This window comes from Alexandromys fortis, unplaced genomic scaffold, assembly GCF_014885135.2.
Source record: "Alexandromys fortis isolate MF-2015 unplaced genomic scaffold, M_Fortis_MF-2015_v1.1 scaffold_243, whole genome shotgun sequence".
Taxonomy (NCBI): domain Eukaryota; kingdom Metazoa; phylum Chordata; class Mammalia; order Rodentia; family Cricetidae; genus Alexandromys; species Alexandromys fortis.
Window position 1 is genome coordinate 1,640,166 of NW_026068121.1, and position 140,977 is coordinate 1,781,142.

Consider the following 140,977-nt stretch of genomic DNA (forward strand, 5'->3'; position numbering starts at 1 on the left):
GTACTGACTGGACCCTAGTGGAGCTGTCTGCCTTTCCTGTCCCCAACACCACCACCACGACCTCCACCACCACCACCACCACCACGACCACCAGGCTGTCCTCTGCGACTGAGCTGTGAATGGCTGTGTGGGACATTGTAAACCAAGGTGGTGATGCCCAATCCAAGAACAGGTATTCGCGGACACCCCTGAAGGGGTTAAGGGGAAAGTTTCATGATTTCCTGTAAACCACTCAGTTTTCCTGGCCTCTTGGGGCACAGGGGTGGCTGGGAGTTAGAACAAACCTGGCTTGTCTTTTAGCTGGGATTGCAACATCCTTTCTGTGGAAGGCAGAAAGGGAGGAGGGAGAAGGGGAGTACATTAGCTTGCCTCCAAAACTGGGGCCCAACTTTTGAAACTGAATCTCCAAGTACTCCCCCTTACTTCTGCTTCTGCCTCTGCCTCTGCCCAGGCACTTGCTTTCTTGGTTTTGTTTCTATTTATCACATATTTTAAGAATTGTATCTTAAAATATTTATGATTGCATATACTCAGGCGTGTGTGCAGAGGTCGGAGGACACTTGTAGGTGTCCCTTTCCTCCTTCCAATGTTATGTGTCCCTTGGATAGAACTCAGGTGGCCAGGCTTGTGTCCACCCCACACCTCACCCCGGACTTTTTCCTGGTTCCATTGTTTTACTCCAGCCTGAAATACAAGGGTTTTGTGATTTACCGCTGGTGGTTTCTTTCTGGCTACTGGATTTGGTTTGTCCTTTGTGGACCTGTTTACCCTGTCTGGTGGAGGTGAGTGACCTGCAGGCCTGAATACAAAGGATTCGCCCTGTGGCTGGGGGCACTGTGTGTGTGCATGAGATCAGTTCTCAACTTGGGGGTTCACAGTCATTCCTGCTTCTGGTCTGGCGGGGATGTGGGAAGGGTCCAGTCTCTGAGATGTTGCTGCACAACAGCCATTTAGTGCTGGGAGGTAACCAGGAAGCCATGATTGGACTAGGGCCTACTGGGAGGGAGGAGGTCTGGGGGGAGAGAGAAGGGGAATTCTTGATCCCCGTGACTCTCCTCTGGGGAAATAAGAATTTGTGTCAGAACATCAGGAGGGGGAGAGTGGGCCTCCTGAGCAGTGTGGAAGGGAGCATGTGCAGGGATTCTCAGGGAGTGGGGTCCACAAACCCATCGTTCTGGCGACAAGACCTCATAAGATCTGTGCAAAGTATTTGGCTAAAAAATTAATTGCACCTGTGCGCGTGCGCGCGCTCACATGCACAAACACACACACACACACACACACACACGAACATTGAACAAGTAGAGCCATGCCAGGTGAGGTGGCACATGCCTGCCACTCCAGCACGTAACCTGAGGAGGGAGCATTGCCATTTGAGACCAACCTGGGTGCATAGCAAGACCTGGAAAGGTGGCTCAGGGGGTACAAATCTAGTGACGTTGCCATTTTAGCATCCTCTGATAACTCCAGCAGAGAGACATGGATTTTCTGGGTCCTGGGCAAGCTGGCTTGCTGGACTAGAGGGAGCCAGTGAGTTCTGTGTTCTGGGTTCTGTGAGAAACCTTGGTAAGTAAACACAGTGCAGAGTGATGACTGGAGACACTGGACATCAACTTTGGGCCTACACACGCACACACACGTGTGCACGCACACACACACACACTCTGGAGAGTAGGATCAGGCATGGTGGTATGTGCCTGCCATTCTTCCTGAGAAGCTGAGGCAGGAGGACTGCCAGAGGTTCTGAGTCATCCTGGGCTACATAGTGAGTCAGATGTGGTGGAGCAGGCCTGACTTCTCAGTACCTGGGAGATAAGGAATTCAAGGTTATCCTTGGCTACAGAGAGAGTATATTCCCAGCCTGGGCTACATGAGATGCCTCCTAAAAACTAAAATAATTCAAATAAAATGTTTTTGAGCAAACATAGCTAAAAAGCTGAGAGAAATGCCTGGGGTGTGGTCCACGCATTCAGGGAGGCAGAAGGCAGATCTCTGTGAGCCAGCCTGGGCAACATAGAGAGCCACTGTCCCAAACTACAGAGTGAGGGAGCTGCAGACTCTCCTGTCAGTGCTGAGCTTTGGTGTCAGGAGAGAATGAAAGAAAGGGGTGCACATGATTTCTGGGTTGCAGACCTCTCAACTCTGACTGCTGGGTATGATTACCCCTGTGTTCCACTCCCCCCTTCCTGCACAGGATTCTCTCCGTGCTTGGAAGCCCAGGTTCCTGGAATTCCTGTCCAGCGAGCACCCAGGCTGGGTGACCTCTCTCCCTACCCTGTAACTCATTAACTCTTGGGGACCTTGACCCCTGCACCATCTATAAGGCTGTGACAACAGCTGCTTCCCTGAGCTCCGTGTAGGGCTTGGGGTACCCCAGATGCCACAAAAAAGATGGGGGCGGGGTCAGAGTCCAGCCACTGGGCACCTCCCACATCCCCCCCTTGCAGGTCTGAGCCTGGTCTCCAGAGACAGTGAACCACACCTTGCAGACAGAACCCTCAGGTAGGTGCCTTGTACCCCCTCCCTCCTCTCTCTTCCCCTTTGGATTTGGAAGGTTGCACATTCTCACTGCACAACCAGGTTTTCTGAAGCTCACATCCTGTTGGCACCTGAGGCACTGCGAGGACAGGTGTGAACAGGTGTGAATGCTATGTATAGCACTTCACCTCCCTGCCCTGTGCTCCAGCTTACCTCGTCCCATTTATTATTTTTATTTTGTGTGCTTTGGTGTTTTGCCTGTGTATGTATCTGTGAGGGTGTTAGAACCCCTGGAACTGGAGTTACAGTCTTGAGCTACCATGTGGGTACTGGGAATAAACCCGGGCTGTCTGGAAGAGCAGCCAGTGCTCTTAACTACTGAGCCATCTCTCCTACCCAGGACTTTTTGTTTGTTTTGTTTTGTACTTTGAGACAAGGTTTCTCTGTGTAGTCCTGGCTGTCCCAGAACTCACTCTGTTGACCAGGCCTCTGCCTCCCCAGTGCTGAGTGCTGGGTTTAAAGACATGTGCCACCAAGGCAGGCCCAGTTCCTTGTGAGGACGCTGGAACCCACTAGGGCGCCCTCATCGTTTCCCTTCAGATCTTCCTTTCCACCGTCAGGACACATGCACAAGTGGTGAGCACTAGGGTGTGCTCATCTTTGGAGTGTGATCATCGTGTCTACTTCTGCATGTCCAGCTGCACAGTGCCCCGACCCTCCTCTGATACTTTCATGGCTCCCATGGGCCTGGCACAAAGACTGTTCTTAGGACTCTGCCTGCTACTGTCCCGTCAGGCTTGGCCCTGCCTCCCACCACCCCCTTTCACACCCTCCCCAGCCTGTAGTGCTTCCGGCTGGCTGGGCTATTTGTTCATCTGGTCTGCAGGTGGTCTCACTTCCTTATTGTGGAAGCTTCAACCAGGGCCCCTGGCCCCTCCTTATCCCCCCACCCCCACCATGGTGTCTGTGCACTCTGAAAAACATTCCTGATATCCTCACTGGAGGACAGAGACAGCCATCTTGAAGAACTAACCAACCGTAAGGGGGTCTCCAAGAGGCTAGGACAAGGTTGGGTGCTGCACCCTTAGGGCCATGACTATCCATTTCTACATGAACAGATCTCTTTAGCCCAGGCTAGCCTCAAACTCTAGTACTTTCCTGCCTCAGTTTCCTGGACCTTGGAGTTAGGGGCTTGAGCCGCCATGCCCTACTATTAGTTCTCTCTGTGGCCTAAGGTCACAGGCAGTCAAGGGCTGCGTCTGCTGTCCCTTGGGTTTTGAAACATGGTGTCTTGAGGGCCCAGGCTGTGGCCAGGGCCAGGGATCTAGCCCTCCCCACTGCCCTAGCGTGATTATAAGCTCACAGGCCATCTTCATGGAGGCTTTGGGCCCTGCAAGCACTTTGCGTTCCCACAGGTCAGTCACATGCTCAGGCCTGTTTTCAGAGGACACTGGTTCGTCTGCACCTTCCAGACATCTGTGGCTGGGACAGTCCCTGTGGGAACCTCATCCTGGGTCTGGTGACTTGAGGGTTGAGAGGGGAGGGGGAACTTGGTCACATGTTCCCCAACAGCCACCACAGGGCCCGGGACAGCATTGGCAGACCATCCTCTCCTCACTATGAATTCTGTTTCTTCGTTATTTTTATTTGTCTACTGATTGGCCCAAAGTTTCATGAGAATCTCCAGAGGATGACAGGCAAGTGACACCACCTGGACTGAGGATCCAGGATCTGAGATCATAGATGCAGCTTGCCTTAGCCCTCAAACCCCTCAGCATCAGGAAACTCAAGAAAGAAAAAAAAAAAAAAAAAAAAAAAAAAAAAAAAGGTCCTTATTGTACTGAAAGGCTGAAGAGGACAGGGATGCAGTGTGGGGGAGGGACGTCATTTTTTGGATGGCTCCTTGGGGACCCGTGTCTTGTGTACCTTGTTGGCAGGAACCCCCTGGGGCTCCCTGCACACCAGGGGACAAAAGCAGGTGTGCAGGGTGCAGAAGGACTGAGGGTGGCGGCTGGATGAAAGGAAGTCACAACAGCTCCCGGCCACTGGCTGTCTTGTTGACTTTGGACAGGCCTTCCCGAAATCCAGAATCCGTCATCCTGGGAAAGGCACACAGCAGAAGCAGGGTCCCGCAGCTGAAGGGACCATCCCAGCCCTCCATCCCCAACCAGACCTAGCCCCGTAGTCAGTATGTCAGTCTTAACCCCGCTGTCAAATCAGCCTGGCTCCAACCACTCCCGAGTGACCCGGTCCAGGCCAGCTGGTCTCTGAGGTCTCCCGGGCCTATGTGACAGAGCCCATCACTCCAGAGTGACCTGGTCTGGCCCAGCTGGCCTCTGAGGTCTCCCGAGCCCAGGTGACAGAGCCCATCACTTCCTACCAGAGCTCCAATCCGCCCAGAGTGACTCCAGGCCTGCCAGCCCTCTAGGTTACACACCCTGTGGACCACCTGTCCTTCAGCTCCTCTGCACACCCCAGAGGCCATCTCCAAGTGCCACTCAGACCAGTTTGAAGGCTACCCACACCCCACCTTTAGTCCTATTCGCCCCCCCCCACATGATCCTGTGTACCCGCAGCCCCAGAAGCAGCCTAGGTCTAACCCTAGCCACCCCCCCACCCCACTTGCTCACACTTGCTCCATCTGTACATCTTCCTCATCCTCCTGGGGCAGCTGCAGGTAAGGGTTGTCCCCAGCTGGCTGGAACTTGTAGCCGGTGAGCACGAAGAAGGCCAGCGTGGAACTCTCCACCAAGAGCTAGGAGCCAGGGCATAGGATCAGTGGGGGGGACTCCCTGGCCACCCACTCTACTGGGGTCCCTGCTCTGCTCCACTCACCTGGTACAGCCACTGCCACTGGAAGGGCACAGCCACACGCAGCAGGATGGCGATGATGCGGGTGAAGTAGATATAGCAGATGACCTGGGGACACGTGGGGCATGGGGGTCAGGGGCAGAGGGCCGTAGGGAGAGTCAGGCCTGGGGAAGGGCGGGACTCCTACCATGACGTAGTAATGTCGGAACAGCTTCAGCTTGGCCAGGTTCACTGCCACTGTGGGAGGGCACAGAATGGGGGTCGGGGGGTCACTCAAAGTGGTAGGATGGGAGGGCAACAGAGGAGGGGACAGGGCTGGGGGGCAGTTCCAAGGCTATGGAATGAGACGTAGAAAGAACAACTGGCAAGGGGAGAGAGGGGACAGAGAAGTGAGACGCAAACACAGTCATGAAGACATGGGGCCCTGGCCCCTGGTATCAGAGAGAACACAGGACTGGAAAACCCTTGAGGAGGGGCCTCACCCTTCCCATCAGTGCCGGATGCGTCTTGCAGATGCCGGATGGACCTGGAGCAGGAGGAAGAATGTGGGAAGCGAACATGACCCCAACCCAGTAAACAAGAGTCTTCTGTGGGGTAGTGGGGGGGGGCTCTGCGGGGCTGAGGGGCAGGGCTGGCTCCTCACCACACGACTGGGAAGAGGATGGCACCGCAGCAGATGAGGTCCACCAGGAACAAGATCTCCTTCCAGAGTCCGTAGTCACTGGCACCCTCCTCACGGGACTCGATGACAATGTATGCAACATTAGCCAGGACCTGTGGGGTTAGCAGGACACCGCCTGATTTGATTCCCATCCTTTTGCTCCTGTCCACTAAAAATGAACCGCCAAATCCTCTACCACCATGGACTTCCCTCCCTGTACCCCACCCCAGCATCCCTCCCCTACCCCACCCCAGCATCCCTCCCCATACTCCACCCCAGCATCCCTCCTCTACCCCACCCCAGCATCCCTCCCCTACCCCACCCCAGCATCCCTCCTCTACCCCACCCCAGCATCCCTCCCGGTACCCCACCCCAGCATCCCTCCTCTACCCCACCCCAGCATCCCTCCCTGCATCAATCCTTAGCATTTCTCTCTGAATCTCTCCCTATGTCTCCACTCTCTCCTGAGGAACCCACACACACACCTGCAGGGGGATCACAATTCCAAAAATCTTCTTTTCCTTGTCCGACAGCATATACTTCACAAAGGCCCAGCCTGAGCCGATCAAGGCAATAGTGATGAAAAGAAGGGCACCTTTCAACCTGGGAAGCCAGGGTGGGGGAGGTCTGGTGATGAGGTGGGGACCCAGCCCCCTCCGCCTGCCTCCCCCACCTGTGGACAGAGCCGGGTGACTCACAAGTGCGTGATATAGTGCATGACAGCGAGGCCTTCGATGGGGTGGCCTTGGCTGTTGATGAAATAGTAGTTGACCTAGAGGCAGGCAGACGGACAGGTAGTCAGAGAGAAGGATGATCGGGTGGAGGGCAGCTCAGGGGCAGAAGTGTGGGATGGACGGGTGATTGGGGAGGGAAATGCAAACAGCCAGTCGCCATGGATCCCCTCCATGACGGGGTGGGGGGGAGGGTCACAGCTGGTGGGGAATGGTTATGATATGGTGGACACTCAGTGCTGGACCAGCGGATGGTCCTGGAGGGTAGGCCGTGAGAGCTGAGCTGAGCTGGACAGGGCGCGTAGGCGGACAGATGTCCCATCTCACCATCCCACCCTTGTGCCACCACCGGGCCCTGGTTGCTCACGCTGTGGAAAAGCAGGGAGACACTCTTGGTAAACGCCAGGGCTGCCATGAGCCAGTGGATCTTAAAGACACTGTATCTGCCGGAGGGGGAAATGGGGAGGGAGAGCACTATTGAGATCAGGAGGTGAGGCCCTCAGAGAGGCAGCGGGCAGGGTGGGGAGGGCGGGAAGGCACTTTACGTATTCTTGCAGAGCACAGACACCCAAAAGATGCCAGCAGCCAGGAAGCAGGCAGACATCGTCAGGTAGAGCTTGAAGAGGGGCATTTCTGCTGCTGACAGGAAGCCTTCTGGATTCTTCTCTCGGATCATCACCTGGAAGTGGGGAAACAGGTGGCCTTGCCCCTGTGGCTCTAGCTCTGGGTTTCTGGAGAGTTCCAGTCTCCGGCTCATCCACTTGCCAGCTAGAGCCTCAGTTGGTCCCATCTCTCAAATGGGTACATAGCCATACTCCAGAAGCAATAGAGGACCAACACCCAGGGAGGACCCAGTCTTTGTACAAAGTGACACGCATTTGCACAGGGCCTGCCCACATTTCCAGAAGATTGGGGAAGGCTGGAGATGTAAACCAGGGACACAGAGGTGTTACATGGTGTCGGTGAGGGGCCACCCAGGAGAAAAACGACTCATAGTATCCAATACAACCTACCTATGTTGTCATAGTATCCAATACAACCTACCTATGTTGTGGCTGGATCACTTAGGCCAGTGGTTCTCAGCCTTCTTGATGCTGCAACCCTTTTAATATAGCTCCTCATGTTGTGGTGACCCCCAACCAAAGAACTGTCTTGTTGCTACTTCATAACAGTAATTCTGTAATTTTGTTACTGTTCTGAACTGTACTATAAATATCTGATACGCAGGATATTTGATATGCGGCCCCCCAAGGGTCGAGACTCAGAAGCTGAGCACCACTGATCTAGGGCATACTGTGCGATTCTGTTTATGTGTGTGTGTGTGTGCATCAAGGACAACTTCAGGCAGCCATCCTTGGAACACACGTGAAGGCAGGAAGGAACAAACTCCTGCAACCTGCCCTCCAGCCTCCACACGTGCTGCACACACACTCACATCCCAAATACACGTAACCCGGGCCTACAGGTTGTCTGTGACTCGGCTAGGGAAGGTGCTTGCCTTGCAATCGTGAGGAGCTGAGTTCAGATCCCCAGAACCCACATAAAAAAATCCTAGCATGGCAGTGTAGACAGGAGGATCCCTGAGGCCAGTCAGAGACCCCGTCTCCAAAAACTAGGTGAGCTGGTGGTGGTGGTGCACACCTTTACTTGCAGCACCGGGCGGAGGCAGGCGGACCTCTGTGAGTTCGAGGCCAGCCTGGTCTACATAGTAAGTTCTAGGCCAGCATGAGCTACAAAGTGAGACCCTGTCTCGCAACAGATGTGGGGATGGCCAGCATCCGAGGAACACTGCTGGGGGCTGACTATGAGTTCCTGTGCACACCATACAAGTTCCCCTGCACAGATGAATGGACACACACACACACACACACACACACACACGTTCTGTACACACCTTTGTCTTCCCTTAAATACTTCTGATCAGGACAGTTGCATACCCTAGCTTGCATGTGTCACCAAAGCCCAACAGAGGACTTTAGGAAGTTCATCCAGGAGCTGGCAAGATGGCTCAGTGGGTGAAGAAGCTTGTAGCCAAAGCTGATGACCTGAGTTTGATCCCTGGAGCCCACAGGTGGGAGAACTGACTCCTCTGACCTCCACACATGTGCTGTGCTGCATGCCCCCCCCATAAGCACAGGATGGAGACAACACTGGTCAGGTGGGCGGGGGCGCCTGTCCCTGGACACTCACGGTGAGGTCGAACGGATGCTCCTTGCCAGGAACGGAGTTGTGACAGTTGTGGAAGTTGAGGCTGTACTGGCCTTCCTCATCCCTGGAGCCAATCACCACGTGGAACTGGTCGCAGGGAGGGGGGTCTCAGGAGCGTCCTCCAGCAGATGCTCAGGGCAGGTGGGGACATGCAGGTAAGGCAGGTACTCACGCTGAAGTTGTAGGAGTCATTCAGGTGGCCCAGCCCCAACACCAGCTCCGTCTCCTTCCCATCAGGGTCCTGCGTGGGTGGATGCTTCTGTGGTTGGCCCTCTGTTGAGTGTCCATGTACCCCCGGGGTAGTTTTCTCTCCTGAAACATGGGGTGCTTCAGGCTTTGCCTGACCTTCCTTGACTGCAGAGGTCTCTGTAGGGGATGGGTAAGTGACTGTCAAAAGACAGACAGGCAGAAAACCGGGGTGTATCCAGGGCAGCTAGCTCCGCCCAGCCTCCCGGACTTACCATTGCTCCCCTTAGGGGTGTCTGCTGGCTCTGACTTCAGGAGGCTCGACTGGGCAGGGGCGTCAGAGAGGAGACCGGGAGAAATGAGCAACTTCCTCTGCTCTCCAAATTTTAGGACTTTGACCCTTGGGTGAGGAAGAATAGGGAAAGGGGATGGTGAAGTCTGTGGCCAGGTACACCACATATGTGGATGCCCTCCTGAAGGGGTTGGAGAATCACCAAATCTTAGCATCTGGCCACCACCCATCAAGGTAGTGGGCACATTCTTGGTTGTCTGTAATAGCAACTATCGGTCTACTGGGAAGGGCAGACAACATGGCCTAGTCTGCAGGCAAAAGGCATGTGATCCAAGGTACTTGACAGGCAGAGGCAGTTCAAAGTCAGCCTGGATTACAGAGTGAGTTCAAGGCCCAAACTGGTAAAACGTATTGAGACCCTGTCTTAAAACAAAAAGTACAAAGAGGGTTGGAGTCATGGCTCAGGGGTGAAGTCTCCCCACAAGAATCCCTCAGTGAGGGGCTAGGGGCATGGTCAGGGTGGAGCCCTGCCTAGAATCCCAAGTAAGGAGCTGGGGGCGTGGTCAGGGTTAAGCACCGCCCAGAATCCCCAGTGAGGGGGCTGGATGCGTGGTCAGGGTGAAGCCCCGCCTAGAATCCCCAGTGAGGGGCTGGAGGCCTGGTCAGGGTAGAGCCCTACCTAAAATCCCACAGAGAGGAACTAAGGGCATGGTCAGGGTGAAGCCCCGCCTAGAATCCCCAGTGAGGGGCTGGAGGCCTGGTCAGGGTAGAGCCCTACCTAAAATCCCACAGTGAGGGCTGGAAGCGAGGTCATGGTGGAGCCCCGCCTAGAATCCCCAGTGAAGGGCTGGAAGCATGGTCAGGAAGGAGCCCCGCCTAGAATCCCCAGTGAGGGGCTGGAGGCCTGGTCAGGGTAGAGCCCTACCTAAAATCCCACAGTGAGGAACTAAGGGCATGGTCAGGGTGAAGCACCGCCTAGAATCCCCCAGTGAGGGGCTGGGGGCGTGGTCAGGGTGGAGCCCTGCTTAGAATCCCCCTCTGAGGGGCTGGAGGCTTGGTGAGGTTACAGCACTAGCCTACAATCTGTAAGGCAGTAGGTTCAATATCCAGTAGCATGCGTGTGGGTGCACACACACACATACACACACAAACACACGCTGCGCCATATAGCAAAGAGACTAGCTTTCTCCCTAGGGCTGTGGATATTTGGGGGCCGGGGTCCTCTGTTGCCACTCACTGCAGGTCCTGGATATTAATGAGGAAAAGGACCAGGAAGTTGCTGCTGTTTCTCTCCAGAGGACATCCGTGCGAGTTCCGGCTCTGGGGAGTGGACAGAGAGGACCTGGGTTACAACTGCATAGTTCAGCGTGTTATCCATTCATTCACCCAGGGCTGTAGTCTTTACAGGAAGAAGACAGGCCCTCCACACCATGTTAGTTCCCTCATCCCCTCTGATGCTCGCTACTCACCGAGTAGGAGTGAATGCTGCCAGATCGGACCCGACTCAGGCTGAACCCCACCTGATGGAAGGAGAAAACAGTGGGGGGCTTCCAAAACACCCTCTGCAGCAGAAGGGACGCAACCTCGTCCTGCTCTGCTTTGAGAGCGGTGTTCGCAGGCAGCCTGGCTGGTCGGGCTGGTGCCCAGGTTGCTGTGAGACTTGTATCAATCTGACTGCCTCAGCGTGTACTGCCACCCTGGCTCCTCTCCCAGGTACTCAACACCCACCATGTGCCAGGTGCTCAATGACCTGCTCCACCAGACTCCCAGTGCTCATGCAGAGCGCACTTCCTCTGCGAGAGTTTTCACAGCCTGATTGGTTTACCCACCTACAACGCCAATGGTGCCGGACAGGGTAGAGCATGCACTCTCATGAGCTATGGAGACTGAGGCAGGAGGGGCTTGATTTTTAGGCAAGCCTGGACGACATGAGACCCTGTCTCAAAGCAAACTGCCAAAACAAGGCTGCCTGGGCATAGTGGTGCACGCCTTTAATCCCAGCACTCGGAAGGCAGAGGCGGGTGGATCTCTGTGAGTTCGAGGCCATTCTGGTCTACATAGTGAGTTCCAGGACAGCCAGAGCTACTTGGTGAGACCCTGTTTCAACCACATCCCCCCACCGAAAACAAGAAAGAAAAAATAAGGCTACCATGAACCTCTTGTACCAAGGAGACACTGGTGAAGAGGGAGAGGGGAGAGTGTAAAAGAGGTTGGGGAAGACCAGAGAGAAACAATGTCTCCTGGACACTGCTGCTGCTGAACTCCCAGCAGCCCCAGCTGTCTGCACTGGATAAGCCAGTGCATTTCAGCATGTAGAGAAGAGGGGTGCTTGAACCCTGACACCTAGCTGAGAAGCTATGGACAGCTGATGGGCGCTGGGGCAGTTTTCTTGAAGGGTATGGCCCTAGATAAAAATAAAAAAGGTCTGGGTGATCTCTGAGCCTGTGGCTAGCTTGGTCTACACAGTGAGACTACGTCTTTAAAAACCAAAAGACATGGAACTTGGAGGAGTCCTGGAGAGGAGTATGGGGGGGCACGGTCAAAATACATTATGTATGCCGGTAGTAGCAGCGCACGCTGGTAGGATTTGCTGAAGGAGGCAGAGGCAGGAGGATCACGAGTTCGAGGCCAGCCTGGGCTACACATTAAAAAAATACATTATGTATGTATGTATAATGTGTTATGCTACAAAGGGGCTGAGGTGGGGTGGGAGTAGTTCAGTAGTAGAGCACCTGTGGAGATCTCCCTGTGGGGCTGGGTAACTTGATCCTCCTGCCTCAGCCAGCAGGGACACCAAGGAGACACTGTATTCATACCCAAGTGACAGGTGGGGAAACTGAGGCTCAAGAAGACTATGGGACTTGTCACAGATCCCATGGGTGAGGGACAGGGCGAGGGCAGGATTCCAGAACTTGTGCACTTAATCCTCCCGTAAGCCTTCTCACCTTTGATGACTTCTCTTCTGCCTCCTGGAGGCCCAGGCGAAGCAGGCTCAGTTCCACTTCTAGAGACCCGTTGGCGTAGAATCCGAAGCTGTTCAGTTGGATGTCAGCTCTCTTCTCCCCCTGCAGGAAACCAGAGAGACCTTGGCGGCAAGGGCACTTTCTCCACCAGTTCCCCAGAGCCTCTGGACATCTTTTATTCAGGGCACAAGCATGTGAGAAAGGCTTTCCGGATGCAGGGTAGTGGCGGCGGCGGTGGTATTTCTCTGCTTCAGTCCCTCCCAGGCAGCTACAGGGTGTGTTTGAGTGTCCAGGTGAAACCCTGACACCCCCATGAAAGGCCCCATGTTGATGTGCACTACCCTGAGAGTGAGGTACACATGCTGGTATGATCAGTTTCGACTTCACAGAAAACTTTTCGATTCTATGTGGGCTAAATTTTCAAAGTAGTTTCCCCAACCGCCTATCGAAGTTAACTCCAGGAAGATGCTACCAGGTACCCCCTCTTCCCAGGAGGTCCTATGGTTGTTACCTGGGGTCCCCCGGAATTTAAAGGGCCAGGAGTCAGGGGTCCCGGGAAATGGAGTCCCGCCCCCTAAATCAGGCTAATCTACTGCAAGCACCGGGTGGGGGTGCCCGGGACGAGACCACTCACGGCCTGCAGTGGGGGGTGCGAAAGTTCTATTTAGAGGAGCTAGTGGGGAATAGGGCGAGGCCAAGCCTACGAGGCTCACTGTGAGGGCCAGCCGGTGGATGCGACCTGAGCAGCCGCTCAGCATCAGCACCAGCAACAACAAGCGTCCCCATCCGCACTGCGCGGGGGTCCCACCGTCGAGCCCCCTCCTCTCGCTCACTGCCATCTCCGGGGCTACGACTGCCCCACGACACCGCCTCTGACGTCTGATAAGGCCCGCCCACTTTTCAGCCAATCGTTGCACGATGTGGCCGGGTTACCCAATTATCAACTGAGACTTTTTTGATGGACAGAAGGCTTCCCAAATGGGCGTGCTTAGTCCTTTCAGCCCCTATTTCATGCTCTCCAATCCCTAGACAGATCGTTCCGGATGCAATTTGATGAACAGGACGACTCACCAATGATCTAGGAACTCATATCCGTTCCTTAAAGCGGAATTCCTTCTTCAACTCTTAACGGCCCAAGACTACATTACCCAGAACCCAGGGAAAGCTGATTCAGGCACGCAAAACTACATTTCCCAGTATGCCCAGGGACGCACTTTCGTCCTCCCCATCCTCCACCCCACCCCCACCCCCACCCCCAACCAAAACGTGGCACCCGGCCAGAAGTAGAGCTTTTGGTAAACATAAGCATCTGTTGAGGCTTGCCCTGTTCCAACTTTCCTGGGCCACTGAGAAGCCTAAAATTCTTGACCCTATACTGACCTCTGATCCCAGGCCGAGTGCCAATATAGGTCCCACCTGCAAGACTCCGCCCCAGGCTTAACCCCCTTGCAGCAGCTGAGCCCTAACTTCAAACTGAAACCCTGACCGTTCTCCATTCCGATCCTAGGCACCTCATCCCATTTTACACACCGGTCCTCATCTTCTACTGAGCCCCCAGATCTGGACCCCAGTTGTAAAGTCTTCAACTCTTAACTAAATTGCTGAGTCTGGCGCTAAACTTCCCTTCCCAGTTTGATACCTTATTCCTGTCGGGCCTCTGACTCCTCTTCCTCCCTCCTCCCCCATGCCCCCACCTGGTTTTGCATCTGGGAATTTAGCCCTCAAGCAGCCAGCAGGTGGGGCTAAGGTTCACCAGAGCCTCATTTCCAGCCGGGCTCCAGGGCATTTTTTCTCAGAAGTTCGGACTGCCTTTCTCTTCCAGCAGAAGCACTAGGGGATGTTTTGAGATTTCTTCAGCAGTGGAGAAAGCACCTATGACCCGGGAGAGTGGGGGTGGGAGCCACCAGGGCCTCTTCCCTTTCATCTGGGAGCCTCAAGGGGATTTACAAGGTGTGAAAGGACTTTTATGGTTGGGAGGACCCGAACTTCTGAGCCTCAGGGCCCTAGAGTCTAAACAGGCGGGAGGGGGCACTCCATGGGAATCCCGTGCGCAGTACTGATTGGGCCTCAGTGAATGAGGCTGGGAAATGGGCAGTCCTGTGCAAGCCTGAGCTGGTGTGTGTGTGTGCGAGCGCGCGCGTGGTAATCCAGAACTGGGGCTCCAAGGGCAACCTGTCCTCAGTTTCTCAGAGGAGGCTCTGGCGGGGAGGAAGGGAAGTCAGGTTGCGGTGGGGATGTGCGCTAATGGACCTTGCCTTGGCTGGAGGTGCGCCCTGGGCTGGATCGAAATCATCCCATCTGCTCTGTGGCCGGAGAGAACCAGACCATTAGTGGGACGAAATGGAGATTTCTGGAGCCTAGTTGGTCCCGCAAAAGCCTAGTGACTGACCGCAGGTTTTCCCTGCCATGGAGTCGGGGAGAAGTGGGAAAGACTCCTTGGGTTTGGGGTTTTGATATTCTGCTCCTTTATAAGAAATGCGAAGTTAAACGGAAAGGATGAATAGTTTGGGATGGCAGAGGAGAGTAAATGGGGGTACAGGTTGGAAAATAAATCGAGGCGTCCTTTAAGGCGGCCCAAGGCCCTTTAAGGGAGGGCGCGGCATCCTTTGAGCTACTCCTCATTGGGCTCCGCCCTTAGGAAAGCTCCGCTGGGGGCTTGGCGGAGCGGGGGCGTGGCAAAACACGAAGGGGCGTGGAGGTCCAGTCTAGTGGGCGTGGTCTGGTGGCGGGGCGGGGCGGGGCGGGGTTGGGCACACCGCCCTGGGGCTGAGTCTCCGGTGGAGTGTGGCGGGGACCCGGGCAGGAGGCGGTGGCGTTCTCGGCGGCAGGACCAGCATGGATTGGGGCACCGAGTTGTGGGTGAGTCCTTTACCCCCAGCTCCCACGGTTCTTCCTTGCTGGGGTCCTGGCCTCTCCGCTCTTTGTCCCCGATGTACCTTTGCCGGGACTCCGCGGTTTCCACTGCAGCTGATCCCTTGGGTCCCCGCCCTCTGCCCTCAGCATTCTCTTTCAAAAGTTCCTTTGGGACTTTCTAGATGCCCAGAGGGCCCTAGGGATACTTTGCCTAGGGCCGGTATAGGGAAACTGAGGCACAGAGTTGAGAATGAGGCCATCACAAGAAGTCCCTGGACCAGGCCAGGAAGGGGGGGACAGCTGGGCGAGGTCACCTATTTTGAGCGCTCTGGCCTGGCTTGGAGGCTAATCTTACGGCCCCTGGGTCCCTGCCCGTCTCTCGCCTCTCCAGCTGGGAGGGGGAGGGTACCCTTTGGTCACCTCTCCCACGTGGGGCCTCACCCGGGTGATTCCCCCCCACCCCCCCCACCGCGCTTGCAATTGCCCTTAAGGGCTTGGGTCGCTGAGGGGGAGGGGGAAGGGGGGGCTGCAGAACTTGGCCCCGGGCGCTGGGCGGAGCCACCCCTTACCCGCCACTTAACCTCACCCAGGAAGCCCTCGAAGTTTCCCTGAATCTTCGGACTATTGACCCCTCCTCTTTCTGGAGGCGGTGGAGTCTTCGGGTGTACTGGGAGTGAGCCACTGAAGTGGAGGCATCACAGAAGCAGGGGAAACTGAGTCAGTCACTCATAGGAGGATCCCGGGGGATCATGGAGAATGGGGAAATCTGGCCATTGAGGTTCCCCGCTTCCACGCACTTTTAGTTACACAAACCCTTCCCCTCTGTGCCAAGCCCGCTTAATTTTCCGGAATTTGGGGGGATTAGGGGATTTGGGGGAGCTGGAGTGCCTTAGCCTCCTCCCAACACCCTTGCTGGCCACTCCGACTCAGCGAGACCCCGCCGTCCGGTCTGGGGCCCTGGCCCTGTTGTCCAGGCCCTTCCCGGGAGGAGGAGATGGGGGTTCCCGCCAGCTTCCTGCCTCCCCCTGCGCCACGCCGGGGCGGCGCCTGGGGAAGCCAGCCAGTCTTTGCTGGAAAGGCTGAGCCACGAGGTTGTGTCGTGTCCCGCCTCCCCTTCCGTGTGTCGGGTTGCTGGGGCTTAGGTAGCCCCCCCACCACCACCAGGTGACACTGACCCTCTCCAATCCCTGCAATCAGGATCAGTTTGAGGTGTTGGAACGCCACACGCAGTGGGGGCTGGATCTGTTGGACAAATACGTGAAGTTCGTGAAAGAACGCGCCGAGGTGGAGCAGGCTTACGCCAAGCAACTCCGGTGAGCACGAGGGTTGGTGCTCTCCGCTCTGGGACTCTGCAGGGAGCCAGCGGGAGTGCCAGGTTCTTAGCCTCCCTGCCTCTGTGCCCACCTTTAGGAGCCTGGTGAAAAAGTACCTTCCCAAGAGACCTACCAAAGATGACCCCGAAGTCAAGTAAGAATGGGAAAGACTCCCTGGGAGGTAGGGTCGGGGGCGGGGCAAGGGTCTCTCTCCTTCCCAGAGGCCGCTCTACGGTGCACCTCCAGTCCTATCGCCTGTTAAAATTCTGGGTGACCCGAGGTGGAATTTACCCCCTTCCAGCAGAGCGCCCTTTTTGTTTAAATTCTCAGCTTAGCTGAGTTCTTTGGGGTAAGTGGATTTTTACTTACTCTTTTTCTAATTTGAGGGCAAGATGCACCCATATATGCCATAGGACACTTGTGGGAGTCAGAGGACCGCTTGCTGGCTCCTTCCTCACCATGTGGGTTCCAGGGATCAGACTCAGGTCATATGTTTAGCCGCAAGCACCTTTTACCTGTTAAGCCATCTAGTTGACCCTAGCTTTATCTTTGCCTCCTTGTTTTGGTTCTTCTGTTACTCCCTCCGGTAGCCAGGACTCATCTCTAGTGAGGCAGTCCTTGAGCTTGGGCTCCCAGGAGCTGACCTGACCAGCAGGCATCACTAAGCCAGGCTTGGGCCAGTCACTTTTATTGCCTGTTTTCTAATCTGCAAAGGCTCTGATGGCTGTGATGCCTACTCCATCTGGTATGTGAGAAGATGAACTGAGTTTATGTGTCTAAAAGTAATGGCCAAAGCTGGGTATGTCAGTGCATAGCTGTGATTCTAGCCAAGCAACTCCGGTGAGCACGAGGGTTGGTGCTCTCCCCTTGGGTTCTGGGCTAGCTCACCTATACTGGTAGCCAGTCTGTAGGTATTTCCAGGAACTTTTAACTGCATTCCGACGCCTTCCCTTTAAAATCTAAACGGTGACCTGGGCATGTGGCAAATGCTTGTTATCCCAGCACTCTGGAGGCCAAGGCCAGGAGATTGAAAGTTCTAGGACAGTTTGGGCTACATAAGCGAGACTATATTTTTAGTAAATACGTAAATCAAAATTTCAATCCAAAAATTAAGATAGTTGTTTGTGATAGCTGGTTAGATCAGTGGCATGATGTGAATGATACTCCGCTCAGTGATGAGGGTTTTCAAGACTTGGACAGTGTGTGTGTGTGTGTGTGTGTGCGCGGTCTCAAACTTGCTATCTAGCTCAGGACTGATCTCCCTGCCTCAGACTCCAGAGTGCTTGGGTGGCGGATGTGAGCCACCTTACCTGTTATCTGGTGGTGGAGCAAGGGCCTCTCGCATGCTAGCGGGGCTCTCTACCCACTCAGTGCCTCCAGCTCCAGGCTCTGAGGACTGAAAATGCACTAACGAAACAAAATTGTTCCTTTCTGGAACATCGGCAGACTTTTTTTGGTCATTGTGTTTATATCGTGTGAGGTTCCCTGAGTCATCTAGGGAGGGTCTGTGCAAACCCTGCTCTTCATCGAAGACCTTCAGGATCCTTTGCTTTGGTACCCTCTAGGAACCCTAGAAATTGTTGCCCTAGCTACTGAAGGATTACTGTATTCGTACCTCTCACTGTAAAATCTGATGAGGGGCGCTGGGCATGGTGGCTCAGCTCCGTGATTTCCGCAGTCAGGAGGCTGAGGCAGGAAGATCAAGGGGTCTGGACTAGCCTGGGATATACAGCCAGACCCTGCCTCAAAACCTAAATAAACAAAAACAAACAAGAATTTGATTCTAATGCGGGGTGGTGGTGGCGCACGCCTTTAATCCCAGCACTCGGGAGGCAGAGGCAGGAGGATCTCTGTGAGTTCGAGACCAGCCTGGTCTACAGAGCTAGTTCCAGGACAGGCTCCAATGCTACAGAGAAACCCTGTCTCAAAAAACCAAAAAAAAAACAAACAAACAAACAAAAAAAAACAAACGAATTTGATTCTAGGGTTCTTCCACCAGCCCTAGGAGAGTGACACATATAAGATGTCATCAAGGCTGAGCATGGGGGCACACAACTTTAATCTCAGCGCTCGGAGGCAGAGGCTGGTGGGTCTCTGTGAGGCCAGCCAAGGCTTCATAGTGAGATCCTATCTCAAACAACAACAAAGATGTTGTAACCATTATGCCTCCAAAAATTTGATTTGCAGGAGCTAGAGAGATGGCTCAGTGGTTAAGAGCATTGCCTGCTCTTCCAAAGGTCCTGAGTTCAATTCCCAGCAACCACATGGTGGCTCACAACCATCTGTAATGAGGTCTGATGTCCTCTTCTGGCCTTCAGGCATACAGACAGAATGTTGTATACATAATAAATAAATAAATATTTTAAAAAATTTGAGGGGCTGGAGAGATGGCTCAGTGGTTAAGAGCTTTGCCTGCTCTTCCAAAGGTCCTGAGTTCAATTCCCAGCAACCACATGGTGGCTCACAACCATCTGGAATGAGGTCTGGTGCCCTCTTCTGGCCTGCAGACATACACACAGACAGAATATTGTATACATAATAAATAAATATTAAAAAAAAATTTGATTTGCAAAATGCATCTGAATTAAGGGCTGGAAGTTATGGACACAGACTTGGTTCTCCTTGGGAGCGAATGTAGCCCAAGACTTCCGTTTTATTTTGTTTTTGCTTTTTGTCTTTCCTTTCTCCTCTCCTTTGTCTCTTTCCCCTACAATCATCTCTCCCTTCCTTTCTCTTTCCCTCCCTACCTTCTTCCCTCCCTTCCTCTCTTCCCAGGGTTTCAAGTAGCCAAGGCTGGCCTCAAACTCCTGCCCGGCCCTGGGATGACAGGCAGCGTTCACACTTGCTCCTCTCTGGTCCTGAGCCCTGCTTGTCTCCTTCCACCAGGTTCAGCCAGCAGCAATCCTTCGTTCAGCTTCTCCAGGAGGTCAATGATTTCGCAGGCCAGCGAGAACTGGTGGCCGAGAGCCTGGGCATCCGAGTGTGTCTGGAGTTGGCCAAGTACTCACAGGAGATGAAGCAGGAGAGGAAGATGGTGGGTCCCCTTCCACCCATGCTTGCCAGGGGCCCTGTGGGAACCTCACTCAGGGTCTCCATTTGTTTGCACAGCACTTCCAGGAAGGCCGGCGGGCCCAGCAGCAGCTGGAAAATGGCTTCAAGCAGCTGGAGACTGTGAGTGAACATTCGGGCAGCTGGTAGCTCAGGCCCAGAAGAGCTGGGGGGTGGCTACTCATGTGTGACCAGGCTCCCTTTCCTCAGGGGTATCCAGCACACCTATTGTGCCTACACCTTTTATTTTGGGATGGGGTCTCATGTTGCCTGTGCTGGCCTGGCCTTTGAACTCGTGTGTGTGTGTGTGTGTGTGTGTGTATGTGTGTGTATATGTATGTGTGTATGTATATGTGTATGTGTGTGTGTATGTGTGTGTGTCTCCAGGACTACTCTTTTCTGGAGTCACTTCTCTTATTCCACCTCTGTGGGGTTTTGGGAATATGCACTCAGGTAGTCAGATTTTCTTGAGAGGCATTTTTACCTGGTGAGCCATCTTTCTCGTTCTATTTTGTTTTTTGAGACAAGGTCTCATGTGGTGGGTTGGCCTTGAATTCGTGATCCTCCTGCCTCCACCTCCTTAGTGTTGGGTTGGGGTAACTGCCTGATACACAGCTCCTTGTAAACCTAGAGCTCCTCGCAGTGCTCCTGGGGGAAGGCACGTCCTTCATCCTCCTTCTGTCTCTTGTGTAGAGTAAGCGGAAGTTTGAGCGAGACTGCCGGGAGGCCGAGAAAGCTGCTCACACTGCCGAACGGCTGGATCAGGATATTAATGCCACCAAGGCAGATGTGGAGAAGGTGTGTATGTGACAGGCTGGTGCCACTGGAGTAGGGTGAAGCCAGTGCCTGACTATGACCTCCACCTTGCCGTCCCACTTCTCAGGCCAAGCAGCAAGCCCACCTTCGGAACCACATGGCGGAGGAGAGCAAAAACGAATACGCAGCCCAGCTGCAGCGCTTCAACCGAGACCAGGCCCACTTCTACTTCTCACAGATGCCCCAGATATTCGATGTGAGCACTTAAGTTAGTTAACACTTACACCGCTGTCTGCACCCTAGCTGCCATGTCCTGTCCCTACCTCTAGAAAGATTGGAGAACACCTACAGCTCTAGCAGTCTGGAGGCAGAGGCAGGAGGCTAGCCAAAGTTCCAAAGCCAGTCTGGTTTACATAGTGAGTTTCCGGAGAGCCTGCCTCAGAAGGGAGGGAGAGAAGGAAGGGATGGGTAGATAGAAGAAGGAAGCGAGAAAGGGATATCATTCTTTGGTTTTGAAACTCCTGTTCCTCCTTCTGAGCCCAGCCCTAACAAGTTCTAGCCCTCAAAATTTCCCCAGTTGTCTTCCCTACTCTCTGTCCCAACCCTGGTGTTAGGATTGTCTGTGTTGCATGTACTTTTCGTTCAATGCTCTGACTCCTTATAACAACCTCTTTTGAGACATTTTTTCTGAGCTCCTGGCCCTGCGACTCTGACCCCTGCCCCTGGGGTCGTGAGGGCAGATGATTCTGTCTTAAGCTCTTCAGCCTGGGTTTGGCGGGGCCTGTTGTCTTTAGCCTGGAGGTGTTGGCAGGGTTGGCTCACCCCATGCTCTTCTTGGCTCTCCAGAAGCTGCAGGACATGGATGAACGCCGGGCCACCCGCCTGGGCGCCGGGTACGGGCTCTTATCCGAGGCTGAGCTGCAGGTGGTTCCCATTATCGGCAAATGCTTGGAGGGAATGAAGGTGGCTGCCGAGTCCGTGGATGCTAAGAATGTGGGTGCTCGTTGTGGGCCCAGCGGGATGAAGTGTGGGCTGGGGGGGGTGGCGGCTCCCCAAAAGGAGCACCTTGAGCTAGCCGCTGGTTGTCCCTCATTCCTTGACCCTTCCCACAGGACTCGCAAGTCCTCATCGAATTACACAAGTCAGGGTTCGCCCGCCCGGGCGACTTGGAATTCGAAGACTTTAGTCAAGTCATGAGCCGAGTGCCCTCCGACAGCAGCCTGGGCACCCCGGATGGCAGGCCTGAGCTCCGAGCAGCCTCCAGCCGCAGCCGGGCCAAGCGCTGGCCTTTTGGGAAAAAGAATAAGGTGGGGTCCGGAGCTCTTGGGGTGAGGAGTGGGTGGGAGGGGGTGACAGTCAGCCGAGGTCCTCACTGAGTCAGCGCCAGCCACATGGAACGCCGAGTCCTGGGGCAGGAATTTTCCTCTTGGCTGTGGGCCCAGGCTAGAGGGAAGGAAAGAGAGGAAGGCCAGCCTGCTAGCCCACTGGCTGGCTTGCGAGTCCCTCTGAGGATGAGAGGGGACGTGGTAGGGAGCCTGTGGCATTTTCTGCTGCATCCTGGGACCCTTGAAGAGCTCATGTTGGCCTCACAGCTGTGATGTTGCCCCCCAATCCTTCTCCCTCCTGTGCATTTTCTCCTTGGGAGTTTGACTTTTAGGGTCCAGTGTCTACCCTGACACCCCTTGTTTATCTCTCTACAATGGTTCCTTCTTTAGCGATTCCTTCCATCACTTTATTCTTTCCATTCCACTTAAGACTCAGACCCCTCTTACCTGGCACCCGGCACCCCTCCTCCCAAGCCTGGACTTCCCAATGTAGGCAAGCATTGGGTACCCCCCACTTCTCCTCCTGTCTGTCCCCTTTAGCCCTTATGTCTGACCACCCTGAGTCTTTAAAAAAAATTGTTACATTTATTTATTTATGTATATCATGTGTATTTGTATGTTTGTGCACATGTAGTGGTCACAGGAGGACTATCAGGACTCCAAGTCTCTCCTGGGTCCCAGGGACCAAAGTCAGAGTTGTCATGCTTGGTGGTGGCAAGCCTTTTTCATACTGGATCATCTATGTGTCCACAGCCTTTGCTTAGGCTTGCCCCACTACATTAGAGACGGTGAGCCCGGAAAGCAGGGCAGAGAGGAGCATGGGTACCTGGCCTCCCCAGGTGCTGCATGAGTCCTTGAGACTCAAGGGACACCTGTCTGCCTCATAGCCTTTTTAACTTACTGGATTTTTTATTTATGTATGTTTTGGCACGTGTGGAGGTCAGAGAATAGCTCATGGGGATCAGTTCTCTCCTTCCGTACTGGGATTTCAGAACCCAGGACTTGGCAGCAAACCCCTTTCCCTGCTGAGCCCTCTGGCTGGCCCTGGCTCCCCATCTCCTGTCTTCCCTGGCACCTCCCAGGTCTTCTGTTGTTGCTTTTACAGGTGTTTTTCTGTGTGATCTTACAATTCAGTTGTGATTTTTCTTATCATTATTTTCCCTCTTTCTCCATTTTTGTTTTTCCTGTTTCCTGTGTCCCGTCCGTCCATCCTTCCTTTCGTCCATCCATCCTCCGACTACATCCTCGCGCCTCCATCCCTGACTTGTCCCCCCCACTTCCCTGGCCCCCACCGGTAGCCGCGTCCCCCATCCCTGTCCCTCCTGGGGGGTCACCTACCCTCCACATTGTCTGATGGATCCCCGTCCCCCCGTTCTGGCCGCGACCCCTTGGCCATACTGAGCGAGATCAGTAAGTCGGTCAAACCGCGGCTAGCATCCTTCCGCAGCCTCCGAGGCGGCCGTGGGGTAAGTTGAGGCCGGATGGTGGGACCCTGGGCTCTTTCCTGCCGCCTGCTGGGTCGTGTCCCCCCCCCCCCCCATATTCCAGCTTTGCTGTATGCATGGCCTCGCTCCCGAAAAGCCCTGACCGGGGAGGAAGGTGGACCTGGTATCTCAGGAGCAAGAGAGGCTCTTCGGAAGTTTAAGGATCCCAAATCCCAAGCTCAGCCCTTGTTTCACCTTGCAGACCGTGGTCACTGAAGATTTCAGTCATCTGCCCCCAGAGCAGCAGAGAAAGCGACTCCAACAACAGCTGGAAGAGAGGAACCGGGAGCTGCAGAAGGAGGAGGACCAGAGGTGAGCATGTGCGGTGGAGGAGGCAGGAGATGAATGTGGAATGAAGCAAGGATTCTTGTCTTCTGGGTGTGTGTATTGCTGTAAAAGCTATGGTGGGCCAGAGGAGGAGGTCAGCATCCTCATCTCTCTATCTGGGAGGCAGGGTCTCTCCTCACACTGGACTTTGTGTCTGGTTGGCAGCCAGTAATCGCTGGCTGTCCTGTTTCTGCCCACCAAGGTAGCAGGTGGTGTGTGGCTGTACCCAGCTTGGAACTGGGTGCAGGAGTCGGAACTCAGGTCCTCAAGGTTGCTCAGTAGGTACTCTTAACTACTGAGCAGTCTCTCCTTGTCCTTTTGTTTGTCTGTTTTATTTTTGGTTTGCTTGTTTGTTTTTGAGATGGTGTCTCCCCATGTGGCCCTGGCTGGCCAGGAACTCTTTTTTTTTTTTTTTTTTTGATACAGGGTTTCTCCGTAGCTTTTTTGGTTCCTGTCCTGGAACTAGCTCTTGTAACCACGCTGGCCTCGAACTCACAGAGATCCGCCTGCCTCTGCCTCCTGAGTGCTGGGATTAAAGGCGTGTGCCACCACTGCCCAGCGGCCAGGAACTCTTGATGAAGACCAGGCTAGTCGTGAAATCACAGATCTCAAGTGATGGTATTAGAGACTTTGTCCATCACGACACCAGCTTCACATCACTTTTTATGAGACAGGGTCTCACAGGAACTTGGGCTTGCTGAGTGGCCTGGGCTGGCCAGCCAGTGAGACCTGGGGTCTCCTTTCTCTGCCTCCCCAATGCTGGGACTGCAGACATGAGGTCGCATGCTGGGCTTTGTCCATGGTAGCTGGGGGTTGAGATCAGGACATGGTGCCTACATGGTGAGCACTATTGACCGAGCCATCTCCTGGCCTCATCTGGTGGTTTAAAGGAGATTCCTGTCACACAGCTGGGTGTGGTGGTGCCTGTCTGTAATCTCAGCATTCAGGAGGCTGAGGCAGCAGGGTCATAAGTTCAAAGCCATCCTGGGCTTCTTGAGTCTCCAAACAGTGAAGAACTGAAATGTAAAAACAGGAAAGAACCGGTTACTTGTCACTGCAGCAGATGGAGGTATGAGTGCTTGTGCACCCGTCTTCCTGTTCCCGTCCTCCCCACATCACTGAGGAAAAACCAAGAAAATCTCTGGCTCATATTACTTCACTTCTGCTCTCAAAAATGCTCTCACTGGGCTGACTCAATGACCCAAGGCACTTGCCACCCAAGCTGGAGGACTTGACTTCCGTCTCAGATGGTAGAAGGAGAGAACCCACTCCCACAAATTGTCCTCCGACCTCCAGACACGTGTGGTGGCTTGTAAGTGCACACATAGGCAGGTGTAATAGGAATTAAGGAAACAGATAAATTAGAGAATCGCTACAGTGCCAACTCAGGCTAATATATACTTGGCCGCAATTATAGTTTCTGTGACAGGGCTGTCCTCTGTAGGCTAGGAACCACCCTCAGCAGCACTAGGGCATTCTAGGCAGGATTCTACCCTTTGCCACGTCCCCAGCACCTCTAAGGGGGAATTCTAGGTAGGGCCACACCCCTGACCACGCCCCCACCCCATGGGGGGATTCTAGGCGGGGCTCCACCCTGACCACACCCCATTTCTTCCCTGCAGGATCCTAGGCCGGGCTCCATCCTTGGCCACGCCCCAACCCCTCACGGAAGGATTCTTTTACTTCTTTTGAGACTAGGTCTGGATAAGTTGTCCAGCCTGTTCTGGAACTTCCAATTCTCCCGCCTGTCTCCCAAGTAGCTGGAATTGCAAAATCGGGACCTAGGCTCAGATTCAAAGATTTTAGTAGACTGGAAAACTAAACAAAAAGCCCAGGCGGTGGAGTCTTACCAAGACAGCTCACCGTCAGGAACTCTGTCAGTCTTGAGTCACCGTGCGATAGGAAGGAGAGAGCTGAGTTATCTAATGCTGGATAGCAAAATATTAACGCACAAAAAATCCGCCAGACAAGAAAATCTTCAGTTATTGTTTCCAAGCAACAGAACCTCTCCCAGCCCAGTTACATAATAGGGGTGACGCCGACCACTTGTTAGCAGGTGGCTGGCCAGATTCTGTTTGGCTGTTCACATGTGGCCTTCTCTGCGGAGTGGAAATCATGGGACTTCTGCCATGCTTGGAGTTTCATGCAGCCTGGACTGTCCTAGTGGAGTGGACTGTCTGCCTGCCTGGAATCAGAAGGCTGGCTTTTCAGCTTACTTACTTTATTATTTTTTTTTAAATTTTGTTTTTATTAATTCATCTATTTTGTGTATGGGCTTACTTATACATGCCATGGTCTCTGTGTAGATATCAGGTGACAACTTGCCCTAGTTCTCTCCTTTGAATACACGGATTCCTGGTCAAACTCGGGTTGTCAGGCTTGGTGGCAATTGCCTTTATCTGCTAAGCCCTCTTGCTGGCCCTTTTTATGTTTTATTTTGAGACTGGGTTCTTGCTAAATTTTCCAGGTTGCCCTGGATCTTGAGTGTGCTACCAAGTCTGGTTTATTTGTTTATTTCACATGTGTGTTCGTGTGTGTGCTTGCTTGTGGTGACCACAGGACAACCTTGAGTATTGTGTCTCAGGCGTGGTTTGTGTGGTTTTTGTGTATGTGTGTGTGTGTGTGTATACATGTACGTGTGTGCATGCCTGTGCACACAGGCAGCTGTGCACAACCCTGCATGCACAGAGCCCCGAGGATCTCATATGGTGACTACTCTATCTCTCTCACTCCCTGGAGATAAGGTTGCTTGCTGAACCAGCAGCCAGACTGACAGCCAACAGGTCCAAGTTTTCACCTCTTTCTGTCTCTGCCCCTACAGTGCTTGAGTTACAGGCATCTATGGGAACTGCAACCAGATTTTACATGGGTGCTGGGGATTCAAACTCAGGTCCTTAGGCTGGCGCTCTTACCACTGAGCCATCTCCCCTGTCTGAGATGGGGTCTTTAACTGACTAGCAGCTCAGATTCAGCCAGACTGGCTGGCCATCAAGCCCCTGGGATCTTCCTGTGTGCATCCCCAGTGCTGGGATTGCAAGCAACAACACACCACCATGCTTGGCTTTTTTACCTAGGCTGTGGGGACCAAACTCATGTCCTCACACGTAGGCAGCACGTGTGTTACCCACTGAGTAGTCTCTACGATCCTGTTTTGATGTTTTTGAGACCAGTCTCATTGAGTCACTCAGGTTAGCCGAGGCTGGCCTTGAACCTGCTGTCTTCTGGCCTCAGCTCGTAGTGCTGTGCCCAGGCACATTGGAGCCCATGACCAGCATCTTTCCTCGACCCTGTTTTTCACTTGTTAAGGTTACAGGAGTGTGTGCTTTCCTTCCTGTCTGTCTGTCTGTGTGTCTGGTCTCAGGGAGGCCCTGAAGAAGATGAAAGACGTATATGAGAAAACACCGCAGATGGGCGACCCTGCCAGCTTAGAGCCCCGCATTGCTGAGACCCTGGGCAACATCGAGAGACTCAAGCTGGAAGTGCAGAAGTATGAGGTCAGAGGGATGCCCTGGGGAGGGGCGGGGACAGCCTGAGCTGAGTCACTGCCGGGTGGGGGACGGGGATAGGACCTAACTGTCTTTTGTCAAATTTTGGGTGTGCGTGGGTGATGTCAGAAAAGGTTCCTAGTCCAAGAGTGGGCCGACCTCAGTACCCTGCCTGGAGCTCATGCTGTGATCCCCAACCAACCCTAGGCTTGGTTAGCAGAAGCTGAAAGCCGGGTCCTCAGTAACCGGGGAGACAGCTTGAGCCGTCATTCCAGGCCCCCTGATCCCCCAGCTACTGCCCCACCTGATAGCAGCAGTAGCAGCAACAGTGGATCCCAGGATAATAAGGAGAGGTAAGCAGAGAAACCAGAAGCAGCTATGAGGCCTGAGCTTGGTATAGCACTGGCCTAGAATCCCCAAGTGAGGAGCTGGGGGCGTGGTCAGGGTGGAGCCCCACCTAGAATCCCCAGTGAGGGCCCGGGGGCGTGGTCCGGGTGAAGCCCCGCCTAGAATCCCCAAGTGAGGAGCTGGGGGCGTGGTCAGGGTGGAGCTCACCTAGAATCCCCCAGTGAGGGGCTGGGGGTGTGGTCAGGGTGGAGCTCACCTAGAATCTCTCAGTGAGGGCCTGGGGCATGGTCGGGGGAATGGAGTCTTCACCTAGAATCCCCAGTGAGGGACTTCGGCTGGCTTAGATGGAGGGTCAGGCCCTCATCTTTCTTCCATGTCCAAGCAGCTCAGAAGAGCCCCCTTCAGAGGAAGGCCAGGACACCCCCATCTATACTGAATTTGATGAGGACTTTGAAGAGCCTGCCTCCCCTATCGGCCAGTGTGTAGCGATCTACCACTTTGAAGGTGGGTTAACATTTCTTGACGACAGGAGCTTCGTGTGAAGGCTATAGCTCGGTGGGAGGGTGCCTGGCCAGTGTTCAGTCCCCAGTACTGGCCAAAGGAAGGACCTGAGGAGTCAGTATAAGGAAGAGTTATTTTATCTTTTTAGTTTTTTTTCGAGACAGGGTTTCTCTGTGAAACAGTCTTCGCTGTCCTGGAACTCACTCTTGTAGACCAGGCTGGCCTCAAACTCTGCCTTCCGAATGCTGGGACTAAAGGTGTGCGCCACCACCGCCTGGCTATCTTTTATTTTCAAATATTCTTATTTATTTTTTGTGTGAGAGAGGTCAGAGGACAGCCTCCAGGAATGAGCATGTGCATCCTGGGGACCAAACTCCGGTTGTCAGACATGGCGGCTAGCGCCTTTTCCTCCTGAGCGGCCTTACAGGCTCTTGGTTTCTCATTCTGGGACCCCAGTCTGTGGGACAGTGCTGTCCACATTCAGGGGCTTCCCGTCTAAATTCGCCCAGTCTAGAAACTCCTTCACAGACATGGCGGAGGTTTATCTCTAGGGTGGAAGAGATTCTGAAGGGAAGCCAACAGCGCTAACCCTCGCGGCAGGGCAGGTGCGGTCGCTCGGAGCTGTGCCTTCCAATGTCGCTCCCCAACAACCTGACCTGTCCCCGCCCTACTCCCCAACAGGATCCAGCGAGGGAACCATCTCCATGTCGGAGGGGGAAGACCTCAGTCTGATGGAGGAAGACAAAGGTGACGGATGGACACGGGTCAGGCGGAAACAGGGAGGTGAGGGCTATGTGCCCACCTCCTACCTCCAAGTCACGCTCAACTGAACCCCACCAGAGTGGGTGACGAGGGGCAGGGCTGTCGGCTGCTGCTTCTGGGCCACAGGGGCCCCCCAAGACCTTGCACTTTATTCCTGCCCTCGTGGCTTTTGGCTGAGACCTGTGTAACCCGCTGTCCCCTCTCTTCCACCCCACCCATCACCCTCCAGGGACCCATTGTGCCTTCCTGCCTAGTTGTACATATTCTTCATTTAAGACCTCTCTTCCTGCCGCTCGGCTTGGGCCAAGTTTTGTTTTATATTAAAAAGTATATATAATTACATAAAGTTCTTGGAGTCTGTGCCTCCAGTATTGGGAATGGACCCTCAAAAAGTACCTCAGTGGAGAGATATCTCGGTAGCGGGTGCTGGCATCTCTCACGGAGGACCCTGAGTTAGTTTTGAACAGCAATGTCTGCATCTCACAGCCATCCAAGACTGCACCCCCTGTGACCAGCTCTGGCAACTGCACTCTTACCTGCATAGACCCTTCCCAAGTTAAAAATATAAAAGCCACCCTTTCTTGGAGGCGAACCTAGGTACACCCTGGCAAGCCCTCCTTGTATTACTGAAGCTTGTCCCCTATATACCCGGCAACTCACTCATTTCTTAAGCTTTCATTTTGGCCACATTTCCCTAGAGTGCACAGAGAGGTCAGATGGTTTGCTCAGAGTCACACAGCATTTAAGAGGCAGAGTCAGATTTGAACTTTGATACCAGATCTGTAAAGTGTTTTTATTTAGAAAAGTCAAGCGCTCACCATGTGGTTGCTTTCTGGATATCCCAGAAAGTACGCATGGATGAGTAGGGTATGTATACAGGAGTGTGAGGGTTGGTCTCTGGGTCCCTACCTGAGAAGGTATTTTGGTAAAAAGGAGGCAGCTATTATGCTCCAATCTCTTGGGGTCCATTTTAAGGTGGAGATTTTTCTAAACTTTGACCATAATTTTCATATAGCCCAAGCCAGCCTCAAACGAGGTAGCTGAGCCTGCCTTGAACTCCCGATCCTCCATCTCCATTTCAAGTGCTGGAGTTACGGGTGTGGACCACTGCGCCAAGTCCATTCAGATGCTTCTTGAATAGCTGGGGGTGGCCTCCTTGGAGTCTCTCAGCCCCCAGGCTCTAGTTGTTGGGACAGGATGCTGAGGACGTGATGGAACTTCTCCAGGCGGTTGGCTCTGGTGGCCTGGGCCCCCTTGCTCCCCCAGAGTAAGCGGCGCAGGAAACCCGTGGTCAGCGCCTCCCAGAGTTCTGGGTTAGGCCTGAATCCTGTAGGCAGAGTCATGCGCGCTTGGGGTGTGGCTCAGGCCTCTCCCATACCTGCCTTTTAATGCTAGGAACTTTGACCCATAGGAGCCAGTGGGGAGTGCCAGGGCAGGGGTTAGCAGGGGAAGGGGGCCCCTTGATCTCTGCGGGGGTAAGGGCAGGGTGCAGAACAACACGAGACAGGATGACCGCCTAGGTGCAGCATTCAGGGAGCCCTGTCTTAGAGGCTACGCCGGGAGGCGGGATTAAAGGGCATAGCCATCCAGCTCAGCAAACCTTGGACTGAGCCTGCCCCTTTGCAGGGTGTGGACACCCAAGGTCTTAGAAATTACCCAGGATAAGAGTCTTAGAGGTTGGCTGGGCCCAGGTGGGAGGCAAGTGTGACTTGACTGGGGAAGAAGTCATGTTGGAGGGAACCCCAATGGGGCCAGATATTCCCAGGCCAGAGGTTGGGGTGGGACACCGCTGGACATAGCTCCGCTGGGCTCCGTGGTCCCTTTTATAGGGAGAGCACTACTTGTGGTTTATGATTGGGGTTGGGTCCTCCCCCGGGGTTGTGGCAGTCCCAGTTGGGTGAGACTTTGGAAAACTTGGGCTAGGTTGGCCTCCAAGGGGCCATCGCTCACCTTGCAGGCGCTGGGCTGCCGCCCTGCGGAACAGAGGCGCATCGCGGGCCACCTGTCGCGCCCCAAGCAGAGTGCGCAACAGCCGGTCACAGGACTCGTCCAGCGGCCCAGAGGTCTCCTCGCCCTCCAGCAGGCGTACTACCGGTGCCACGTGTGGCAGGGCCACCTCTCCTGGGCTGCAGGGTCCTGTGGGAAAGGTAGGATCTGGGATGGTGCGATAGGGCACAGGGTAGAGCCTAGGTGGTAACAGGGGCGGGATCAAAGACAGAGGTGGAGGGCGGAGGGTGGAGGGGCGAGGCCAGGGTCTAGTGTAGGGAAGGTGGTTAGCATTGGGGAAGAATTTAAAGAGAAATGCCTAGGATGGGGTCAGCCACAGGGCTAGAGTGGAGTCCAGGACCCAGAGCAGGGAAGAAGCCTAGGCTGGGTCAGGCATACGGCAGGGACGGATCCTGGAGCTGGGAAGGAGGCTGGGGCAGGGGAAGAGCATAAGATGTAGCTAGCAGCCTAGAGCAGGAAACCTAAAATAGGGAGAGGGAAAATTTAGGTGGGGTGGGGGTGGGGGGTTGGATCAGAGCAGGACCCTGGGGCTGGGAAGAAGCCTGAGGCAGGCGAGGCACAGTCCAGAACCTCTCTCACCTGTACTTTCATCCAGAGCCCGCATCAGAGGCTTTAGCTCTTGTTCAAAGACCAGCGCGGCCTCCGTGTGGTTCCTTCGTAGATGACGCCAAGTGCTCTCTAACCTGGATACCTGGACACGGAGATAGGAGCCCAGCTAGTGCCATCTTTCCCGTTACCTGCACCCAGGCTTCTTCCCCAACCCTGTTCCCAACACACCTGGGGCATGAGCAGGGCGCCCATGACCCCAGCCAGTCCCAGCAGGTCCCCTGTCGCTCCTGGCCTCAGCGCCAACGCTAGATCCACCAGGCCTTTCAGAGCGACTGCGCGTTCCTCCAGGGGCCCCGAGCAACCCAGCACAGCCAAGGCCCCAGCCAGTGCCAGGGTCTCAATCCTGTGGAGGTGGAATGCAAGGGTCTGGGGACAGTAGGAGAGTTTGTGATGGGAGAAGGGGCAGGAAGTGGATTGCCCAGCCCCCTCCACCATGGGGAATGTTAGCAGAAACTGAGTTAGAAAGTCACAACCCCCGACCCCACACCTCACCTCTCTAGCACCTCCAACCTCAGGCGGTGACCGTGAGGAAGTGTGAGTAGTTCTAGACCAGAGGCGACGCCCATGGCACTTTTCTGACTCTTGGTCACCCCCAGCAGGCCTATAGCCTTGACAAGAGAACACAAAACATGTGGAACAGACTAAGCGTTCTGATGATCCCTTGGAGTCTGCCTCTGGTGAAACCATTTCCTCCTAACAGAAATAACCCCTCCTGGATGGAGCAGGGAAGTTAACTAACAAGGCTAGGGAAAGAGAGGAAGTCTCAGGAAGTCTGATGATTACGAGGGTCACAAGATTCATAAGCACTGACAATGTCTGGAGCTGCCTGCAGGGGGCGCCAGGAATGCAGTGTTTGGGAGTGTTTGCTAGCATTGGGCTTTTTAGGGGATGCAGCCTTTGAGTCACCGGTGCTCCAGGAAGTAACCCCATAAACGCTCACTAAACTAGACTCAGGTGGAATCGTTTCTTCTGCGGCTAGTGCCCTATCTATTGTAAGCAGACATCTGTTCATTCCTCCCCGGGAAAAGCCCCTTGCTGGTGGAGGACCCCAGCAGATGCCGCACCTGGCAGTCCACCAACAGCAGGTGCAGAGCAGTACTCTCAGGATGGTGTGCCACCAGCAAGCTTCGGAGGGTACACAGAACTGCAGGGTCCAAGGGTCTGTTCTGGGGACCCAGCAAACCGGAGGGGTGGCCAGGGATGCAAAATGAGACCTCAGCTTGTGGTCTTATGAAGCATCTGTCTTCTTCCTCGTCTTCCTCTGCTTCCCACCACCAGACGGCTGGCTCCGGACAGCTCGGTCTAGGAGTCGTTCTCTGAGCACTGGGTACTCGGGGGAGAAGTTCACAGTATGTTGGGGGATGTCCAGAGGCCAAGGAGGGCGTCCGGAGGGGCACGGAGCGAGCCTTTGCGTGAAGCTGTCCGTCAGAGGCCGTGAGACTGTATGCCATAGTTCCCAGGTGAGGCAGGACCTTCAGCAACGTGGGTTCGCTGCCTGTCCGGTGCAGGGCAGACCCGAAAGCAGGGGGTGCTCCTGGGACAAGGGAAGATACAGCTCTGCTTGCAGAAGAGAGCTTGGCAGAGTGGGGTGGGAATGAGCTCAGCTCTCTGGCTCTCCTGCTTCGGTCCAGTAACTGAGGATCCCTTCCCAGCCTCTCAGACTCTGCCACCTTGAAAACAAACCTTCAACACTTGGGGCATGTTCTGAATTCTGTGTTTGCGTGTGTGTGTGGTCATGCATTACACGGTATGGATGTCAGCGGATGACCTTAGGTGTGGTCCCTCAGGCATCATCAACTTGATTTGATTTGATCAGGTTTGTGTCACTGGCCCGGGACTCCTGGCTGTGTCAGGCTGGTGACCCTGTGAGCCCCAGGGATCTTCCTGTCTCCACCCCTCAGCACTGGATAACAAACACACATCACTGCACTTGACTTTTTAAAACATGGGTTCAGGGAATCCAAACTCAGGTATTCATACTCCTGTGGCCTCTGAGCCATCTCCCCTGCCCACCCCACCTTTTTCTGGGAGAGGATTTCAGTAGATATTACAGGCAACCTTGAACTGGAGATCTTCCAGTGTTGGCCTCTCAAGTAATTAGGCTAACACACACACACACGAGTACACACTTATGACCCAGGCCTGATGCACAAACACATGAATACACACTTATGACCCAGGAATGGTGCAAACATGCATACACACAGACCACACAGACACAGACACACACACGAGTACACACTTATGACCCAGGCCTGATGCACAAACACATGAATACACACTTATGACCCAGGAATGGTGCAAACATGCATACACACAGACCACACACACACACACACACACACACACACACACACACACACTATGATCTTGTAGCAGTATCAAGAAGCTCTCAACTGACCAGAGCAAGAAAGCAAGGTCTCAAGAGGAGATCCAGGGGCCTGAGCTCACTCAGGGGAGAATGGCACTCCAGTCTCTGTGGGCCTGGGGGGGCCCCCTCACCTGCTGTATCATCACGTTTTCCCCTTCCTGAATGGTCCAACCCAGAAGGCTGGCTGGAGCTCCACTTCCTAGGCCTAAGAGACAGAGGTGCAAAGGGCTGTGAGTCCAGCCTGAGCGGAGAAAATGCCGCCAACCAGTTCCATCAACCTGCCAGCCACTTTGGTGATGGCATCTCTTAGTTCTTCATTCTGCAACTAGACTGGCGGAGGTAGAGGCAGGGGGGTCTGCAGTTCAGGGGCATCCATCACGATACGGCCAGTCTGAGCCCAGCTTGGCATACATGAGACCCTGTCCAAAATAGTAAGTCAGGAGAAGCCTCAGTGCTGAATACCTGAGAGGCCTGGGGGCAGCCGGGCTGTCGGTGAGCACGTCCTCACTGAAGCTGCGAGTCAGCGGCCTCTGACGTCTCACAGGCTTGGAGGCCACAGCTCCTGTAGCCTGGGACAGAGGTCGCCTGCGGGTCACATAACTGTGGACCAGGGCAGACATACTGGGAAACCTTTCATCTTCTAGCTGAAAGAGGGCCTGCGGGCGACCAGGCCTAGGCCGCAGCACCACTCGGAACACCTCAAAATGTAGGATCTTGCCTCGCCAGCGGCAGGAGATCACAGGGTGGCTCCCTCGGGACTCAGAGGAACGAACAAGGAAGTCGCCATCTTGTAGTAGGAGGGTTTCAGCTTCCTGAGGATGCAGAATAGGTGGGTGTTTCCAGAACCCTGCCCTCCCAGGCAACAAAAGCCATCTTGAAGTAGGGGCCCCATCCCTAATCACGCCCGCAGCCCTTCACAGGGGGATTCCAGTGGTCCTGATTCCTGGGTTAGGACCCTAGAATTACTGATTTTCTTTTCTTTCTTTTTAAAAAATATTTATTTATTTATTATGTATACAATATTCTGTTTGTGTGTATGCCTGAAGGCCAGAAGAGGGCACCTGACCTCATTACAGATGGTTGTGAGCCACCATGTGGTTGCTGGGAATTGAACTCAGGACCTTTGGAAGAGCAGGCAATGCTCTTAATCGCTAAGCCATCTCTCCAGCCCTCTTTCTTTCTTTTTTTTTTTTTTTGATTTTTGAGACAGGGTTTCTCCCGTAGCTTTTGGTTCCTGTCCTGGAACTAGCTCTTGTAGACCAGGCTGGCCTCGAACTCACAGAGATCCGCCTGCCTCTGCCTCCCGAGTGCTGGGATTAAAGGCGTGCTCCACCACCACCCGGCCCTCTTTTTTTTTTTTTTTTTTTTTTTTTTTTTTTGAAATAAACTCTCACTAGTAACCCAAAGTGGCCTTGAACTGCAGCACTTCTGGAGTGTTGAGGTTACCTGGCTGGTCCTCATCTATAGACTGGGAAACTGAGTCTCAGAAAATTCAAATGCACTGTCCATCGTCCCACAGTATGTGAGCTGTAGGGCTAGGATCTGGACCCAGCATGTCTGAATTCTGGGCAATCATTTAACTTTCTGTCTGCCATAATTTTATTGTATGTTTCAGGGTCCCAGGGCTCTTGAGTATGTGACAGTAAGGAGGTGGAGGCAAGGGGGCTCAACTTCAAAGGAAAGTGCTAGGGTGGAGATGGGGTTAGGGTGGGAGACAGACAGGGGTCAGAGAGTACGGGGTCTGTTCAGTCTCCATTACCATCCTCAGCAGTATCCCGGGAAACGGGGATGGTTTCTTTCTTTCTTTTCTTTTTTTTTTCTTTTCTTTTTTTTTTTTTTTATTTTCGAGACAGGGTTTCTCTGTAGCTTTTGGTTCCTGTCCTGGAACTAGCTCTTGTAGACCAGGCTGGCCTCGAACTCCCAGAGATCCACCTGCCTCTGCCTCCCGAGTGCTGGGATTAAAGGCGTGCGCCACCACCGCTCGGCCAGAGATGGTTTCTGTTCATCCGATAGCTCCCACTCAGCCAAGCTTCAAGAGTGTCTCCCGTCCTCCAGCCCACCTGTCCCCAACAGACCCTGGCTCCAAGTTGCTCACCTAAAACCCAGGCTTTCCCACATTCGTGTGGGAGAGTCTTCCCGCTTGCCTACAGGGTCCATACCTGTCGAGACAGCTGACCGTGGTACCAGGGCTGGCAGGTAAGGTTGTCTGTATCCTGTGGTGCCTGCATGGAGCTCTTGGCGGAGGGCATCAGGGCCGAACTTTGCACACCCACCCTGCCTCAGTCTTCCACATCTGCAAAATGGGAGCGATGAGTCCTGCACACTGAGGGGTTGGGTCTCATCCTTCCATCATCTCATTTTTGAAATTTCCATTATTCATTTTACCTTTGTTCTAGTCAATTTTAACTGTTAACTTTACACAGTGTGAAGTCACCTTGGAAGGGAGTCTCAGGTAGGGTCTCGTCATGATCAGATTTACATGTGAGCATGTCTGTGGGGAGATTGTCTTCATTGTTAATTGTGTAGAAGGGCACAGCTCCCTGTGGATGGTACTATTCATCCCTGGGAAGGTGGTGCTGGGCTGTATCAGGAAGCTAGACGTGGGTCTGTGTGAGAGCCAGCAAACAGGCTTCCTCCACCTTTTTTGCCACAAGCTTCTGTCTGTGTTCCTGCCTGACTTCCTTCAGTGACAGACTGTGTCCTGGAAGCTGCAGTACAGTCCTGTCTGTTCCTAAGTGGCTCTGGGTCTGTGTCTTATCCCAGCAACAGGAATGAAGCTAGAACAACCCTGTGTTCGGCACACACGACAGTGAATTCCATCATGACATCGTCATACCTGCTTATATTTTGCCCATACCACATCACCCACTCTATTTATGTACATGTGGTGTGTGCACATGTGTGTGTGTACATGTGGGTGCGTGCAGATGTTTGGACCCTTAGGCGTGTTGAATTGAGAGGATGTTGGGTGTCTATTGCTCTCTCCCTTACTACTTGAGGCAGGGTCATCCAGTGAACAAAGAGATTGTCATTTTGGCCAGGCTCCTTGGCCTCCTGTCTCTGCCTGCCTCTGCTTGCCTCTGTCTGCCCCAGGCCAGCCAGCATTTTACGTGGGGACAGGGGACAATTGTGCAAACACGATTTCCCCAATCATGTTTTCGGGCCCCCATTACCCTCTCTTGTCTGCACACCCCAATTATCCTTGTTCAGTTTCATGTCTAAGTAATTCATCTTTTAATTTCACGTTATATATGTACTTGTGTGTACATATAATAAGTGCTTGATTATATGTATTTTACATGTGAGAGAAAACATAGTATTTGTTTTCTGGGTCTGGTTTATTTTAATTAACATGACAGTCCTCAGTCCCATCAATTTTCCTGCAAATTATATATTTTTCTCTATAACTTCATAATACTCACACGCACGCATGCACGCACCCACCACATCCCCCTTTTATTCCTCTCCCATTTTTTTTTTTTTTTTACTTTGGAGATCATATAGCTAGCCCAGCTGGTCTTAAACTCCTGCCTCCAAGTCTTGAGTGCTGAGCTGCATATCTTTTTGATTTCTGTGTTGATGGACATCTAGCCTGATTCTACACTGTTGTAGCACAGCTCAGATGCTGCTATAGATCACACACACACACACACGAAATGAATGCATATGATAAATTAAACAAGCAATTCGCAGCCATATTTGCATGCATGTATGTATATTTGTATATTTTGAACATAGTCACACTGGCTGGCCTGGAACTGGCTGTGTATTCCAGACTGACCAGGAAATCACAGAGATTTACCTGCTTCTGCCGTCTGAGTGTTGGGATTAAAGGTGTGTGCCAGTATGCACAGTGAATGTGTGTGTGTAACTGGGGTTTGAACCTGGGGCCTCCTAAGCGCCTGGCAGGGACAGACACTGAGCTACCGCCCAGCTTAAATATCTCAATATTAATAGTGTAGGCCTTGTTTCACACTGGGGTTGAGTCAGGGCCCTGGCCATGAGAAGCATGAGTTCTATTATTGAGCTCCAGCTCCCAGCTCGGATGAGAAGTTTTTATATACAAATAAATACAGCACACTTACTTACAAGTGAGTACATCTTACATAAAATGGTCTGCCTCTGTCCTGGTGTGCTGCCCTGTCCGGGAGGAAACTGTTCACAAGCAACTTGTGGAGGAGAGGATTTATTTGGCTACACTTCCTGGTCACATTCCATCCCCAAGGAGAGTCAAGGCAGGAACTCAGGCAGTGATGGAGGCAGAGGGCAAGAGAGAGGGTCCAGCAGACAAGAGTGGACCTGAGTTCAGATCCCAGCGACCACACTGCAACCCACAACAGTCTGTAACCTCAACCCCAGGGGATCCCACAACTTCTGACCTCCAAACACATACATCCCCTTTCCACACGGCATCCATTCAGACACACATACATACATACATACATACATACATATATATACATACATATATATATGTGTGTGTATGTATATAGTATCTGAAGCAGAAAGCACATATGAACACTTCAGGAGGCCTGCTTACTGCTCTCTGCCAGCGTCTTATACAGCCCAGCTCCACCTGTACAGGTTGGCACTGCCCACTGTGGGCTGACACTCACTCACATATAAAGGAAAAACAATGTATATGTAGAAATAACAGAAATGTATAGATAAATGTGGGCATAAGTAACTCGCTTACTTTAGTTATCACTATTTAAGTTGGATACAGCTATAAACTCAGCACGTTGGAGGCTGAGACAGGAGGGTCCTGAGTCAAGGTTAGCCTGGGCTACGGGGGCGTGAGACCCAATCTGAAAAAACAACTTCCAAACAATAAGAATAAAATCAAATAGTAAAGTTAAAGTCATCTCACACCAGCAACTGCACTTTCGAGACTCCTTGCCAAGGTGCAACAGGTTACTCTTAAGTATATAACTCTTCAGCAGAACACAAGGCTTGTTTTGATGGTCTCTTGTAGCCCAGGCTGGCTTGGAGCTCACTGTACAGCCCAGGATGACTTTGAACTCCTGATCCTCCTGTCTTCACCTCCCCAGCGCTGGGCTGAAAGGCCTGAACCCCTAGGCTGGGTTTTTTAGGTGCTGCGCTGTGGATGGAGCCCAGGGCTTCGTTTGTGCTAAGTGAGCTCTACCTCTGACTCACAGCCCCACCCTCCCGCATAGTTCCTGCCTTCAAGACCGTTTAAAAGTCAAACTTGGAGACTGATCGGCAAATGGTGACTTTACATTTTGAGTTTCTTTTTGTGTTTGGTAACTTAACTATTTAGTTAGTATATTATGGTTAGATTTTAGATCTCAGACATTTTTCCACAGGCTCCAGATTGTGCCTCAAATATCTGTTAGAAAAATTATCTTGGGTGAGAGGGAGGGCTGGCTATCTTATCGTAGTTATCTGCCTGTTGGTCTGTCTATATACCCATCCAGCGATGGATCTTTGTATCTGTGTGTGTCTGTCTACCTATCTCCAGAGTCTTGGCCCTGGCAAGGCTGCCGAGAGACACACTGCAGGATTCCTGCCTCGTGAGTCACTGCTTCCTGGACAGGGGGGGCGGGGCATCCTCAACTGCGTCCTGAGACCTGGGGCCCCGGGGCTGGGAGGGAGCTGCCGCAGGCACTGCACACCTGAAGCCAGGTGTGCTCCCAAACGTGTACACTTCCTGTTTGTCACCAGGGTGGGGCCCGCGGCTGTGGCCGTCACTTCACGACTGACAAATTCCTGTTTTGCCAGTAACCTTCGGCGGGAATGGGGGCGAGGCAGAACCAAGTTCTGGTTCAAGTTTGGGGAGCTCAAGGAGTATATTATGGCACAGGTGCAGCCCCAGGTCAAGGAAACTGTCGTCTGGGTCTTTTGGGGGATAACTTATTTGGGCAGGGGAGGGGAACCAGGAAAGGGGACAGGCAAACTCGAGTGAGGTGTGTAGGTTTCCTGTGTCTGCACACATTCAGGGTGCAGTGGCCAGCAGATACCTCACAGACAGATGCAGGTAGAGTTGGGGTTCCGGGATCTCACCTTCAACTCTGAGCTGATATGGTGATTTAAGACCTACTGTGTACCACCAACCTGTCCTAGACCCAGTTACCGGATCCTCAGCTGCAACCAACAACCAACAGAGGAGCGGAGAAGATCATTCCTAAGGGTTCCGGGTGCAAATAGTGACACAGGAAGATTTCGTTAAGGAAGGCTAGAGGGGCAGGGTTCTTTTTTAATTTAAATTTTATCGTGTGCGGGAGTGCCAAGGTTCGTGGGTGGAGGCCAATGGACAGTTTCCTCCTTCTGGTCTCCACGTGGGTTCCTGGACGGAACTCAGGCTAGCGGACTTCAGGGACAGGGACAAACGCCTTTATCAGCTGAGCCATCTCACCAGCCCCGGGGACTGGTGTTCTTTAAGTATGAAAGACCCTTTCCAGGAGGAAAGGACCCGAGAGCTGAGACCTAGGTTTGGACTGAGGCAGCAAGGCAGAGCTTTGGGATGCCTGGGTGGTGTGTGTGTGTGTGTGTGTGTGTGTGTGTGTGTGTGTGTGTGTGTGTGATGGGGGGGGGATGAGGGTGAGGCCGTTAGACGGGCGTTTTTTGATGTATTCACAACGTGCTAATGTGAGCGAGGAGGGACCAGAGGTAAAGAAAAGGCTAGGAGGGGAGACCTCACAGTAAAGGGAGCATCTTGTTTAAACCGGCGACCACACGCGACTTTTAGGTAGCGTTTGGGGCAGCCAGCCAGGGAGGGGCAGATCCGGATTTGCGCTAGCGTGCACCAAAGTGGAAGCCGAGAGTATTTCCGCAGACAGCAGGAAACACGCTGGGAGCTGCGCGAGGGCCACCCAAGACACACCCGGGTTCCCGGACACGCAGGACGCACAGTCACTCACTTGGAGACTTCTTCCGACCCCCCACAGGCTCTCTTGGATGGATCCTCGGGTTCTCCCTGAGAGCTAACGGCCCCATCCCGAGCCCAGTAGGGACCCCTGGATCTACCAAAGATCACCCCCACACTCACCTGGTCCGGACTCTGCTGTGGGGGATCCGACGGGACTCAGTCAGGAGGCTCAGCAGCTGAGGAGCGAACTGTCCACGCCCCAACCAGGCTCAACCTCGCCAGTCCTCCACTTGGTTGGAGCCCAGGCTGGACACCTGGCCCTGCCCCTCCAGGCCCCGCCCACCTGCCCCTCCCCTTCAGGCCCCGCCTCCAAAGGAACCTCCTAGGCGCTCACCCCGCCCCCTGGGAACCTGTCTCTGCCCGTAGCCGAGTCCCTAAGTCTGTGCGTGAGTGAGCACGCGCTCTTCTTGTTCTCTATAGACTCCTAGTCCTTGGCAACTCCAAGGACTCTCTTTAAACAGGCGCCACGCCTGCTCACCATTGCGCCCCCCTTAGTAGCACGGTTTGGGATTCTTCCTCCCTTTCCTTCTTTCTCCCCGCTCCCCCACATTTTTTATAGCACTCGTTTACCTATCCAAGGATGACCTTGGGTTCCTGATTCTCCCGCCTCCACCTCCCGAGTGCAGGGAGGACAGTTGTGCACTGTCATCTATATATCTAGTTTATGCGGTGCCCGGGACCGAACCCCCGGCTTCGGGCACGCTGGACAGCGCTCTACCCAGTGAGCCCCAGCCTCAAGATCTAGAACGATTTTTACCTCATACCGTGTCTTCCTAGGATCTGGCCGAGTTGAGGGTGTTTCTCCAAATCTCCAGGGATCCCGATCAGTTCAGAGCAGCCCTGGACTGTGGGGTCAACTGCTGCTCCCTCCAGCTATCCCCCGGCCCCCTCCCCGCGCCAATCCTGCCTGGGTTTGAAATGGAGAGACTTGTGGGAAAAAGCGACAGCCTCCATCAAAGATGGAGTAGGGCGGGAGTTTGAGCCAGGATGAGGACCGAGGGTTCTGATGGGTTCTCAGGTTGGCTGGGCCCCGATCCTGATGCCTGGAGACGAGGCAGAGGAAGCTGAAGGTTGGGAATCTGCGGCAAGAGAGGCAATACTACGTTTCTTAAAGGGCACGTTTATTCAAGGCTCTCTAGGCGGGTGTTCCGTGCCTAGAGCTCTGGCCCAGCAGTCATGAACTGGGTTCCAAGGCCAGTGCTGTATAAAGGTGTAGTGGAGAACACCTGTCACTACAGCACTAAGGAGGTGGAGGTAGGAGGATCAGGAGTTCAGACAGCCTTAACTAGGTAGTGAAGTTCAAGGCCAGTCCGGGCTATATGAAAGTCTTTAAAGTATGTATGCATTTATTTATTTGGTTTTTCAAGACAGGGTTTCTCTGTAGCTTTTGGAGCCTGTTCTGGAACTAGCTCTTGTATACCAAGGCCTCGAACTCACAGAGATCTGCCTGCCTCTGCCTCCTGAGTGCTGGGATTAAAGGCGTGCGCCACCACCGCCCGGCTTTAAAGTATTCTATAGCGACACCGCTTATTGAACACCTGCTGTATACCAAGACAATTCAGCTTGGTAGCCCTGCCCCAACGGGTTAATTTTCACGCATACCCCTCTAGGATACGATAGATACTATTCACGTCACCCACCCTACCCCCATTTTCCTAGTGGAGAAACTGAGGCATGGGGGTGGGGTAGCCAAGTCATTCGTGCATATGTACCACAGCTTGGGAGTCGTGGGGATGGAATTTGAATTTAGTGTCTTAGTGGGTGCCTTCATGCCTACCTCATTTTTTACAGCCTGGCCGCCCCCGCTAATCTCCGACCCTGACCGTGTGCAGAGAAAGTAAATTGTTACCCAGTTTATAGAAGAGGGAGAGGACGCGTAGGAAGTCACAGATGCCAAAAATAGGGAATGGAAACTGTCCTCGCCTGTAGAATTGCAAAAGAGAGGGTTTCCAGGCTGTGCCCACCCCTTCCCCAACTCCCTGCTATGCAAATCAGAATCAGGCCGGCCCAGGGAAGCAGTCTAGCGCCGCCTGGTGGCCATAACGATGAAAAGGCGGGGTGGAAGGGGAGCTACTTGGAACCTGGTAGGTTAAATTGGAACGAGGCTTCCTTGCCAAAGTAGTTTTAGCTCCTAATAGTAGGAGCTAAATAATATGTATAGTCAGGAAGGCAGTAAATATTTGTTAAACAAATGAATTAATGGATCACAGGGAAGGGCAATAGTGGCTTTGGCTCGGAGGGGAACTCACAGCAGGGAAGATGTCAGATTTATTGGGTATCAGAGTTTAAGGAAAGGGAAAAGACAGGAAAGGGTGGAGAAGGGCCATGGTTTGAAATTTGGGAATACCTCAGGGAAAAATGACATTTGGAGACTCAGGAAATGGTCCAGTCATGTGTGCTATGTGGATGAGAGACCTGAATTCAGATCCCCAGGGCTTAAGCGAGAGGCGGTAGTCTGAACTTGATTCTTAGGGCTCCCAGGATGAGATGGGAGGGGAGGCAACTGTGGAAGCTCAAGGATGAGCTAGCCAGGCGCAAGAGAAAGAGCGAGAAAGACCCTGCCCTAAGTAATGCGGAAGAGAGTTCCTGCACCGAGGTGGTCCTGTGACCTCAACACATGAGCCAACGTGTGTGTACGGTGTGCACCAACACTCACACACAGACGCGCACAAACACATGGTGCTCACAGCACAAGAGCAAAAGGAAAAAGAAAAAATGGGTGTTGAGAGGGCTCAGTGGACAAAGGTGATTGCAGCCAAGCCTGAAGGACTGAGTTCAATCCCTGGGACTCACATGGTGGAAGGATAGAACAGACTCCCTCCCTCATGACTTCTGACTGCCACATAGAAACTGTGTCCCATACATACACACAAACGACATATATACACACACACATATGTACACACATACATGCAAAGTGAGCAAATAAATGTAACAAAAATGAAAAAGAAAAACTGGCTGTAAAAGCAGAGTGTCCTTGCTACTGTATATTTATATTCACATTCCTTGACTGTCATGTAGAGTGCTCCATGCTACCGCTTTATCTTGGTCGTGCCCACCCTCAACTTCCCCTAACTTTCCCCAGAAACCCTCAATGAGTCCTTCTCAAGGACTCCCTTCTCACTCTCCTCACCGCATCCATTACTGTCGCCTGTGGGAAGATTAGCTCATCTCCCTGGTCTGAGTTCATGAGCACAGCCCTCATGTCAAGCTGGGAAGAAGGCTTTTCGCAGCTCTCTGTCCCACTCCGCAGCTCTCACAAGCTTTCCGTCCCTTCGCCCTTGATCCTTGGGTTGGCGGTGATATAGATGCTCTCTCTGGAGCTGAGTACTCACTAGTCAAGAAGTAGCATCAGGAAGCGATGTAGTCAGTCATTAACTTATATCAGCCGGTGGGCACAGTGGAAGCCGTCTGAGGCAGAATGGAGGTCTGCGTGGCTGGGGCACAGGGAGCGAAGGACACAGAGGACACAGAGGCTGGAAGGGGTGGAGGCAGGGTAGCAGGGCCTTGTGGGGTGCAGAGAGGACTTGTGTTTTGATCCTGTGGAAGAAGGCAGTTAGAGCCATAAGGGGCTATGGGCAAAGGAGGAGTGCCCTTTGGGGGAGGTGCCCTTGGGGGCTGCAGCGGGGACAGACTGTGAGAGACCGAGGTCTTACACAGCGGACCTGGAGGAGCTAGAGTAGGTGACAGCTTATGTGCCAGTAGACGAGATGAGATAGTGGCTGATTAGTCCTGCAGGTGCCCAGGTCCACTCAGTGTGGGTGGAGAAAGGGGAGGTCACACCAGTGCGTGGAAGGCGTGGGGGCGGAACTGCAGGTGCTCCCCTCCGCCCCACAGCTCCTCCCCACCCCCAGCCCCAGGGCGACAGTTACAGTCACAGAAGAGGAAGTGGTGTTGTAGTTGTCCCCACTGGGGCAGGCAGCGGCAGCGGTGGTGGAGGCGCGAGGGTGCACGGGGCCTCCCCGAGGGGGAGGCAGGCAGCCACCATGGAGCTCTGGCGACAGTGCACCCACTGGCTGATCCAGTGTCGGGTGCTGCCTCCCAGCCACCGAGTGACCTGGGAGGGGGCCCAGGTGTGTGAGCTGGCACAGGCTCTGCGAGATGGTGTGCTCTTGTGTCAACTGCTTAACAATCTGCTTCCCCAAGCCATCAACCTGCGGGAGGTCAACCTGCGGCCCCAGATGTCCCAGGTGAGCCTGCTGGGTGATGCCAGGGCAGGGCTGGGTTGGAGGGGAGCACTTCTGTAGGTCTGGGTCTGGCTAAGTGGAAGTGCTGAGCAGAACAGGGCCCTGCGTGGGTTTACAGACTCTAGGTCGGCTTGCATCTGTGTTGACTAACAAGGGGGAAATCCCTCCAACTATAGGCTAACTGTTGAGACCCACATAGAGGGGCCCTGGGGTACCCGGGAGCCTTGTGGATAGCCAAGAGTGTGCATGAGGTTGGAGCCACCAGACTCAGGCATTGAAGAGAGAGGCCTTCAGTTGCTTCTCCCCCATCTGTGGCTCCTCCTCTTCCGCCTCTTCTGATCTTCCCCCCCTTCCTCCTCACATCTTCCTTCACCTCCATTTCCTGCCAGGGCTCTGGGCTGTGTTTCGGGGGGGGGGGAGCTGCATTTTATCCCCTGTGGCTTCCTAGCTCTGCCCATCCCACAAAGGGCCCACTGAATGCAGGGCCCAGGCCTGGGATCCCAAAAAAGGTCCCTGGTGACCCTGAGACCTTTTCTGCCCTCCCCACCCTTCAAGGGGAGGCTTGCTCAGAAGTGCCCTGGCGAGTTTAGGAAATGTATTCAAATCCTTATTTGAATGTGGCTGGGGTGAGCGCGAAACGTGACTGGTGGCTTTGTCTTTCCCTGCTTTCCCGTGGGTGCTGGGTTTGGGTGGGGCTGAGAGCATTACAAAAGGAAGATAGAGGTTCATGTCAGAGGGTACATAGCCTTATCATGGGAGTAGAGGAACACTCAGTGTCCCCAAGGGAACAGCCCTGGTGTAGGGACATCTACCATGTTGCCCTCAGTCTCTGAGGCCAGCACGTCCAGTTCCTCCAAGTCCCAGGAGGCTGCCGCTGGAGTGATGAGCTGTGGTTGGCTGGGGCTGGTCTCTTTCCCCTTGTGAGGGGTCCCATGTGCTTTGAGAATGAACTGCTGGGGTCCCTAGAATGTCCCCTGGGGTTGTCGGTGGAGAAGCAGTGGCCCCTGGAGCCATCACAAGTTCCCTGAAGGGAGCAGGGAGCACAGCACCCACTCGCTGCCCTCCAGGGACGTCCCTCTGGCTGGCTACAGGCCATCAGAGATTTGACTACATTTGCTTGAACTCCAGTAGTTTTAAGGGCTTGAGGAAGTAGCCATGGGACGTGGAGGGCCCCAGCCCTGGCAGGACTTGGGGTGCCCTGTGATGTGGCAATCGCAGCTGTTGGGAAAACAGTTGAGTTAAGGATGAACTTTCACCCCTGAGCATCATAGCTAAGGCCGATTTTCTGAAGGGCCAGTGTGAATGGTGTTAATCCCCAGAGGACCGGCTATGTTCCCGCAATAGTCCTAATATGTACCAGACAATGCTGGGAACTTGGCTCTAGCCCCCAAAGAGTTCTTAAACACAAGGAGACAGAAAATGATAGTCTCAGGCCTGTGTGTTCTAGGGATGTGGGCAGGACTGCCTGAGAGAATTAGGACTTATATAAGAGGGATATTTAGGCTGGGTTTTGAAGAGTCAGTATGAGTTTTCCCATTGCTCTGTTGTATGAAGCCCCAGGCTGAGCTGGGGTTCACCCTGACCCTCCCTATCTGTCTTCTCGGCGGTTTCTAGCCTTGCTTTTCTCTGCCTTCCTTAGAAATTCTGTGTCTGGTGGAGATGTGTGTGAGAACCAATGGGCTATATTCAATATGCCAGAGGGAAGTACCCAGAGAGGCTGCCTCTGGGTCTCTGGGACACTGTTTAACAGAATGAAGCCAGGGACAGAGTGACCCATGGGATGTGGAAGGCAGAAGGAAAATGAAAAGGCGTGGCTGATAGAAACAGCAGAGAGCAAGGTGTGGAGGTTGGAATAAAAAGACTACTCAGTTCCTCCATTTCTTCATCACTCTCCTTTGTCCAGCAAGAAGGGAAGAAATAATATATACACCATTTATCCATCCACCCACCCACCCATCCATCCATCATCCACCCATCCATCCACCCATCTATCCACCCATCCACCCATCATCCATGCACCCATCCATGCACCCATCCATCCATCCATCCACCCACCCACCCATCCATCCATCCATCCATCATCCACCCACCCATCCATCCTCCCATCCATCCATCCATCCATCCACCCACCCATCCATCATNCCATCCATCATCCACCCACCCATCCATCCTCCCATCCATCCATCCATCCATCCACCCACCCATCCATCATCCATCCATCCATCCATCCACCCATCCATCCTCCCATCCATCCATCATCCATCCATCCACCTATTCATCCACTCCATCCATCCATCCATCCATCCATCCATCCATCCATCCATCATCTACCCATCCATCCATCCATCCACCCACCCATCCATCCATCATCCATCCATCCACCTATTCATCCACTCAATTCATCCATCCATCCATCCATCCATCATCCATCCATCCACCCATCCATCCACTCCATCCATCCATCCATCCATCATCCATCCTTCCACCAGTTCATTCATTCACCTGTTCTCCTATCCATTCACTCATCCACTTACCCACCCACCCTCCACCTATACATCAAGCAGGTACTGTGCGGGGCAGGCCCCTCCCTTGGCGCTGGGGACTATGGAAGTGGGACACATATGCTCATGTTCTAACATACCTATTCTGAAGGAGGGAAATGCATCAAAGAGAAAACACGGACAGGTGTACATTTTAAGTGGCTAATACTTTGAAGAAAGTTATGCTTGGAAAGCTATGCTGGGCAGCACTTTTGAGTAGCAAGTCTAGAGAATCTCCATAGAGCAGAAGCCTGAGGGCAGGGAAAGATGAACCCTGTGGATATGGGGATGGGGACCCCAGCAGGGGATGCTGCCTGTGCTCAGGGTAGTGGCTGTCCCAGCGTTGCTGGTGGAGGTCCGATTGGAGCATTTTCAGACTGGCTGGTGCCCATGTGGCCTAAGACCCACAGAAAGGATGACAATGCCTTGTTTAGAAACAGAGGCCCAGATATCACAAGCATGCACTCCTCTGTGGGAGTGTGTAATCCTTCCACGCAGATCTTTGAGGTTGGAGGCCTGAAGAGAAAGAGGTGGTTTGGGGAAAGATCCTTCATGGCGTGAAGCTTGTTAGACTGCAGGAGAATCAGGAGTTGGGGTAGAAGGCATTGAGAAGCCCCCAGTCCTAGCAAACCATTCAGGTGGGTGTGTACCCGTGTACACTGGCAGAGCCCTTGGGCGGCATGCCTGAACTGGAAGTAAAAGATAACAGGGTGATTGGCTTGGACTTAGTGGCTTGGGTACAGCATTTGCTGTGCAAATGCGAGGGTCTGCAGGCACATTGAAAAGCCAGGCATGACCATGGGCACTTTCCTGTGAGCCCAGTGCTGCGGGCTTGCTGGCTACCGGCCTAGCTCCAATAGCGACTCCAATAAAGACTGAGCCAATCAGGTGGGTAGTGATAGCGCAAGCCATCTGCCCTCTGATGCATGCACAGGTGTACATGCGCACACACAGCTGAAAGCGGACCGTGGAAACACACGTGCACAGTGTAGCACGGAGAGTGCGGTGCTGTCTTTGGTGTGGCAGTCAGGGTCGGGAGGTCAGTGAGCACAGCAGGACCTTCCAGGCGTTTGTGTGATTGAAATAGTGTAACGATGCGTGGGAACAAAATGTATCTCTCAGATTTCAGTGCAGCTCAATGGGGGACCGCAGTGTGGGGCCCTGACGTTGGTGGCCTGAGTTCCATTTCCAGCTGCTGGATTTTGGGGAAGTGTTTTATTTACTCTCCTATTGCCAGGATCAAACACCATCACTAAGGCAGCCTATGGAAGAATTGATTTGGGCTTCCGGTTTAGAGGGATAAGAGTCCACACGATCGATCGAGGAGGGAGTCATGTTGCAGGAAAAGGGGCCTCCTGCCTCCTACAGCAAGCAGGAAGCAGAGAGAGCCATCCCTGGTGAGATACTTTCTCTAACGGGACCAGACCTCTTAAACCTTGCCAGACAATGCCATCAGTTGAGGAGCACGTGTTCAGATGTCACAGACAGGAAAGGAGGGCTGTCCAGGCGCAGAGTCTCAGGGTACAGATGATATGGCAGGGAAGGCCTGGTGGTCACATGCCATCTACAGTCAGAGGCAGAGACACGGTGCTGGTGTTTGCATTCAGTCCAGGCCTCCGAGCCCAGGGGATGTTGCAATTGCCCCAACCTAGACAACCCCCCCCCACAGACAGGCACAGAGGTAAAGTGAGCTCTCATAGGTGTGTTTGGAGGCTTGACTCCTACCTAACCCTGTATCCAGACAAGTTGATGACATTAAACATTACAGGAAGTTACTGAAAATCTCCATGACTCAGTTCCCTATTTCTGTTTCTCTTTGTCTCAGCTGCAAGGGAACTTAGGACTTCCTGAGCTAGACCAGTGCTCCACCCCTGACCACGCCCCCAGCCCCTCACTGGGGGATTCTGGGTGGGGCTCCACCCTGACCACGCCCCCATCTCATCACTGGGGGATTCTGGATGGGGCTCTACCCACGACCATGTCTCCAGCTCCTCACTGGGGGACTCTAGGTGGGCTTCACCCTGACCACGCCCCCAGCCCCTCACCGGTTGTTGATTTCCTCTCAAGGTCAAATGTCAAGTTTGGGTGCTGTGGTGACAATCACAAGCATTGTGTTTGGGTCACAGACCCTAGTTTTGGTTCCTCAGACACCTGGTTCCGTCTTCCTTCCACCTTCCTCAGACAGTCTGCTCCAGCCACAGGCCTGTTAGCCTTTCCTCTAAGGCATCAGGCAATGCGTCTCGCCTCAGGTGTTCGGCGCCGAGTGTTTCCTGTCTGGAACACTGTCCGTACTGCTATCCACCTGGCTTTCCCCTCACCTCCTTCAAGCCTTTGCTTAAACGTCAGTCTTTTAACAAGGCTTCCAACACGTCACTGAAATCCCACCTTTCCTGGCACTGTGCCGCCCACTGTCATTTTCCTTGTGTCTGTGTCCTTGTGTGTATGCCCATCCGTGTGCAGTCTGGTACGCATGTCTATGGAGGCACGGTGTCTTCCCCAAGTGCGCTTCTTCCTTCTGCCTTCAAAGATCTCCTTTAAAGGTTTTCAATTGTGAGTGTGCGTCTCTGCGGGGATATGCGCATTCCTATGCAGGAGCGTAAAGCCTGAGGCACTGCATCCCCCCCCCCCCCAAGCTGGAGTTCCTGGCAGCTGACTTGGGTCCTCTAAAGAAGCATGCTTTTACTCATTTTGCCATCTCTCCAGCGCCGCCATCATTTTTGAGACTGGCCTGTGATCCCTGGGATCCTCCCGTCTCTATCGCCCAGTGCTGGGACTACAGGCGTCCCCACCACGCCCAGCTCTTATGTTGGTGCTTTGGATTTGAACTCATATCTTCATGCTTGCACCACAAATGCTTTACCCAGAGTCATTGCCCTAACCCCACCCTCTAATCTTCTGCCCACCATCTTCTGATAAACCACATATAGTCCCTCGGTACACAAGAGACTAGCTTCTTTCATGGAGTCCAAACTCAGTCTGTGATTTAATCTCCTGCAGAAAATGCTGTGCCATTTTGATAGAAGCTGCTTGTGCCCTCCTTTGGCGTTGGCATCGTCTATAGGTGCCTCTCCTGAGCTGTTAGAAGGCACATGCCATGGAACCAGCCACTCTGTTGTTTAGGGAGTGGTGACGAGAGCAACCATTCTGTGAGCTGAGTACAGCACATTAAAAAAAAATCAAACAAACAAACAAACCCTGTGTTTATAAAAAACAGAGTCTCATGTAGCCCGGGTTGCCCTCAAATTCACTGTGTAGCCAAGGATGTTTTAATTTTTATTCTATTTTATTTTGTTTTATTTTATATTGTTTTGATTTTTTCTTTTTTTTCTTTTTTTTTCCCAAAGCATTGTCAGTAGAATTGCTTTGGTTTTCAAGACAGGGTTTTTCTGTGTAATAGCTCTGGCTGTCCTGAAGCTCCCTTTGTAGATTAAGCTGGCCTTGAACTCAGAGAGATCATTCTGCCTCTCTCTTCAGTTCTGGGATTAAAGGCATGCGCCGCCATGCCTGCCTTTTTTTTTTTTTTTTTTTTTTTTTAAATAAAAATAAGATGGGAAGCAACCAAAGAAAGATGACTTCTTTTGGCCTACACACATGCACGGGTGCACACCCACACACACATACACACATGCATGGATGCACTCACACACATGCACACATGCACACAATACACTTATGTGCACACATGCACGTGCTCGTACTATACACATGCATGTCTGCATGCACACTGACACACTACACACCACCCCCACGGATTAAATTTGATTTAAAAAGAAAGCGGAAGAAAGGAAGAAGGCAGGAAGGAAGTAGCTGCTGCCTGCTCAGCTCTCTCCTAAAAGAGCGAGGGTTCTACAGGAACAAGGTTGGGGATGGGGCAATGAGAGGGAATGAAGCCACCATTAGTGAGCTTGCGAAGCACTCTGTTCATACTTCCCAAACTGGAGGGGAATCTGTACAGCTATGCAAATCAACCATTCGTAGAGCCAAAGGGGCTGTGGAACCGCTCCTGGCAGGGAAGAGCAAGTAGCAGGCTCCTGCTGATCCAGCCATCCCTTCCTTGTTGCAACAAACATTCTTGAGTGCATTCCAGGTCTGGGTGCGGGTACGCAGCTGGAAGAAAAAGATGAACGCATCAGTGCCCTCAAGAGGGTGACACTGTGCTAAAAAAGAAACAAAAACATCTGAGGGCCAGTGAGGTGGCTCAGTGGGTAAAGGCACTTGCTGCCAAACCTGACCACCTCAGTTTGATCCCTAAGTCCCATATGATGCGAGGAAGAAATGACCTCCATACATGCACATAACATGTACAATGAATGAATGATTCTTTTCTTCCTTCATATCTGACTGTGCTATGTCTGTGAGCTTAACCAGCCATGACTCAGAGATGTCCACATTTTAAGAGTGTGGCTGGGGAACACTAGTATCCAAGTTTGAATTCCCAGTACCCAGGGGAAGAAAGCTAGACCTGGTGTCCACCTCTTAACTCAGCACTGAGGAGATGAAGACAGTGATCTTGGGGTTCACTGCTCAGCAACCTAACTGAGTCCATGAGGTTCAGCCAATGAGAGAGACTGTCTCAAAACACAAGGTGAACTGGGCCTGAGGAAGGACTTCCAAGCTTGTCCTCTGGCCTCTGCATGCACAGCCAACTGGATGGAAGAATGGGATGAGCATCCTGCCTGTGTTGGTCACCATGACTGTCTGGCTTGCTGTCCCCTCAGCTCTTTCCACAGCTGGGATAAGTCACGACAGGAGGGTGCGCAGGTTCGATGCGGAGAAGGGTCGAGAAGGGATGGGGACCCCTGTGTGCTTTCATACCTGGGGAGACATGGTTCTGGAGGCAGCCCGCGTGCATATACAGAGGACCAGTGGTAGCTGCCCTTTTAAAAATAGAGGTGTGGGGGCTAGCAGGAGGCTCAGGGTGTGAAGTGCTTGCCAGGCAACCGCGAGGACCTGAGTGGACTATGCGTGACGGGGCGTGTCTGCAATCCTCATATTGGGAAGGTTGAGATAATAGGATTGCTGGGGTTCTCTGATCAGCCGGACCAGCCTAGTGGGCCAGCTCCAGGTTGAGAAAGAGACTGTCCCCCCAAAATAGGGGGATGAAGAGATGGCTCAAGAGTTGAGAGCACTGACTGTTTTTACAGAGGACCCAAGTTCAGTTCCCAGCACCCACATCAGGGAGCTCACAACCACTTGTACCTCCAACTTCAGGGGATACAGCACCCTCTTTGGCCTTTTCTGGCGCCTGCAGTCACGTGGACGTAGCCACACACAACCCTTCACTGGGGAAATCTAGGGAGTGCCCCCAGCCCCTCGCTGGAGGATTCTAGGCGGGTGTTCTACCACCAGCCTTTCATTGGGGGATTCTCCAGACTCTAGACGATTTTATGTTTTGAGCAGAGTTACAGGCTGCACCGTGGTGTGTGTCTTGCTGGAGAAGTTGGAAGATTCTTTTTCTTTTAAAAAAATATTTATTTATTTATTTATTTATTATGTATACAATATTCTTTCTGCGTTATGCCTGAAGGCCAGAAGAGGGCGCCAGACCTCATTACAGATGGTTGTGAGCCACCATGTGGTTGCTGGGAATTGAACTCAGAACCTTTGGAAGAGCAGGCAATGCTCTTTACCTCTGAGCCATCTCTCCAGCCCTGGAAGATTCTTTAAAGCTGATGTGCTTATGCGGTTGAAGGTTATGCCGTTGAGCGTTCTAACCCCAGAGTCCATCCCCTTCTGTCTTGCTGTGGTTGCTGGCCGAGCCCTGCCTTCCCCTCCACTACCCCAACACTGTACAGTTGCCCGGTCTTGTAACTTAATGCCTCAGCTGACTGTACTTCCGACCACACACTCACCAGGGTTGTCACCAACCCATATCCGGATTGCTTTTGTGAGAGCCCCTCCTGTTAATCTACTCCCTCTCTCCAGGTTGCAAGCGCTGTGGCATCAGGGCCTATTTTCCTTGTCCACTACTGGGTCTCTGTGCTGGGTAAACAGTAAACAATGTATGCTCGCTGAGTCAACTAATGACTGCGTTTTGCGGGTTGGGCTTTGTGTTAGTTCTCAGTTCTAGAGCGGAGAGGAGGTTCTCTCCTTTCTCTCTTACTCATCTCTCTCCTGTCTTTTCCTCCTTCCCTTTCTCTGTTCTCCCAATCCCTTCATCTTCACTTGTCTCCTCCTCTTTCCATTCCCTTCCCTTTGTTGTGTGACACTCTTCCGGGGGAGACATGAACACATGTCCACATACCCCAGCCAGGGAGCTGACAACAGAGAAAAGCAAGGATACCACCAAAGTCCATCTTGGTGAACCGTGAATGTTCCTGGGGCTGCTTACAGGAATGTGAGTGAGGGGTCACTCACAGGAGCAGAAATGACTCAGAGACAGTTGCCTCACTGAGGCCTGGCGTGGACGATGCTTGCTGGAAACCTGGAGGGCACCTCACAGCCCACAAGCAGGGCAGTCTCTTCCAGTTGCCCTGGCCTGTCTGAACTTCTGCGCAGTTCAGCCTTATGCAGTCCTTACAGCTTGATCTTGGGAAGGGAGGGACTTAGAGAATCTTGTCTGTTTTAGGAACTTCCTGTTTACTTTCTGTTGTTTATTCCCTGAGCTTAACGTGTTTCTCTGGAGGATGGAGTGTATCACCTCCTCTTAGAACATCCTGTGTCTTAATGAGCTTCCTTCCAACGTGGAAAGTCTCATCTTAGAGGAAATTGCTACACAACACCCTCTTCTCTCCTCCTGTCCCCTCTCTCCCCTCTTCCCTCCCTTCTCTCCTATCTTCCTCTCCTTTCCCATCTTCCTATCTCCTCCTCTGTTCTTCCCTCCCCTCTCTTTGCCTTGTTCCCACCCATTTTTGACACAGGGTCTCTATGTGTAACCCTGGCCAACCTCGAACTATGTAGCCCAAGCTTATCTTACTTAAAGCCACCCCTCTGCCTCAGTTTCCCGAGGTTGAGATTTCAGGTATATACCACCATACTGTGATTTTATTCCTGGTTTCAGTTGGGGAACTCAACTAATGAAGGTTAATATGACCTGCCCAAGGCCCTCTGCTTACCTATGCTAACCAAACACTCCCTCTGGGTGGAGACTAAGGGCTTACTGGGGTATGGGGGTGGGGGGGAGACGAGAGGCAGCCTCACTCCCAGGATGCTTTAGTCTGTGTTGAAGGGTGCGCCACCAGCCCCTCCACTTCAAAGCTCTGGACAGGCTACACAGCGTGGCCATCCTTTCAGGGCAGCCATGTGGCTGTCTCAGTGAGCCAGACAGAGCCTGGAAGATGCCATCCAGCTACCCTTTTCTACCTTCCTCAGCTGGGCTTGGTAAGGCATTTCCTGTTTCCCGTGGTCTCCCTGGGTTGGGGTTGTGGGTGTGGAAAGCACAGAAGACAGAATTTGTGTTTAGCCTGGGTGGCTTTTCCCAGCCCCCAGCAGAGGCCCCTAGCCCCCACTGCTACTTCCTTGAACAGAATTATCTCTATTTTGGGCAGAGGCACCGGAGAGCCAACTTCCGACTTGACAATGCCTGGTTGCTGATTTGCCTAAGGCCTTGTTGCCCCCACTCCCCCAACCACCATGGCTCTCTTTCATCCCGAAGAAAGAGGGAAGCTGAGGGGTTGTCCCACAAAACAGGGAAGAGCCTTCCACACGCCTTCTGCAGCAAGCAAGCTGTTTCTTGGCCTCCTCTCACCTTCTCACATACCTCATGATACTGGGAAGTTCTTCTCGTGGTCTAACCACAGTCACTGCCGCCTTCTGAAGGAGCCCTGCTCTCTCACTGGCCACTCTGAAGCCCTGGAAGGGGCGATGAATCATACCCACTTTGGAGGGGTCATGTGACTGGAGGGAAGGCAGTCTCAGAGCTCAGCTGATCCTCTGAGGTTAGGAGGGGGTTTCCTGTTTTAGGCCAGCCAGACACCTCTCACCCCTGGTGGCCTGCTGGCTGTCTGGGGTTACCCCCGGGGCCCACACGACTTCTGGTGTGTATAACTTCTGTGCTCCTCTGGCCTCTCGGATGTCCCTGTGAGGGCTTGGCTTTCATGCTCTATCGTGTCCTCCACACTGGTCACAGGTGTGACTCTGGGCACGTGACGTCCCTTGGTGGGACTCAGCTTCATTCAGCCATTTTCATCTTTGGTGCATGTGCCTGTGTTTGTGCATGTGTTTGTGTTTCCATGTACCCGTGAAGGTGTGTGTGGAGGCTGGAGGACAGCCATGATGTCTTCCTGAGTCAGTCTTCATGGTGTACTTAAAAAAAGAGAAAGATTTAACCCATTATCCTCATTTTTTTTATATGTGCATGTGTGTGCCCGTGTGTGAGTGTGTGTCTTCATGAGTGTTCATGGGTGCAGATGCCTGAGGAGGCCAGAAGAGGGTGTCAGATCCTCCAGAGCCTGAGTCATTAGTGGTTGTGATCTGGGCTAGGAACCAAACTTGGGTCCTCGGAAGACAGTCTCAACTGTGGAACCTTTCCCCAGCCGCCCTCTCCCCCCATTCTATTCAGCCCAGGCACTCTTATCAACTCAGCAAGGCTGGCAGCCTCCTGTCTCCACCTGCCCAGCGCTGGGATTACTAGAGTCTCAGCGCATCCTGGGTTTTGGGCATCCGACCCAGATCCTTGCTTTACCAACTGAGCCAACTCCCAGATTTCCTTCAGTGACTTGGAAATAAAGATGTCGTCTTTGACGGTTTGATACATGCACACAAGTACTTTGAGTAGACGTGATCCGTCTCTTAGATCCTTCTTTCTCAACCAGTCCTGCTTATACTTTGAAATCTTTTGTTTTTAGTGGCCCATGGAGTTGCGCCAGTGTTTATGACAGGAGTTGGGGGTGAGGCCCACATCCCCACCAGCTGAAGAAAATTCCTCTCTATTCCTCAGAAGCCATTAGCTCCCCAGGGAGGTAGGGTAGGGTCCTCAGGAGACCCTCCCCCTCCTTTAACATAACTTCTCTTGAGCCCCACCCCCAGTCCCAGGTCTTTAAATAGTTTTCCAAATCTAAGAGTGAGTCCTTGAGTGACTTTGTGGATCGAACACTTCTCCGGCATGCATGGGGGTCTTGGGTACCACTCACAGCACCACGAAAACCTAACCTGGGGGTGCACTCCCTCATCCCCAGCATACCAAGAGGTGGAGGCAAGATGATCAGGACCACATCCTCATCCTTGGCTATACAGTGAATTTGAGGCCATCCTGGGCTACACCGTGAATTTGAGGGCATCCTGGGCTACATGAGAACCTGTCTCACAAACAGGAAGAAGGGCTCACGGAGGAAAGCAGTTGCCAAGGAAGTGTGCAGGCTGGAGCCTGCTTCCTAGAACCCAGTGGAAAGTCAAAAGGACGTGAGGCAGCCCTGGGGTGAGATGGGAGGTGGAAACAGGGGAGACCCTGGAGGCTTGCAGACCCGAAGGCACGGAACAACAGAGAAACCCTGGCTCAAGCACGGTATACATCAAGCAGCAACACTGAGGTGGTCTTCCAACTTCCATACATGCATACCTGAACCAACACACACGCATGCAAGCAAATACATGCACACATGCAAATCCTAAACTAAGGAGAGTTTAGACTTCTCTAGGCAAAGAATAACTGGGCTTTGCTTCACTAGTTACTCAATAGGTTTGCAGTGAGTTAATGGACCACATCCATTCCTGCTGTCATTTTACACCGATGCCACACGGGCCAGGAGCTGTGGAGCAACGGTTGCTGAGGCCTGAACTCTGCCCTCATGACAAATGGTGCATTTACTGAGATTTCACCATCAGGACAGACCAGTGTGGCATGGTGTGACCAATACCATGTATCCATTAGTAGAGACAGTAGGCTGATGGTGGCAGAGCTGTGCACACCAATCATGGTGATGCTTGTGATGGTGATGATGGAGATGGTGACAGTGTTGGTGATAGCAAACAACGATGGTAATGATGATGGTGATGATGGCGCTGGTATTGATGGTGATGGTGGTGGTATGATGATGGTGATGCTGACGGTGGTAGTCATGATGATGGGGATGGTGGCAATAGTAATGATGGAAATGATGGGGGTGATGTTGATGGTGATAACGATGATGGTGCTGATTATGGCGCTGGTTTTGATGGTGATGATGATGGTGATTATGGTGCTGGTTTTGATGGTGATGGTGGTGGTGATGATGGTGATGATGTTCCTGACTGTGATGACAATGACAATAATTTCCTGATGCTGAGGGCTCACCCTCGGTCAAGCTCTTTGCCTGGTCTATCACTGAATCACAAGATGCCGTAGACATAGCTCTCCCCTGCACATGTCTTGTCTCCACTTACCTGCTTATCTGTGTGCGACAATTACTTCCACGGCTCGGTAGTATGGTTCTCATAGGCTCCTTGGGTCAGGAGTTCTGAAGTGGCTCAGCTGGGCAGTTCACCCTTGAGGTTTCTTGTGAGGCCACAGTCAAATGTCGGCTGAGGCGTTGTCATCTAACGGTCCACTTCCCAGGTGGCTCAGCCACGCAGAACCTCAGATCTCCTCCACAGCACTGATTGAGTAGCCTTTCAACATGGCTGTGGTCAAATGATGCAAGAAGTCAAAGATAACCCACAAGGCCACCATGCCCACTCTTGAAGAGTCCCTTATCGCTACGTTCACTAATACTCTTAGACACACAAGGCCATCTGCTTCAGCATGGCAGGGGATCACAGGAGGGATTACTGCAGTTTCTATGATCACTTGGAACTGGGCACCATGATGATCATCTTCGAGCCTGGCAGCCATTATCACACGGTTGGAATCACTGTAGATTTATAATGATAACTTTTGAGGACAGAAGAGATAGTGGGTAAAGTGTGAGACCTGAGTTTGGATCCCCAGGACTCGTGTGGAAAGCTGGGAATCTGTAATCCCCCAGCACTGGGAGGTGGAGTCAGCCAGCTAGAGAGCTGTGGCATCAGAGACTCTGTTTCAGTAGAGAAACTGGGGCGTGAACGAGGAAGGCAGTGTCAAACTGCCCTCTGATTGCACACACAGTACACCTGCACACACAGAACACCTGCACACACAGTACACCTGCACACACAGAACACCTGCACACACAGTACACCTGCACACACAGTACACCTGTACACACATGCACACACAGTACACCTGCACACACATGCACACACAGTACACCTGCACACACAGTATACCTGCACACATATGCACACACAGGATACCTGCACACACAGGACACCTGCACACACCTGCACACACAGTACACCTGCACACACCTGCACACACAGGACACCTGCACACACATGCACACACAGGACGCCTGCACACTCATGCAACATTTCTGATATTTTTAGTGTCTTGCAAAGCCAGCAGCCCCACGTGAATTTGCCATTGTCAGAACATCTTGCTTAGTGTTGATAGTGCTATGGTTTTCTACACAATCTTATGAGTCATATTCCAAGTGTGATAACTAAAAAAAAAACAATTTTAGTAGAAATTTGCATTGAGTTTATAGCTCAATCTTGGAAATTGTTGAAATACGTCCTCCCCAATCCAGAGGTCAGGGGACATCTCAGGAGTGGGGAGAATGTGAGAGCCAGAGAGGGATGCTGTGATGTCTGTCTTCTGGGCATGACAGTCGTATTTCTCATGACCTGGCCACAGCTGTGGGTCCCTGCACAAGGTCAAGCCAGCAGAGACGGGTGGGCGACCAGTGCTAGTCCACCCTTTCTGAGGAGCTGTTGGTGGTGCACAGTTTCTGGGGGTGAAGAATCATTCTTTGCTGAGAGTGTGGTCACTGGTGGGTTTCTCATGTTCCTGTGCCACGCCCATATGGGCAGCACATAAATTGAACTTAGTGGACCGTAAAAAACAAAAAGGACATGAAGTTGTGCGAGGACCATGTTGGGGGTGGTTTGGAGGGATTGACAAGGTGGACACAATCATATTTCATTGTATGTGTTTATGAATTCTCAAGAATAAAGCAAAAATTAATATTAAGAGAAAAAGAAGTATTGGCAAATACCACTTTATTCTTTTTTTTCCCAAGATTTATTTATTGTGTATACAATGGTCTGCCTGCAGACAGAAGTTGTCACCAAATCTTATTACCAGTGGTTGTGAGCCACATATGGTTGCTGGGAATTGAACTCAGGACCTCTGGAAGAGCAGTCAATGCTCTTAATCACTGAGCCATCTCTCCAACCCCCACTTTATTCTTTTTTTAAAAAATATTTATTTATTTATTATGTATACAATATTCTGTCTGTGTGTATGCCCGAAGGCCAGAAGAGGGCACCAGACCCTATTCCAGATGGTTGTGAGCCACCATGTGGTTGCTGGGAATTGAACTCAGGACCTCTGGAAGAGCAGTCAATGCTCTTAATCACTGAGCCATCTCTCCAACCCCCACTTTATTCTTTTTTTAAAAAATATTTATTTATTTATTATGTATACAATATTCTGTCTGTGTGTATGCCCGAAGGCCAGAAGAGGGCACCAGACCCTATTCCAGATGGTTGTGAGCCACCATGTGGTTGCTGGGAATTGAACTCAGGACCTTTGGAAGAGCAGGCAATGCTCTTAACCTCTGAGCCATCTCTCCAGCCCCCCCCCCACTTTATTCTTGATATTAAAAATATTCGCTTTGTTTTATGTGTTTGAGTGTCTTGTCTGTCTGACTGTCTGTCTGTCTGTGTGTCTTGAGCATGCTTGGTGTCCCTGCAGCTGGGCTGCATGGATGGTTGTGAGCTGTCCTGTGGGTGCTGGTCCTCTACAAGAGCAACAAGTGCTCTTAGCTGCTGAGCCATCTCTCCAGTCCCGATTCTTTTTCTATTGTTTTAAATTGAGATATACATTTTTCTTCCCTCCCTTCCTTCCCTCACTCATCCCACCCTCCATCTGCCCCCCAGCTCACAATTTACTCAGGAGATCTTGTCTTTTTCTTCTTCCTATGTAGATCCATGTATGTCTCTCTTAGGGTCTTCTTTGTTGTCTAGGTTCTCTGGGGTTGTGAACTGTAGGCTGGTTTTTCTTTGCTTTATGTCTGAAAGCCACTTATGAGTAAGTACATATTTGTCTTTCTGGGTCTGGGTTACCTCACTCAGTATTTATTTATTTATTTATTTATTTATTTATTTATTATGTATATAACATTCTGCTTCCATGTATGCCTGCACGCCAGAGGAGGGTGCCAGATTTCAGTACAGATGGTTGTGAGCCACCATGTGGTTACTAGGAATTGAACTCAGGACCTCTGGAAGAGCAGACATTGCTCTTAACCTCTGAGCCATCTCTCCAGCCCCCTCAGCCCTGACTCTTGAGAATTTTAAATATGGATACATTGAGCTATAATCACACCTCCATCCACCCCTCCTGTTCCTTCTGGATCACATCCAATACACTTCCTCCCAACTTCATGTTGTTTTTATAACCACTATACCCGGTTAGTGTTGCCCATGTGTGACATATTCACTGGAGCTTGGCAACCCCACCAATGACCATACCACCAGTAAAGAGTGATTCTCAGGGGTGGGGCTCCCAGTCTGTTCTGGGGTCAGGCTGGCTTAATCCCGTACAGGCACCTACAACTGCTGTCAGTTCCCAAGAGATGCTTGTCACACCCATCAGACAGTGTCTCTCAGCGTCCCTTCTGTAGTCTGGCTCTCGTGATCTTTCTGTCCCCCCTGAATGGCATTGCTGAACCTCTGTTGGGATGGCTTTTATATAGATGTGTCATTGAGGCCCGGACAGCCAGTCTCTTGTTCTCAGCACAGAGTAATTTTCCTATACGATGCTCAAGTCTTTGGGTTCTCCACACAATCACTTCTCGTTACTGCAAACCCGTCTGCCACCCACATCCTTACCGAGATAACGAATGTGTCCCTCCTCTGTGGCTCTTGGAGCCAATCTCCACCCTCCCTGCTGCAGCTGCCGATAAGTTCCATCACCACCCCTCGCGCGCGGTCTAGGATTTTGGCAAACATTATCTTATCTTAAAAACAGCATGTTTAGGGCCCAGAGAAAGGGCTCCGGGGTAAAGGCGCTTGCCACCAAGCCTGATGATCTGAATTTGATGCTCTGAGTTTGATGCCCTGGACCCACATGGTGGATTCCACCAAGTGTTCTCACTTGCTCACACACAAATATATGGGATAAAAATATAACATCTCCTAGCTGGGTGTGGGTGACACATTTAGGCACTCATTACTACCTGGAGGCAGGAGGATATGTAAATCCACTGCTAGCCGGGATTACACATGTAAGTTCACTGCTAGCCGGGGTTACATATGAATTTAAGGCCGGCATAGTTTTTGCTTATTATCATTGTCACTGTGGGTGTGGCTGTGCACGCATGTGCCACAGCACATGTGTGGAGGGCAAAGGACGACTTTGTGGATACGTTCTCCCCTCTCCATGTGGGTTCTGGAGCTCAGGGCCTCGGGACTGCACAGCGGGCACCTCCACCTGCTGAGCCATTCTACTGGCCCTGCTTTATTTTTATTTACTTACATATTTATTTTTATATTTAGTTCCCAGATTGCCTCTGTGTGTGTGTGTGTGTGTGTGTGTGTGTGTGTGTGTACGCACAGCCCATGGTGTGTTCCATCCTCATTTCTCTTCCCCACAGTTCCTTTGTCTTAAGAACATCCGGACCTTCCTGTCTACTTGCTGTGAGAAGTTCGGCCTCAAGCGCAGTGAACTCTTTGAGGCCTTCGACCTCTTTGATGTACAGGACTTTGGAAAGGTGAGTTGGATTCCCAGTGCCCAGAGGTTGGCCTCAGTCTGTTTTCATTATTATCTGATGTGTGTGTATGCATGTGTGTGTGCGTATGCATGTGTGTGTGCGTATGCGTGTGTGTGTGCGTATGCGTGTGTGTGTGCGTATGCATGTGTGTGTGCGTATGCATGTGTGTGTGCGTATGCATGTGTGTGTGCGTATGCATGTGTGTGTGCCCGTAGATTATTGTGGGCACTGGTAGCATAGCCAGGTGGGCCTTCCAGGATGCTGCCTGAAGCATGGACTTGGGGCCTGTGGAATGAGTTCAAGGATCTGCCCACCTGCTTGCTGTGTGGCCTCGGCTAACTGGTTCTGCCTCTCTGATCCCCAGTTCCTCCTATGTAACAAGCTATTGCCTCGCCCTGCCGGAGTGATCACGTGGAGAGGCTTTGCTTGTGGTGTAGGGATGCAGGGGAGAGGCTGAACTATGCTCCTCAAAGTCTCAAGAGACAGCTCCAGTGCTGGGAGCCTGGGAGGGGGCATGAAAAGGGATTCTGAGCAGCTATGTCCTCTCCGCAGGTCATCTACACCCTGTCTGCCCTGTCATGGACACCCATCGCCCAGAACAAAGGAATCATGTGGGTAGCAGTCAGGATGTGGGTCTGGGGCCTCCCTGAAGCTCCTGCCCGCTGTCCCCTGCTCTGCTCATGCCTTTCCGTCTCCCAGGCCCTTCCCGACGGACGACAGCACCGTGGGCGACGAGGATATTTACAGTGGCCTTTCAGACCAGATTGAGTGAGTACTGAGGCCTGATGTGCGCAGGACACAGTGGAGATTGGAGCCTCAGGGGACATGGATCTGACCCAGGGTTTGAGCGACATAAATCTGTTCCAGGGTCTGAGGGGACATGGATCTGCCCCAGGGTTTGAGTGACACGTATCTGACTTAGGGTCTTAGGGGTCATGGGTCTGTCCTAGGGTCTGAGGGGACACGGATCTGTCCTGGGGACAGATTTAAAGGCTTGGGGGCATCGCGGATTCAGCCTTGATTCTGAAGGGATCTGGTGTGTCCTTGGCTTGGGGACACGGCTTGAATCTTTCCCCCAGTGACACTGCAGAGGAAGATGAGGACCTTTATGACTGCGTGGAGAACGAGGAGGCAGAGGGGGATGAGATCTATGAGGACCTCATGCGATCGGAGTCTGTGCCTACGCCGGTGTGTGGGTCCGGAAAGGGCTGGGCAGGTGGACAGGGAGAGCAGAGCTGTAGAGCGCTCCATCAACCTTCATCATCCCTGTCCACAGCCCAAGATGACTGAGTATGACAAACGCTGCTGCTGCTTGCGGGAGATCCAGCAGACCGAGGAGAAGTATACGGACACGCTGGGCTCCATCCATCAGGTACGCTGTGCCCATGGTCCCTGCCAGGGATGTCTCCTCCCTGTCTTCCCCAAAGCCCAGGCTGCCCTCACACTCACGAGCATGTGCCACCATACCAGGCTCCATTGTTAAAATCCCAGGTTAGTAGAGGTGGATAAATACACTGAGCAGCCCACTCGGCCATGTGTCAAATCCAGCAATGGGCAGTTGGTGCCACACACTCTATACTTCAGCTGTTGACTTTCGATTTTCCACTCTCCCCCACCCCCAGGACCCACGAATCCACCTTCTGTCTCTGGGTTTTCGTGTTCTGGACATTTCCTGTCGCTAGCCCCACACTGTGTGGCCTTTGTGTGTCTGGTTCTGTCACCTCGCACAGCATCCTTGAGGTCCCTCCACTGTGTCAGAGCCTGCTCGTTGTTGAGCAGTATTCCAGTGTGTGGAAGAACCACACTTGATCTCTCGTCTGCTGGTGGATTTTGATGGTGTCCACCTTAGGGCAATTAGTGATAACTCTGTCTTGGAACCGGGAGACAATTTTTGTATGGACATTTCCTTTCTCTTGATTTTTTTCTTTAATTTTTACAAATTTATTCATTTCATTTTATGGGTGAGTGTTTTTTACCTGGATGTGTGCGTGTGCACCACATGAGGAGCCTGGGGAGGTGAGAAGAGGGCGCCAGGTCCCCTAGACTAAAGTTACAGTTTGAGAACAACCACCTGGGTGCAGGAATCCAACCAGGTCCTCTGCGAGAGCAACAAGTGTTCTTAACCACAGAGCCATCTCTTCATCCCTCAGACTTTCTTTTTGTGAGACAATGCTCACCGTGTAGCCCAGCTGGCCTGGAAGCACGGGGGGGGGGGGGGTGGCCGGCATGTGCCGCCATGTCTGGGTCTCCATTTCTTTGGTCTGTCTCTTTCTGTCTATTTATCTGTCTTTCTTTTGCTCACCTGCCCCAGTGTGTGTCTCATTCTCTAATTCTCTTTCTGCTCCTGTCTCTATTTCTGTTTCTGCCCATTTCCATGTCTCTGGTACATTTTAACTGTCCCCCCCCTCTCTGCCTCATTTTTATCTCTATGTGGGTGTCTGTGTCCTTCTGAACCATTTCTGTTTCTGTCTCCCTCTCTCTGTCTGTCTCTTTCTTCCTTGCTGTTTCTGTCTTGTCTGTGTCTGTCTCTCAACCCCTTGCTGTTTGTGTGTCCCCTGCCTTGTCATTTTTTCTGGGTGAGCTGGTGGAGGGTCCTCTTTCTCTTATCTTCTGTGACTCTCCTCAGCACTTCATGAAGCCCTTACAGCGATTCCTCAAGCCTCAAGACATGGAGACCATCTTCGTTAACATGGAGGTGAGCGGGCAGGTCCCCAGACCTCTTTGCCTCATCCCAGGAGATGGTCTCTGGCTGTAACCTGCCCTGGGGCATGTGGGTCACTCTCTCCTCTCCTGTCACTCTGTGCCTGTGCCCAGGCTTCAGCCCCGTCTCTTCCTTCCTCTTTCCCTTGGGGCAGGAACTGCTCTCTGTGCACACCCACTTCCTGAGGGAGCTGAAGGATGCCCTGGCCGCCCCAGGAGCAACAATGCTGTACCAAGTCTTCATCAAGTATAAGGAGAGGTGAGACGTGGCTGACCAGACCCTGAAGGTCACAGCCGTGCCAGAGCGGGAACACTGGGCGGGGTTCTTCACTGAGTGAGGGATGGAGGTTGAGTGAATCCAGGACTTGGCGGATTCCAGGTGAGGCCTCTCTCCATGACCAGGACCCCAGCCCCTCACTGGGGGATAACAGACAGGGGCTGTACCCTGACCACGCCCCCAGCTGGCTTTCCCAGCTCTTGGTATTTTTACTTCTGCTGAGTTTCCTCATCTGTGAATCTGCGTGTCCAGGGTTACAGTGAGGATCGGATAAAGCACTGAAAAAGGTCCTTAGCACAGGGACTGGCACACAGTAGGTGCTTATAACTATGACGTCAACAACTGTTGGCCACAGACTGTGACAGTTTGGTCAGAGCCTCAACTGCATTCTGGTTTACTGTCATAGTAACTCTCTGGGAGGTACTGTTGCCAGGCCTGTGTTAGAGATGGGGAAACTGTGGCTCGGGGTTATGCATTTGGATGAAAGAGGCCAGAATGGGCGCTTAGATTCCCCGACCTTATAATCACCCTTCTGTGGTGTCCCACCCTGGCCCGCAGGTTCCTTGTTTATGGCCGTTACTGCAGTCAGGTGGAGTCAGCCAGCAAGCGCTTGGATCAAGTGGCCACAGCGAGGGAGGATGTGCAGATGAAGCTGGAGGTGAGGCTGTGCCACCCTTGAGGGTTCCCCCACTCTGCTCTATGGGTCTCGGGGAGCACGGGACAGATGGAGTTGGGTCCACTTTGCAGTTTACAATCCTTTGTGCATGGGTGTGCACCTGTATATGTTCTGTCCATTCATGTGTGTGCGCGTGCGTGCGTGCGTGCGTGCGTGTGTGTGTGTGTGTGTGTATGTGTGTGCATGGATGTCAGAGGACAGCTCTGGCTCTCACCACCCACCCTGGTTTTTGAGAAAGGGTCTCTCACTGCTCTTGAACTCACCTAGTAGACTAGCCTGGCCAGGGAGCCCCAGGGACCTGTGTGTCTCTACTTTCCCAGAGCTGGAATTAAACGTGGTCACCACCATGCCTGATGTGTGTGTGTGTGTGTGTGTGTGTGTGTGTGTGTTTGGAGGCCAGAGATTGGTGCCTGGTGTCCCCCATTATAGCTCCTCATCTTTTATTTTGAGACATGGTCTCTAGCTAGGCTTGAAGCTCACTGATTGACCAGACTTGCAGGTCAGTGAGCACCGAGTATCTGTCTGTCTCTGCCCCCTGCCAACACCCCCCGCCCCAGTGCTAGAGTTAGATATACGTGACTCTTCACGTGGGTGCTGGGCATTTGAACTCGGGTCTTTTAAATTTGTATGGTAAGCCTTTTTCCAACTGAACCACTCCCCAGCCCCTAGCTGGGGGTCATTGAAGGGAGACGCTTCCAGAGGCCATGCAGAAAAAAGAGATCAGGGAGGCCATGACCCCATAACTCTGAGCCCGCACCCCAATAGAGCCTTGACTTTGGGATGACCAGTCTTGACCCTGAACCCAGCTCTGACCTCACAGTGAGCTCTGATTTTGAGTTGACCCTGAACATTCGTGGTACCCCAAGTTTACCCTGAGACTGTGATTCTCGGAAAGCCCTGATGCCAGGCAGTGTGGCCCATGGGTTCCGCTCCCTCCCACACTGGCTAAGTCCAGCACAGGAAGCCTCTGTCAGCTCACAGCACCCCCCATCCTTATTCCCTTGTTGGGAGATGCTGTGCTCTGGGTGGACTGTGGTGAAAGGCATGGGAACGGAAAGCTACTCAAATGTAGATCTAGCAGTGTGCACCCGTGTGTGTATATGCACACGTGTACATGCTCACGTAGTGGCTAAAAGTCAGCACTGGGTAGCTTCCTCTATCACATTCCACCTAATTTCTAATTTAACTTATTTTAGTTTATGTATGTGTGAATTTTGCCTGCACGTATGTTCATGTGCACCTCTTTCCGGCAGTGCCTGTGGATGCCGGAAGGCGGCCTCAGACCTCTTGGAACTGGAGTCACAGATAGTTGAGTCTCTGTGTGGGTGCTGAGAATCGAACCCAAGTCCTCTACCAGAGCAGCCGGTGCCCTTAACCACAAAGCCATCTCTTCAGTTCCTCTTTTACACTTATGTATTCCTTATTGATGTGTTCTTTCCATGTGCACATGCCAGAGTGTGTCTGTGAGGGTACCGGGGACTGGACTCAGATTCCAGGTTTGGTGGCAAGCCTCTACCTGTTGAGCCATCTGGTCAGCCCCTGGGCCTCTCACTGGGACCGAGGTTTGTTCATTTTGTTAGGCTGGTCTTGGGTGAGCACCAGGGGTCAAGCTGTCTCTGCTTTCTCAGTGCTGAGCTCACAACTGCCTGCACCAACACACCCAGTTTATTTGTTTGTTTTCACTGTGGGTTGGTTCTGGGGATGGAATTTAGTTCCTGTGTTGGTATGGCAAGCACTTTACAGATGGAGTCATCTGTACTGTGGTGTGTGCCTCTCCCCTGCTGCCCTTCCCCCTCTCTGCTGCCTCCCCCCTCCCCTGTCTCCCCCCTCCCCTCCTTTCCCCTCCCCTGCCTCCCCTCCTCCCTTTCCCCCCTGCATTCAACTGGTTCCTATCATGCTCCTGTTTTCTGCCCTGCCAGGAATGTTCTCAAAGAGCTAACAACGGCCGATTCACCCTGCGGGATCTGCTCATGGTGCCCATGCAGCGTGTGCTGAAGTACCACCTCCTCCTCCAGGTGCCAGCTCAAGGCGGGGTCCCTGGCTGTGGCTGGGTGCTTTTCTAAACTCCTTTCTCTTGCTCAGTTAAAAGTGCCCGACAAAAACATCCTTAAGGGAGAAAGTGCTTAGTTGGCTCACTTTCCAGGTTATAGTCCACCATCCTGGGAAGTCAAGGCAGGAACTGGAAGCAGCTGACCATGTCCACAGTCAAGGGTGGAGCAACCAAATGCATGCTCCCTCACTTATGCTTGGCGCAATCTCTGCACCAACACCGGTCCAGGACTCAGAACCCCGGGAGTGGAGGCACTCACAAGGGACAAACCTTCCATCTATATGAAGAAAATTAAGACGGTCCCGCACAGACACGCACATAGGCCAAGCCAGTGTAGACAGTCTCTCCCTGAGACTCTTCTCAGCTGTCAACATGGCAATTAAAATGAATCATTACAGCATCCTAAGCTGTGACAGAGGATAGGGGAGATCTGACTTTGAGGGGTTAGCTTTTGGGTCATGCCCCAGTCTCTAGAAAGCCCTAGTGGGTCAGCATCAGTTTTTCTGGGGACTAGGTCCAGGCCCAGGTGACATCTAACCCCTTGGTCCACACAGGAGCTGGTGAAACACACGCAAGATGCTACAGAAAAGGAGAACCTACGACTGGCTTTGGATGCCATGAGGGTGAGGGACTGGGTGCCATTGGTTGGGTACCCAAGCTGGCAGCAACCTCTCTGTGGTGGGGGTTGATCCATGGAAGGAACTGGGCCAGGGGTGCAGGCAAGAAAGATCGTGTCCCATTCACAGGACCTGGCACAGTGTGTGAATGAGGTCAAGAGGGACAACGAGACGCTGCGGCAGATCACAAACTTCCAGCTGTCCATCGAGAACCTGGTGAGGGGCAGAGCCTGGCGGGCCAAGGGTGTGGACCCATGGGCAGGGGATGCATGCTTAAATCTCACTCTACCCACTGTGCAGGACCAGTCTCTGGCCAACTATGGCCGGCCTAAGATTGATGGCGAGCTCAAGATAGCCTCAGTGGAACGGCGCTCCAAGACGGACAGGTGAGTGGAGCAAAGTCGAACCTAGGGAGGAGCAGAGATTGTGGGCGGGTCCAGTGCTTAGGTGGAAGGTCCAGCGGCTTCAACTTGAGTCCAGGGTGAGTAAATGCTTGGGCAGGAAGTGGAACCTGATTTCTAGACAGGTGGACGAGGTCAACACAGACTTGAGGTGAGCCTGTGTAGGGCCAGGGTCTCTTATTTGTGAGAGAGGGTCTTACCATACAGCCCTGACTGGCCTTGAACTCACAGCCTCCTGAGTGCTGGAATTAAAGGCAAGAGATACCATAGTTATATGAGGCCAGGTATATAGACAGACAAGTAGGTAGGGTCAGCATGGATCTGGGGTGCAGTTTGGCTAGAGAGCATGGCTAGATGCCTAGAGAGACAGCTGAGATGAGAGTCAAGATATACCTGAAGGATTCTTGGTGGGGCCAGCTTCCTGAACAGACGAATGGGCAAAGTCCCTAGATTTGGAGAGGAGCCTGGATGAAGTGGGCGGGTGGGGCCCAATTGATAGATGGAAGGGTTGGTGGAGTCACCTTAACTAACTTGGAGCCTCGATCGATGTGCGGTTGAGAGAGGTTGGATAGGGCTGCACCAACTTGGATCACCTGGGTGAGGTTAGGACGCGCAGCTTCGCTGAGTTGGTCAAGGTCAGAGTGAGAATCCAATGCAGGATGGGAGAGGCCCCAAAGATGGGGGGCGGGGGTGGGAGAGGGAAGTTGGGAGGGGTCAGACCTGGCCCCTGACCTGGCGGCTTGCAGGTACGCCTTCTTGTTGGACAAAGCGCTGCTCATCTGTAAGCGCCGCGGGGATTCCTACGACCTCAAGGCCTCGGTGAACCTGCACAGCTTCCAAGTTCGGGATGACTCCTCTGGGGAGCGAGACAACAAAAAGGTGGGCTCTGTCACAGGCAGCTTGGCCTTGGGGTTGCCTGCATGTGGGAGAGAGAGAGAGAGAGAGAGAGAGAGAGAGAGAGAGAGAGAGAGAGAGAGAGAGAGAGAGAGAGAGAGAGAATATCTAACTATTTACTTTTTAATCTTTTCATTTAAAAGTTTTGTTTTGTGTGTTTGTTGGAGTCCAGAGGCAAGCTCAGGGACCATCCACCACCTCTTGTTTTTTTTTTTTTTTTTCCTTCACACTGGCTGACCAGGGAGACCCAGAGAGTCACTCATCTCTGCTTCCCCAGTTCTAGGATTACAAACACAAGACATCACTAGACACACACACACACACACACACACACACACACACACACACACTACTTTGAGATGGGGTTTCTCTGTGTAATAGTTATAGCTATCCTGGAACTCGCTCTCATTAGACCAGGGTGGCCTCGAACTCACAGAGATCTGCCTGCCTCTGCCTCCATAGTTCTGGAATCAAAAGCGTGCACCACCACTGTTTGGCCACTCCTGATATTTTTAATGTAAGTTCTGGGGCTTGAACTCAGGTCTCCGAGCACTTTATGGACTGAGCCACTGCCCTAGTCCAACACTGAACCCTTCAGTATCTGCATCATTCTTCTGGGTGGTAGGATTGAAGCAGGCATGGTCTTGGTGTTGCAGGCTTGTAATTTTAGCTACTTGGGAGCCTGAGACTGGAGGACCCAAGTTCAAGGCCTGCCTGGTTAACAAAGTGAGTTCAAAGTCAGCCTGGACAACTTAGTGAGCTCCTATCTCAAAAGAAAAAAAGCAAAAAAGGGTTATAGGATGTGCTCAGTGGCTGAGCGATTGTGGGAGGCCGTGAACTCGTTTCTATACTGCTAAAACAATAGTAACTACAAACTAGAAACAAAAACCTCTAAAGACAAAACAAACAACAAACACCGACAACAAAAGAAGCAATAAGCCCAGGTGTTGTCCCTCTGCCATCACAGTTACATTGTAGCAACTACGGATAAAAAGGAAACAGATTCTACAAAGAAAGTAGGACCGGTCCCACACAATGACTGGTGTTGGGAGGGAGGGAAGTGGGCTATTCAAGATTCCATTGGTCAGAGTGTGGACTTGTTTGAGTTGTATGCCAGGCTTTTTCTTTGGTGCCACCAGCCAGCTCCCAAATCGTGACACAGAGACTTATTAGTTTTGAATGCTCGGCCTTAGGTTTGTTTCTAGCTGGCTCTTTCAACGTAACCTGTTTCTCTTTATCTAGTTTTGCCTCGGGCCTTTCCCTCTTTTACTTTCTTGCTCTCTCTATTTCTGGCTGACCGGTGGCTGCTTGGCTTCTGGCCCCAAGTGTCTCCCTTGTTCTCTCTTCTCTTCTTCTCATCCCTCTTTCTCTTGAGTCTAGATTTCTCCTATTTATTCTCTTCCCCTGCCATCCCTCCATATCCTTTTTCCTGCCTAGCTATTGGTCGTTCAGCTCTTTATCAGGTGCCTTAGACAGGCAAGGTGAACCAGAGGCAACACATCTTTACATAATTAAACACACATTCTTACCTTGCTAAACAAATGCAGCAACACACCTTTACACAGTTAGGGTAATATTCTGCAGCATAAACAAATGGAACACATTTTTGCCTAGTTAAAATAATATTCCACAACAGAGTTGAAATCTCCCTCTTTGATCAGCTCTCTCTTCCTTTCCTCTCTCTCCTTCTACTTGGAGGATAAACACACAATGACTTGGTGTCTTTCTGCAGAAGGCTGTGTGTGGCTGTGGGCTTGCGGATGTGTTTGGATGGTCTGGACGGCCTGTGTGAACACACCCATGCGTATGTGCAGCAGCTAGAGCAGTTTATCACCTTGATGGATGAGGGACAGGTTGGATGTAGTCCTGCCTTCTGCAGGGGTTCAGTCTGAGATCTGTTTCTCTGCATACAGTGGAGCCACATGTTCCTTCTGATCGAGGATCAAGGCGGCCAGGGCTATGAGCTGTTCTTCAAGACGCGGGAGCTGAAGAAGAAGTGGATGGAACAGTTTGAAATGGCCATGTGAGTCTCCTTCTCCTGTTGCTTTGTTCGCTCTCCACACCACAAAATCAACAGCAACAATGAGCTAAAAACATAGGATAAAAATGAAAAACCTAGAACAATAGCGGCAACAACAAACGAAAAACAAAAGGACAAAAATAAAGAACCAAGGCCTCATCATCTTTCTACTCTGCCTTTTCCTTCTTTCTCGACTCTTTCTTCTTCCTTCCTCGGGTTCTTACTCCATGTACACACTCCACTCCCACTTTCCCATTTGTTTCTCTCTTTTTATTTCCTCCTCTTCCTCTGCCTCCTCCTCTACCTGCTCTTCATTCTATTGAGGTGAAAGTTACGTAGCAAATCCCAAACATCTTGTAGCTACAATTCTGTGGCACTTAAACACTTGTGAAATTTGTAATTATCACCTCTTAGCTCAAAACCCTTTCACCATCCTCAGAGGAGACCCTGTACCCCTTTAACCATCACTCTCCACCCTTCTCCTAGCCTTTGGTACCCGCCCACCTGCTTCCTCTCCCTGTTGATAGTCACAACACCTTGACTCACAATAGCCTGAAGGTGGATGCAACTCAAACATCCATGCACGGATGCCCAGATATACTGCCATGCCTTTATTCTGAGAATGCTCTTCATCCATGTGCAGGATGACGTATTGGTTCTTGGCTTTCAAATTCTCTTTCCAGCTCCAACATCTACCCAGAGAATGCCACAGCCAATGGGCATGACTTCCAGATGTTCTCCTTTGAGGAGACCACTTCTTGCAAGGCCTGCCAGATGTTACTCAGGTGTGTATGTGGGAGACCCTGCGCCTGGGGCTTGCTCAGACTTCCCTCTGTAGGGAGAGAGCCTTCGCTGGTCGCCTGCTTGAGAGAAGGGAAGCCCTACTGTGGTCCATTACTCCTCTTCCACCTGTCTTCCTTCTCTTCTCCCCCCTCATCCTTCTTTTGGATAGTGTCTGCCTTAGTAGCCCAGGCTAGACTTGGATGCACTATCTGCTTCATCCTTCCAATGCTGGGATGGCAGGTATCCATCACCAAGCTTGGCCTTTGCTTTCTTTCAAAGGACATATGTTGGTGGTTAGGGTACCAGTAACACCCCATGACTCCCCCTTTATCTCTCTTGCACTCCAGAGGCACATTCTACCAAGGATATCGCTGTCATAGGTGCAGGGCACCTGCACATAAGGAATGTCTGGGGAGAGTGCCTCCGTGTGGCCGCCATGGGCAAGGTATTTCTAGGCCAATGTGAGGGAGGTGGGCTACTTCTCTGTTGGGGGATTTTCTTCTGAGCTTTGTACTTTTCCCTTCCGTAGATTTCTCAGGAACTATGAAGAAGGTAAGATCCAATTTCATTCTGTACTTGGGAAATCATAGAGGCTCACGAGAGAGGAACCAGGAGACCCTAGAAATGGGCATTGCCAGCCTTGGCTGGGCAAGCACAGTGAAGCACTAAGGATTCACCTGGCTGGGAATAGGTATCTACTTCCGCCATCTCTTCCTCTAGGACAAGCTACATCGAAGGGCCCAGGACAAGAAAAGGAATGAACTGGGTGAGTGTGCAGAGTGCTATGAGGGAGCAGCTGGATGCTACTCCAGGAGTGGGAGGAGGCAGACCACATCTCAAGCTGCTCACTGGGTGAACTAGGTGGTGCTCCACCCCTGACCACGCCCCCAGCCCCTCACTGGGGGATTCCAGGCAGGGGCTCTACTTCTAGTCCGCCCTGTGTACATTGCCTAATGTGTATACTACAGTGGGATTGCTGGGGCTTGGGGTAGACACACTTGAGTAGATGCTGCTCAACTTGAGTTCTAGTTTCTCCACACCCTCATCACCACTTGGTGTTATCAATTTTCTTCAATGTAGATGCAGCTTTGAGTGCTCTATCAACCATGTTGTTCCATCTCCTTCCACCCTCCAGGCCTGCCTAAGATGGAAGTGTTTCAGGAATACTATGGGATCCCTCCCCCGCCCGGAGCTTTTGGAACTTTTTTGCGGCTCAACCCTGGAGACATTGTGGAGCTCACTAAGGCAGAGGCTGAGCACAACTGGTGGGAGGTAAGGATGGTGGCTGTAGGAGGGAGGGGCGAAGGAGGAGTGCAAGTGACGTGGAGGGCTCAGGGCTCCACGACGTCCCGTGCGACAGGGATGGCCATCTCCTGGGAGCTGGAACTCCCTGGCAGCTCTAACGGCCACCACAATGTCTTTAATTCTATGGGTTAATTTTTTTATCTTGGGGTGCTTGGGTGGATCTCAGGACCTCAAGAGTGCTAAGTAACCCCCAATCTCTCTCTCTCTCTCTCTCTCTCTCTCTCTCTCTCTCTCTCTCTCTCTCTCTCTCTCTCACACACACACACACACACACACACACTAATGAATACCTATTAATTCTGTTCATGCGTTTGTCTCCTGCTTTTCTAGGGAAGAAATACTTCTACCAATGAAGTCGGCTGGTTCCCCTGTAACAGAGTACGCCCCTATGTCCACGTGAGTGCCTCGTTCTGGATTGTGAGAGTCAAGGGTCAGGTAGAGGTCTAGCAGACAGACCCATGTAGGGAGGTCACCTTGAGATTCCCCCAGGGGTCATCCATTTATCAGTCTGTCATGCCCCTACCCATCCTGTCCATATGGCAGGTCACACCTTGCTGAACCAAGCCACCCTGGAGTCAGCATGCAATTGCTAATTGTGGAAGCTTCTTGCTTTTTCTATGAGAAAACCCACACTTTTCTTGGGGTGTTGTATGGGACAGGCAGAGACCCAGAAGGTGGGCCAGTCCCTGCCTTCTTTCCTAAGCACTGAGCCAGGTCCTGTGAAGTCATATGACCTCCTTCTTCCTGGTCATGCTCCTGATGGGCAGATCTGTCATTTCCTCTTCAGCGGTTCCCTGTTCATTATTAATTTTTTCCCCAAAAATTACAGTTTAAAAAATCAATTCTTGGAGCATTTCATACATATGTACAATATGTTTTGATCATATTCAGCCACCATTTATCTCCCTAATTCCTCTCAGATCCACTCATCCCTACCAACTTTGTTTCCTCTTTTGTTCTTTCTTTCTTTCTTTCTTCCTTCCTTCCTTCCTTCCTTCCTTCCTTCCTTCCTTCCTTCCTTCCTTCCTTCTTTCCTTTCTTTTTTAAAAAATAATTCTGAGTTATCCAGGCATGGTGGCACATGCCTTTAATCCTAATACTCGGGAGGTAGAGGTAGGTGAATCTCTGTAAGTTCAAGGACAATCTGGTCTACAAAGTGAGTTCCAGGTTAGCCAGAGCTAGATCTGTGTCTCTACACCCGCCATGCTAGGCATGCATCCGTACACCTGCCATGCTAGACCTGCGTCCGTATACCTGCCATGCTAGGCATGCATCTATACACCCGCCATGCTAGACCTGCGTCCGTACACCCGCCATGCTAGACCTGCGTCCATACACCTGCCATGCTAGGCATGTATCTGTACACCCGCCATGTTAGGCATGCATCTATACACCTGCCATGCTATGCATCTCTCATATCATGTAGACTTTTGTCTATCATTGAAGGAAATGAATACCATGCCTGGTGTCCTAGTTTTATTTCTGTTGCTGTGATAAAACACCATGACAGAAAGCCACGTGGGGAAGAAGTCAGCTTATGATTCCAGGTTACAGCCCATCATTGTAGGGAAGTCAAGGCAGGAACTTCAAATGCTACTCACATCACACTGACAGTCAAGATCAGAGAGAAATGGCTGTGTACTCGGCTCAGTTTATCCTCCGTATACAGTTCAGGATCCCTGTCCTAGGGAATGATCCGCCCATGGTGGGCTGGGCTTCCTACATCAGTTAACACAATGAAGAAAATCTCCCACAGACACATCCGCGGGAAGCTTGATTTACCGTCTCTCCTTGAGACTGTCTTCTCAGGTGATTCTAGGTTAGGTCATGCTGGAAAAGTACCCATCACATTTGATGTGAGGTTAATGAATGTGTATTATATGTGGTATCTAAATACGAGGGAAGCCAATTGTGTCCTAGGGTTGTTTCCCCATGAATAGCACAGTTCCTGGAACATGGCACCCATTCAGCAGATGCTAGTGGAGTGGATGTGAGTGGGTGTCCCTGAAGTCTTCCAGGTAAGGGCTTCTTCCCTGAGTCTGGGTTTTTGTCTGTGTTCCCAGGGCCCTCCTCAGGACCTATCTGTGCATCTCTGGTAAGTACAATCACATTTTCTTATTTTAAAATGGGGTTTTGTGTATGTGTTTGGGGGGTGTCAAGGGAGAACTAAGGCTGAATGTGGAGGCTTTCAGAACAATTGTTAATTTATTATTTGGATTCCAAGCACTTCTGAGTTTACCTTGAGCTAAGGGCTGCTGGGGAGTGACAGGGGGAAGGAAGGTGACTCTGGGCCATTACAAAAGTCACAGTGACGGTCAGATGGTGGTGGTGATGATGGTGGTGATAGTGATGATGATGGACATGATGATGGTGGTGATGCTGGTGATGGTGAGGGTGATGATGGTGGTGGTGATGATGATGATGGACATGATGATGGTGGTGATGGTGATGCTGGTGATGGTAAGGGTGATGAAGAGGTGATGGTGGTGATAATGATGGTGATGATGATGGTAGTGATGTTGAGGGTATGATGAGGGTGATTGTGAGGGTGATGATGGTGGTGGTGATGATGGTAGTGATAGTGATGATGGTGGTGATGGTAATAGTGGTGGTGATGATGGTGGTGATGGTGATGGTAAGGGAGATGAAGGGGTGATGGTGGTGATAATGATGGTGATGATGATAGTAGTGATGATGAGGGTGATGATGGGGATGATGGGGTGGTGGTGATGATGATGGTGTTGCTGGTCATGTTGATGGTGGTGATGGTGGAGAGGAGAGTGTGACTGTGGTGCATGTGATAGTGGTGATAGTAGCTGTGGTGAGAGGGACAGAGACAGTGAGAGTAGTGATGACAGTGATAGTGGTGGCGGTGATGACGATGGTGGTTATATAGAAATAGGTTACATTATGTATACCCACAATATATAAAAATGTAGTTATATATAATTATACATTACATGTAATTGTATTATTCATGCTACATATATAGTCATAATACACTTTACATATAGTTACACATATAAATATGGATGCTTCAGCATGTAGTGTATAAGGAGACAGACATTGCGGGGTGAAACAGCTCAGTGGATAAAGCTGCTAAGCTGGGGGACCTGAGTTCAGGGAGCAAAACAAGCCTTTGCGTCCCTGGTGAGAGGAGAGGACTGGTGCCAAGCTCCATAGGCAACACAACAGCCATAAAGACATTGAAAGGACACAGGTCATCACATCATGCTATAGTTATATTTGCATTGGTATTTGGTATTTTTCAGTGCATTCAGAATAGACTGTAGTCTTCACCTCTGGTTCCAGAACCTTCTAGCACGTCTCCAATCCCATTCCTACAGGCAAATTTCTCCTGACTAGCCCCAGCATCCACGAGTCTGTTTGCTCTCTGAACTCTCCTGCTGTGGGCATTTCCCACATGGAGTCCCATGCTGTGTGGCCTTTGGTGTCTGGTTCTTACACTGAGTGTGGTGTAGGTCACACTGTGGCCCTGGTTTCATTCCTTTTTCAGTTGACTTTTTTTGTTTTTTAAAACATTGCATTAAATACTATTAATTTATTTTTGGGTTTCCCTTTACTTAAATATTCTTTTTACACTTATTGTGCATGTGTTTATGTATGTGTGCATGTACATGTATGTGTGCATTTGTGTGTGTGTATGTATGTCTGTGTGTGTGTGTGTGTGTGTGTGCAGGTCAGAAGATGTGTGTATGTGTGTGTTTGTGTGTGTGCAGGAGTTGGTTTTCTTTTCATTCAGTGAATTCTCTGGATTGAACTCAAGTCCCGAGGCTTGGCAGCTCCTTTACCTCTGAGCCCTCTTGACGGCCTTTCTCTTAACCTTTGCATATGAGGCTGACACCCCACTCGGTTTCTACCCTGGTGCTCACAGAAATGAATGTATAGTGTGAGCTTGGGAAAATGCCCATCAAAGCAAACAGGGACCCTCAAAAACCTGAACTGCACGCCAGTCCTTCACCCCTTGGTATGACTGACTCAGGTCTGTCCCTGTAGGTATGCGGGTCCCATGGAACGAGCAGGAGCCGAGAACATCCTCATCAACCGCTCTGATGGGACCTACCTGGTGCGGCAGAGGGTGAAAGATACAGCGGAATTCGCCATCAGCATTAAGTAATTTCTCCCTCTCTGACTATGCCTCCTCTGACCTGGGTGGGCTCCTCCCTTTCTGACCACGCCTCCTCTGACCTGGGCTCCTCCCTCTCTGACCACGCCTCCTCTGACCTGGGCTTGCCAAGGATGTCTAGGCTTTTACCTCATGCAAGTGTATCTGTCTACGTGCACCTTTTATTGAACTACTGCATTCTACAGATTTTTCTCCCCCTTACCTTGTCCCCTCTTCTTTTCCCCTCCCCTTGCATTTTTTTTTTTTTTTGCTTCTCCTCTTATTTGAGGCCAACACTTTTAGCTTTGATGTGTGTGTTAGCTGTGGTATTTGTCTTCCTGTGTCTGGGTTATTACGCTTCAGAACATCCCCCACTTCCTCTGTGTTGTAAAGGACAGGATATCATCCTTTCCATGGCTCGATTAATTCCACTTTATGTGTCTGTCATAGTTGCTTCATCTACAGACTCCTTAGTTGATTCTGTGTCCTGGGTGTTGTTGGCAGTTCTGCAACCAACACAGGCATGTTGGTATCACACGGACATGCTGACCGCTTGTCCTTGGCATATGAAACCTAGCTGCTTAGGTCTCATGGACTCCATGCTTCACTGACTTGTGTCCCACCATTGAACTGTGACTTTTCCTTGCATTATTTATTGTGGATATGTATGTGGGCATTTACCCATGTGTCCATATGTGGAGGCCGTAGGCTGAGGTCAGGTGTTCTTAAGAAATTAAAAAGTGCATTTATCTATTTGTGTTGTGTGAGGGCGTGTCTGCCATGGCCTGCACATGGTGGTCTTTGACAGTTTGCAGGGTCAGGTCTCTCCTTCCACCACGCAGGTCTCAGGGATTGTGCTCCTGTTGCTAGTCTTGTGGAAACCCTTTATGCATTGACCATCAATAGCCCTTGCTTGAAGTGTCCCCCGCCCTGCCCCCGAGACAGGGTTTCTCTGTACAGCACTGACTGTCCTGGAACTCACTGACTCTGTAGACCAGGCTGGCCTTGAGCTCAGGGATCCACCTGCCTCCTGAGTGCTGGGATTAGTCGTGTGCCACCGCCATGCCCAGCGTCTCTTTCCATTTTTGTTGTTCTGTAATTCACCACGATAACAAAGTCCCTTTTCTTCCCATCCTTCCTATTCTGCCATCTTTTGTGGGGAGGCATGGTGGCAGGGACACGGGGCCATGGGGAAGGCCACCCACACAGGCCAACCTGGTGAGAGCATTCTCTCAACTGGCGATCCCTCTTTCAAAATGACTCTAGTGTGTGCCAAGTTGATGTAAAAGTAGCCAGCGCAGAGATGAGTGCTGGGCTCACTTTCTCTTTTCTTGTTTGGTTCAGAACTTCAGTCCCTGGGATGTTGCCACCCACATTCAGGGTGGGGCTGGCCCTGTCAATTAACTCCCTCACAGACATGCCCAGAGGCAGTCTATGGTGGTTCTGGGTCCTGTCAGGTTGACACTCAGGATGAGCTACCTCAGGGAGAAAACAAAGGACAAACAATAAACAGAAAAGATGAAGAACAGAAGGCTTAAAGTAGCAGAGACCCAGAAGGGGTGGATTGCACTGTTCCCGTCTCTAGATGTCAAGGTTCCCCTTCCTCTAAGGAGTCCATCCTTGGGGCTTCTAGCCTGGGCAGAGGCATGGGAGAGATCCTCAGACTCAGAACTCAGCCATCTGATTTTCCCTCTCCCTTGCTCCAGGTATAACATCGAGGTCAAACATATTAAAATCATGACGTCAGAGGGGCTGTACCGGATCACGGAGAAGAAGGCTTTCCGGGGTCTTCTGGTAAGGGCCACTGCCCCCACCCCCACAGAAGCCATTCAGAGTGCGTGAGGCGCTTGTCTGCCCCTGTGTCTCAGGGTCTTCACTTTGTAGTTAGAAAAGCCCTTCCCAGGGAACCACCGACCATGAACTCATCCCCGTAAGGACCCACAATGTGGAACAGATAGGACAGGATAGTGTCAGGTGCTCACAGTGGAATTTGTTGATGTCCGACAGACTGAGCTGGGGAGAAGGTTTATGGATAAAGTGTCTGAGAGCCTGAGTTGAATCCCCAGAACCCATGTAAAAGCCCGGTATGGCGGTGCTTGCCTGTAACCCCAGCTCTGGGGAGTTGGAGACAGACAAGAGGATACCCAGGGCTTGCTGCTGAGATTGGTAGGCAACCAGGAAGCTCCAGGCTCCGTGAGAGGCCCTGTCTGAACATAAACAGTCTCCGAGTGTGATAGGGGTGGACACCTGAAGTCCACCTCTGGTCTCCACATGCGTGTCCATACCTACACACAGATGTGTGCAAACTCACCCCGCCTCCAGTCAGCCCACCCTCTGCCTTCCTGTCCCACAGGCTACCAGAGCCCCATATGGTTACAGGTCTCCAAACTGGCCCCATATGACCGGAGCGACTGCCTGTCTTGTTGAGAATTTATGAGCTGGTGGTTGGTGTACTGTTAATTCTTTTTATCTCCCTCAAGGCATTTAAAACTGATTGGTTTGTGTAAGTCACGTGGGCCTGACCCATGATCAGTAAACCTCTGAAAAAACTGAGGACATGGACAGAAAATTCACAATTAAAAAATTACATTTTATTTATTTACTATTTTGTGTGTGTGTGTGTGTGTGTGTGTGTGTGTGTGTGTGTGTGCACACTGAACCTGTGAGGGTCAGAGGATTCTGTTGAATCAGGTCTATCTGCCATCACATGGATTCTGGAGCATGGGGATGGAACATGACCCACTGAGCCATCTCACTGTCCCTGCGCACCATTTTTTTTTTTTAAATGATACTGGCATTTTTTAGCCTGGAGTTCTTGAATGGGACACTGGGTGTTTGTGGAGCACCCTTGAATTCGGGCCCTGCTGATTCTTTGTCATCAATATGAGCCATTTGTGGGAGAAATACCCATAAATCCAACAAACCAGGAAGCCGAAATCAAATCTAAAGTCTTTTGTGGAGGTCAGATCTGAGCTATGAATCTCAGCGGCCACTCATGATTAGTGTCTCTGGTTCTAAAATGAGAGCATGCCGGCAGGATGACTCCGTGGGTAAAGGGAACACACGTGGTGGAACGGGAGAGCTGAGTCCTGCAAGTTGACCTCCGACCTTCATATGCTCTCTGTAAACCCCCTCCCAGCATGCTCAACACTCAGGGTTCCCCGGAAGCCTTTACACTGGCTGGTGCCTACGTGATTATTAGTTTTACAGGCCTGGGCACTGACGGGAGGCCTTGATTTTGATGAACCTATTTGTTAAACTTGGCAGGAAGTAAAATGAACTGGCTGCTTGGAGAAGCGGCCTTAGCCTGAGATGGTCTACTGTTTACTCTGTTCACTGCTGTGACCAAACACCTGGCGAAGAGGGATGGACAGGTTCTACCGGCTCAGGAAGGCTAGGGACTGTCCTGGAAGGAGGCCTCGTCACACTGTGTCCTTAGAGAGCCCAGGGAGATGGATTTTGATGCCCAGCTTGCTTTCTCCTTTTCATTCTCCCTGGGGTGGCAGCCATGGTAGTGCCACCCACATTCAGGTGGCTCTTCCCACCTCATCTAACTCAGTGCAGCTAGGCCCAGAGGTTTGCCTCTTGGGTGAGTCTAGGTCCTTCAAAGTGACTGTCGATATGACCCATCGCAGGGCCCCTTCTGCAGATCATCCTTGCTGTTGCAGTAGAGGAAGGCGTTTCCCATCACAGGGAGCTGATTGGAGTGCGGACAAGAGCTACGCTGTGCTCTGCTGTGGGCTGGCCAGCAGGATAGCCACTGTTCTGTGTTATTTTCCCAGGAACTGGTGGAGTTTTATCAGCAGAATTCTCTCAAAGATTGCTTCAAGTCGCTGGATACCACCTTGCAGTTCCCTTACAAGGAGCCTGAGAGGAGAGCCATCAGCAAACCGCCAGGTGGGAGGATGCCCCAGGCTGGAGGATTGCACAGCACCTTCTCAGGGTTCCAGGGCCGGCCTACTCCCTCTTTTGGTTTTAGTAACTATTTTTCAAATGCTTATTTACGTAACTTTGTGTGATGTTGGAGGTTTCTCCTTTTATTTGTTAAAAGATTCGTTTCTATGCGTGTCATGTATGTTGCAGAGCAGGTGTTGGGTTCACGCGCGTCCGTGGGAAGAAGAGTGAGTTTAGCCTTTCGTGACTGCAGGGGATTCAGCCTCTCAGGACGGAAGCACTTTCCCTTGGCTCAGGCATTTTTATGTTGCCCCATATTTACAGTCTACCTGGTTGATCTCCATATGTTCAGAGCAATCTGAATGACGTTTCCAAAAATACAATGACAAGCGCAAATTCTTGGTTCATGGGGTATCCCAGTTTTCTGTTTTCCACAAACCAAGCTTGCATAGGCTTTGTATTCTCGACAAACTATCAGATAGGATTCACATAAGGTGACAAGAGGTATCTGCTAAACAAAAGATGGATTAGGGCCAGGTACTGGCACTCCAGAGCTAGATGAGGAGTAGCCCAGTGGGGATTGCTGCTGGGTACTAACACTCTGGTACCAGGCAAGGTGTAGTCCAGTTGGAATGCTGCCCTCTGTGTGTGTGTGTGTGTGCGTGCGTGTGCCACATGAGTACTGCCTTAGTGAGGTTTCTATTGCTGTGAATAGACACTATGACCACCTCAACTCTTAGAAAGGAAAGCATTTCATTGGGGTGGCTGTCTTACAGTTTCAGAGGTTCAGCCCATTATGGTGGGGAGCACGGTGGCATGTAGGCAGACATGGTGCTGGCTATGTCTTGATCATAAAGCAACAAGACATGGACAGAGGCACTGAGCATGGCTTGGGGGACGTGTGAGACCTCTAAGGCCACCTGCACAGTGACATACTCCTCCAACAAAGCCACACCTCTTACTAGTGCCCTCCACTGTGAGCCTGTGGGGGCCAGCCACATGCAGACTAACACAACAGCTCTGTAGTGTAGATGGCCTTGTATCCCCTGGAGCTCGAGTTACAGGTGGCTGTGAGCTGTCCAGCTTGGGTGCTGGGAACTGAACTCAGGCCCTTTGGAAGAGTAGCAAGTGTTCTTAATCACTGAGCCATCTCTCCAGCCCCTGTTTTTAATTTTTAATCATGTGTATACATGTGTGTCTGTGTATGGCTCTGTGAACTTGAGTGCAGTGTCTACAGAATCCGGAAGAGAGTGCTGGATTTCCAGGAACTGGAGTTACAGGTGGTATTGGGTACTGGGAGTTGAATCCCTGATCCACCTCTCCAGCCACTCTTAATTACTTTTTAAAATATAGTCAACTCTCTCTGTGTATCTGGGCTTAAATATGAAGGTTAAGGACTCAGATGTGCAGAAATCGACTGTACATAAAACACTATTAAAATGATTTTAAACCTGGTCTCACCAGGTATGATGGTCTTCTTTTTTCTTTTATGCCCTGGCAATACTGAAGCATGCATTGGCAGCCCATATACGGTGGTTCTGTTGAACTTATCCATAGTGGGTTTCATGGTCTAAGTTGGTGAGGACGACTGACCAGGACTCTTCCTCAAGAGGGCATCAGATCTCATTACAGATGGTTGTGAGTCACAATGTGGTTGCTGGGAATTGAACTCAGGACCTTTGGAAGAGTAGGCAGCACTCTTAACCACTGAGCCATCTCTCCAGTGTTTTATGTGCTTGCTCACATGTGCTCTGCTCACTTTCTCCACTCTTATTCTGCCTAAGACCCCTCCCCACACGCACTCTGCCTAGGGAATGGTGCCACTCATGGTGGGCTGGATCTTCCTCATTAATTCACTTTATTAAGACAACCCCATGGACACGCCCACAGGCCAACACAATGCAGACATCCCTCTCAGAGACTCTCTTCTCAGGTTATCACAAAAGCTCTTCATCTAGGTGACACCATCCGGAGAGCATGTTTGTTCTCTGCACTGTCCCAAGATGATGCCTGGTGTTTATCTCAGATGCTTAGGCGTCTCATTTTCTCTTCACAGCTGGAAGCACCAAATATTTTGGCACCGCCAAAGCCCGCTATGACTTCTGTGCCCGGGACCGATCAGAACTGTCACTTAAGGAGGGTGATATCATCAAGATCCTCAACAAGAAGGGACAGCAAGGCTGGTGGCGTGGGGAGATCTATGGCCGGGTGAGGCAGGAGGGAGATGGTTGACTAGGTGGGGTATGTGGTGTGTGGCTTGGCTGTGGGGAATAAAGTATGGCTCCCATGCTCACCCCTAGTCAGGGGACCAAAAGGACACTGAGATTTAGCATATTTTCCCTGCCCACATTTATTTATTGAGAAATTACTATGAACTAGAGATTTTGCATTGTCCAATTGCTATCTTTACGAAACAAAGTTTATGAGATCATGTGGACCTCTAACCAGACAGTCTCACCAGAAAGTGGGCAGGATGGTGACAGGAAATAGGACCTGAGGGAGCTCCTCACCCACCCTTCTAGACAATAGGGTGATGAGAGGCTAGGTGGATAAGGAATGAAAAGGTTAAATGGATAGAATGACAGTCAGCAGGTCGGAGAGGTTCTCAGCTGGTAAAGTGCTTGCATTACAAATTTAAAGACCGAGTTCAATCCCCCAGAACCCATCATCCATTAATTCATCCATTGCTCAGAACCCACCCATCCATCCACCCACTCATCAACCCACTCACTCATTCACCCATGCATCCATTGGCCTACTCATCCATCCATCCATCCATCCATCTATCCATCCATCCATCCATCCATCCATCCATCCATCCATCCATCCACCCATCCATCCATCCATCCATCCATCCACCCATCCACCCACCCACCCATTCACTCATGCATCCATCTATTAGCCTACTCATTTGTCTGTCCATCCATCCATCCATCCATCCATCCATCCACCCACCCACCCACTCACTCACCCATGTCTACACCCATCTGCTGACCTGTCCTCCCCTTCCATCTTCCACCCACCCATCATTCACATAAAAGGAAAAATGAGTATGTTGACATCCTCATGTAATCTTGGTACTGAGAAAGCAAAGATAGACAAGATAACGGGTTCACCGTACAGCCAGACTCATTTAATTGGTGAGTTCCAGGCTAATTCTTATTATCTCTTGATCTTGTCTCAGGAAACAAGGTGGCAAGTACCCAAGGAATGAAACCCCATATTGACCTTTAGCCTACACACACACACACACACACACACACACACACACACACACAAACACATGCACACATGCACACACATCTAAGCAGATGTCTTAGTCAGGGTCATTACTGCTGTGATGAAACACCATGATCAAAAATAAGCTGAAGAAGAAAGGGGTTTATTTCACTCACAGGTGGATATAACAGCTCGTCATCAAAAGCAGTGAGGGCAGGACCCTAGAGGCAAAACCTGCTGCTGAGGCCATGGAGGGTACTGCTTACTGGCTTGCTCAGCCTGCTTTCTTACAGAACTTAGGATCACCAACTCAGGGATGGCACCTTCCAGCTAGAACTTACAGTGGCATTTTCTCAGTTGAGGCACCTCCTTTCAGAAAGCTTGTGCTTGTATCAAGTTGACATAAAATTAGCCAGGACAGTAAGGTTGGGGAAAATACAGAAGACAAATTCCCCAGTGGACGCCAAGGCCCTGGAGTGAGAGGGCGATCGACAAATGCAGGAGATGCAAAGGAGGGCCGTCTCACTGCTGTGTCTCATGACTCGGCACACAGTAGGTGTGGAACACCAACTATCGAATGCATGGAGAGGGACTTGGCGCACAGTAGGTGCGGAACACCAACTATCGAATGCATGGAGAGGGACTTGGCGCACAGTAGGTGCGGAACACCAACTATCGAATGCATGGAGAGGCAGACTTGGGGTGAACCGTAGTGCTCTTTGCTCACTCTGGTTCTAATTAGGAGAAACATGTTCTTGAAGGTGCTTCAGGCCAGCTTGCTTTGGCTGAGCTTCTACTTTGTACTGTGTGGATGGAAACCCTTCTCTACGTCATCCTCTGATGAATTTGAGTATCTGGCATTCTTTCTTGCTTGAAAGGTTTCTCAATATTTGTTGAATGAAGATAAGGATACTGGCTAGAACTTCTGTTCTACTGGGGGAAATGTTGGGGTCCAGCCTCGACTGGGTTTGCACGTTCCAGGGTAGAAATGTTAGGATTAGAAATATTAGATAGAAGAAGCAGAGATATGAAAGGAAAGGAATGGAGATGCAAAATAGAACTGGGAGGGCGATCAAGTGAATGCTGAATTTGCCCACATTTATTTTCTATATGCGTATAAACACCAATCAAAAAGATGGAGAAGTAAGCAAAAGGGTGCTTTACCATTATACAAAGAGCAAACAGAGCAATTACCTGCTTCGATACCTGAAATATCAAGCATCGGTATCCCAACTTAAGCATTCTGTTGTTTAGGCAGGACAGGAAGTGACTATATCTTAGACAAAGCATCCTGTCTGCAGCAACTCCGAGTCAAACCTCCTGTCATAGCCTTGAAGGAGCAGGAATAGGCTTGAATCTCTGACCTTTGGTCAAGGTGGAATGGAACCACCTCTGTAGGTCATCTCAATGCCCAAAACACCAATTAACCACACCCTAGGTCAAGATATCTTGTTTGTAGCCACACCTTAAGTCAGACTTCTTGTCAACAACCTTAAAAGAGCAAGAGTAGGCTTAAACTCTTCTTCAGTCAAGATGGAGCAGACTCAGTTCTGTGGGCTCTTACAGGGAAACTGGTCACAAAGCTCCCATGATTTAGAGAAATACTTAGACTTGATAAAAATATTTGTTGTCACATTTAGTGAGTTACTGTAGACAGTTAGGGGTTGAAAGTGCCCTTTAGAGTATTTAAGAAGGTCTGGGAGCTGACAGGACTCATCCAAGCATCTGTTTGCAAGTCACCCATCTCTGTGCAACCATTCTCTCTGTTTATCTGTCTGTCTCTTCACCCACCCATCCTCCCGTCTATGTGTTCATCAAGCTATCATCCATCCACAATCCATCCATTTGTCCACTCATTCATTAATTATCTTTCCATTTGTCCATCTATCACCCCACCCACCCACCAACTCATCCACCAGTCCATCCATCCATCCATCCATCCACCAATTCATCCATCCATCCATTCACCCATCCATCATCCATCCATCCATCCATCCATCCATCCATCCATCCATCCATCCATCCATCCATCCATCATTCACCCACTCACCCATCTATCCATCTGTCTTCTCAACATTACAAGAAATATCAATAAAGTGTTTACTGAGCACTGGAGCCTGTTCTAGGCTCTTGGGAGTCTGGTGAGTAGGAGACAAAACCCTCCACCCTTGTCAACCTTATATTGTGATGGGGGAGGGGAGTTGGCTTATCAATTAATCCTGTCAATAAGCAGAATATGTAATCATTCATGATTACATCTTGATTACATAATGCTGATGGGTTCTCTGGAGAACTATCAAGGAAAGGGTGGTAGTTGTGTGTGGAGTGGGTGGGGCTTACTATGTTTGGCAGGGTAACTGGAAAGATTTACTGACACTTGAACAGAGACTTGAAAGGCGGAGGGCCATCCTCAGGCATGTACGGTGGAATATCAACAGATGTGAGGGTCCCAAGGCAGGAGGGCTCTAGTCTACTGTGATGAGGACTGAAGATGACTAGTTTTCCTCATGGGGTTCTCTTCTCCCTTCAGATTGGCTGGTTCCCTGCCAACTATGTGGAGGAAGACTATTCTGAATACTGCTGAGCCTGGTGCCCTGCAGGACAGAGAGAGAGGCAGATGTATGCTGAACCCAGGACGCCGGCGAGGTCGAGGGGCCATGAACAGTCCTCGGTGGCAGAGCTTCTGGATGGAGAGCAGACAGCCAGTGGTCAGCTGGCAGGCTTCCCAGGATGAAGGATGGTTAATTTATAACACACTGTCTCAAAGGTCCCAAGGAAGATGGGGCTTGAGGCAACTGCTTCTAATAAAATGAGAAGAGCAGGCATTGGTGTGCTCCAGACCATCTCTAAGGGGAGCCACGGGGTGGGTGCTCATTGACAACAGTTCACTCTGCAGCAATGTCACCTTTCTCAGCCTTTTACAGTTAGGTTGAGAGGGACCTGGGATTCCTACCTAGCAGGAGAGAGTGCTGTGCTTACAAGGCTGGGATTACAGAGATCAAGTCTACATCTCTCCCTCCCTTCTTTTCTGTCCTCTGTGCTGAAGATGGACATCTTGGCCCTAGCGTTGTAGGCAGACACACTACTTCTGAGCTCCTCAATGGGGATTCTAGGTGGGATTCCACCCTGACCATGCCTCTGGCCTTCACTGGGGGATTCTAGGTGGGGCTCCACCCTGACCACACCATTGCCCCTCACTGAGGTATTCTAAGTGGGGCTGCACCCATGACCATGCCTCTGACCCTCACTGGGGGATTCTAGGTGGGGCTCCACCCTGCCCCTGCCCCTGGCCCTCACTGGGGATTCTAGGTGGGGCTGTACCCCTGACCACTCCCTTGGCCCCCTCACTGGGGGATTCTAGGTGGTGCTGCACCCCTGACCACGCCCCTGGCCCCCATTAGGGAATTCTAGGAGGGAGCTCCACTGCTGTGCCACAACCCTAGTCATTTTTAGTCACTTTAAAGTCTTTGAGACAGGTTCTTGCTCTGTAGCATAGACTGGTCTTGAACTCATTCTAGACCAGGTTGACCTTCAACTTGTCATCCTCCTGCCACAGCTTTTTGAACTGCTTAAATAACAGACTTTTTTTTTTTTTAAATATCATTCCTTTTTTGTTTTACCTCCCAATCCCAATTCCCCCTCGCTCCCCTCCTCCCACTCCCCCAACACCTTCGCACTGCACCACCACCCACTCCTCCCATGGGGAGTCAACAAAGTCAGTCACATCATGTTGAGGCAGGACCAAGGCCCTCCCCTGTTGTAGAAGACAGCTTGTTTGTTCCCGGCTTCCCAGACTTCTGAAATAAGTAAACAGAAACTGTATTAATTCAATCACTGCTTGGCCCATTAGCTCTAGCTTCTTATTAGCTAGCTCTTCCATCTTAATTTAACCCATTTCTGTTAATCTATGTATTACCATGTGGCTGTGGCTTACTGGCAAGGTTCTGGCATGTTTGTTCCTGGTGGTAGCTACATGGCATCTCTCTGATTCCACCTTCTTTCTCCCAGCATTCAGTTTCATTTTCCCCACCTAGCTCTATTCTACCCTATCACAGGCCAAGGCAGATTCTTTATTCATTAGCCAATAAAAGCAACACATATACAGAAGGACCTCCCATACCATTTCCTTTTTTATGTTTAAATAAAAAAGGTTTTAAATTTAGCATAGTAAAATTACATATAACAAAACTGGTATCAAGCAAGAATTGCAGTTAAAATATTTATATCTACTTTATCTTCTATCATAACTAAGGAAAACTATAACTATCTATTCTTTAATTCCACCAAAGACCCTAGAAGGATATAATATTACCTAAGTTAACAGGAAGTTCATTGTAAGCAACTTCCAAAACTCTAGAATTGACAGAGACATCTCATTGCATGGACAGTCAACCAAAGTTCTTCTGTATTGTTAGGGCATTAAATCTTCAGCCTACAGGCCCATAGTATCTGGCAGACTTTTCCATAAAGCAGGAAATTTGAAGAACTGTTGTACCTTGTAATGGCAAAGTCCATCAGTTGCTTTCTTCCGTGTCCTGTAGAATGTCTGGCAGACTCTTTCCTGAAGCAGAAACCCTGAAGATGATCTCACCATTAGGCAAGTTCAGCAGTCTTTTTTTTCTATGAGTCCTGCATGTCTAGTTCATTAAGTAGTCCAGGCAAGAGCAGTTACTTGCCCAAATGGCTAACAAACTCCATAAGGAGCCTCTTTAATACCCATCTTCCTCTTGAAGTAATTGGTGCTGTCAGGAGCAGATGTGTCTAATTGTCATGAAAAGTCCTAAGTTTTTTAAACATTTTAAATGCCATATTCTGTATATAAACTAGCTAGCATGACTACAAGCTTGACTATTATAGATGATTATCTATTAACCTATATTTCTTAATTATACATTGTATTTTTAAATGAGCTATACAAACACAATACTTTAATCAAGAGCAGAAATATGTATATAAATTGATCTTTAATTTGTATCAACAAATCAAGATCCATCCCACTGCAAATCTCTTTAGCATATCTACCCCCCTTTAAATGTAAACAAACATTTATAAACAATATTTGGGAATTTGGGTGTAGTTCTCTCCAAACCGCTTCCTACTTTTCGTTGGGTGAAGTAATATTTGAGGGTGTTCCTGGCAACTTTTCAGAAGGTCTTGGTGCATCAAACTACATTAGTCTGGAATTAATTTACAGGTTCTCTTCTTCTGTGGAAACAAAAACAGAACCTCTTTTCTAAAGCAACATATCCTTAGACTCAAATTCTGAAGTCAAGATGCCTTTATGTTTGGTTTAACTTATCAGCCCATACAATGAATGTCTCTCTGTACTTAGCTCCTTCACAGTTAAAAAATTCAAAGAAAACACAGTAATATACATAATCCAGAGTCTCTGTGTATCTTTACATGGCTTATTTTCTTTATTCCTATTACTATTTTCTACAAGTTTACTCTGTCTCTTTAAAGACTTTGTTTTTTTTAAACTATTTACTTTTTTTTATAACTCTCTATACTCTTTTTCTTCTCTCTCCCAAGCCTATGTACATGTTTTAAACACACCGTGTCTCGTTTAGAGGTCTTTTATGTCTGCATCTGTCCTTATTACATATCTATAAACCTTTTCTGTTCTGGAGAGCTTTGAAAATGCTAAGCAGCTTGGTATCAGTGGCCCTGGGTGCTGGCTCCACCTCTCTCAGGCTTTATATATGGTGGAGGTAGTTCATCATAGGTTCTAGGACCACCAGGTGGGAGCCGTCCTCAATACCTCAACTCTGGGCAGCACTGTGCAGCATATAAACCCCTTTTATCTGAGTAATAGCTGAATCTGCCATGCAGTGCACTGCACAGCCTGGAAATATCTCTGTGTATGGCAGTGGGAATCCACCATGCTCTCCTGCCTGTGCACACCTAGCAGGCTCCATCCCACCACCTGCCCAGACAGGGAGTGCTGATCCCTGGGCATGGTCTCAGCTAGTTTTCTCCCCACTCCGAGTGGGCACATAAGCATCTGGACTTGAAGTGGGTAGCAGGTGTCAACCCTAAAAAAGAGCCAACGTTTGTGCTGGCAGCATGGACCAGGAAGCTGCTGTTTCAAAATCACGTTTTTTTTTTTTTTATTTTTGCTACCGCGGAATTAGGAAGACCTCTTTTAAAGAAGCCACCAGCAAGCAGAGCAAGAAGTGCATTAAACTTTTTTTTTCTGTGACTAGGGTTCTTTTCTAAACTTTCTCAGGTTTTATGTGGATTTAGTCAGCCACATTGGAGCTCCAATTTGTGGTAGGAGACTGCTTGTTTGTTCCTGGCTGCCCAGACTTCCGAAGTAACCATACAGAAACTGTATTAATTAAATCACTGCTTGGCCCATTAGTTCTAGCTTCTCATTAGCTACCTCTTATATCTTAATTTAACCCATTTCTATTAATCTGTGTCACATGACTTTGGCTTACAAGCAAGGTTCTTGCATGTCTGTTCCCGGCGGCGGCTACATGGCGTCTCTCTGACTCTGCCTTCTTTCTCCCAGATTCAGTTTAGTTTTTCCTGCCTAGCTCTATTCTACCCTATCACAGGCCAAGGCAGATTCTTTATTCATTAACCAACAAAAGCAACACATATACAGAAGGATCTCCCACACCATTCCCCACCACATCTAGGCTGAGCAAGGTATCCCTCCATAGGGAATGGGCTCCAAAAAGCCAGTTCACCCACTAGGGATAAATCCTGACCCCACTACCCAAGCTGCACAATTGTCTCCCACATCAGAGGGCCTAGTTTGGTCCTATGCAGTTCTCTAGCTTTCAGGCCAGAAAGCTCCCATTAGTTTGGATTAGCTGTTTTTGTGTTTTTCCCCATCATGGTCTTGACCCCTTTGCTCATAGTATCACTCCTTCCTCTCTTCAACTGAACTCTGGGAGCTCGGCCCAGTGCTTAGCTGTGGATCTCTGCATCTGCTTCCATCAGTTGCTGGATGAAGGTTCTATGATGGCAATTAAGGTAGTCATCAATCTGATTACAGAGGAAGACCAGTTCAGGCACCATCTCCACTATTGCTTAGAGTCTTAACTTGGGTCATCCTTGTGAATTCTTGGGAACTTCCCTAGCACCAGGCTTCTCGCTAACCCCATAATGACTCCCTCTATCAAGATATCTCTTTCCTCGTTCTCCCCTGTCCTTCCCTCAACTTGGCCATGTTGTTCATTCATGTTCTCCTCCCCCTTCCCTTTTTCTTTCTTCTCTCCCTTTCCACTCATCTCTCTCCCTCATGCTCCCAGTTTACTCAAGAGATCTTGTTGATTTCCCCTTCCCAGGGGGATCCATGTATGTCTCTCTTAGGATCCTCCTTGTCACCTAGCTTCTCTGGGAGTGTGGACCATCATTCTTGATATCCTTTTCTTGTAATAGAAGCTAATATTTTGAGTTCCCTCCTTCCACATTATGCTGATCAAAGGAAACAATTTTCATATATACTCTCCAAAAATCCAGCTAAAATCCTACAGTCCCTGGCCCTGGTGTGCTGGGGGACAGCTGGCTTTCTTCTGTCACCTTGCTTCCTGCAGAGGCATCATTGCTTGCACTGGAGCCCTTGACATGTGCCAGACACTGGCTGAGTTTTCTTTGCCTGCCGCATAGAACAACTGCCCTCTGGTTTACCCAGGGTCATTTCCCCGTTGCCCTGGTGTAGGTATTTGTCATGACCTATGTCCTAGTTTGTTCTTGTTGCTGTCACAAACAACCTGACCAGAAGCTGGTTGGGAAGGGAAGGATTTGTGTTTGGCTGCACTTCCAGGTCACAGTCCATCACTGATGGAAGTCAGGGCAGGAGCTGAGTTGGGAACTGAAGCAAAGGCCATGAAGAATGCGCTGACTTTCTTACAGCCCAGGACCTCCTGCCTAGGGATGGAGCTACTCATAGCAGGCACTGTCAGTCAAGACAGTCTCTCTCAGACAGGGCCGCAGGTCAGTCTGTTTTGGTCAGTCCTTCAAGTTAGACTCTCTCAAAGCAGCTGTGGTAAGTTGTCAGCTAAAGGTAACTAGAACACTGTTTCAGTCTCCAAAGTGTCTCATTAGTGTGGCACTTACTCTTCTCATCAGTGGGGTAAAATAGACTGACCAAAGCCATTTAAGGCAGGAAGGTTTATTGTGGCTCATGGTTGCAGAGTACTGTCCTTCTTAGAAGGGGTAGCATGGTGGCAAGCGTGTGAGGTGCCTGGTCACAGGGCATTCACAGGTAGGAAGTGGAGATATAAGTTCTCAGTCCAGCACCCCAGCCCTTAGATGTGTTATGGTAAAAATAAAATGCTGCAGGTCCCTGAGTGGCAGCAGTGGGCAGTGGGCATGAGACCATGGTGGGCCATGCAGGCAGCCGGTCCCATGAGGAGCCTTAGCCACAGTGGATGAGAGACAGAGACCTATTAGGGACGTCATACAGAGAAAGAAGGTATTTATTTAGTCGGTTATGGAGGGGAAAGGGAAAGGGGGGAAGGGGAAAAGGGAGAAGAGCAGAGAGGCAGAGAGAGAAAGTGAGAGAGAGAGAGAAAGAGAGAGAGAGAGAGAGAGAGAGAGAGAAAGTGAGAGAGAGAGAGAAAGAGAGAGAGAGAGAAAAGAGAGAGGAGAGGGAAGGGGAGAAGTGAGGAGAAGGGAGGGAGGCAGAAGCTGCCTCTTTGGGAGAAAGATGGAAAGGAAGGAACTTAGGCTGGAGAACAGTTTTGGTGGTGAGTTTTCCCCTTGCAGCCCCCAACCCTAGCCTTCACAGCTACAGTTTAAGCCCTTCAGTGACATTCATCTATGGTTGCTTCCCATAGCTAAAAACATGGTCGGATGATCCAGGGTTGGTCCTCCTGGGCTAGCACTGCACACACTGTGCAGTGTATTCAATTTGGGGCCCGGAGTCCCTTGGATTTTTCTTTCTCCTTTTCTTTTCAACCACTTGTAAGTGTTCCTAGCCATGAGAGACTATTTAGAGCAGCCTCTAGCCTTTCTGGCTTCCACGTGACCCAGACCGGGGCCAGTTGGGCTTCAACACCCTGCCTGTAGAGAGGAGACATCCTTATATAGGCCCTGTGGTGTTCATTCACTGTTTTTGTGGGTTTTTATATTTTCATCAGACTATCAGCTCTGCTGGTGTCCCACTGACTCTGCTTTTCCTTAAACTATCCCTACCACTGCTAGCCCTACTGTGGAAATTGACAAGATTAGTCAGATACAGGAGGCAGCCATTTTCAGTTCCAGCTTTTGCTCCCCACCATGACTTGTGGCGCAACAGCTCAGCAACAGGGCAGATCACACCTCTAGGTCTCTCTTGTTTAAAACTCTCGCGACTCAAAAAAATGTGACTTCTTCATACAACATGTGACTGACACCATTTTGACTGAGGTCAGGTGACTTCACTGCCATTTTAACTGAGAGCCAGGTCAGGTGATCAAGTCCCATCATCTTCACTGAGGTATTCCCTGTCTAGTTCCCTGGTGCTGACTCTGTTGCCTGTGTATTTTGTGCAGTGGCTTTAGTAGGGCCTTCCAAAGCATCCACTTCACCCAATTCCTGTTTACTCTGTGTGTGTATGTGTGTGTGTGTGTATACATGTAACTTAAATGCACCTATGTTTACTGTTAAACGTTGTAATTGTCTGTTCATTGTATCTCATTCAAGACTACAAAGCAATAAGTCTCATGTTTTAAATTGGTGTGTACTTTAAGTCTCTTAATCCAACCTTGCTTTACCTGTTAAGTTGAGAGCCAGTACAGTCAAACTCAGACCCAGCTCTCCAGGCTGATTCCATACCTGATGAACAGCCTTCAACTGGTCAGAGACTTGGGGAATGTGGCATTTAAATGCTTAAATATTAAAATATTTTTCATAACAAAAAGAGACAGTTTGGCTCCTAGCAGCACTCTACTTCCTCCAAAGAAGACAGAAGAAGATAGGCACAGAACAGCACTCATTCACAATTCACTCCAACTGCCAAGTGCTGAGCACTGGGCGAAACTGCCTTTCATCTAAACTGAAGATCTCCAGACAGTGAACAGAATCACTGGAATCGACAGCCTAGCTGCTCAGGTCAAGGTAGGCTTGTCTTCCTACAGATTTCTTAGCCCACACAATCTTCTGGAGCCTGGCAGGCCCTGTGCTATACAGCAAAAGACAAATAAGACCTTCAGCAATCATGGATGACCCTGAGGAGTAGCTCTAGGTGCCAACCAAGTAAGTTCTCTGTCATTTTTTAATCAATAACTCAAGAAAAATTTTATCCTTCTCAAAGATCTCTGATGCAGTTTGACAGCTGAGAGGTTTTGTCATTTAAAAGGACAACCTCACTAAACAAATTTCACCAGAATACAAATACAAGTCATTAAGGTGTGTACCTGCAAGTTATAAAGGTGTGAGGACAAGTATGTGCTATCCAATTTCTCTCTCATGCTGCCTTCCATAGTCTTAAAAATACTTTTCATTGTGAAAAAACATCTATCACAGTCATTTTGATACAATGCATATGTCCAAAACCTATGTTTTCATAAACTTGAAGAGTTCTTGTAAAGTCCAGGGAGCCAAATTGAAATAGGATCCACCTTGAACAGGTCAGATACACCCCTCTCAATTCCCTGGTCCTAATTCTTTTCTTTCCTAAACTTAACTTTGTCCTCTGTTCTGCCAGTACCTTAAACAGGTTCAAGAGACACCAGACATTTCCATACCACAAACCCTGGAAGGAACAAAGAGACCAGCTACCCCAGGATGTGACCAGAATTCAGGTTCCCCCACCAAAACAACACCCATAAATAAGCAGGAAGCATTCCAATTCCTTTAACCTGTGGTGTCTAACCTCCCAATTTTTTTTAAATTGAGAATAAGAAAAAAAGTTTCCGCCTCCTCCCAGCCTCCCATTTCCCTCCCCCTCCCCCACTCTTCTCCCCCTCCCCCCACTCCTCTCCCCCTCCCTCTCCTATCCAAAGAACAGTCATGGTTCCCTGCCCTGTGGAAAGTCCAAGGTCCTCTCCCCTCCGTCCATGTCTAGGAAGTGAACATCCAAACTGGCTAGGCTCCCACCAAGCCGGAACATGAAGTAGGATCAAAACCCCTTGCCATTGACCTTGGCTTCTCATCATTCCTCAATGTTTGCCATGATCAGAGAATCCGGTTTTATCCCATGCTGTTTCAGTCACAGTCCAGCTGGCTTTGGTGAGCTCCCAATAGATCAGCCCCACTGTCTCAGTGGGTGGGTGCACCCCCCGTGGTCCTGACATCCTTGCTCGTGTTCTCCCTCCATCTGCTTCTCATTGGGACCTTGGGAGCTCAGTCCAGTGCTCCAGTGTGGGTCTCTGTCTCTATCTCCATCCATCACCAGATGAAGGTTCTATGGTGATATGAAAGATATTCGTCAGTAATGCTATAGGATAGGGTCAGTTCAGGTTCCCTATCCTCAGCTTCCCAAGGGACTAACTGGGGACATCGCCTTGGGCTCCTGGGAGCCACTCTAGGTTCAAGTCTCTTGCCAACACTAAGGTGGCTCTTTTAACTAAGATATGTGCTTCCCTGCTCCCCTATCCAACCTTCCTTTATCCCAATCTTCCTGTTTCCCCAAGTTCCCCCAATCCTCCCCTTCTTACTTTTCTCTCCCTGTCCCCCCTTATCCCCAACCCACCCCACCCCCAAGATCCCAATTTTGTCCCCGGCAATTTTATCTACTTCCCTTAGCCAAGAGGATAACTATATGTTTTTTCTTGGGTTCACCTTCTTCTTTAGCTTCGTTAGGTTCACCAGGTATACACTCCGTGACCTTTATTTATGGCTAGAAGCCAATTATGAGTGAATACATCCCATGTTCATCTTTTTGGGTCTGGGTTACCTCGCTCAGGATAGTGTTTTCTATTTCCATCCATTTGCATGCAAAATTCGAGAAGTCATTGTTTTTTACTGCAGCATAATACTCTAATGTGTATATATTCCACACTTTCTTCATCCATTCTTCCATTGAAGGGCATCTAGGTTGTTTCCAGGTTCTGGCTATTACAAATAATGCTGCTATGAACATAGTTGAACAAATGCTTTTGTCATATGATAGGGCATCTCTTGGGTATATTCCCAAGAGTGGTATTGCTGGGTCCAGGGGTAGGTTGATCCCGAATTTCCTGAGAAACCGAAACACTGATTTCCAAAGTGGTTGCACAAGATTGCATTCCCACCAGCAATGGATGAGGGTACCCCTTCCTCCACAGCCTCTCCAGCAAAGGCTATCATCGGTGCTTTTGATTTTAGCCATTCTGACAGGTGTGAGATGATATCTCAAAGTTGTTTTGATTTGCATTTCCCTGATTGCTAATGAGGTTGAGCATGACCTTAGGTGTCTTTTGGCCATTTGAACTTCTTCTTTTGAGAATTCTCTGTTCAGTTCAGTGCCCCATTTTTTAATTGGGTTAATTAGCATTTTAGAGTCTAGTTTCTTGAGTTCTCTATATATTTTGGAGATCAGACCTTTGTCTGTTGCGGGGTTGGTGAAGATCTTCTCCCAGTCAGTAGGTTGCCTTTTTGTCTTAGTGACAGTGTCCTTTGCTTTACAGAAGCTTCTCAGCTTTAGTAGGTCCCATTTATTCAATGTTGTCCTTAGTGTCTGTGCTGCTGGGGTTATACTTAAGAAGCGATCTCCTGTGCCCATCTGTTGTAGGGTACTTCCCACTTTCTCTTCTATCAGGTTCAGTGTGTTCGGACTGATATTGAGGTCTTTGATCCATTTGGACTTGAGTTTTGTGCAAGGTGATAGATATGGGTCTAATTTCAATCTTCTACAGGTTGACATCCAGTTGTGCCAGCACCATTTGTTGAAGATGCTTTCTTTCTTCCATTGTATACTTTTAGCTCCTTTGTCGAAAATGAGGTGTTCATAGGTTTGGGGATTAAATTCCGGGTCTTCTATGCGATTCCATTGGTCGACTTCTCTGTTTTTATGCCAATACCACACTGTTTTCATTACTGTAGCTCTGTGATAGAGTTTGAAGTCAGGGATGGTAATGCCTCCAGAAGATCCTTTATTGTATAGGATTGTTTTGGCTATCCTGGGTTTTTATAAAAAAGAGATGGGAATGTAGTGGTTTGTCCTGTCCCTTTAAGAGACAAGCCCCGCCCACTTCCTCTCCCATCCTCTGAGGCAAGCAGATCTTCCTTCTGCTTCCAGCCTGAGTTCCTTCCTTTTTATCTTTCCCAAGGAGGCAGCTTCTGCCTCTCTCCCTTCTCCCCACTTCTCCCCTTACCCCCCGCCTCTCTCTGCTCTTCCCCCTTTCCCCTTACCACCTTTCCCTTCCATAACCCACTAAATAAATACCCACTTTCTCTGAATGGTGCGCCTAATAGGTCTCTGTCTCTCACCTGCCACGTGGCTCCTTGCCTGGGACCCAGCTGCCTTAGTGGTCCGCTGTGGTCATGTGGCCCACTGTGGTCTTGTGGTCCGCTGTGGTCTTGTGGCCCACTGCCCACTGCCACCACTTGGGGAACCGCAGCGTTTTATTTTTACCATAACAGGATGGGGCCACCCACATCTCTTAACCTAACGTAGACAGCTCCTCACAGCCATGGCCAGAGGATGGCTTCCCATGTGATGCTAGAATCTGTCAAACCAACAATGTCACCACAGTTTTGCTGTCCTAGGCTGTCCCATCTGCTGTCAGACTCCAGGTGAAGGACTTGGGGCTATAAGATTTCCCTAGGAGGTGTCACAGTGTCTCCAGAATAGAGTTGGGGGTACCATATGAGCTCTGCATCCTTTTGCCTTCTGTCTGTGAATGTACGCATGTACATGTGTGTGTTCATATGTGTGTGTGCAGATGTGCTTGCATAGATGTGCGGTGGCCAGGGCACAGCCTCAGGTGCTGTTTCTCACATGTTGTGTCTTTTGAGGCAGGGTCTCTCACTTCTCTGGAATCCTGTCAGCAAGCTGCCAGGCAGGAAGACACCTCAGGTGGGAAGGCTGCAGCCCTGGTGCCTTCTCTTGGTGCAGGGAGAGTGAGGGCTGCCAAAGCTCTTTCAAAAACTTAAAAACTTCTTAGCTGGACAGTGGTGGCACACACCTTTAATCCCAGCCCTTGGGAGGCAGAGGCAGGCTAACCTCTGTGAGTTCAATGCCAGCCTGGTCTACAAAACAAGGCCCAGAACAGCCAGAGCAATACAGAAAAACCCTGTCTCGGAACCCCCCATCCCCCAAAAGTTCTTAATTCTAGGACTGGAGAGTGGGGTCAGCTGTTAAGAGCACTGGCTGCTCTTACAAAGGACCTGGGTTCAATTCTCCACACCTACAGGGCAAGTCACAGCCATCTGTAACTTCATTCTAGGGGATGTGATGCCCTTTTCTGCCCTCTGCAGGTACCATACACACGGTGCACAGACATACTGGCAAAACACCCAAACCCCATAAAACAATCTTTAAGAACTTTTTTTTTTCTGTCTTCTCCCCGCACCTCAGATACAAGGTTTCTCTGTGTATCCCTGGCTGCTGGAACTCACTCTGTAGACCAGGCTGGCCTTGAACTCAAAGAACCACCTGCCTCTGCCTCCTGAGTGTTGGGATTAAAGGCATGGACCACCCCTGCCCAGCCTTAAAAATACTTCTTTATTCTTGAGGATTTCACATATGTATACAACGAGATATGGCTGTGTGTATCCTACCTTGTCTCCCCTCCAGCTTCATCTGTATGTCACTCAACATTTTCCCCACCTAACCTCATGTCTTTTTTTTTTTTTTTTGATTTTTGAGACAGGGTTTCTCTGTAGTTTTTGGTGCCTGTCCTGGAACTAGCTCTTGTAGACCAGGCTGGTCTCAAACTCACAGAGATCCTCCTGCCTCTGCCTCCCGAGTGCTGGGATTAAAGGCGTGCGCCACCACCGCCCGGCTCTAACTTCATGTCTTAAAACAAACAATCCACTGCCAAGTCCAGTTACTGCTGGCCATATGTGCAGGACCTTGTGGTCATCCCCTGGAGTCTGGGCTGGGACAGACGGTGGCTGGCTTGGTCGCATGCAGGTGCCCCAGCTGCTGTGAATTTCCGAGTCCTCGCTGTAGCACATCCGGAAGACAGCACATCAAGGCACTCTTCCTCAGCCGCTTCTCGCGTGTTCTTCCCACTTCCTCTGCCTCAGGGGTGGGGGGCTCCGTCCATTTAGGGATGAGTGCTCTGTCTTGTATTCTCAGCACGTTGACTACTGTCCACTACAGAGAGAAGGTTCTGTGACACAGGCTGAGGGCTGCCCCAGGTCTGCGGGTGTGCATATAAATATTTAGAAGGTACTTTGATGACCTGACCATTTAGAAAAATAAAACAGTACTACCCCCCCCCCCACGCCGTGATCACCCATCCCTGGGCCATGACCCATCCCTCGGTCCTGACTTCCGAGCTGAGGGCTTTGATCCAGGGTCACAGTTCTAAGCAGAAAATTGCTCCTGTGGATGGGACCTTCATTTTCTTTTATTTATTTTGCTAATGTTTGTTTTGCAGACAGGGTCTCATGCGTCTCACACTGGCTATGGACTCAATATGTAGCTGGAAGTGACCTTAAACTCCCCATCCTCCTGTCTCTATTTCCCAAGTGTTGGGGTGACAGGCGGGTGTCACCATACCTGGTTTGTTGTGTGCTGGTGACAGAGACATGGACTCCCCACGTGCTGGGGGAGAGCGCTGCCCACTGTGCTGAAGCCTCTCCCAGCCCAGAGGGATTTCTTTTCTCACTGTGCCCTGTTTGGGTTGTGGGTGGGCTTGTGGGGACCGGGTTCAATCTCTTTACACCTCAGACTGTAGTTCATTTCCTCTTGTCTGTCTGTCTGTCTGTTCCCTTGGCTTCAGGCTCCTGTTTATTTTTATATTTTTTTTTATAGTGGATATTACTTATACCTAATAATGGGGTTTATTATGATGTTTCCCTACATGGATGATGTATTTGTATCCTCCATCCTCCTCCTTGTCCTTGTTTGGTCAAAAGTGAGACCCCAGCCCTCTAACACCCCTATATGTTGAGTTGAAGGTGTCACTCAGCCCCTGGCCTGGGAATTGCCAAGCCCTTGGACTCTAACTCCTAGCTGTCAAGCACTGACCCCTTACAGGGTATTTAGGCTCACGCTGGAAAAAGGAACAGGTGGTTTCGGGTTTTGTGTGTGCTCTCCCTCTGTCTAACTCCCCCCTCCCCTGCCATGCTCCCGGCCACCCAAGAGGGTGGCAGTCACTAAACATGGGCATTTTTGTTTCGGTCTGATCTGTTTTGATTGGAGTTCTGTGCACTAGAGGAGAAGCTCAGTTAGGAAATGCCCCTAACAGTTCCCACCCCCTCCTTTCCTGTCTATTTTCTGATGGAACACTGGTTTCCATCAGGGTTGAGATAAGACGCTGTTTTCAGGAGTGTGGACTGACTGTGGCCACACCTCTGAAGACCTGTCCGTCCTTCTGGAGACCTTCAGCTGTCTATCAACCCCTGGAAGGGGTTTCAGAAAAGGCCTGGGCATCAGACAGTCTTGTCAACATACATTATTCATGCCTTGGCAACTCTTTCCTATTGAACAGACGTTATTTTTAAGATTGTGGTTAAAGACAGCATGCACTCTACCACCCGGCCATTCTGAGCATTTTAACCATTGCTAAGTGTATCCATGCCTCCAGCACTAATACCCACCTTCCGGAACCTGCTCATCGGTGGCCCCCAAGTCTTGGCCGTCCCTGTTTGGTTAGATTTTATACGCAGTACTTTAAGGCTAAGTCAAGAGCAGGAAGTTGCTTCTTTTGAGTGGCTTTCTCTCCATTGGCTGGGGTCACCCTAAACCAAGCACAAGTGTGGGTGGCCATGGGCAGGAGAGGACCTCAGAGTGGGCATTAGGCAGGCAGGTGCCCTGCTATTGTACTGAGCATCTCTGTGACCCAATGTTAGATCTAGCTTTGTGGGCAGTGGAGAATGGTGCTGGGACATAATGGAGTCTCAGAGGCCGTCTCGCCCCTTGGAAATTAATTGCATATTTGGGGGATGCCTGTGCCCTTCTGTACCAGAGAGACAGGGACATACTTCTTCTTCTTCTTCTTCTTTTTTTTTTTTTTTTGAGACAGGGTTTCTCTGTGGCTTTGGAGCCTGTCCTGGAACTAGCTCTGTAGACCAGGTTGGTCTCGAACTCACAGAGATCCGCCTGCCTCTGCCTCCAGAGTGCTGGGATTAAAGGCGTGCGCCACCACTGCCCGGCAGGGACATACTTCTTTGAAGGCACAGTAACATGATGTGGCCAGCGAGATGGCTCAGAGGGAGAGAGCTCTTGCCGCACAAACAGGAGGACCTGAGTTTGAATCCCTGGCACACAAATAGAAAGCTGGGCTTGGCTATATGCTCCTGTAACACCAGCCCTCTGAAGGGTGGAGGCAGGGGGATTGCTGGGGCCTGCTGGCTGTCAGCTGAGCTCCGGGGTTCAGCAAGAGATCATATGTCAGGTGAATCAATGGGGAGTAATAACCTCCTGTGACCTGCACACCTGTGAGGATGTGAACACTTGCATATGTAGGTGTGAACACACACACACACACACACACACACACTGAAAAGCCTAGTCTCAGCGCTAAGCTACACTTTGAGCACTTCAGTGTGGTAGTTCTCAACCTGTGGGTCATGACCCCTTTGAGTGTCAAATGACCCTTTCACCATAGTCAAATGTTTGAAATCCCGCATATCAGATATTTACATTATGAATCATAATGGTAGCAAAATTGCAGTTAGTAAGCAGCAACAAAATAATTGTGTGCTTGGGGGTCCCCACAACATGAGGAACTGTATTAAAGAGTCACAGCATGAGGAAGGTTGAGGAACCTTTAGGTGGTGGGCCCCTGTTCAGGAATTAGTTCCCTAGGGGTTGGTCTAGTTTAGTGCCCAGTCACTTTGTGCTCACTCCCTGCTTCCTGACTGCAAGGCAGGGTGACCAGCCTCATCCTCTTGCAGCCACGCCTTTTCCACCTCCACAGACTGTGTCCCTGTGAGTTGAGAGCCAGAACAAAACAAAAAACAAATCCAAGCTCTTTCTCCCCTGACGTGGGTCCCCGTGAAGTGTTTTGTCCTGGCCATGAGAAACCCAAGCAACATGGCAAATATTTGGAACAACTGCAGCACAGCCAGCTGCCATTCATGCTGTTCCGAGGCTGTGGACATTGGGCTGTTATGGAATAGTTGTACACTGTGCAAAGATATATTGCTGTGATTGGTGTAATAAAAAGCTGAATGGCCAATAGGTGGGCAGGAGAGGATAGGTGGGATTTCCGGGGAGAAAAAGGAAGAGGAAAAGGAATCTGGGCTGCAGGGAGTCACCAGCCATACTTGGAGGAGGCAGGACGGGTGGTACAGAGATGAGGTAACACCATATCTCAGAACACAGATTAACATAAAGGTGTTAAGTTATAAGAGCTAGGTGAGAACAAGCCTCAGCTAAGGCCGAGCTTTCATAATTAATAGTAAGACTCCATGTCGTTATTTGAGAACTGGAGGTACAAAGAAAGACATCAGGCTTTCAACATGTGACTTTGTGGGGATTAGGGAGGGTAGGGATACAATTTTACTGCACAGTATGCAAAGGCCCTCATAAAAATAGCCATGCACACCAGGCCATTATCAACAAAATACCCACGAACAGGTACATTCAGCAAAAACACCCCCACAGAGGATGAGGTTCTTCAAGGCACCCCACACATCTGGAAACCACGTGCATAGGAGACTACAGATCTGGACAGGCCCCAAGTACTCATCCACACACAACACCTAAATGCCGATTTGAATATTGTTGTTACAACAGGACTAACTCGTCTGGGAGACCAGGGTGACTAAGGCAGGAAGTGTGACAAGGAGAAAGCGGGCTGGCACTCACTCCTCATGATTCCTGAGCACAGATGCAATGTGACCAGCCCCTGTCACTATACCTTCCCCACGTGGACACACTCTCCAGCCTGGACCCAAACAAGCCCTCCCTTCTTGTTGTTGTTTTTGGAATTGTATGTATATATTTTTTATTTTGAGATTATAATGCATCATTTACTCCTTCCCTTTCCTCTCTCCAAACCCTCCCATATACCTTTTCACTCTCTTTCAAATTCATCTTCTCTTTTAAAAACTGTTGTTACACACACACACACACACACACATATTTCTAAATATAACCCTCTTAGTCTGTATAATGTCACTTGTATGTGTGTTTTAGGAGCTGGCCATTTGGTGTTGTATTTGGTGTGTTCTTGCCTGGGGAAGAGTATTTCTCTGCTCTCAGTAATTCTCAGTTGCAGACACACATACACACACACGTACCCACACGGGAGGGTGCCTGCACCACGAACGTACACCTGTGCGTGTGTGTCTGTGCGTGTGTGTGTAGCTGAGGAACACAGCCACCGGGACAGGACTCTACTCATCCTGGCTTTATTCTGTGGCTGTGACATCATGGCCCACTTCTGAGGGAAGAAGTCAAGGCGGGAACCTGGGGCAGGGACCATGGAGGAAGGCTGCTCCCTGGCTCACCCACTCCTGGTCATGTCTGGTGAGCTTGGTTTCACATCCCAGGCCTAGGGGTGGTGCTGCCACAGGGGCCGGGACCTCCTACATCAATCATCCATCCAAACGCCTCTCACACTCACGCTCGCAGACCAGTCTGATATGGCAATCCCTCAGTCAAGACTTCCTGATTCAGGCTGACAATCAAAGGTAACTGGGACACTATTCACAGATGCTAACCACAAAATATTATCACCTGCATATCCGTCATAGACACAAACACAGAGACAACTTTGTGGTGCTCAGTTTTAATTTAAACACCACCTAGAGTCAGCTGAGAAGACAGTCTCAGTGAGGAACTGTCTACACTGGGTTGGTCTGTGGGAGACGATTTTAACTGTGTTAACTGATGTGGGAAGGCCCAGCCCACAGCGGGCGGCACCATTCCCTAGGTATGGGGTCCTGAACTGTGGAGGAAGGAGAGTGCAGGCCTTCCTTTTTCTGCTCTTGACTGTGGTTGTCATGGGACCAGCTGTTTAGACATGGTGTTTGTCTAAACTGCCTCACAACAACTGGGCTGTAATCTGGAATTGTAAAATCAAGCCAACCCTTTCTCTCCAAAGTCCCCCCCCCCCTTTTTTTTTTTGGTCAGGATATTTTATCACAGCAACAGAAACTAGGCCAATCCTCAAAGTGTTCTCCCGCAGCTACTCTAGGGATTTAAAAACAGGGATGAAGATATGGAACCCATCAAACCCAGGCAGGACCAATTCAAAGCAGACGACAGAAAATTAAGGGAAAGATTGCCCCCTGGTGGACGTCTCGGTAACTACAACGTTTGCGGTCGGGCGGTCGCTTGCAAAGAGACTGTGTCTCTGTGGGTGTGCACACGTGTGTGTGTCTGTGTGTGTGCACACGTGTGTGTGTTTGCTCACAAGTCCGTGTATATGAGCCCAGAGAGGCCGCCAGAAAGACGCCCTGGTACTTTTGCCGCCTCCGTTTATCCTTCTGGAGGGGTCAGCGGCACTACTGGGGTGGGGTGGTGTCTTCAACTTATTTGTAAAGGTTCTTGTTAAATTTCTTTGATTTGTGGACGCGCGTGGAGTGTCACGGGAGCACGTGGAGGTCAGAGGACAGCTCGTGGGAGTCAGTTCTGTCTTTCCACCACATAGGTCCTGGGGATCGAACTCAAGTCATTAAGTTTGGTGGCAATCTTCTTTACCACCATCTCACCGACCCCCAAATATTTTATGATTACATAATTTTCTTTAAAAATATTTTAAACTTTTAAAAATTGTTTTTTATTGCGTTACATATTTTTCTCTGCTCCTTTCCTTCCCTCTCCCTCTACTTCAACCCTCTCCCATGGTCCCCATGTTCCCAATTTACTCAGGAGATCTTGTCTTTTCTACTTCCTATGTAGATTAGATCCATGTATATCTCTCTTAGGGTTCTCATTGTTGTCTAGGTTCTCTGGGATTGTGAATTGTAGGCTGATTTTTCTTTGCTTTATGTCTAAAAGCCATTTATGATGAGTACATATATTTGTCTTCCTGGGTCTGGGCTACCTCACTCAGTGTGATGTTTAAAACATTTTCATCTCTAGCGATATCTAGGCGGATCTGAACTCCAATGGAAGGAATGGCCCCTCTGATGGAATTCCGTGCGATGGAGTTAGGCACGGGGTCGGCTTGAGGCGGTGTTTTCTCCCTCTCCCTCCGAGTGCTGGGAGGCCCTGGTTTCCAGTGAAGAACACTTGAAGCTGGAGAACCCCACAGCGCTCATTTGCAGCCTGTGCTGCCATCTAGCGTCCATGAGAGGCATAGCGCCTGGGTGCAAGTTATGTGGGAAGCACAGCTCCAGATCCACTCACCCCAGCCATTTCTCAACGGCTTTTTTCTTTTCTTTTCTTTTCTTTTCTTTTCTTTTCTTTTCTTTTCTTTTCTTTTCTTTTCTTTTCTTTTCTTTTCTTTTCTTTTCTTTTCTTTTCTTTTCTTTTCTTTTCTCTTCTCTTCTCTTCTCTTCTCTTCTCTTCTCTTCTCTTCTCTTCTCTTCTCTTCTTTCTTTTTCAATTACCCGTCCAGTCTAATTTGGGGCGTTCATGTAGTCCTTAGTGTGTGGCAATCCCCTGGAGCATGGTCAACCCACAAGCTCGGGGAGAAGACCCTTAGTAAAGCTGCCTCTCCCTTCTTCTCCCTCCCTTGGCAGCCAACTGTTCCCAGCTCCTCTGTCAGGGGTGTGGTCGTGAGCCCCTCTCTCTCCGTGCCTTGGGGCTGTTGATTCGGTTCAGCAATTGCAGCTGCTGTGCGTTCCTGAGTGCTGGGGTCCTGTCCTGTCCAGAAGACACCGGTTTGCTCTGGTCCTGCCAGACCCCGGGCTCTCACAGTCTTCTTGATTCTCGCGGAGAAGGTTCCACTTGAGACTGGCCTGGCGTTCAATAGGTGGGTTGGTTGGCCAGTGGGCCTCCAGAATCCGTCAGTCCCCACACCCCCCTCCCCAGGACTGAATTACAGAGTCGCATTCGCCTGACTGGATTTTTAAGTGCAGAGCATACCGAGGCTCCCTCGCTTGCTCAGCAAACACTTTGCTGACTGAGCCCAGCTCCCCAGATGCCCACTTCCCTCTTTAGAACTTGGGTCTCATTATGTAGCCAATTAAGGCTGGCTTTGCACTCCCGATCCTCGTGCCTCAGCTTCAAGAGAATCTGGGATTATAAACTTGTATCACAAGGATGGGTTAATGGGAGCATCATATGTGTTAATAAAAACTCGGGTTGGGCGAGGTGGCACACGCACGAAAACCTGATTAAAAGTATGCGTCATGTGGAACACGTCTTTAATCCCAGCACTCGGGAGGCAGAGACAAGTTGACACCTGTGAGTCTGAGGCTAGCCTGGGCTGCAGAACAAGTTCCAGGACAACCAAGGCTACACACAGAGACTCTATCTCAAAAACCACAGTAAAGGGGTGTAGGTGGGCGGGGAGATGGCTCAGCAGAAAAAGGTGTTGCTGCCAATTCTGATGACCCGAGTTGGACCTCGGGACTCTCGTGGTGGAAGGTGAGAATCGACTCTTGCAAGTTGTCCCCTGACCCACAGACACACATTCAAATAAATAAATGAAAATAAAAACTGTTGAAGGGGATGCAGAAGCTACCTGCCTTAAGTTTCCATCATTTCTCGCTGAATATGCATCCCAAACTGTTATGGTATACATCATACAATGGATAAAAAAGAACAGAATAGTCACACAGCCTGTATGGTTTAAAGGGGAACTGGCAAGGAGGGAGGGAGGTGGATATGGTGGGATCTTGGATCTTTTATAGTTGGCCCAGCCCATCCTGTGCTTGCCCCACAAATATGAGGACCCATGTTTCTGACTATTGAGTTCTAGGCTGGTGAGAGACCCTGTCTTAGAGAGACCCATGTGTATCTGAGCAGTGTAAACTTGACTTGGACGGTCAAGGAAGACAACCATCAAGGAGGCCATGAGTTAGCAACGGTTGGTGGGTGAGGGGAACTCAGGGGAGAGTAGGCGGTGGTGAGCCACATGACCAGAATATATTGTATGCGTGTGGGAAATTCTCAGGGACTAATAAGGAACACGATAACACGGCCCAGAGAATCAGCTAAACAAGGCTCCTAGGGGCTCACAGAGACCGAAGCAGCAACCACACAGCCTGCCGGGGTCTGCACAATTATGGTTGTTAGCATGGTGTTTCTGTGGCTCTCCTAACAGTGGCAATGGGGGTCTCTCTGACTCTTTTGCCTGCTTTCAGGACCCTCTTCCTCCTACTGGGTTATCTCATCTAGCCTTGATATGAGGGTTTGTGCTTGGTCTTATCGTAGCTTGCTATGCTGTGTTCAGTTGGTATCCCTGGGAGGCCTGCCCTTTTCTTAAAGGAAATAGAGGAACAGTGGATCTGGGGAGGGAAAGAAGGGAGGTGTGGAAGACTGGGAGGGGTGAAGGGAGGGGAAACTCTAACTGGATGTATTGAAAACAAAAAATGTACAATAAAATAGCCAAAGTGGATAGCACCGGAGGGAGGATATTAATGCTGACTTTGGCTGGCGCCTGCCCTCATATGTCCGAGTGCCCCGCCCCCACTGGGAAGGATGGGCTGTATTTCATTTTTCCAAGTCCTTTCTGATTCTAAGAAGCTTTGCCTCATCGGGGGTCATGGCCTCCTGCCTCACGCTGGCAGTAAACAGGACTTGAAACTTCTTCTTTCTGAGTTTCTGGTAACCATGGCAACTGTGACTCCAAGTAAAGGGACAGCTCTCCCCCAGAACTCAGGGTGGCCCCTTTTTCCTTGATTGGTTCTTTTTTCATTTTTCAAAAAAAAAAAGATTATTTTATTTGATTCCTCAATAATTTCATTTACGTATTTTTTATTGTTTAGAAAATGAAACATTTAGATTTTTTATTTGAGTGTTTTGCTTACATGTATGTATTGCACCACATGTATTCTTGGTGCCCATGGCGGTCAGAATAAGGTGTCGGAGCCCCCTGTACCGGAGTCATGGATAGTTGTGAGCTGCCATGTGGGTGCTGGGAATTGAACCCGGGTCCTTTGGAAGAGCAGACAATGCTCTTAACCTCTGAGCCACCTCTCCAGCCCCTTGTGCTATGTACCTTTAATCATAATAATTCCTTACTCATCCCTGTTACTTCTTTCAGACCCCTCCCTCAGCTACCCTTTCCCAAGTCTCTCTCTCTCTCTCTCTCTCTCATAACCCATTGACTGCAACTTGAACTGTCCGTATACTCCTGGGTGGTCAACCTATCACGAATCACACCCCTTAGGAAAGCTGTCTCTCTCCCCCAGCAGCCACCAACTCTCCACAACTCCTTCCCCCTCTGTGCTGCAGGGCTGACTGACCTGATCTGGTGCAGCAACCACAGTTGCCGAGTGTTTGGGGGGAGATAGGGGTTCTGTCCTGTCCAGAACACAGCAGTTTTGCTCTGGTTCTGCCTGACTTTGGGCTCTCAAAGTCTTCCTGTCTCCTGTTCTTGTCAGCCCAGCTGGTTGTAGCCTGTGGCCTCTCTAACTCCTCTGGGGGTTCTCCCTGTGTGTCCTGGCCTATCCGGGTCACCGTCATCTCCTGGGGAAATGTCTCATTTTGTGTCCTGTCCAGTCACTTTCAGCTCATCCTGCGAAGTCTCTATGATCCTGCATCATTGGGCTTCTTTCCTCTCTCTCCCTTGAATCTGAGGTATTTATTTATTAGCATGTATCTACTAGCCTGTATTCATACAATGCTGGGTTGATGACATATTCATACACACATACAATGCACCTTGATCATATTCACCCCATTGCCCCTTCCTGTCACCCCCCCCCCACTGACTACTGAAGCTCCTCTCTCTTCTCAACCAGCTTCCTCTCTGCTTCCACGTCTTTGGTTGTCAGTGACCCTATGAACTTAACTGGGGTCATTTAGGAGTGTGGCCATCTTGCCAGTGACTACACCACTGAAGAAAATGTCTCTTCCTCCTCTGGAAGCCACTAACCACTTAAGATTCCCGCCCCTGGGGAGAGGGGCAGGGCCAGTGGCTGTTGAAGGGGACTCTGGTCCCAGACCTTGTGAAGGTAACTCCAGCTTCTGGGAGTCTGAGTGTAGTGCTCACATCATGCCCAGGGTCAGAGTCCTGCACCTCTTCTTGTTTCTCTGCCTCTCACATTCTTGCTGCGGATTATTCTGTAGTGTTCGCCGAGTGTTGGGAGGGTGACTGAAGAGCCGACAGTCTTGGCTATCAGTACTCTGGCCTGTTGAGTCTTTCGCCGAGTGTTGGGAGGGTGACTGAAGAGCCGACAGTCTTGGCTATCAGTACTCTGGCCTGTTGAGTCTTTCGCCGAGTGTTGGGAGGGTGACTGAAGAGCCGACAGTCTTGGCTATCAGTACTCTGGCCTGTTGAGTCTTTCGCCGAGTGTTGGGAGGGTGACTGAAGAGCCGACAGTCTTGGCTATCAGTACTCTGGCCTGTTGAGTCTTTCGCCGAGTGTTGGGAGGGTGACTGAAGAGCCGACAGTCTTGGCTATCAGTGCTCTGGCCTGTTGAGTCTCTGCTGTCACCTGCCACACAAGGCTTCTTGATAGTGACATTTTATTTATGCTTTAATAAAGCTTGCGTAAAGATCAGAAGGACAAAGCTAAGCCACTAGAAGTCAGGCAGTGGTGACAGACACCTTTAATCCCAGGAATTTGGGAGATAGAGGCAGATGGATCTCTGTGAATTCAAGGCCACCCTAGGCTATACAAGCTCAATACAGAAATAAAACCAGGTGGTGGCGGCTCATACCTTTAATCCCAGCACTAGAGGAAATATAAAATGGGAGGAGAGAGAGGTTCTGAGTCTGCTGAGTCTGCCTGGTGTAAGACTTCTCTAGTGGCTTGGATGCTTTGCTTTTCTGGCTTTCATGTTGAACCCCAGTGCCTGTCTCTATGGTTTTTATTATTTGTGCTACACTTCTGTTAGCTGAGCTAAGAGCATCACTAATCTAAATAGCTGCTCAGGAAGTGACGTGATGGACACATCATGTCCACTCAGCAAGACAGCAGCAGCAACTTCTGCTCTAGGACCCAGTGGCCCCACCCAGCATGGGCTTCTGACTGGAGTTATAGTGTCAGACATGAAGCCTCATCCCCACCGCGAGTCTCAACTCTAACAAGAAGTGGTTGATTCTTCCCGTAACAGATGAACCACTACTACTTTTCTGGCCGATGCATCTACGGGGCAGATGATTTCTGTGGAGTTTTGTTGTTGACACTGGAGCAGACTCATACAGTGTAACTAATTCTGTCTGAAAACCTAGCCCTGCAAACCCACAGAAAATATTGCTCTTTGTTGATTTTTATATTGGGTCTTTCTGTGTGGCCCTGTCTAGCTTAGGTTGGAATTGAATTTAGCAATCCTCCTGCCTCACCCTCCTGGGTACTCAGATTATGGGCATGAACGATCATGGGTAGGTGTGTCCTTTATTTAAGCTGTGCCTTTTAAAAAAGTTCTTTGAGAATTTAGTCATGTACACAATAGAGCATGATGATATCCCTTCCCATTTCCCCTCAACATCTCCTCAGATCTCCCCACTACTTCCCCGTTCATCCCCCCTTCCCTGCTCCCTCCTCCTATTTTCTTCCATTAGTGCTTAGGTTGCACTTTTTTTTATATCTTAGAGATTATGATATAGTTACCCAATCTCTCCCTTCCCTATACCCCTTCCTGCTCCTTCTACAGATTCATGGATTCTCTTTTCGTTAATTATTATTGCATGCATGCAGGTAAATGTATGACATGCATGCACAGACACCAACATGGACACATAGACAGACACACAGACAGATACACACATAGATACATGCACTCTCCTAAACACAACCTGCTCAGTCTGTTTACTGTTATTTTTATGCATGTTTCCAGGGTTAGCCATTTGGTGTACTCTTCCACGGAGAAGACGATTTCTCCCGCTCTTAGCATCTCTTAGTTGCTTGTAATTCTCTGGGAAGGGCTGAGACTGCACGGGCTCACCCTTGTCCACTTTGGCCTGTCCGTTGTTGGCCTTGTTCAGTTCATGTTTAGATAGTTGTGTTGGAAGGACTTCATGAGTATAGCTCCTGATGTTCCCAGCAGACACACTCCCACACCAAACTCCCGGATGCTCTGGTTCTCACAGTCCTCCCACCCCCTCTTCTACAGTGTTCCTTAGGTGAGGAGTGTTTTGTAGATGCACCCAATAGGACTGGGATCCACAACTCTGCATTTTGATGGGTTATTTTCTGTCGTGGTCTCTGTCCCCCATTGCAAAGAGAAGTTTCCTTGATGGAGGTGAGGACCCCCCCTGTCTGTGGATATAAGAACAGATGTCTAGAATGTAGTTAGAGATTGTGGTGGATTAGTAAAGCTGCAGATATAAGTTCTCTTCTCAGATCCATGACTTCAGTAGCCCTGGGTTTCCAGTAGCTAGGTTTCCAGTGCTGAGCTGGTCTTAAGCCTAATTAGAGAGACGCTGCTTACCACTAAGGTATGTGTGCCACTTCTGCGCTCCAGGGTGCATTGTTTTAAAGGACCCTGGAAACCCTCCATCTCAGAGACGCAAGTCCTTGAACATGTTAACATGGCTCATGCTCCTTGTCATACACGTTTAGGTACATAAGACGGCTGAGGGGCAGGAGACACGGCTCAGCCGGAAAAGTGCTTGCCACTCACAAGCATGACTGGAATTTTTACCCTTAGCACCCATATGAAAGCCAGGCATGGTGGTTGTGCCTTTAACTAGTATGTGGGAGGCGGACACAAGAGGACCCACAGAATGGTCTGGTTACACAGGCAAAGACCTTGTTTCAATAAATAAGTTAGAGGAAGACACCAACCTCTGTCCCCGTATGCACTGAGCACATGTGTGTACATACATGTTCACTTGCATGTGCAGTGTGAGCAGGCCTACATGCATGCACACACATAAGTAAATAAATAAGATCACCAGGAGAATGCAGAGATGGTTCAGTGTGTATGAGTGAATATTGCTGAAAGAGACTGATTGATGAGTGGGGGTCATTTTGGGGTTAGGTAGAAACCTGGTTCTAGAGAAACTCCCAGGAAGCCACAAGGACGACCCCAGCTAAGCCTCCTAGCAGCAGTGGAGAAGGTACCTGAACTGGTCTTCTCCTGTAATCAGATTGCTGACTACCCTAATTGTTATTCAGAGAGCCTTTATTAGTAGCTGATAGAAGCAGATGAAGGGATCCACAGACAAGCACTGGGCAGAGCTCCAGGAGTCCTCCTGAAGAAAGGGAGGAGTGATTGTAAGAGCCAGAGGTAGTTGGGGTCAGGTTGGGGAAGCCTACAGAGACAGCTGACCTGAACTCGTGGGAGCTCATGGACTCTGGACCAATAGTTTGGGGTTCTGCATGGGACCAGTCTGGGCCCTCTGCATGTGAGTGACAATGGGGTAGTTTGGTCTGTTTATAAGGCGGTGAGATCAGTGTAGTAGGAGCTGCTAGTTAGTTTCCAGCTCTTCATTCCCTAAATAATCACACAGAAACCATATTATTTCAATACTGTTTAACCAATAGCGTAAGTGCATTTATGGCTAACTCATATCTTAAATGGACCTATCTCCTTTAATCTGTGTATTGCCACGAGGCTGTGGCTTACTGGGTAAAGTCCAGCATTGTCTCTGGGGCTACATGGCTTCTCTCTGACTCCACCCTTCTTTCTCCCAGCATTCAGTTTGGCTTCTCCCATCTAGCTCTATTCTACCCTATCAGGCCTAGCCAGTTTCTTTATTAACCAATGGTATTCACAGCATACAGAGGGAAATCCCATATCACCTCCCCTTTTCAAATTACATATAACAAAACAGGTATCAAGCAAGAATTACAGTTACAACATGTATGTCTATTTTATCTTTTATCATAACTAAGGAAAACTATAATTATCTATTCTTTGACTCCATCAAGACTACAGAAGGACATAATATTACCTAAGTAAACAGGAAGTGCATTGTAAACAACTTCTAAAACTCTAGAATTGACAGACTTCTTGCTGCCTGGGCAGTCACCCAAAGTTCTTCTGTACCATTGGAGCATCCATCTTCAGCCTAAAGGCCCATAGTATCCAACAGACTTTTCCATGAAGCAGGAAATTTCAAAGGCAGGTCTGCCTATACTGGCAGTTTGTCAGTCAGTTTCTTCTGTGTCCTGCAGAATGTCTGGCAGACTCTTTCATGAAACAGGAACCCTGATGGACTGTCTTTCCTTCTTTAGGCAACTTTAGCAGTCATTTTTCATGGGTCCTGCATGTCCAGTTCACACAGCATACCATCAAGCAGTCCAGGCAAGAGCAGTTTCTTGCCCGAATGGCTAACAAACTCCATAAAGAATCTCATTAATGCCCATCTTCCTCTTGAAGTATATTGGTGCTGCCAGGAGCAGATGTGTCTCATTGTCATGAAAAGTCCTAAGTTCTTAAAACATTTTAAATGACATATTCTGTAGTTTTGGAAAGGTTTGAAAAATGCTTATTCATCTGATATACATCTCTCTACACCTAGAAAATCTAACTAACATGACTACAAGACTGACTATTATAGATTATTATCTATTAACCTATATTGTTTAATTATACATTACATTTTTAAATGAGCTGCACAAACACAATATTTTAATCAAGGGCATAAATACACATATAGCAAAACTGACCTAAAATTTGTATCAATAAACCAATATTCATACCAATGCAAATCTCTATATTATATCCCCCTTTAAATGTAAACAAACATTTATAAACAATATTTGGGAATTCTGGTGTTGGTCTCTCCAAACTGCTTCCTGCTTTTTGTTGGGTGGAGTAATTTTTTGGGGGTGTTCACGATGACCTTTCGGGTGTACTTGATACATCAAACCACATTAGTCCGGAATTAATCCACAGGTTCTCATCTTCTGTGGAAATGAAAGCAGAACCTCTTTTCCAAAGCCACATATCCTTAGACCCAAATCCTGAAGTCAAGATACCTTTATGACATATATGTTGCTTTAGCTTATCAGCCCATACAATGAAATGTCTCTGTACTTAGCGTACTCACGGTCAAAAAATTAAAAGAAAACACAATAGTATACATAATCTAGACTCTGTGAATTTTCCATCTTTATATGGCTTATTTTTCTTATTCTATTACTTTTTAATATTTATTTTATTATCTTTACTCCTTTAATCTATGACTGCCTGTACTCTGTCTCTTTAAAACTTTGTTTTATTTTTCTAAACTATTGTCTTCTTTTTATAACTCTCTATATTCTTTTTCTTCTCTCCCCCAAGCCTATGTACATTTATCCAACACTGTGACTCGTTTAGAGTTCTTTTTCATTGAATTTATCTTTATTGTATATCTGTAATCCTTTTCTGACCAGAAGTGCTTTTTTTAAAAGATAAGTGAGTGTGGCTAGGAACAACGTGGCCCTACCTGCTTGCTCTGCCTATTCCAGCACTACGGAGCCATGTTCAATGCCTATGCAAGCTGGCACACCGCCTCAGTTCTAAGTATTGCAGTGAGTCTGTATGGAGCCATTAAGCAGTTTGTTACTTGCTGTTCACAGACCCCCATTTAATTTAAATGTAGCTGGAGAAAGAGTTTGAGCCTTCTGTGCTGGCAAACCAGGAAGCTGTGGCTTTTTTTTTTTAAAAAAAATATTTATTTATTTATTATGTGTACAATACTCTGTCAATATTTTGTCTGTATGCCTGCAGGTGAGAAGAGGGCACCAGACCCCATTACAGATGGTTGTGAGCCACCATGTGGTTGCTGGGAATTGAACTCAGGACCTTTGGAAGAGCAGGCAATGCTCTTAACCACTGAGCCATCTCTCCAGCCCCACGGCTTTTTTTTTTTTTAAAGAAGCCGTGCAGTTTTTACTGCACCTCTCTTAAAGTAGCCATGGCTCCCCGCTCACCGCAAGCCCATCTAGAAAAAAAATATGGCTCCCAAGAAACTGTGCTAAACTCTGTTCTTTTGTGTCTAGAATCCCTTTTCAAGCTCTCTCAGGTTTTAGGTGGATTTGCATGCCAATTTGTAGTAGGAGGCCGCTAGTTAGTTCCCAGCTCCTCATCCCCAAAATAATCACACAGAAACCATATTATTTGGAATACTGTTTGGCCAATAGCTTAAGTGTATTTCTGGCTAACTTGTATCTTAAATTAACCCATCTCCTTTAATCTGTGTATCGACATGAGGCCATGGCTTACCGGGTAAAGTTCCGGTGTCTGTCTCTGGTGGGGCCACATGTTTTCTCTCTGACTCCACCCCTCTTCCTCCCAGCATTCAGTTTAGGTTTCCCTGCCTAGCTCTGTTCTACCCTATCAAGCCAAGCCAGTTTCTATATTAACCAATGGTATTCACAGTACACAGAGGGGAATCCCACATCAGATAGGGACTGGATTCTGTTGCTTATTTGGCTTTTGGTAACCAGTTCCCCAAGCTGGATTACCTCACCCAGCCTTGATGCAAGGGGGAGGAGCTTGGTCCTGCCTCCACTTGAGGTGCCATGCTTTGTGCAAGCCCATGGGAGACCTGCCTCTTTCTGAATGGAGATGGAGGAGTTGTGGTTCGGGAGGAGGAATAGATGGGAGTGGGAGGGGTGAGGGAACAGGAGGAGAGGAGGAAAGGGAAGCTGAGGTTGGTGTGCAAAATAAATGAAAAATATGTCAATTAAATTAAAAAGAGAAAAAAACCCACAGCATGGATACTGTTGTTCCCTAACACCCAAGATCAGCTACCAGCACCCACGTCAGGTGGCTTACAACCCTCTGTAATTTCAGCTCCAGGAGATACAACGCCCTCTTCTGGCCTCCATGGGCACTGCTCTTACACACACACACATGCACACACACACAAATTAAATGCAAAAATAAATCTAGAGCTGTGTGTGACAGCACATACCTTTAATCCCAGCATTTAGGAGGCAAAGGCAGAAGGCTCTCTGTAAGTTTGGGGCAGCCTGGTTGGTCTACTTAGCAAGTTCCAGGCCAGGCACGGCTACATAATGAGACATCATCTCAAAAAAGTCTTAACAACAAAAACAAAAAAAATGAAGTACTGATGGTCAGAGAGGCCAGCTCTCTGTCCATCTCTGTCAAGGGCTGACTGGATGGAGCTGGATCCAGAAGGGGAGAGTTGAATACAGTACAATCTTCCCATGAACACACTGAAGAACTAACTCTAGATTTTTTAAGATCAACTTCCCACACACTTGGACTCCTTCCTCCTCGGGCTCTGGGGCCCCACTTTGTGGGCACAAAGCCGCCGCTGCTGCTGCTGGATTCTTATCTTCAGCAGCGTCTGTAACTCCACATCCTCTTTTGAATTCACTGCTGTTGGTGTGAGAGGTGCGGGGAGGGCACAGCGGATCCTCCAGCTGCTGCTTCTGCATCTGGTGGGGTGGAAAGATAAGGCAAGGCGTTTGGGAACTAGCTGACTGCCCAGCCCGCAGCCTTTGCAGAAATCTGCCAAGGGAGAGGAGATTTCTCAGTGAGCTCAGTAGAGCTCACTGGCTGCAGGCCACACACACACACACACACACACACACACACACACACACACACACACACTATCCAGGCTTAAAAGAAATGGCAAGGCTCCAAGAAGCAAATGGCAAAGCGTTCCAAGATCCCTACTCCCCCATGTCCCCTCTCTTTCAGGTTTCTGAGACATTTTGAGCCACTTGCAGCTTAAGGGTTTGCTGGATCCCAGTCTGAGGGGCCACAGTACATCCTGGTGGGAAAGGGGTGGTCATAGCCGTTTGGGGCAGCTGTCACATTGTGTCCCTACGCAGGAAGCAGAGGACAATGGCACTCATGCTCAGCTCACAGTTAAGGTTTGTCCTCCCATCTCAGTGAGCCCAGCTCAGGTCATCCCTTACCTAGGAGTCTTGTCTCTTAGGTGATCCTTGATCCCGTCAAGCTGTCAGTCAATGCTAGGCCTCACAAAGGCTGGCGTACCCCACTAGCCAGTGACTCTTGGATCGGGACCTCCAGCCAGGAGTGGCCCTTAGGCCTGCAACAGGGTCTGCTCTGATCAGCTGTGCTGGTTAGCTCTTGTTGTTGACTATTGGTTTACTTCCTGAGACTCAAGGAGCATCCTTAGGATAGAACATATCAATTCCCAGGAAGCTGACGGTTAGCACAGTCTAGGAATGCTTCCTGGAGGAAGAATTCTTTCTGCTGGAAAGGATACATGCCTGCACGTGAGCTTGCTTCAGATATGGTGTTAAGACATTGAAGGCAAAACTATAACTTTCATTTATGAATTTTGAAGACAAAGATTATAACTTTTACCTATGAAATTTTAATGTGTAATGAAAACTCAAAGTATATTTCTGCATTCTGAAACATTTGTTAAATGAGAAAATGTCATATGACTGCACAATGAATGTCCCGTCGTATTGGCGAGTGCTGACTTGAAGTGTTCAATTCACAGTTTCGTGTGAGTGTGTATATACAAGCGACTTATTGACTCTAGAATGACACAGTGTGAGGCAGATCATGCAATGGCGCAGAGACCATCTTAGACATTTAGGCAAGGGGTCCCTGAGGCTTTGCTTTTAGCAGAAGAGGAGTAGGGTGGAGTCTCAGCAAGCATCTTAGTAACTTTTCTCTTTACTGCGATTAAATATCTCACAGAAGCAACTTACATCAGGAGGTTTGAGGAGTTTAGCGCACCTGGCGGGAGTGTGAGGAGCTGTTCACACTGTGTTCACAGTCAGGATAGAGAGAGAGAGGAAAGCAAGTGCTCAGCCCACCGTTTCCATTCCCACCATTAAGTAATTGTTTGACATTTGGCAGTTCATACACATGCACAAGGGATTTCAACGCTTGTTCCTCTCCCGCTGAAGCTCCCTTTCCTACAAGGCCCCTCTGACTTTCATATCTTCTTTCTGTGTGTGTGTTTCCTCCTTTTTGTTCAGCCTGGGGCCCCAGTCTGTGAGATGGCATCACCCACATTCAAAGTGGGTCTTTCCCTTCAGCCCTTTCTGGAAACACCTTCTATACCTATATGTCCCAACTCCCTGTCTTCCCAGCTGATTCTGTCTGTCATGCTGACCCCAAACACCAGCCATCACAGCTAAGATGTGGTCTCAGCTAAAGTCGAGAGATACAGGGAGCTGGGACTGGAAAGACGCAGGAAGTTTGTCTCCCCTCAGGGTCTGTGGATTTCCGTGCTTCTGTGATCTTCAGATATGGGCTGCAATTCTGGCCTGTGGTTTTCTGCAGCTGGTCAGCGAAGGGCGAAGGGGGAAGCTGTGAGCTGGTGGCCACAGTCAGAGCAGCTGGGGGATGGGTGCAGCAGCCAGCACATGGTGCTTGGCCAGGGAGTCCCCAGAATCCTCTGCAGAGGTCCTCAATTTCAGCAGGTGTAGGCAATGAATTGAGATGGCAGATGCCCTGGTTTTTTTTTTTTTTTTTTTTTTTTTTTTTTTTTTTTTTTTAAGGTCAACTTGACCCAGACTGGAATTATCTGGGAAGAGAAACCTTAGTTGAGAAAATCCTCCATGGGACTGCCTGTGGGCAAATCTGCGGGAGCTTTTTCTTGACGATTGATGTGGGAGAGCAACATCTGGCCAGGTGGCTCTGTTGTGGGCAAAGCTGACTGAGCGAGCTGGTGATCCATGTTGCTCTATGGCTTCCACTTCAGTGCCTGCCTCCAGGTTCCTGCCCTGGCTTCCCTCAGTGATGGAGTGTGGCCTGGGAGTTGTTAAGATGAAATAAACCCTGCCCTTCCCACGTAGCTTTTGGTCATGGTGTCCACCACAGCAACAGAAACCTCACATAAGACACTAAGTATACTGCTTATGCAGGGCCTTAGGTTCCTATGGCCTCCAATGTCCTCCCCAGGGCAATGGGGAGCCATGGAAGGGTTTAATGCACTAGAGAGAATGATCAGTTCAAATGGGGCATCCCTGCAGATCTCCTCTGAGGGCCCCCAGGTTCCCTTCCAGCATTCAGGGTGTCAGCAAATGGGACTCCGTTCGGCAGACTTCTCTAATGGTGACGGTCATATGCTTTCTCCGCTGCTGGGAAAGTTATAAAAGGCTTTGGCTTGTGTGAGCCACTTGGTGCTACAATCACTCATTTCCTCTCCTGTTTCCTTCCCCTTCTTCCCCTCCCTGTTGCAGGATCTCTGCAGTCCAGGCTGGACAGCCCCAGGCATCCTTTAGGTAGAGTCTCCGTCTTCAGTGATGCTCATGTTCTAGGGCCCTGCCTGGGGTGGGCAGAGTATGGTGTGACTCCCAAGTCCCTGCGTTCCTGGGTTTTTGTCAAGGCTGAGTATTTCTCTTCCGTGGGAAAGGGCCCTTGCAGATGAGGCGTGGCTAAGGACTTTGAAAAGGGATATTTTATAGGTGGCCAAATGCTATCAGAGGGCCCTTATATGGTCAAGAAGGACACACACACACACATACACACACACACACACACACACCACACACAGATAGATAGGTGTGGGGAGAGACAGACAGAGAGACAGAGAGAAGGGAGGGGAGAGAAAGGAAGAGAGAGGAGAGGACAGAGAGGCTGAGTGGAGAGAGGGAGGGATGAAAGAGAAAGGGAGAGATACCACCCACCATCTCTGGAGTCTGTACTTTTTCCAGTGTAGGACCTGGGGATCATACTCAGACAGCCAGACTTGGCAGCAACTGCCTTTTCGCGGAGCCGCCCTGCCGCCACTGTGCTCTCTCTGGAGGCTGATGAAGATCCACAAGCCAAGGAAGATGGATGCTAGATTCTTCCCTCAGCTTCCGAGGGCATGGACACCACCAGCACTTCGCTTTTAGCCCCTGAGACCCAAGGCCCTGACTTCTAACGCACCCCACAACAGGCCTGTGCTCTTGCCCACTGGCTTCTGAGTTTGAGAGAGAAGCTCCCAATCTTGTAATCCTGCCTTAGATGTCAGCTCCTTGCATGGTCTCATCCTCCTGTCTGTAGCCAGATGTACCCCTCTTGTTTTTGCTTTGTGCCCCCCCCCCCCTTGTTCCTTCCTGTACATCTGAACGCCACGCTAGCCAGTGCACACCTTACACGGCACCAGTGTGGTCGAGTAGTGACCTGAGCCTGTGCAGTCATCACGGAGCCCAGTATGTGGTGTCATCCATACTGTGCCGAAGGTCAGAGCCCTGTACATAGAGTTGTGAGCAGCTGGACTGGGCGCTGGACCAGAGTGCGACCTCTGATGGAGCAGTCAGCACTCTTAACCACTGAGCCGCATCTTTGGCACCAGCTTCAGCTTTTCTTGAGATGGTGTCTCACTGTTGGACCCTCAGTCCTCTGGCCTTCGTCCCTCCACCTTGAATGCTGAGACCACAAAGGTTTACCATCATGCCCATCTTGAAAATCTAAACAATATTATTATTTATTCTTGGAAAATTTCATACATATATTTACCTCATGACCCTCTCTAAGTCCCCCCGGCACCCTGAACACATCACACTCTCAAATTTCCTATCTTATTTTTACTAAATATATTTATTTTTATTTCATATTTGTTTGTTTGAGAATAGAAGAAAGCAGTCAATACAGTTATTAAAAATTATTAGAGTGCATGATCTCGTTTAGTATTATCCATTGCAAGTCCATCCATTTTCCTGCCAATTTTGTGAGTTCGGTTTTCTTTAGCGATGAATAGCATTCCCTTTTCTGCATACACCTGGTTTTCATCATCCGTTCATGTCTGGCTGGGAAGCCAGTACAGTGTGTCAGAAGACACCTAGTCAAGGTTGTGTTTTGTGAAGGAAAGCAGAAAGCTGATTGTTTCCGTTTTAACTCTGTCGTGGATTTGTTTCTGTGCTGGAGAAATGCTTAAGAATGCACTGGTAGTGAAAGTGTAAAGTCCAAAGACTCCTGGCCGCTAAGGTGTGCACCTGTGCTCCCTGAGACGCGCAGCCCCAGGTCCTGCTGGTCTCACTTTGGGGGACCTTTTTTGGGGCTGCTTTTTAATTGCAAGCTCTTCACAATAAAGTGATTTTTATTTAAAAAAAATTAAAAAGAACTTAGGAGAAATCTGGGACAAATAGAATATTTGCTCAAATCTTTTCAGGAAAAGAGCTCAAAACAGGCTCATGGGAGCTGGTTAGGTCACAGGGATGAACTCAGCACTTGTGGGACTGGGTGGTTCTCATGAGGGTGGCTGTGTCCCCTTCTCGACCTCTTGCCTCCTGTCTTCCTATGTGATCTCTTTTTTACTTTTTTCTACTCTGGATGCTCTCTGCCAGAAGTCCTCAGACAGGCTGAGCACATGCCAGAATCACGATATCGTATCTTCTGAACTGTGAGCTAGCAAACCTTTCATCTTTGTAATGTGCTCAGTCTTGGATATTTTGTTATAGCAATACAAAATGGGCCAAGACACATGAAGGCCTCTGTAACTTTCCTCAAACATTCCTCAAACATGTTAGTGCACAACTGTGCCAAGTCACAGTGAGGAGGAAGAAGCCACCATAGCTTAGCCGTCTCAGTGGCCGTACACTGTGATAGTCTTTTCTTTCCTGACTGTTAGAATCAAGTCACTGAATTCAGCCCATTCTCAAGGAAGGAGGAATTAAGCCCTTGTTTGAAGGAAGAAGGCAAAGAATCTGTGGACATGTGGTCAAAGCACATGATGTATTTACATGAAGGTGTCATTGTGGGGCTGATGGCAAATATGGGGGGACAAGCTCAACCCCAGGCACATAAGACAGTCATGCATGGTGATGTGTGCTTGCAAGCCAAGTCTTGGGGATGCAGGCGAGTCCCAGGGACAGAAGGACCTGCATAAGATTGAGCAAGAGAAACTCTGGCATAGATGAGGGGGTGCTCTCTAGGTCTCATGCCTTACTGAGGAGTTCCTGGAAGGTGCTGAGTGCTGTGGAGGGAGAAACAATTATTTCTGAGGGCATAGACACTGTCTGGGTGCCCATACTCCTGTGGGTGGCCCCACCCACGCACCCATGGGCATCACTAGCTGGACTTAGTGGGTTGTAAAAAAGACAAGAAGTTGGGAAGGGGTGTGTCTGAGGGGACACGGGGATGTTGGAGGGGAATAGGAGTGGATATAATCATATTTCATTGCATTTATAAACTTACCATGGATAAAGAAAATTTACTTTTAAAAGAGAATTAGAGAAGAAAACAAAGCACTTGGCAGTGGCCGGAAGTTGGCAGCATCCCCTTGAGCGAGGGCTGTGGTTTCCACATTACTGGTGTGTGTCTGGGGAAATCCTCTCTGTGACTATTTGGGCTTCTGGGACCTTCCCCACACCTAGCTTTGCATGTTCAGAAGAGTCTTAAAAAGTCCTGGAAAAGCTGGGTAGGTGGCCGTGCCTCTAATCCCCGCTCTTGGGGGTGGAGGGACAGGCAGGTGAACTCCAGGCCAAGCTGGTCTACACAGTGAGTTCCAGGACAGCTGGGCTACAAAGTCACCAGCAAAGAAAGACATAAGGGGAGGGGCCTTGAGACGGTGCTCTGGTGACAATTTCAGCAAAATGGAAGGCACAAACTCAAGAGAGCTGCTTTGCCCTGTAGCCCTGTAGCTAAGAAGAGACACCGTCTTAAGCAAGGGGCTGAGAAACCACAGTTAACCTAGGTTGAACAGCCTCCACTTCAGAGTGGGTCTTCTTAGGGGAAATGTGGAAGGGGCTGAGAGATACTTCAGTGGGTGGAGAATCCTTGTCATGAAAGGCTGATGACCTGCTCTGATGTGGTGGCTTGTGCCTGTGACTTCCAGCCTCTGCCCCCCTCTCCAGGGTCTCACTCACCAAATAGAATAGGCTGGCCTCAAACTCAGAGATGCACCTTCCTCTGCCTCCAAAATGCTGGGGTCACAGCTTCTTTAGCATCCTCATAACAAGATAGGAAATGGAGACAGGGGAATCATCTGGAAGCTCATGGGCAAGCTGACCTGGAGTGTGGAGCAGAAGAATTAAGACAGGCCCGCCTCAACCTCAAGGTGGAAGGTGAGGACCCGTATCTGAGGCCATTTTGTACATGCAGCACACACAAATACTCATGCACACACAAAGATGCACATACATTTACACATAAACATGCGCACACAATATGCTTGCACACACCCACACACAAACACATGCACAAACATTTATGCATGCAGACATGTGCTCACACATGCATACACGAACATGTGCATAAACACATACACATATCTATATGCACACACATGCCATAGACATTGATATGCTCACACACACCCAAGCACTCACACATAGCCCCCCTCCACATACACACATACATGTACACATGCATGCACGCATGTACTCTAAACACGGAAGAAATCCTGGAGCTGGAGGAATGAGGAAAGTCCCTCCAGAATGCAGCTCTCCTTGACATTCATGGCAATTGTGTGAGCCTTGTTTCATCCAACACCCATTTCTGCTAAGCTTGATTGAAAGGATCCAGAGTAACCTAGGAGACTGATTCTGTGCTTGCCTGTGAGGGATGGCCTTGGTTAGGTTAGCCAGAGGGTGTGCCCAGGAGGAGTTGTAATAGGTTCACTGACGTAGGGAGACCTGAATGTGGGTGCAGCATTCTCTAGGTCGGAATTCTGGAGTGGAGATTTTCCGGGTCTCCTTTTAGGCTTCTTTGGAAAGCCATTACCTCAACCCCAGCCTGGGTTACAGTTCTGACTGCAGTATGTGTCCCCTGGCTCTGGCTGTCTGTGAGGGGACAGATCATCGCCCACACCAGGTGTCACATGTTCATATGCGATCATCAGGGCCAGTGCCGCTCTTGGAACACATACGATGCATTAGCCCCAAGCCCATTTGCTGGGGACTTAGTTCTTGGTCACATTGCTGTGAGAAAATTCTTTGACAAGGGCTGGAGAGATGGCAGGGAAAAGCACTTGTCGCCAAGCTTGGCAAGCCGGGTTTGATCCCTGGAGCCCACACAGTGGAAGCAGAGAGCTGTCACCAGCAAAGTTCCCTCCACTCTCCACAGTGTGCTACAGTACCCGTGCCCTCTGCTCTCGTGAAAAATGCAACTTAAAATACACTGACAAGGCAACTTCAGGGAGGGTTTATTTTGGCTCACAGTTTGAAGGTACAGTGTCAAAAAGGACAGCACTGGAGCCTGTGCCTAGGTCACTTTCCACATTTAATCAGTCCGGTCCCTCAGGCCAGGGAATGGAGCCACTCAGATCCACTGTGGTTCTTGTCACTAACTACCTAAACATCCAGAGGTGTGGAAGGAGGATTGTCCCCTGGGTGACTGTGGATTCTGTGAAGCTGAAAACCAATATGATCCACCTCATGTGCTTGGGGGCAGAGCTGACCATGCCCCCATTCTTCAGGTAAAAAACTGACGCTCAGCCCAAAGTGGAGGAACTCAGGAGACTGAGGCAAGAGGTGATGAGTTTGAGGCCGGTCTCAGTTACAAAGTAAGTTCCAGGCCAGCCTGGGCTACATAGTGAGACAGGCCCATTTTCAAACTAGCCAAGGGTTGCAGCTGTACTCAGTGGCAGAGTTCTTGCCAAGCACCCGTGCCACCAGACAGTAGAGGAACACTGTCTTCCGAGGATACCGGCCATTATTGTCGTCACTAGAAGCAGCCAGGATGATTCCATGAGAGACCTTGGCGATGGGGCCTCCTGACATTCCCTCACAGCGTGGGAGTGAATATAATCAGGGTACATGAAGACACACACGAAAATGACATCATCCAACCCATTATTATGCATAGTGGATACATGTTAACAAAACATTTAAAATTATGCACTCTTACCACAGAGAACCTTCGGCTATGGCTTGTGCTTTCTCAACAAGGGACAGTCACTGCTGACGCTGGGGTGAAAGCTCTCATGAGCTTATCCCACTTAGAAGGATGCTAAGGAGACATGCGGAGACGTGCAGATGGGAAGGGGGATGAGCCTGGCTAGGTCATCAGACCATCTCCTCAGGGCTCAGTCCCTCCCTGCTGAGCCTCCCTGACAGCTGTGCCCAGCCACATGTGGTCTGGAAGGTGCTAGAGCATAGAGAGGTTAATTTGTCGCTATGGGGAAGATGCCATCTGCTCAAGGGTGAGAGGTGTTGGTGGTGGGGATGCTTTGGGATCACCTACACCCCTGAAAGTCACCTTCACTCTTTCTTCTGTAACTAAGTTCAATAAACTCATTACTTCACCAAGTTGGGCTTGGGTGGAATTGTCCCCTTGGTCTGCCGTTGGTGCCCTATCTGGTGTGAGCAGAGGTTTGTTCATGACTCCCAAGAGAAGGTCACACAGTGATGTAAAAAGAAAAGGGAGGCTCAGGGCTAGTTTTCATAGTCCTTGAAAGGCACTGTGCTGGATTCCGAGTGACAAGAGATGACAGTGGTCCCACCTGACTGTGAATCCTAACTATGAGGCTGACCTAATCAACAAGATGTCCCCACTCACACAGTAGTGACTCTACTCCTTATGAGGTAACCTGCTTCTTTATGGTGGGTTCTCAGGTCTCCTCTACAGGAGGGAACCCTTGCCTGGTACTGTAAACCCACCAGAAACTCTGTCAAGAATATCTCCTAGCCGAAAGTTCTGCCTCCAATCAAAGGGTAGAGTTGGCCGTCTCTCATACTGGCAACAAAGATTCCCAGGTGGATGGGCAGAAACCAACCTTTTAGGACTGGCTCAACACCAAGTTCCTATAATTGTTGAACTATCCAGTTCAGCTACCCCTTCTAGATTAAACAATATACAATGACCCAGGAAACAAAAGGGGAAACTGAAGTCTATGTTGCTTGGTTTGAAGAGACAAGCATCTTGGTGCCTTGCCGTAACTCTGGAATATACCTCTCCTGACTGTGGAGAGACCCGGGACCTGGATCTCATGAGCCTGATTCTTCCAGAGAAACAGGTGTAGACTATCTTGGACTTAAAAGGGGGCATTCTTGAGCATCCCTTGGAAGAGGTGAATCAACCCAACTTTGATCTTAAATGGACAGAAGGAGGTTATAGGAGGAAACATATCTGCACCAGGTTGCCCAAAGGATTAAAGATATTCTCCAACCCTGATTGATGAGACACTAAATGATGACCTTCTGCCCTTCAATGAGAGGTTTTCCAGGAAAATAGATTATAAAAGGGTCACTTAGAGACCGATGCAAGAGTTACTGACCTTGGACTACAGCACAACCAAAAAACCCCAACTTGTACCTCAGAGGCTACCTATGGTGGCTAGAAGCTGAAGGGAGACAAAAGGAGCTTGTCTCCGAGTAGGACTGCTGCCATCCTTCAGATCCCAACTCCAAAGACTAAGAGACAGGTTGAAGAATTTCTAGGTGCCTCTGGACACCAGAGTTTCTGCAAGTGGCAACAAAAGGGGCCCTGGACACCTAATGTGGACTGAGACAGAAAACACCTATGCTAGCTTCTCTATTCAGCCAGCATGCAAGACTCCTGCAGGTAGGCTGCTTCAATCACCCCCCATCTATTGGTCCCTGAAATCTACAAGTCCCACTCTGTCCCCAAACCTACCCATCCCCCATGCCCTCAAGGGCTCTCTGAGGCACAGACTACGACTGCACAGAGTGGACCAAGAGGTGAGCGACCAACTCCCCAGCTAAATAGTCCAGTCTCTAGGCCCTAGGTCCCAGGGCAAAACCCCAGCTACTCCCTCACCTGCCTCAGCTTCACTAGCCAGCAAAGCAGGAAAGCCTCCTGCAGGCAGGCTGTTCCAACAGCTCCTCATCCATCAGACCCTGGAATATACAAGCCCCACTCCATACCCAAACCCACCCATGCCCAGAGACCTCAGTGGATCCCTGACACACAGCAACAACTGCACAGAGTTGGTCGAGTGACTCCCTGAGACACAGAAAACTGCAAGGATTGAACCAAGAGGCAAAGGCACTGCCTGCACCAATTGGAAGGAAAGATGGGTAGGTGCATGTACATAAAAAGCAATATGGCAACACCAGAACCCAGTTGATACATGACAAGAAGACCTGAGAATTCTAACCCAGAAGAAACAGAAGAAAATGACCTTAAATGTAACTTTATGAAGATGATAGAGATCCTTAAAGAGGCAATAAAAACACCCTTAAAGAAATGGAGGAAAAGACAAGCAAAAAATTAGAATAAGTCAATAAATCTCTTAAAGAAAGCAAAGAAACAGCAAGGAAAAACATCAAAGAGGTGAAGCAAGCAGTTCAAACAGTTCAAAATTTGAAAACCAAAATAGAGGCAACAATGAAAACACAAACCGAGGGAATTCTGGAAATGGAAATCTGAGTAAAAAAAACCCCAGAAACTACAGATGCAAGCATAACCAACAGAATACTAGCGATGGAAGAGAGAATCTCAGGCACTGAAGATACAATATAGGAAACAGATTCATCTGTCAAAGAAGATGTTAAATCCAACAAATTCTTAACACAAAGCATCCATGAAATCTGGGACACCATGGAAAAACCAAATGCAAGAATAATAGGGATAGAAGAAGGAGAACTCCAGCTCAAAGGCACAGAAAATATTTCAACAAAATCATAGAAGAAAACTTTCCTAACCTAAAGTAGGACATGCCTATGAAGGTACAAGAAGCTTACAGAACACCAAACAGACTGAACAAAATTAAAAGTACCCTTACTATATTAATAATATTAAGAGCTACAAAGGAAAAAAGGCCAAGTAACATATAAAGGCAGATCTGTTAGAATTACACCTGACTTCTCAACGGAAACCCTGAAAGCAAGAAGGTCCTGGACAGATGTCCTGCAGACTAAGAGATCTGCTACTACACCCAGCAAAGCATTCAATCACCATAGATGGAGAAAATGAGATGTTTTATGACAAAATCGGATTTAAACAATACCTATCCACAACCCAGCCTTACATAAAGTACTACAAGGAAAACTCTAACCCAAGGAAGTTAGCTGTACTCATGAAAACAAATAGATAACCTCACAGCAGCAAACCCCAAAGAAGGGAAACACACAAACACTACCACTGAAAAATAACAGGAATAAACAACCACTGTTCATTAATATCTCTTAATATCAACGGACTCAATTCACCTATGAAAAGACATAGGCTAAGAGAATGGACATGAAAAAGCAAGATGGATCCTGTATAGTGTTATGAAAATTGGACAGTACTCAGTTGAATCACCTCTGGGTCAAGGAAGAAATAAACAAAAAACAAAGACTTCCTAGAATTCAACGAAAATGAATATACAACATATCCAAACCTATGGGACACTATGAAAGCAGTGCTAATAGGAAAGCTCATAGCAGTAAGTGCCTATATAAAAAAGTGGAGAAATCTCACAGTAGCAACTTAATAGCACATCTGAAAGCTCCAGAACAAAAAGAAACATACTCACCTAGGAGGAGTAGATGACAGGAAATAATCAAATTGAGGGCTGAAATCAACAAAATAAAAACAAAGACAACAATACAAAGAATCAAGGAAACAAAGTGCTGGTTCTTTGAGAAAACCAACAAGATAGACAAACCCTTACTGAAACTGGTCAAATGGCAGAGAAGGAACATCCAAATTAACAAAATCAGAAATAAAATGGGGACATAACAACAGACACTGAGATCCAGAGAGTCATTTGGTCATACTTTGAAAACCTGTACTCCACAAAATTGGAAAGTTTGAAAGAAATGGTTATTTTTCTGGATAAATACCACATGGCAAAATTAAATCAAGACCAGATGAACAATTTTAATAGACCTATAACCCCTAAGAAAGTAGAAGCAGCCATCAAAAGTTTCCCAACTAAAAAAGCCTAGGGCCAGATGGTTTCAGTGCAGAATTCTACCAGAACTTCACAGAAACGCTAATACCTACACTCCTCAAATTGTTCCACATAATAGAAACGAAAGGAACATTGCCAAACTTTTTTTTATTGAGGCTACTGTTACCCTGATACCAAAGCCACACAAAGACTCGACTAAGAAAGAGAATTACAGACCAATCTCCATCAAGAACATTGATGCAAAAAAAAGAGAAGACCTTGATAAAATACTAGAAAACCGAATCCAAGAACACATTAAAAAAATCATCCGCCATGATCAAGTTGGTTTCATCCCAGAGATGCAGGGATAGTTCAACATATGAAAATCTATCAATGTAATCCAACAAATAAATAAACTGAAAGGAAAAAAAAATGATCATTAGATGCTGAAAAAGCATTTGACAAAATTCAACATCCCTTCATGATAAAGGTTTTAGAGAGATCAGGGGTACAAGGATCATATCTAAACATAATAAAAGCAATATACAGCAAACCAACAGCTAACATCAAATTAAGTGGAGAGAAACTCAAAGCCATTCCACTAAAATCAGAAACAAGACAAGGCTGTCTATTCAACAAAGTTCTTGAAGGTCTAGCTAGAGCAATAAGACAAAAAAAAAAAAAAAAAAAAAAANGGGGATACAAATTGGAAAGGAAGAAGTTAAACTTTCACTATTTGCAGATGATATGATAGTATACATAACTGATCCCAAAAAACTCTAACAGGGAACTCCTACCTTCCATCATGTGGCAGGATACAAGATCAACTCAAAATAATCAGGAGCCTTCCTATATATAAATGATAAAGAAGCTAAGAAAGAAATCAGAGAAACATCACCTTTCACAATAGCCACAAATAACATAAAATATCTTGGGGTAACACTAACCAAACAAGTGAAAGACCTGTTCGACAAGAACTTTGAGTCTTTGAAGAAAGAAATTAAAGAAGGTACCAGAAAATGGAAAGATCTCCCATGTTCTTGGATAGGTAGGATCAACATAATAAAAATGGCAATCCTACCAAAAGCAATCGATTGAGTCAATGCAACCCCCATCAAAATCCAAACACAATTCTTCACAGACCTTGAGAGAACAATACTCAACTTCATATGAACAAACAAACAAACAAACAAACAAACAAAAAACAGGATTCCAAAACAACTTCTGGAGGCATCACCATCCCTGACAGCAAGTTCTATTATAGAGCTACAGTACCGAAAACAGCCTGTTATTGGCATAAAAACAAACAGGTTGACCAATGAAATAGAATCAAAGACCTGGATATTAATCCACACTCCTATGAACACCTGATTTTTAACACAGAAGCCAAAATTATACAATGAAAAAAAGAAAGCATCTTCAGCAAATGGTGCTGGCATAAGTGAATGTCAACATGTAGAAGAATGCAAATAGATCCATATCCATCCCCATGCATAAAACTTAAGTCCAAATGGATCAAAGACTTCAATATAAATCCAACCACACTGAATATGATAGAAGAGAAAATGGGAAGTAGTCTTGAACGTATATGCAGAGAAGACCACTTCCCAAATATAACACTAGTAGCACAAACACTGAGAACAATAATTAATAAATGGGAGCTCCTGAAACTAAGAAGCTTCTATAAGGCAAAGGACACAGTGCATAAGACAAAATGGCAGCCTACTGAATGGGAAAAGATCTTCACCAACCCCACATCAGAGGGCTGATCTCCCAAATATATAAAGAATTGAAGAAGCTAGAGATCAAAATACTAATTAATCCAATTGAAAAATGGGGTACAGATTTAAACAGAGACCTCTCAACAGATAAATCTCAAATGGCTGAAAGAAACCTAAGGAAATGCTCAACATCCATAGCCATCAGGGAAATGCAAATCAAAAATTATTCTGAGATACCATCTTATGCCAGTTAGAATGGCTAAGATAAAAACTGCCAATGATAGCTTATGCTGGAGAGGATGCAAAGGGTAAGGGGAACAGTCATCCATTGCTGGTAGGAGTGCAAACTTGTACAGTCACTTTGGAAATCAGTATTTCCAAAAACTGAGAATCAACCTACCTCAGGACCCATCAATACCATTCTTGGGCATATACCCAAAAGATGCCCAATCATACTACAAGGGCATTTGTTCAGCTATATTCATAGCAGCATTATTTGTAATAGCCAGAACCTGGAAGCAACCTAGAGGGACTAGCAAACTAGTCCCTCAACCAAAGAATTGGTAAAGAAAATGTGGCACATTTATACATTGGAATACTACTCAGCGGTAAAAAACAATGACATCTTGAAATTTATATACAAATGGGGGGAACTAGAAAAACAATCCTGAGTGAGGTAACCCAGACTTAGAAAGATGAACATGGTATGTCCCCACTCATACGTGGATATTATGTGTAAAGCAAAGGATAACCAGACTCTAGTTCATGACTCCAGAAAAGCTAGATAACAAGAAAAACTTACCCTAAGGAAAACATACATGTATCCCTGTGGGAAGGGGAAGTGGTCAAGATCAAGATCTCCTGAGAAAATTGGGAGCATGAGGGTGGGGGGACGGTAGAAGAGAAGGTGCAAGGGGAGCAGAAGGAAAGAAGGGGAGGGGGAAGAGAATATGAAGGACCAGGATGGTTGAGATGGGGGAAAGACAGAGAGAGCAAGAAAAGATATATCTTGATCGAGGGAGCCATTATGGGGCTGGTGAGAAACATGGCACTAGAAAAATTCCCAGGGATCTACAAGGATGACCCCAGCTAAGACCCTAAGCAATAGTGGAGAGGGTGCCTGAACTGCCCTTCTCCTGTAATTATATTGATGACTTCCTTAACTGTATTAATAGAACCTTCATCCAGCAACTGATGGGAGCAGATACAGAGATCCACAGTGAAACCCTGGGCTGAACTCCCAAAGTCCAGCCGAAGAGAGAGAAGAGCAATAATATGAGCAAAGTGGTCACGACTATGAAGGGATAGCCATTCAGCTAATGGGAACTCACTGACTCTGGACTGACAGCAGGGGAGTCAGCATAGGACCAAACTAGTCCCTCTGAAAGTGGGTGACGTTGTATGACTGGGACAGTCTATGGGACCACTGACAATGGACCAGGATTTATCCCTAGTGCTTGCACTGGCTTTTTGGAGCCCACTCTCTTTGGAGGGATACCTTGCTCAGCCTAGATATAGTGGGGGAGGGCCTTGGTCCTGCCTCAAAGTGAAGTGTTCAACTTTGTTGATTCCCTATGGGAAGCCTTACCCTCTCTGAGGAGTGGATGGAGTGGATAGGAGCCAGGGAAAGTGGAGGGCATAGGAGGAGGGGAGTCGGAACTGGGATTGATATGTATAATGAGAAAACATTATTTAAAAAATAAATCAATTAAACAAAGAAAACACCTATGCCTTCTGCTCCAGCCCTAGCCATGTCCTGATGTCCCTAAACCTTATCATCTGTTTGTCCATAAAATGAAAGACAAAAGGGGCTTTAACCCAATCTTTGGAGCTTGGAAACATCCTATGCAAATGATTTGACCCTATTTAAGGACTGTGGTATTTGCTGATAGTCTGTTGAACATCAATCAATCAATCAATCAATCAATCAATCAAGCAAGCAAGCAAGCAAGCAAATGAGTTAATTCTGGGTCATGATCTTGCACTTACAGCACCCCACGATGCAGTTGAGGTCCTCCTCCAAGGAGCACCAAAACACTGGCTCTCTAATGCTTGTGTGACCCAGAACCAGGTCCTATTCCTGGACCCCCTCAAGTTCAGTTTGAGAAACTCAGTGCCAGTAATCCTGCGACTCTCTTGCCATGATTTGAAAGACGAAACCAGGTATGTAAAACTTGCAGCAATTACTTTAACTGAAATGATTTGGGCCCAGATCAGGTACCTCAACCCAAATAGAGAACTGACGATCTGATCCAGGCTCCCAGATGGGCAAAAGGAAAGTCCTCCACTGCTTACACAGACAGTTGCTAGTAATTTACTGTCGGACATGCCCACAGTGTGCTCTATAGAGAAAGAAGGCTTCTCACACCGGAAAAAAAGGACTTTAAAAGAATCTTGGCCATTCTATTATCTATGTGGCTTTCTCTACAAATTATTGTCCTCCACTAATGCATTTCTGACTTGGCTGCCCACAGAAGTCCTTACACTGGGGAGCCTATTGATATTCCCATGGCATACCATGACCCATTGCTGTCTGAGACTCCATGGTGAAGAAGAAACACAAAGCTCAATCCCACAGGTTGCTGGAGGACACCAGAGGGAAGGATCATTCTCCCCGAAACAACTGGCAGGAATGTTGATAACTAACCTTCACCAGGCTACTCATCTGGGTCTACAAAACTTTCTCAGTTGATTCACAAAAGATATGTTATACCTCACTGGACAGCCTAGCAAGGGATGTCTTAGTCAGATGCCAGTTTGTGCACAAATAAATCCAAAATAGAGAGCCCTTACCCAGAAGGGGTTCAAATAAGAGAGCACAACCCTTAACTTTGGGAAAATTTACTTCACCAAGATCTGTCCTGCCCAGGGAGGAAAACAGTACTTAATAGTTTTTATAGATACCTTTTCTCTGTCAGTAAAAGTGTTCCCCACCTAGACTAAAAGAACTCAAATAGTAGCTTAATTTTTTTTTTTTGCAAGAATTGGTCCACTGATTTAGCCTACCCCTTGCAATGCAGTTCAACAATGGCCTGGATTTCATAGCCAAAATCTAGTAGCTGAAACTTTAGATACAGGTTAAATGCTTCATTGTGCATGCAGAGCTCAGAGTTCTGGGCAAGTAAAAAGGACATAGAAAGAAACTCTAACAAAACTCTCATTAGTAAAGTTAGTGGTCCTAAGGATCAACTACACTTCTTTAGAGCTGGATGAGTCCATGATTGACTCATTCACTAAGACCAGTGGGGAATGTAACAGGACCTGGACCTCAGTAGACTCCAGACCTCAGTACAACTGACTTCATGATGGAAGTGCCATTCAGGATGTAAAACTCAGTACATAGACAGCCAAAAGTAAAAACAAAAGCCGAATCACTGAAGCCCATAGTTCTGGGAAAGTCCTCTAAAGGTGCTAACCTTGCTTTTTGGCTCCTGAACTTCTGTTTATGAGTAACTGTTCTGGGAACTGAAGTGTGTCAACAGAGGCCATAGTTTTATAAACTTGCACTGAGAAAGGCTCAGGGCTACCCTGGGATCCCAAGCGCCTGGTGTAGTCATCAGCCAATTAATAAAGACTTCCTGTTGGCTTACAGCCATGCCTGAGCAGTCTTCTCTGGAGAACACCCCACAACAATACAGCTCACGTTTGTGGCTGAGCCTCTGCTGACACTTCCTCCGCACTTTCACCAGTTGTGAGTGTCTGTGTTAACCACTGTGACGAGGTCTGAGAGCTGCCAATCATGATGGCGTCACCAGTGAGAACTCCCTACCACACAAGCAAGGTGATATCGTTGAAGCTTTCAGTGATGATCACATCAGATTAAAATGTTTCTTAGAAGATACAAACTGTGCTTAATAATGGGTCTCATTATGATTTAGTTTGAACATATTCACACCTTGTTGCTAACACATCTCTCCTGCTCATTCCAGCCAATTCCATCCTCTCCCCACCAAGTCTTTTTCCTCTTTCCATTGAGTCTTCCTCTTCCCACCAAATCCTCCTCTTCTTCCCACCAAATCCTCCTCCTCTTCTCACTGAGTCCCCCTTCTATTTTTATTCCTTCTTTGGTGACTCAGTGAATATCATTGAGATTGATGGCATTCCAGTGGGCATGGGGTTATTTTCAGGATTGGACACCTTACTGATGGCCTCTTCACTTAAGAAAACCGCCTCTCCCCCACCAACTATGAACTGCCAGAGGGTAAGCTCTGCCTGCCACAGGTTAGTTTGAGAGCACCCATTCCCGGCTCTTTACCTTCTTCCTCTCACTGCTCCCCAACTAGTTTATTGTGGGGTCATTTTTCTGACAAGCTACTTTGAACAAGACGTTTGTCAGGACTTGCAGCTAGGGGACCCCAGCTAACTCTTGACTTGGCTTCTGCGTTTCTGAGGTGGTGTTTACACATGTGTTGGGGGCTAAGGATGGACTGCAGTGGTTGCTATGGGAGGTAATCAGGGTGTGATGTGGAGTGGTGCATATGTGTGTGTGGTGTGGTGTGTGGTGTATATGTGTGTGTGTCTGGTGTGGTGTGTATGTGTGTAGTGTGTGTAGTCTGTATGTATGTATGTATGGTGTGGTATCTGTGTTATGTGGTGTGTGTATTGTGGTGTGACATGTGGTCTGTGTAAATAGTGTGTGGTGTGATGTGTATATGTGTGTGTGGTGTGGTATGTGTGCTGTGTGTATGTGTGTGATGTGGTGTGTATGTGTGTGTGGTCTGTATGTATGTGTGGTGTTTATGTATGTAGTGCGTGTGGTGTGTATGTATGTGTGGTGTGGCATATGTATGTGTGGTGTGTGGTATGGTATGTGTGTGGTGTGTATGTGTGTAATGTGGTGTGTATGTATGTAGTATATGTGGTCTGTATGTATGTGTGGTGTGGTGTGTATGTATGTGTGGTGTGGTGTATATGTATGTAGTGTGTGTGGTCTGTATGTATGTGTGGTGTACTGTGTGTACTGTGGTATGGCATGTGGTCTGTGTGTGTGTGGTGTGGTGTGTATATGTGTGTGTTTGGTGTGGTGTATGTTGACATAATGACAGAATAGAATTTTCTTGGCAGCAAGCCCACGGATCATGGCATGCGATGCCGCATGACTGTGAGGGAGGCTTTGAGATCTTGAAGGCTGAAATTGGCCTCCCTGTGAGTAGCACATGTGATCTGATTGGTTGGTGCAATGGAGGAAGGGGATGAGATATGGGAGATAACCGGTGGTGGAGAAAAAAGAAAGAAGGAAAGAGAGGAGAGGAGGGTGAGAAGGGGAGGAGGGGGAAGAGGAGAGCAAGTAGGGGGGCAGAGGGAGGAAGAGAGGGAGAAAAGTGTGCACTAGCCAGATTTAAGGGAGAAAATAGGGGATTGCCAGGCTGTACCTCTGCTGGTGGCAACTCAGCAGAAAGCTGCTGGGGTTCTGTCTGACTGCATTGAGCAACCCTGACTCCACCCCTTCCCTTCTTCACAAAACAAGCTTTTAAAGGGAAGGCCCTCTACACCGAATGACCGCCACAGTACGATGTGGGGCTTCTGGCTGCTCCTCTTCTGGGGTGAGTGTGAAGTTGAATGGGGCAATGGAGGGATGGCTGAGGTGTGGGCTGGAAATGAGTTATCAGGGAGAAGGCACAGCGTTGGAGGGATCCAACCCATAGGCTACTGTCCCAGGTCTGTTGCACACAGTGAAGTCCTACCTTGGGAGACTTTTGGCAAAATTCCTTGATTCAGGGAAGCCCAGAGAAGGTCTTCCTGGATCTGGTATGTATGTGTTTGGTATGTGTGTGTCTGTGAGTCGTCTCAGGTCTAGCCACAACGCAGCCCTGAGCAAACATGGGGCTCCTGTGTGTGCATCCAGGTCCCTCAGGATAGTGCAAGGGCAACAGAAACCCACAGAGCTATGACAACCATTTCTTTACCATTGCATAACCCTTCATCTTCATGAAACCCTTATCAGCCTCATCTTGTAGAGCAGAACTGGGGAGGTGAAGGAGGTAACTTGCTAGGCTTGGGCAACAGCTCAGTGTGAAAAGTGCCTGCTGCGCACATTTAAGAACTGAATTTGATCCCAGAATCTATGTTAAAAACCCAAGAATGATGCTGTACACTTCTTTCCTGGCTCCTGTTGCTTTTGTTTCAGGCATCAGGCTATCTTACTGCATGATCTTCTACTTCTCTGGTTTTCTTGCATGTTTGCAAGAGTTTTTTGTTGTTGTTGTTGATTTAAAGAGAAAGATGGGAAACACAGATGAGAGACACAGATTTCCCATGTTAGAGATGAGGTGGGGGATGAAGTCATGGAAAGTTGGAATAACTTTTTTCAGTGCTCCAAGTGTTACTGGTGAAGAAATAATTAAAAACCCCAAATATTAAAAAATATGTGTGTGCGTGCATGTGCACATGTGTGCACACACATGACTCTAGAGGTCAGAAGACAACTTCGGGTGTTAGTCCACACCTCTTACCCTGCCAAAAAAGAGTCTTTTTGTACACCAGGCTAGGTGGCTCTTGGGCTTCTGGGGATTGTGTGGTCTCTGCCTCCAATCTTGCTATAGGTATGCTGGGATTATAGACACACACCATGGATAAATTTGCATGCTTTCTGGAGATCTGAAATCAGCTTCTTGTGCTTGTGTGGTCAGTATTCTACTTACTGTCTGGATGGGTGTGTGTCTAGTCTAATGTCTCTCTAGCAACTTTTTTTTAAAAAACCTTTTTATTTAATATTTTTAAATAAAAAATACCAATCCAAATTCCCACTCCTTCCCCTCCTCCCAGCTCCCTCCCACTCCCTCCATCCTCCCTTCCATCCCACCCCTCCACCATTAAGTGAGAAGTCTACACCCCTCCCTATTGAAATTCCAATGGGCTAGCTACTACATCTTAGTTGAGCGAAGCTCACGTCCATAGTGCATGCAGTAGAGACGAATCCCAGTGTCACTGTCAGTGGATCCTCAGTCTGCCCCAACTGTCAACCACATTCAGAGGGACTAGTTTGTTCCCATGTTCGTTCACCCCCAGTCCAGTTGGAGTTGGTGAGCTTCCTTAGCGCAGGCAAATGTCTCAGTGGATGAACCCCTCATGGTCTTGATCTCCTTGCTCACACTCTCACTCCTACCACTCTTCAACTGGATCTTGGGAGCTCAGTCCAGTGCTCTGATGTGGGTCTCTGCCTCTGTTTCCATCCGTTGTTGGACAAAGGTTCTATGGTGATATTTAAGATAATCATCAGTCTGACTACAGGGTAAGGCCAGTTCAGGCACCCTCTCCTCTATTGCTTAGGGTCTTAGCTGGGGTTATCCGTGTGGATTCCTCGGCATTTTTCTAGAGCCAGGTTTCTTGCTCACCCCATAATGGCTCCCTCAATCAGGATATCTCTTTTCTTGCTCTCATATCTGTCCTTCCTCCATCTCGACTACCTCATTCCCTCAAGTTCTCTACAACCCTCCCCTTCTCCCCTTCCTTCTATCCTCTGCCTCCATGCTCCCAAATTTTGTCTGATGATCTTGTCTGTTTCCAATTTCCAAGTGGGTCTATATATGTTTTACTTTGAGTCCACCTTATTACTTGGCTTCTCTAGGATCATGAACTATAGGCTCAATGCCCTTTGTTTATGGCTAGTATCCACTTATGAGTGAGTACATACCATATTTTTTTGAGGGGGGGGTCTGAGTTACTTCCACCATTTGCATGCAAAACTCAATTGTCATTGTTTTTTACTGCTGAGTGTGTAGATGTGCCACACTATCTTTATCCATTCTTCAGTTGAGGGGCTTCTAGGTTGTTTCCAGGTTCTGGCTATTACAAATAATGCTGCTAAGAACATAGCTGAAAAATGCTTTTGTAGTATGATTGAGCATCTTTTGGCTATATTCCCAAGAGTGGTATTGCTGGATCCTGAGGTAGGTTGATTCTCAGTTTTCTGAGAAACCACCACATTGATTTCCAAAGTGGTTGCACGAGTTTGCATTCCCACCAGCAATGGATGAGAGTTTCCCTTACTCCACATCCTCTCCAGCGTAGGTTATCACTGGTGTTTTTGATTTTAGCCATTCTGACAGGTGTAAAATGGTATCTCAAAGTTGTTTTGATTTGCATTTCCCTGATAGCTAAGGAAGTTGAACATGTCCTTAAGTATCTTTTGGCCATTGAAATTCTTCTGTTGAGAATTATCTGTTTAGTTCAGTACACAATTTTTTAATTGGGTTATTTAGAATTTTAATGTCTAATTTCTTGAGTTCTTTATATATTTTGGAGATCAGTCCTTTGTCTGATGTGGGGTTGGTGAAGATCTTCTCCCATTCAGTAGGCTGCCTTTTCATCTTATTGGCTGTATCCTTTGCCTTACAGAAGCTTCTTAGTTTCAGGAGGTCCCATTTATTCATTGTTGCTCTTATTGTCTGTGCTACTGGGGTTATATGTAGGAAGTGGTCTCCTATGCCAATATTTTCAAGTGTACCTCCCACTTTCTCTTCTGTTCTTTTTTTTTTTTTTTTTCCGAGACAGGGTTTCTCTGGGGCTTTGGAGCCTGTCCTGGAACTAGCTCTGTAGACCAGGCTGGTCTCGAACTCACAGAGATCCGCCTGCCTCTGCCTCCCGAGTACTGGGATTAAAGGTGTGCACCACCACCGCCTGGCCCCACTTTCTCTTCTGTTAGGCTCAGTGTGGTCAGATTTATATTGAGGTCTTTAATCCTTTTGGACTTAAGTTTTGTACATGGCAATAGATATGAATCTATTTTCTTTCTTCTACAGGTTGACATCCAGTTATGCCAGCACCATTTGTTGAAGATACTTTCTTTTTTTCCCATTGTATAATTTTAGCTTTTTTTTTTGTCAAAAAATCAGGTGTTCATAGGTGTGTGGATTAATATCAAGGTCTTCAATTCAATTCCATTGGTTAACATCTCTGTTTTTATGCCAATACCAAGCTGTTTTCATTACTGTAGCTCTGTAAAAGAGCTTATGTCAGGGATGGTGATGCCTCCGGCAGTTCCTTTATTGTACGGAATTGTTTTGGCTATCCTGGGTTTTTGTTTTTCCATATGAAGTTGATAATTGTTCTTTCAATGTCTGTGAAGAATTGTGTTGGGATTTTGATGGGGACTGCATTGAATCTATAGATTGCTTTTGATAGGTTGCCATTTTTACTATGTTGACCCTTCCTATCCAGGAGCATGGGAGATCTTTCCATTTTTCTGGTATCTTCTTCAATTTATTTCTTCAAAGACTTAATGTTCTTGTTAAATAGGTCTTTCACTTGTTTGGTTAGTGTTACCCCAAGATATTTTATGTTATTTGTGGCTATTGTGAAAGGTGATGTTTCTCTGATTTCCCTCTCAGCTTTTTTTATCTTTTGTGTATAGGAGGGCTACAGATTTTTTTAAAGTTGATCTTTAAAAGTCACATCACTGAAGGTATTTATTAACTGTAGGGGCTCTCTGGTAGAGTTTTTTTGAGTCACTTATGTACACTATCATATCATCTGCAAATAACGAAAATTTGACTTCTTCATTTCCAATTTGAATCCCCCTGATCTCCTTATGCTGTCTTATTGCTATTGCTAAAACTTCAAGAACAATGTTGAAGAGATATGGAGAGAATGGACAGCCTTGTCTTGTTTCTGATTTTAGTGGAATCACTTTGAGTTTCTCTCCATTTAATTTGATGTTAGTTGTTGGCTTGCTGTATATTGCTTTTATTATATTTAGATATGATCCTTGTATCCCTAATCTCTCCAAGACCTTTATCATGAAGGGGTATTAAATTTTGTCAAACGGTTTTTCAGTATCTAATGAAATGA

At 49.4% G+C, this 140,977-nt stretch overlaps 5 protein-coding genes across 17 annotated transcripts in view; 3 read left to right on the forward strand and 2 right to left on the reverse strand.

Annotated features, from left to right (window-relative positions):
• The first annotated feature begins 2,346 nt into the window (after positions 1–2,346).
• Positions 2,347–28,878, forward strand: Trip10 (thyroid hormone receptor interactor 10). Of its 9 annotated transcripts, none has more exons than XM_050125231.1 (15): positions 15,086–15,189; positions 16,381–16,496; positions 16,594–16,650; positions 19,383–19,530; positions 19,605–19,667; positions 20,238–20,342; positions 20,428–20,556; positions 21,147–21,293; positions 21,413–21,607; positions 22,924–23,091; positions 23,312–23,421; positions 26,798–26,930; positions 27,129–27,274; positions 27,652–27,773; positions 28,452–28,878. In XM_050125231.1, the coding sequence occupies exons 1-15, from the start codon at positions 15,166–15,168 to the stop codon at positions 28,598–28,600; spliced, it is 1,812 nt and encodes a 603-aa protein (XP_049981188.1). In that variant the 5' UTR covers positions 15,086–15,165; the 3' UTR covers positions 28,601–28,878. The 9 variants fall into 9 exon arrangements, with proteins under 9 accessions (XP_049981196.1, XP_049981188.1, XP_049981189.1 ...); XM_050125232.1 differs by having other exon boundaries at positions 27,655–27,773; XM_050125239.1 differs by lacking the exons at positions 15,086–15,189; positions 16,594–16,650 and adding an exon at positions 2,347–2,502.
• Gpr108 (G protein-coupled receptor 108) lies at positions 3,925–13,218 on the reverse strand. 3 transcript variants are annotated; one of them, XM_050125245.1, is made up of 17 exons: positions 13,035–13,218; positions 12,313–12,432; positions 10,837–10,887; positions 10,605–10,687; positions 9,351–9,475; positions 9,062–9,201; positions 8,872–8,976; positions 7,227–7,360; positions 7,049–7,124; positions 6,649–6,722; positions 6,436–6,553; positions 5,933–6,063; positions 5,772–5,815; positions 5,477–5,526; positions 5,314–5,397; positions 5,109–5,233; positions 3,925–4,577 (listed from the first exon to the last, which is right to left on the reverse strand). In XM_050125245.1, the coding sequence occupies exons 1-17, from the start codon at positions 13,167–13,169 to the stop codon at positions 4,505–4,507; spliced, it is 1,668 nt and encodes a 555-aa protein (XP_049981202.1). In that variant the 5' UTR covers positions 13,170–13,218; the 3' UTR covers positions 3,925–4,504. The 3 variants fall into 3 exon arrangements, with proteins under 3 accessions (XP_049981202.1, XP_049981199.1, XP_049981201.1); XM_050125242.1 differs by having other exon boundaries at positions 3,929–4,577; positions 9,062–9,255; positions 13,035–13,217; XM_050125244.1 differs by having other exon boundaries at positions 3,931–4,577; positions 9,062–9,255; positions 13,044–13,216.
• Positions 28,879–29,318: 440 nt separating the features above from the next.
• Positions 29,319–40,752, reverse strand: Sh2d3a (SH2 domain containing 3A). Of its 2 annotated transcripts, XM_050125240.1 has the most exons (10): positions 40,529–40,737; positions 35,679–35,812; positions 33,982–34,331; positions 33,651–33,724; positions 32,213–32,682; positions 31,641–31,756; positions 31,317–31,491; positions 31,119–31,230; positions 30,483–30,668; positions 29,319–29,859 (listed from the first exon to the last, which is right to left on the reverse strand). In XM_050125240.1, exons 2-10 carry the CDS (start codon positions 35,766–35,768, stop codon positions 29,699–29,701), a joined length of 1,734 nt encoding a protein of 577 aa, XP_049981197.1. In that variant the 5' UTR covers positions 35,769–35,812; positions 40,529–40,737; the 3' UTR covers positions 29,319–29,698. The 2 variants fall into 2 exon arrangements, with proteins under 2 accessions (XP_049981197.1, XP_049981198.1); XM_050125241.1 differs by lacking the exons at positions 31,317–31,491; positions 31,641–31,756 and having other exon boundaries at positions 40,529–40,752.
• A 3,566-nt stretch (positions 40,753–44,318) lies between these two features.
• On the forward strand, positions 44,319–87,633 carry Vav1 (vav guanine nucleotide exchange factor 1). The gene is made up of 27 exons (XM_050125296.1): positions 44,319–44,598; positions 61,730–61,846; positions 62,399–62,457; positions 62,546–62,614; positions 62,926–63,034; positions 63,123–63,218; positions 64,473–64,541; positions 64,702–64,805; positions 65,382–65,481; positions 67,419–67,514; positions 68,104–68,172; positions 68,296–68,382; positions 68,467–68,552; positions 69,314–69,446; positions 71,375–71,484; positions 72,165–72,266; positions 72,612–72,709; positions 72,794–72,816; positions 72,985–73,030; positions 73,400–73,536; positions 73,900–73,965; positions 75,633–75,664; positions 77,587–77,703; positions 79,402–79,489; positions 81,478–81,592; positions 83,646–83,797; positions 87,339–87,633. The coding sequence occupies exons 1-27, from the start codon at positions 44,395–44,397 to the stop codon at positions 87,390–87,392; spliced, it is 2,538 nt and encodes an 845-aa protein (XP_049981253.1). The 5' UTR covers positions 44,319–44,394; the 3' UTR covers positions 87,393–87,633.
• A 48,956-nt stretch (positions 87,634–136,589) lies between these two features.
• The window catches only part of Adgre1 (adhesion G protein-coupled receptor E1), a 76,977-nt gene continuing 72,589 nt past the window's right edge, over positions 136,590–140,977 (forward strand). Inside the window, exon 1 of one of the 2 annotated variants that reach the window (XM_050125333.1) lies at positions 136,590–136,731. In XM_050125333.1, coding sequence (XP_049981290.1) covers positions 136,701–136,731 — 31 coding nt within the window. In that variant the 5' untranslated portion in view covers positions 136,590–136,700. The remainder of the gene's footprint in view (positions 136,732–140,977) is intronic. The other variant, XM_050125334.1, reaches the window with a different exon arrangement.

Coding starts and splice junctions, on each gene's coding strand:
- Trip10 (XM_050125231.1), top strand. CDS start 15,166: ATGGATTGGGGCACCGAGTTGTGG. Junction 15,190..16,380: donor ATTGGGGCACCGAGTTGTGG/GTGAGTCCTTTA, acceptor CCCTGCAATCAG/GATCAGTTTGAGGTGTTGGA. Junction 19,531..19,604: donor TGAAGCAGGAGAGGAAGATG/GTGGGTCCCCTT, acceptor TTGTTTGCACAG/CACTTCCAGGAAGGCCGGCG.
- Vav1 (XM_050125296.1), top strand. CDS start 44,395: ATGGAGCTCTGGCGACAGTGCACCCACTGGCTGATCCAGTGTCGGGTG. Junction 62,615..62,925: donor GGCCTTTCAGACCAGATTGA/GTGAGTACTGAG, acceptor TCTTTCCCCCAG/TGACACTGCAGAGGAAGATG. Junction 64,542..64,701: donor CCATCTTCGTTAACATGGAG/GTGAGCGGGCAG, acceptor CCCTTGGGGCAG/GAACTGCTCTCTGTGCACAC.
- Gpr108 (XM_050125242.1), bottom strand. CDS start 13,169: ATGGCAGTGAGCGAGAGGAGGGGGCTCGACGGTGGGACCCCCGCGCAG. Junction 12,433..13,034: donor TGGCCCTCACAGTGAGCCTC/GTAGGCTTGGCC, acceptor GGTTTCCTGCAG/GGGGAGAAGAGAGCTGACAT. Junction 5,816..5,932: donor ATCCTCTTCCCAGTCGTGTG/GTGAGGAGCCAG, acceptor CTCCTGCTCCAG/GTCCATCCGGCATCTGCAAG.
- Sh2d3a (XM_050125240.1), bottom strand. CDS start 35,768: ATGCCCTCCGCCAAGAGCTCCATGCAGGCACCACAGGATACAGACAAC. Junction 31,757..32,212: donor TGCTGTTGGTGGACTGCCAG/GTGCGGCATCTG, acceptor TCTCTTGTCAAG/GCTATAGGCCTGCTGGGGGT. Junction 31,231..31,316: donor GCGCCCTGCTCATGCCCCAG/GTGTGTTGGGAA, acceptor CTCCGTGTCCAG/GTATCCAGGTTAGAGAGCAC.